Raw genomic sequence first — 113,968 nt, 5'->3', positions numbered from 1 at the left:
TCTTATTCTTGTTTCTTTTAGTCGCTCCCTCCAGATAACTTATAAACAGGTCCCTTGTTAGAGAAAGAGAAACAGACCCCTTCTTTCATTAGTTATCTCATGAATTATTTCTTTCAAACTATATGGTTACATGACCTAATTACTATACCTACATTCTTTGAGTACATATATTTACACTTAACTTATTGTCCCTATTCCATACAATTTCTTCATATCATTAGGACCAGGTGTCTTTTTAAAAATAGCAGAAATCTGAAGCCTCAGTAATTAGTACATTCTTTACGTCACCAATTCAAGAATTTAGTGCATCCTCAAAGTCAGTAACGAGGGTCTCTGAATGTTTATCAACTCTTGGGCAAACGAAAGTGCGGGCACTTTGTTCTTTAAATAAATTGTACATAGTTCATTATTCAGTTGCCTGGCTGTGCTGAGCTCTATGCCCATTCACCCACCAAGCTGAGGTCTGGTGTGGTTGTGTCTGTGCTGTAATATGGTCCTGGATCTGACTGCAGTATAGACAAATCCTGAATTATCCCTGGCAACTCTTGTTTGTTAGGAATTAAATTCTGGTTCCTGAGGGGCTGAATGTTAGGATTTGGGGGTGGGAAGGGGTGAAGTAGGTTAATTGCTGCAGCTTTAGACTTAAGTCTGGGTTTTACTAGGCCATGGCTTTGCTGTTCAAAGCAGATCTGTTTCACCAAGATAATATGCTCAGTAATTTTGAAGTAAACTTTGCCATTGCTTGTATAGTATTATGACTACTAGAGAGAGGAGATAGATAATAATGTAACTTAGTGAAAAGCACGTTCTTTTCATTAAGACTTTTGCCAATTTTACATTTAAAGGTACTTAAACATGCAGCAGGTTTATTATTTAAAGTTGCTTTTATAACAACATTAGGCGTTGTATAAATACAGGGTGGACAATGCCCAGCATTGTGCTATGTATTTCTAAAATATAAAGGATGGTCTTTGCCTCAAAGACCGTGCAATCCAGTGTGCTCATAGAGCATTTAGCGTCATTCTTGTTGTTCATGTAATACATATCTTAAACTATTTTTCCATATTTTTCCATATGACTTATGTTTAACAGTTTTGACTTGTGTTGGTGCATGCGTTTAGTTTGTTCAGCTTGCTTACTGTTGTTTCTAACAGATGGGCAATAAATGGGCACACCAATGCATGGAAATTGCTGTTCAGAACAAATGATGGTTACTTGATGTAAAGGATTCTTTTTTTTTCTTTGTGCCAGCTGATGAAATACATGTGCAAGTCTTATTCAAGCTTGTTGAAATCTGAAATGGTTTTGAATTCAGTAAGTACTTGTATTTCATTATGAATAAAATGACAAGTTTAACTGAATTTCAGTTAGCTTAGGCATTAATAAAGATTTTTACATAATGGTATGTCTGTCACTTTCTTCTGGTGATAACAGTAAGTCTTGATCTTTGAAGATGTTAAGAATCCTCAATTTTGCTCAGTCTCCTACGTTATTATTAGCATTGTGCATCATTATTGATAAAGAAAATGATTGACAACTATCATCCATGAATCATATTCCCTGTTCTTTGATTACCTGTCTCTGCCTGTCAGTGTTTCTCTGACTCATTTGATAAGGATTAGTTATCACTTGCGCATTATCACTTTCCAATTTACTGGTGTAAATTAACTTAGGGACAACTTTTTTTTTTTGCCAGAATTTCCTGGAATACTGTGTTCTACAGAAAAGCAAACCTGGTTTTCCTGCAATGTTCAATATATTGCTGTGGCTTTATAATGTTTATTAAAATGATACTGTATACGTTCATGATTTATAAGTATTTGCAGTGTGATTGGTATGCTGGGTAGCTCTACCTCACATCATGGATGAGGGGTTTACTTAACTGTTCTCTAAGCGTTGGCATCAAATACATGTCCTGCTAAAATCAGACCCCTGAAATCAATAGGTCTTTGAGGGAAGAGTTTCTTTCTCTTACTGTTTGCACTCTGACAGCAATGAACTTGTAGGCCTGGCACTGTGATTCTGTACTTGAGAATTAAACTGATGCTTGTGGATGCTGATCTGTTTTTACTGTTTGTAAACTGTTGTGTTACCGACAGGCAGACTGTAGTGGAACTGTACTTTGAAAGCCTTGTGGAAACTTCGTAGGACAGGGAGTTTCGCCTGCCTGCTTAGTTAAGTGAATCAGTGTGCAGAAGCTTTGGACAGAACTAGCTTTCAACCTGATTTTTAGTTCCACTGTAAGTACACAGGTATAGTTTAAAGCCCTGGGTTCTAGAAAACCTTGTAAACTTTTAACAGCTGGTCACCTTAGAGGTTGTCTCTTTTCCTTTGCACTGTTGGTGTATAAGTGACCAAAGTAAAACAAGGTGGTTCTGCAGGCAGCCTTTTGATGCAGACAGATGGATCTGATGTTTGCACTTAAGATGCGCTAGCTGTGAGGTTTTCTCTTGTATTCTCAATGAATACCAAGATTTGAGCCTGGTGTCAAATAGTTCTTTCTGGCCAGGGGGTTACTTTTGAAACTACTTATTGAGGGAAGTTGGAGTAGGGGGAATTTATGGATTTTGTCTGTTGTGAGCATTTGGATTTTTATGTTCCGCTACAAAGTTACTACTGTAGACTTGCCTTTAGTGTTAAGAAAATATTTGGTTTTTTCCTACTGCTGCTGAGACTCTAAAACTGCTGTTGATGGATATCTAACCACTGAAAGGTGCAGCTTGTCTATATCTGATGCTTAGTGTAACCATTTATTTTAATATTTTGCAGACAGGAGGAAGCTTCTGCCTTTAATAAAATATTTTAGATAACTGTATGGAGATGGGACTGCCCAGTATTTACGGAGATTCCAAATCACACAGCAAGATAATAATGAGCTCACTTTGCAAGATATCTGTGCAACTCCTTACTAAGTGAATGTAGGTTTTGCACTGGAAAGTATAGAGTACTGGTAGAAGACAAACCACCGTTGAGGTTTTCTGTGCAATCTAAACTTGCTGATAGACACATGAGAACAAGACTTCCCATTTTGTTCTTTCATAGTTATCTCACCACCCTCTTCTGCTGTGATGTGGAGACTGGCAAGGTTGTGAAACTAGGAAAGGTTTTATTGTAGGTGCAAGACTGAAGATCAAAGTATGTCAGAAATTACTTCTTTTCTGATAATACTGTGGTACTGCTGTTCTTGCTGTCCTTCAGAGGCACAGAGATGCTAAGAGCTAACAGCCAGTAAATAAAGACTAATGAATTCTTTTGAAAAATTATGTTTAAATGTGGCTTAAGAGATGGTGTGGATATAAAGTAAGGAAAGACACAGAAATACATTATATATGATGGTTAATAATCTTTCTAGCACATTATGGGGTTTATAAGAACAACTGTAACGAATGTGTTCACATCATGACATTAAAATTCAGTGCTTTAGAAAACCTGCACAATAGGAAACAAACTTTTAAAATTAGTAGTCACAACTGATGCTTTTTAGTGACTTTTTTGAAAAAGCCTGCAATTCTGAGGCAGCCACCATTCCATTCTGAGTATGAGGCAATTTCTAGGCATGTGTGTAAGCCAGTAGCAGTAAACATCTTAGAAATATGAAACTGTTCACCACTTGTACAACCTCTGTATCTTTCTGGTAACTGTGATCCTAGTTTTTTATTCCATTTCTTTTTAGGTATTTTAAAACAAGGTGTTTGATTTTGGGGTTCAGTGAAACTTTGCTTCAAAGAGTTTTTCCCACCTCTTCTCACCTCACTTACAGAGGAAGCAAAAAACCTGTTTGTGTCTAACTGGATAGGAATAATGTTTCTTGTTTTCTGTGTTTGCTTGTTTATTTAGGAGAAGAAGAATGAGATTACGCAGTCAACAGAAACAAAGTGCTGTCTTTATGAAACCAGCTTACTGATTTCTTGTGAGTAGAGCCTGGGAACATTCACCTTTTCCAGCACTGACAGTTATTTTGCAAAATCAATTCGAAGTAGGATCAAACCCTGATGTCCTTACTTAATGCTTCTGAATTTCACTGAGGTAAAGCTCCCATGCTTCAGTGGGTTTTGGTGAAATGTTTTTGCAGGTCTCTGTTCCTTTGCTCTGTACTCAAGCTCCCTCTGGCATCCGTAGGTCAGAAGCATTGGGAGCTTTGTCCTTCATGGTTATCACAAAACTCATCAAGCTCACTTTAGGTCTCAAAATTTGAGTTTGTGCCAAACATCTTAGAAGCAATAAATAATTCCCTATTGTTCCTTTTAGATTCTCTCCTTCCCTCCCCATATAAGTTAGGGCAAAAGGGGTTCTGGATTTTAAAGCGATTTCTGTTTGTTTGTAATCAGTTTGCAGTATATTGTTTAATCTGTGTTTGCAGTAACCCATTCTGTTGAACCTGCGTTCAAGTGCCTTATTTTTGAACCTGTGTTCAAGTGCCTTATTTTATGTTGCCTTTGTTAGATATTCAAAAAACATGCTCAGTCCTTTTTTCTTTCCCCATAATGATTGGTACTCAAAAAGTAATCAAGAACAATAGATACGTGTTTTGTAATTATTTGCTTTCTAGCTTTTGGAAGTTGGCTTTTTTGGTGTTTCTTCCTCATGCGGATGAAAAAGTGGTTTTTTTTTAAAACATAAAGATATATATGTAGTCACTACTTCAGAAGATGGGATTTTAAGGCAGCTAAGTGTCATGGGATGCAATAAGAAAAATTCTGGGTACTAGCAGTGATACTTAATTTACTATGGGATATAACAATGAAGTATTTAAGACTAAGAAGGAATATGTAACTAAGGCATTTTTGGTTTTGTAATGTACTGGTAAAAAATTATAGTCAGATTATACTTGAGGAAGGAGAATCTTATACAAGAGACAACAATTCTTGGGCCTAAGTTTGTAAAATACGGCAATAAATAGATGTGTCAGTGTGGACAGATCGCTGAGATTCTCTTGATTTGGGTGTGTATTTTCAATGGGGTTCTGTGGTGCTGCTGCAGCCCAACAACACAGTACAGGGGTGGCAAATGTAAGGTTCTCTGAAGTGCCCTAAGAGAAATTTGAACACTTTTCCTTGGTACTGTTGAGAAGTACCAGTGGCATGATTCTTGTTTGTGGCATCTATTTAACGCTTCAGGTTTCAGTGTGTTGATTTTGGGAATACAAAATAAAGACAACTTGCTGAGCCACTGGCTATAACTGCTTCCAAGGCAAATGACATTATTTGGCTAAGATGCACCTAAAAGCAGAGCTTTGTGTCTATTCTTCCCCACTCTACCAACATTAGAAGGATGTTTGCAAATATGACAGGTCTGAACTTTAGGAGGAAGCTGTCACCTTCCAGATGAAATTCCTTCACATTAAATCTAGGCACTTGTTCTTTGTCCACTACTATTTCTAGAGCAAGTAATTCTTCACAGGCTTTACTCCTTAGGTTTAAAACTGGTTATGTTCTGGGTTGGTTTTTAGTTTACTACTTCTCTTAGAGCCACTGGCCAGAAGATGGCACTTATGTACACGCTAAGGAGGGGTGAGTGAGGCTGGTACATTTAGCTGAACCTGCGTGTGGAATGACAGTAAATATCTTGGGCAAATAACTCACAGGATAAAAGATCACTTTGATCTCATAGCGCATAGGGGCACAGATTCCAGAACAAAGTTCAGGAACTTGTTACTCCATATAGAAACTCTTTATTTCTTTATTCAGGAATAAGGATCTGATATGCCCCTGAATTCAGAAGGCAATCATCAAACAAAAATCCTTTATGTTGAATGTTTTGGGTTTTTTTCAAGGAGAATAATCTAAAAGCAGTTTCTAGCACTTTTTTCTGTTCCAGCTGAGGTTTTGTGCTACACATTAAGGCCCAGTCTATTTTCCACTGAAATAGCTTTATCACCTGTTTTTTTTGTACTTCTACTTGCTTTTCCTCACCAAGTTATGATATTTATATCCCTCATGGAGACTGAGTTGTACTGTTCTCCAACAGAACTATCTTATCATACCCTTTTGTGATAAGCCATCCCAACATGAGCCTATTTATCCCAGTATAACTTTGTCAAACATTAGGGACATTGCTCTAAGCTAGTCTTATTAAAACAATACAGCTTTTCTGTGTAGCCAGGTTTGAAGGGATGGAGCTCTGAACTTACATGTAAGAGGTTGCGGGGGGAGGTTATAAGGTAGCTGCGATGCATCTAGGCAGTTTCCCAAGGCTGTCAGCATAGTTTTGTGCAGATCATGGGGACCATCTAAACTGGAGCAGAAACCAGAGTGGTTGTCTGGCCTGCTGTGCCATGTGGTAGTGCTGCCTAAAATCCCTGGATTCATGCCTGTGGCATTCTCATGGGGTCAGGATCCAGTCTGCTTCTAGCCCTGCTTTTTGAATAAATCTTTTATCAGGGTCTTCCAGGGTTTTGATGACATGTCAGTTCATTATACCAACAGCCATAGTCAGTGACCCCTCATATGTAGGTTGGTGTAAGTTACACAAAAAATCCCATTGTTTGCATGTGGAGTTAGCACTCACTCGTGCAGGGTGCTCATCAATCAGGTCTGCAGGTAGAAGCCCTGTGTTTTTCTGCAGAAGAGCAGTAGACTGTTTGGTGGTGGCGTAAATTCCTTCCAGCGTGACACAGAGCATACCTAGGTGTCCTATCACCATGGCTGAGGAAGAAATTCAGCTTATGTGCTTTGCTGAGACAACCAGAAGATTCTAGTTAGGAAGGTGGTTTGTTGGGTGCTGAAGGTCCTAAAATAGTTGAGGAGCACTCTTGGAATCCTACTGTTAACATAGGGTGAGCCTTGGTTACTTTGTGGCGGTACTACAGGCAGCCATCCCAGGCCCGAGTGGTAGCATGTTAAGCTGTCAAGCATGATAATGCCTGCAGGGTGCTAAAAAATCTGGAGAATGCCCTTTAGCGGTGTTTGCTGTCCACAGGGATGGCAAACTTCATTTTGGAGGGCAGTCTCAAAGCTCTCACCAAAATCAGCAGACACTTAGAAATGCAAAGGCATTTGCCGAAGCCATGAAAGCACTCAGAAGCCTGTGTCCTACAGAAGTCCACAGGAGCTGGATAGCCACGTGATGTCCAGTGTCTGTGCCCAGGTCTGTGTATGGGGAGGCATGATGGGCACCCAGAGGAGGGACCCTTGTCAGATGTCCCAGTGCCATCCACATGCTAGTATCACCTGCAGCTCCACATGCAGTATGGAAACGGGAGAGCAGCTGCAGGGTCCCTCCATCATAGTTTCATTTGGGTTGAAAAAGCCTTGAAAATATGAGTCCAGCCATTAACCTAGCACTGCCAAGTCTGCTGCTAAACTCCATCCCTAAGCACCACATCTACATGTCTCTTAAATACCTCCAGGGATGGTGACTCAACTACTTCCCTGGGCAGACTATTTCAATGCTTGACCACACTTTCAGTGAAGCAATTTTTCCTAAAATCCAATCTAAACCTCCCCTGGCACAACTTGAGGCCATTTCCTCTTGCCCTATCCCTTGGTACTTGGGAGAAGAGACCAACACCCACCTCACCATAACCTCCTCTCAGGTAGCTGTAGAGAGCGATAAGGTCTCCCCCGAGCATCCTCCTCTCCAGGCTGAACACCCCCAGCTCCCTCAGCCGCTCCTCATAAGCCTTGTGCTCCAGACCCTTCGCCAGCTGCGTTGCCCTTCTCTGGACACGCTCCAGCCCCTCAGTGTCTTTCCTGCAGTGAGGGGCCCAACCCTGCACACGGCATTCCAGCTGCGGCCTCACTGGTGCCGAGTGCAGGGGGATGGCCACTGCCCTCGTCCTGCTGGCCATGCTGTGTGGGTACAAGCCAGGATGCTGCTGGCCTTCTGGGCCACCGGGGCACACTGCTGGCTCGTGTCCAGCTGGCTGTCGACCAGCACCCCCAGGGCCTTTTCTGCCAGGCAGCTTCCCAGCCACTCTGCCCCAGGCCTGCAGCGCTGCGTGGGGCTGCTGTGACCCAAGTGCAGGACCCGGCACTTCTCCTTCTTGACCTTCATACAGTTGGCCTTGGCCCACTGACCCAGTCTGTCCTGATCCCTCTTGCAGAGCCTTCTGACCTTCAAGCAGATCAACACTCCTGCCCAACTCTGTGTCATCTGCAAACTTCAGACTACTGAGGGTGCACTTGGTCCCCTTGTTCAAGTTGTTGATAAACAGGACTGGTTCTGGGAAGCAACACTTGTGGTTCCTGGCTGGGTGCAGCCCAACTCATGCCATGGTTGTGGGTGCACGCAATGTTTAGCCCCAAACCTTCCCATGTTTAGTGGAAGTGGGAAAGTCCTTTGGGTTTTTCAGGATTTTGATTTTTAATTTCCTGTTAAAGAGGAGTGTTTCTCTATGTTAGCTTCTGTAGACTGGTCATGTATTTGTACTCTCTTGCCTCCTGAGAGCTTGCTGTGGCACTCTAGCCTGGTGATATTTGGGTTTCTGCACTTGCTCCACTGTTGCTATGCGACCAACCACCAACAGCAATTTGCATGACCCTTCCTATGGATGATATATTAATATGCAGGAATTAGTGCTAGCTGTGGTTGGTGATGGAGCCATTCACAACCAGCCTTCTCCTTCCTGCCTACCTCTTGCCTCTGATATTGCTTGAAGTGAGTTACTGTATGTTGTTTGATATTGGGTAGCATGTAAGAAGTGAATATTGACAGAAGCAGGATGTAAGTGCCATGAGGGTTGTCCTTGGTGAAAACATGAAAATGCTCAAGGACAGAAAATAAGAGCACGGACTAAGATTTGTGTGGCAATCCATTATATGCAACTGAAAGTTAGAAGGCTACATCAAATAAGAAGTCTTTGGGACAGTAGATGAGCAATTCAAACGCTTGTGAAATCTAAGTGTGCTTTTGTGGCGTGTCGAGAAACCTTTCTGGGTAAAGGTTAGACCCTCTGGCCATCCTTTTGGTGGTGGCATAGTCCTCGGGGTGGATTTTCAGAGGCTGAAGTAGCACTTAGGCAGTTGATTTCTGTTGACTGTCAGTGGCAGTTCAGTACCTGATGGCTGTACCTGCCTTTGAAAAGTCTCTTTCATAGAGAGGGATTTTTTGTTTGGTTTTTTCTCCTTTTTTTTTGTTTGTTTGTTTTTCCCAAACCAGAACAGTGTTGTTGGAAAGCAGTGGTTGGCATTGTAGCGACAGGCACTGCTGAGTGCTCCGTGGGCCAGCTACCTTCCCTCCTCAGCACTGCCACACATCTATCTCCTTGAGCAAAGCACCTTGGCTGGCATTTCCAAGAAGGCTCTGGTGTGTGGCATGTTTTTTCAGGCCATTCTTCATATTCTTTGTACTTCTAGAGGTGCCATTTGTACTCTTGAGTACAACTAAGGGGTTTCTGTAAGGAGCATTCTTAATATATTAGCTGAAGTGAATTATTTATTTGAGATCAGTGCATTGTTTTCTGTTGACATATCACGTAAGTACGTATGTAAATGGAAGCATGATATGTAAAACGTGTTGTCCTGAAGTTAAACCAGAATAAGTTTATAACTGTCTTCTAATTTTAAAGTATTTGCAAGGTCTCTGGTGATAAGTTGGCTGAAGCCATAGTGCCTTCATTAGAGTGATCCTTGTCCTGCACGTGTATATGCATGTGTTTAATTTTCCTAACGCTTATGTGCCTGGGGATTTTTGTGTGATGAGAAATATACATTGCAAAGGTCTTTTCCACTATATTCATTACTTTATTCTGTTTTCCTGTAATTAATCTATATCCAAAAATATGAGATGTTGTAAAAATATAGGAAAGTTTATAGTGGATTCTAGGAAAAAATATCTTGTCATAATCATACAGGTATAGTTGGAAGTATATTAATGTTGAATACATGTACTTCTAAATAAGATTTTTATTTAGATATTTTAATCAAATTAGTGATTGGGACATATTTCAGAAGTAGTTATTTATGAGATTTTGGAAAGATTCTTAGAACTGTTCTGTATTTTTGGTATTACAGTATTTGGAATTTGACCAGCTGGAAATGAGATACATTTGGCATGGACTGTGAAGATACGTGTACTGTGCTTTGAATGACCCTGAGGTTTGCTATCATTCTGCTACTTAGAATACTAAGAAAATGAAGGTCATGTAATTATGCTTTTTGTACATGTTTTTGTGTTTTGGGGAAATGAGGCTTTAATCTGGTCACAGGTATATGTCATTATTGATTAATTGATTGGATAAAACCTTGGCTATTGAGAGTCCAAACCTTTAACTCCCTCAAGTAGCAATGCTTATATGTAATAATCATCCTGTTATATCACCAGGGTTACTTCTAAAAATAAACTTTTGTAAGAACGGACTAATTCTGAATATTATGCTTTATGTATATTTATGTATAGCTTTGCTGCACTTAAAACTACTTATTCTATCTGTTTCAAGATAAAGATCTACTTTTTTAATAAGTCTTATTTCTTATCCTATGTTACTGTATTTTAGGGAACAGCCTGAAGGAGTACTTGTAACTTTAAGTGATTCAGAATGCTGCAATACACTTAATAACAAGGTAATTCATTGTAATCTTGCTATATAATTGTCACTGTCAGTTGATTGGTTTTTTTACCCACTTTGTCTGGCATAGTAAAATATTTTGCTGTTTATTTGAGGGGCTTGCAGGATTATTGGCATCAGAAGCAAGCTGATGATGGTTAAGTGTGACTGGACACGTATCACACTTGCTTTTCCTGCTCCATCTCTGGTCCTTCAGGGGCCAGCAAGCAGCTGGAAGCACCTTGGATTCTGCAATTGAACTTTCCTGCAAAATCAGACTTGTTACAGATGGCTCATACCAGAACAGCAACTTTAAGCTGCGATTGTCTCTGTTCTGAAGCGTTAGGCATTTCACACAATGTAATCCAGGTAGGGGAAAGGTCTGCCTTGGGAAAATAGGATGTGCTTTATGTTGTATGGAGCCACCTGTAGTTTTCTCTTTGTAAGTCGTTTGTCTCTGCCCATTCAGCTAACACGTTTCCATGCTCTGATGGTTTTACAGAAAACACTGCATCTAAGGATCTGTGAAATTTCAATTACTTGACCAAGGGGGCAAGCAGCTGATTTGCCAGGCCCTTCCCGATGCCATACAAAATATATATAATAGTGAAGAAGAACACAAGGTCATCAGAGGTCAAATCTCTTATTTTCCATATGATGGATATCCCTAATTGAAAGGTAGATGAAGCAATTGAGTCGTTGTCACTTTTCTAGTGTTTTCTGCCAAACTGCACATGCGCTCAGGAGCTCAGCACCTTTGTAATGAGTAAAGCAAGAATTTCTGCATTTTGACTGTGTACCTAATATTACCAGGTATTTAAATATATCCCTGGATTCATCACAAATACAACTTTGTCCCATTTGTCCTTCACCCTTCCATATTTTGTAGCTTCTTCTCACCTTCATTCTAAGTCTGCTTCTCTCTCCCTTTGCGTTTCCTAATTGCAAGCTTGTGACTAGTCCTTCAGTCATCTTCCACAATAAATGAAGCTGAGTTTGTCAGGAGATAAAATATTTTATTAGATGAATGGATATAGCTGGATAAAACTCCAGTGAAGCTAGTGAGGGCTGATGAAACTGTATCAGTTGATGGAATAATGTATCTTCCTATAAATGATACTCTGCTTCACCTTTCCGCTCTCCCTGTTCCAACAACATCACTTCCAATTCTGATGAAAAAACTTTCTGTCAATTCTCAGGGGAGAATCTGGTTCATTGCAAAAGAATAATTGTAATTTATGGTTCATAATGCCAGATGGGCTACTGTGATGGTCTAGCCTGCCTTCCTGTTTGACACACAGCATCAGGCTTGTTCCTGTTTGAAATACAATGTCTTTTAGAAAAACATCTGATTTTGATTTAAAGAATTCCAAAGAAGGAGACTTTGTCATAATGCCTCACTGGGTTGCTGTGGTGGTTAATTACTATCACTGTTAAAAATATGTATCTTATTTTATAGCTTGAATTTGTCTAGATTCAGCTCCCAACCACTGGATCTCATTATAGCTTTGTCTGTGAGTCTGTGTTCATACTTAGACATGCAGACTATGAGCAATCACCCCCTCCCTTTGTTAGGCTCAAAAGGACCAAGTTCTTCCAATGTAAAGTGTATTATTTAGGTCGGTCTTCACTCCCATAGCTCTTTTCTGAATTTTCTTTAGTTTACCAGCTTAGTCCTTGAATTGTGGAGAGCAGAACCAGGTGCAGTTTTCCAGATGGGATTACAGAAATGCAGAATACTCTGATCATTTAGCAGCTTTTTTCTTTACTCTCCCCCTACTCCCCCTGTGTATGCATTTATGGGCCATGTTTTAAATGAGCTAAGGTGTTATTTTTGATAGGTAGAAATACCCACCCAGTGCCTGAGTCACATTATCTCTTTTGGCCATTTAAGTTGAGAGCAGACAGCAAGTAGCAGGGTCTGAAGGTGTAATCAAAGCCAAAGTTTTCATGAGTAATTCCTCTTCCCTGCCAAATATGTCATGATATTTAGCATTCATCAGCCAGGTGGATATATCAGTGCTGATTCAAGGGAGAAATTATGTGTTTGCTATAGAAACAGGTGCAGAAATGAAAAACCTACTGGGTTTTGTAATAATCAACCTGATATCCTGATCTATTTGCATCTTTAAGTGATTCTGTAATCATGTAAATATACAAACCCAGAACTATTTTTTTTTCCTCTGTGGCTCCCCCCCCGCCCCTCCCATTTCTCTAGAAAAAATGTAAAAGCTTTATTTGGACCCAGCAGTAACTGGCTTCCAGTTTTCCACTGAAGGATTTACAAGGATGAGTTGACTGGAACCTCTGTGCAGAAAATTTCTGAGCAGCATTTTCTACACCCAAAATTGGTTTGGTCATTCCATATGTATTTAGGGCTTAATTTTTAAAACTTCCTCACTAGAAGTGGTCTGATTTTTTTAAACAAGAGTGTTCGTTTGGGCATGGATTACCTGTATAAAGGCAGGCTTGAGAGATCATATATGCTCAGAGCTAGACTAAATGACCTGTAGAACACTAACCTAAAAAACTCAAGCAAACAAAAAACCCAAAAAGATCCCCAAACACATAAACCAGAAGGGAAAGACAAAAAGAGCTAAGACTTCTTTCAAGCCAGCTTTGTGATTTTTGGAGGTGTGAAGAATGATTTTTAGATGCTTGGCTTGCCATTACTGAATGAGGGCCTCCTTAGCACCAGCTCTGCAGGAGAGCTGGCTGAGGAACTGGGTGGGAGTCCAACAGCCAGCCCCTCCTGGTGGTGCTGGGAGGCTGGTTTTAGTCTGCAGCTTCAGGATTTTCATGTGGAGGCAAGGCTGCAGCAAAACAAAACCTTCTCCAAAACTGTTATCTCTGTACACTTGAGGTTCGGGAGTTTTACCTCAGTACACTTGGCAGTTCTGGAGTCCAAGATTGCAGCAGGGGTGCCCAGGACTGTGAAGATGTTTTGGGTACCCCCTGTCTGGTGGTGGAGCCAGCTGCCCATTGTTGAGGGGTTTGAAATGATGCATCTGGTGATGCTGCCAGATCTAGGGTGTTTTGGACAATTTATCCAGATCCGGTAGTTGCAGCAGGGAGGAGCACTGTGCAGTGCCAGCTGCTGAGCACAGTGTCCTGCTGAACTGGCTGCGGTTGTGGCTGCCAGGCAGGCCACTGTTGAAGAAACTGCTGTTTTCTGTCGAGCTTGGCAGTTTGCCAGCCACTTTAGCAGTCTGTGCAACTTTCCTTCTGCTGACGCTGGCCAGCTGCTATCCTCTCCCTAAGCACTGGAAGCAAATCCTCCCCTGGCATCAGTGGGACCAGTGCCTGAGTGGCTGCAGCAGCAGCCAAAGTGGTATCTGAGGACACCATTAAGAGAAAGAGCAACAAAATCCTGTAGAAAAGATTTTCACCAACATTTTTTTTTCTTTCTTTTGAGGGAAGTTGGAGCAATGATGTAAACTGTCAGTAGTCCCAGAGTCCCACAGTCCTACTGTTTTGTGTTCTTTGTCTGAACCAATGTGTGAGGATTCGGGCTTCTGAGACTGAAAAATGAGCAAGAATGAAAAAATAACCCGGAGAAAACCAGAAAATAAATGGGAGCAAATATCCCTTTGAGTATGCGGTGAGCATCATTCCAGATAGGCTGGTTTTGGCCAAGTTCTCTGTGACAGAGTCAGGGGTGGCTTCAGGAGGAGCTGCTGCTCACTGAGGGTACCCAAGCCAAAAGCCGGGATTTGAGGGTGTTGTGTAGCTGTGCAGAAAGGGAACTGTGCAGCACTGAGAGATTCGGTTGTGTGCATCCCACCCATGTTTTAGTCCACAAGCTTTGGAAGGAAGGATTTGCACAGTGTGTCCCCAAGCTTTTGCAAAGAAAACTAGAACAGTATGATTGACAAAAAAAAAAAAAAAAAAAAAAAAAAAAAATCATACTGCAGGAAACTTTCAGGTGAATGACAAAATAATTACACAAGAATACCGTATGAGGTACACTATCAAGAGAGAGGTTCCTTATGAAATACACAGTCCCATGTTTCCAGGCATTGGTTCTTGGGTTGATTCTGATGCTTGAATCCAAGACCACCAGTTTGGACCAGTGAAACAGTGTAGCTTAGACTGAGGCTGCCTGAGAAATTTCCTCTTTTCCTCCAAGTGCTATCTTGACAGCTGAAACCAGCCAGAGAGCTTTTGCTGACACACCCTGAATCTGAACATCTGGAGAGTGTAAGCTCTGCTTTCTTTGTGAAACATCCTCGGCTCAGGAATTTACTTCTCCCAGTGGCCTAGCAGAGCCGACGTCCATTGACCTTCAGGGCCCATCTGTTTTCTCAAATTTTTGCCTGAGGGTCTGGCAGGGAGGCTTATAGTTAACTTGTCCTGTGGGACTCTCTGAGATGAACAGTGGCCAGCCTGGTGTGTATCTGTGGTTTTAAACAATGTATATGTGTCCAGGCTTTTACAGGGAAATTAAACAAAAACATTTTACCTTACAGGCATTTTACAATAAGCAAATTTATTGAAAGAAACTCCTCAGATTTTGGTACCTGTGCTATGAGGGTTCTTCATGCTTGATTGAGAAAGTGATCTCTCCCAGGCCATCCATTCTTGATCCTGCAAAGAAAGCATATCACAACTACCTCCATGACAACAGACTGGCACGTGTTTTATGTTCAGGATTAGACCAATACTGAATCATTAATTACAAGAAGCCCATGTGACAGAAAACCCTTCTTATCACTAAAAGAATTTAAAGGTAACAAAGAAGGACATTTCTTTCTTTCTTTTTTTTTTCCCTTCTTTCTTCTTGCATTCAGTTCGGTTAGTCCTTCTTTTAAGCATGTAAGGGAAAATGCAAGCCTGGCATCAAGAAGAAATACCTGTTGATTGAAATATGTATGGACTAAATGGAGGGTGGCAAAACAGGTACTAATTAACTCATTTTTGCCATGGTTTTGCCATTGGTATAAAGTCTGGTGGGAATCAAATGATGTTAAAAACTTGTTAGAAATTACCCTGATCACAAAGGGATCATACTGTCCCAGCTGGAAAGCTCTGACTCTGCATAATCATCTGTTTCCACTTGAAATCGAATGCATTCCCCCAAGACACCTATGGCTTGGCATGGCTGCCTGCTTCCCGTGCAGCATCACACCCTTCCTTATGTTGTTCCTGCTTCCAGCGCTCATTCTCTACGCTGTTTCAGGCTTTCAGCATTTGCAGAGCTCTGGAAGCAAGGGTCAGAGTCAGATCTTTGCCTTTTTACTTGCATGAGCTGTCCTATTAAAACATGAATGTCAAAAAAGAAACTGTGAGTTGATCCTATACTTATTTTCATGTTTGGAGAATGCTGTGCACCCCTTTCTTTTTGTGAGTTAAGAATAGTCCTATATAGATTTTTATGCTAATCGTGAATTTTTAGAGATTTCAGATACTGAGTCCCATTTAGGTAAAATTGCACAAACAGGATTAATAATTTAAATTTTAATTCATCTATTATTGAGCTAATAGCACTTTAGAAATGTTTCAGGACTATGTCAGGTTGTGAATCTATGCCAAAGTATTCACCTGTAAAAAATTGTACAATTCGTAACTGAGTTTCCCAACTATGAATTTTTTATGTAGTTTCAATAGTTAGGGGAGTTGCATACAGAGACATGACTTGCAAATGCGATTTGCAATAATCGTGCAGCAAGTCTATCTGTATAAAAAGGAAGACACTTGGAAAATTCATGTTTTCAGTTGCAAAGCACCAAGATGAATTTTCATACCTTAGTGTGGGACTGTGTTCATTTCAAGATTTTTAATCTGATTCAATGTGTAAGTGTACTCAAATTCTAATTAACATTGAAGATACTAACAAGATTTGTACTAGTAGCGGTTTTATGATGGGATTTGTGTGCAACAGTCAAAATGATGGCTGGCTGAGCTTTTTTTGTTGTTTTTCCTTGCCACATTATGCATTGGGAAGATGCATCATTCCTTTTATTTTTTTCATAGGTGAAGTGTTCCGCAAGCTAACAGGCTACATGTCTAGTATACTATGAGCCCGTGGGAACCTGTTTATTGATGGCATGGAGAGTAGTTACTCTGCATCTATTCAGAACCAAGGAAGCCTGGGCCAGAGCTGAGATGTATGGAGCTGCTGTACGTAACATCCATATAACTCAAGCTAAAGCCAGCCCGAGCTGAACCATAAGCAGGTGTCTGACACAGTGCTACTGACTGTGCCCTGCGTGGCTGCTCCTGCTGTACGCCACTGCGCAGCAGGCTTTACACACCTTAAGGAAGGAGCATGAGTTGGCAGGTAGGAGCTGGAAGGAACACGACCGAGTTAGTCCCTGTGCACATCTGTCTGATGACAGTAGACACCCACCTTGCTGCTCCTATCTGTGGAGGAAAGCGGAGCTAAAGCAGAGCTAGCAAAGACAGTGAACGGTTTGACCTGAGCCCTTCAGATCCTATCCCTAAGTGGTTATGCTCCTATAGCCCATAGGTGTAGATTATGTATCTGCAATACTTTTGTGATAATGTGCACCTTTACCACTGTAAAACTCTGCTTTCCAACAATTCATTCAGTCATCAAAAATTCTTTCAGGGTTAAACAATACGTGGAAGTCTTAGTTCAGGAGTGAATCACTGGTTTGTTCACATTTTAGCATGGATGTAAACAAGATATTTGGAACATCTCTTGCAAGAAAGCATTTAAATAGCTGACTTTCTTTGGCTGAAACCCCCCCGATTACTAAAGTTGCAAGCACACAGCAGACATGGGCTGACGGCACTCAGTCTGCAGCGACAATGGGAAAACCACCAGTCCTATATTATATATATGCTGGTACTGGGATGTTTTCTGACATACTGCCAAGAAAAAGGAGAAGTGTAAGGAGGTACAGTCTTATGGCTTGAGGGCATCTTGATTCTGATTTTCCATTGTGGCAGTTACCTGCTTGAACATTATCTGGTATGATATTAGCAGGATTGTTTGGACTAGCATCAGTCCCTACTTGAATATAAAACTTTATTTCAAATACATGCTCATCTTCATTCTCTTTGCATTTAAATCACTTTTAGAGCACGACAACAGCGTGCCATCATGACACCATGGAGTGACCCAAGAAGTTCACTGAGAGGGCTTTGTCAGCATTCGTAATACCTCACACCTTTTTCTGCATGATACACTCCAGAGATTCACAGATGTCTGACTTCCTTTCCCTTTACATGTCATCCACCACTGATGTCTAAAGGCTTCTGTGAATACAAGTATTTCACATAGGCATAATTATACAATACTGTTGTGTTCTCTCATATGTAAATGAAACTTAAATTCAAGGTCCTAAATTTTATGACATCATGAGGTGCAAGGAGGGTTACACAGCAGTTTAAGTTCATAAATTGAACTTCTTAATGAAATGTGAAAAATAATAACATCAATACAGCAACCTCCTGTTATTTACTGTGATATTAAATTCAATTTGGTTTATGATACCTCCAGGTCATCACACACTCTTGATTTATATATTGGCTGCAGAGAACTATATTACAGAAGCTGCAGGGCAGAGAGCAAACTGGAGATTCTGGTGGGAGCACAGGAACAGCAGGGCTTTTGGTGCTCGGCGAGACAGTGACAGAAAACCCCATTGCCAACATATTTGTGTAACAGTCATTAGGTAGTTTTAATTCTTACTTAGGTACTTCTGCATATATATATATATATATATGTTTTCTAGATAATTTTGAGGACAAAAATTGTTCAATATTTTTCAAATACAAGTTTTAAGCTTCTGAAAGCTGAACTATACAAGTCCTCTTCCTGCAGCCATTGGAAGGTGAAGTACATTCATTCTCTATGGTTACAAGACTATGTGGATTTAGAAATACCACTGTCACCGTAAGCTGAATGGTATCTCCAGTACCCATATGTAGGCACGTAAGTCAACATCACCAGTTGATACTGGACATCACTGTTACACTGAAAGGGTTGTTGTCTTCACTGCTGTGCGTATTGCAGTATAAGGGAGAAAGGGCACCCTTGCTGTGCAGGGTACATAATCTGTTATTGTGGAAGTGTCAGTAAACTTAGGTTCTTGTCAGTCTGAACTCAGGGGTTTAAGCACTGTAAAACCCCATGTCTTATAAATTATTTAAGAACAAACACAAATACATTGTCATTTCAAAAAAAGTAATAAAGCCAACTGGTTTAAATAAATAGCCCTGTAGTATCTGAAACCCAAACATTACAAAAAACCAAAACAAACTACAAAACACTACAAAGAAAACCCAACCAAAACCCAAACTGCAAAACCCCTGCTTATTTTAAAGCAGAACAAAATACCAAAGACAGCATAAGTAATAGGATAACTTTCTTTTTTTAACTTAAGATACCAGTACTAAGTCAGGATTTCTTCTACAACCTGAAGTCAGCAGTTAACCATTGACTTCAAAAGGCCTGGTGATATGGCAGGTAAACGGTAAATTACCCACTTTTAATTTAACCAGAACAGAATGTACTCATTGCTCTTGTGCAGCATTATTATGAGTTTACCTGCTGCTTCATTTACCATCATACCACTGAAGAGAGATGAAATTTCATCGTTCCTTCACTCAAGGATCTCACATCTCTTCAGAAGGATGAGTGAGAGCAATTAATTTGAATCACATATGCAGGTGAGGTGTAAAGGAGAATTTGAGCATCCCAGGCGACAGCCCCATGCTTCCACGAGAAGTGCTTGGAAATCTGCCACCACCGGCTGCACCAGAAGAGGCAACAGCACAATAAGGTGAAACATTTTGCTAACAGGCTCTCAGGGTTACACACGTTTCCTTTGCAGTGCCATGTTCTGCTGCTGGACCAATGTTTTCCAGTTCTGCCCCCATCCATATCTTCCTTGGACATGACAGAGTAGCCAGCGAAGCTGTGTTTTTGACCCCCTGAAGGATTCAGCCCAGGTAGACCTTGACACTGGGGATTGAGCCCAGGGGCCTCCGTCTTCCTCGTGGCCACAAACCTTCCACTCAGCAAGCCAGTAATACATTTTACTACAATATTTTAAAATGCTGAAGGTGACAAAGGACAATACTATTGGGGTAACTCTGAATTTCTTTGCTTTCATGGGTTTAAATCAAGTTCTGAATTATTTTTAGCAGTTTGTTATTACAGCTTTTGCAACCTGAAGACAGACTACTGCCTTTAATTCATTAGTAATTTCAACAGTTAATCAGAAAATGTCATTACCTAAAAAGACTGCAGCTCAAAATAAAGCACACTGGAGTTAAATTTAAATTAAAACATGGACAGAAATGAATGCAGCCTTTGATCCCCCTTCCATCCAGACTGCACCCTGATGGGCACAGCTGGACAGGATAGGAATCGTGAGAAAGCAGCAGTCTCGCCTGTTTAAAAGGATACTGTCAACTCATTAAGTCCTCAAGTTGAGTCAATTAAAAAAAAAATGTTCAGTGGGTTCTTTCAGAGCTCTCCTGATGTTTGCTGCAATGGCTATTTGTTGCCAGTTTCATTTTTATAAGAGGCTGATTTTTAGGTGTTTGACTGAAAATCGTACCATTAACATCTGTTTAATCATCACAGTGGCCAAACCTATGTTTCTGTGAGCTGAGTGGGAGCCGTGAGCCCAAACAGAGGCACATACCTCTGCCTGTCTGTCTGAAAGCGTGTTCCTTTGGGCAAGGCAAGGGTCCTGCTCGTTTTGTAGTCTGTGAGGTTGCCCTCTTCCCCAGGTGGCACCAGCAGGGAAGCAGAAGACAGAGGCACGTGGTCTCAGCTCCCTTCTCCTATGCCAGAAAGGATTAAATGATGGTGATGTGCATCCCTTTTTCGGGCATCCCTACTTACAGGTGCTGAGGCTGGCTGGCGTGGGGTGGCTGAGACAAGCTCCATAGCCAGGGAGCAGAGGATGCAGGCCTGTGCATGCAGAGCATCTCTTGCTGCATAGCACATCTTGCCATTTAAACTGTGAGCTGGCCTCCTGCTGCTAACCAACTCATTTTTTACCTTGCAGCTCTCCCTGCCCAAGGGCAGGCTGTCACTGTTGAAACAGGGCTACGCCTTTCCCCTGCTCTCCACTGCTGCATATAAGGATTAGCCAGAAGCCGCATCCAGGCGTGTCTTCCAGCTTTTCCTTGGGCAGCCATGTTTCCTTGTCCAGCACAGGCAGCCTGGAGCTCCTCACTACCAGCCTCCCTGGGCAGCTGCCCACCTTCTGCCTAAATCCAGACCTGGGTATGTTTTAATATGATTAACTACAGCATGGGAAGCTGGGACCGACATGGGGGAAGACTACAGATCGTTATCCGTTACGACTGGCACAGTAAAATCATGGTCTTGCTCTGCTGTGGCTTAAATTAGTAAGTTTTACCAAAGCAGCAACGTCAAGGAAAGGTGGTGTGGAAGGAGCACAGGGCTCATCAGCACCTGCGCCAGCCAAAATCTGATCAGCGATGCAGTTAGACCACTCCAGCGGAAGGGACCAGAGGGGTATAGTTCTCCCAGAAAAGTGATAGGAATTGAGACAGAAGCAGAGGCTAACGGGCAGCAGCGTGGCGTAAAATCGGTTTGACATTTTTAAGCAGTGAAAGAGCTTAAAAAGCTGTGGCAGCAGAGAGTTGTGCCAGCCAGCCCTCTAGTGGGAAACTCAGCTTCACATGGGGCGGGAGTGTGATTGCAGCAAAGCTCTAAGCTGGTTTTTATCAGGTACAAATGCATCTTTATGGGAGGGTTTGCTGACATAGCTCGCATCTGTTAGGGTGCGCGTGATTTCTTTTTTTCAAAGTATTAACTAATGTGACTACGCAGGCAAAACTTGAAAACATAGATTAAGCTTGGACATAAATAGGGGTCCTCGATTACTTTCTTGCCGAATACCATGGTAAAGACAGGTTGTAGGTTAAAGTTCTTACGACCCGAGGCCTTTCAATGAATTAACTGTTGTGTTAGATCTTCCACAGCATGAGCTGAAGGCTCCTGGCATCACTGACCGTCGGAAGCTCAAGGCAGGGTAGCTCTGCCGGCTCTCCTCTCCCCGCTCTCCTGCTCGCCAGCGCAGCCCCCAGCTAGGTGGGAGGGGGCCGGGCAGCGAGAATGGCAATAACCTTTCTGCTCCCTCTCCACGAGGGGGGAAGATCGGCAGGGAAATGACTGTCCCCTGGAGGCAGCCTGCGGCGGATGGGTACCCAGGTCACCTCCCCTCTCCCGGGCCACCGGGCCCCGGAGAGCATTTGGGGGGGATGCAGACTGTGTGTGGGGGGGCTCAGCCAGGGACTCCGAGCTGCAAAGCAGGAGGAGTTGGCCGCCGGCAGAGGAGAGCCGAGGTCCGGGAGGAATAAAATGGAGAAGCGGGTGGTGAAGGAGGCGCGGAGCGGTCGCCATCGCGTCGCGGTAGCACGTTTTCCCCCCACGGGGCTGAGGCTCGGGCGTGCTGGGGAAGGACTGTGCGGAAAAGCGGCACAAAAGATACTCCGGGCAGCAGTGAAGCCGAGCCGCACGCAGGCGGAGTCACGGCGCTGCCCGGGAGCCGGGGCCCCGCTTGGATTCCAGGGAGGGATGCGCTGCCACCCCCGGGTTCGGGTGCCGGGGGAGGGGGCGGCCGGATTTGAAAACACCCAGGCTGCCGGGCTCGGGTGGCATCTGCTCCCGCCGCCAGCGAGCGGATTAAATTACCGCAAATTCAAACTGAACGAGCCCTTTCCCCCTCCCTCCGCCGGTCCCTCCCTCCGCCGGTCCCTCCTCCCCGCTCGGCGCGGCAGCCTCACGCCTGCAGCCGCTGCCGGCGGGAGCAGAGCAGAGCAGCGGCGGCGGGAGGCGGAGGAGGAGGGGAGGTGCCGGATCCAATGAGGGGCGGCAGCCCGGGGCACCGCGCCGCCGGCTCGCCCCAGCCCCGGCCCCGGCCCCCGGCCGGCCCCGCTCCGCCCCCCGGCCCCTCCGCCCCAGCCCGGCCGGCGGCGCGCTCCCCCGAGCAACTTTGCTGCCCGCCCGGTGACCGCCCGGCGGGCCGGCGGCAGGGGCAGCGGCAGGGCCGGGCATGCCGGCGGCGGCGGGCGACGGGCTCCTGAGCGAGCCGCCGGCGGTGGCGGGCGGCGGCGGGGAGGCGCGGAAGGCGGCGGCGGGCGCGGAGGGCAGTTTCCTGGCCGCCTGGCTGAGCGCGGCGGCGGCGGCGCCGCGGGAGCGGCTCCGCGACTTCCAGCACACCAAGCGGGTCGGCAACTACCTGATCGGCAGGAAGCTGGGCGAGGGGTCCTTCGCCAAGGTCCGGGAGGGGCTGCATGTGCTCACCGGAGAGAAGGTACCGCGCCCGGACCGGGGCCGCCGCGCACCCCTGGAGTGGCTGCCGGCACCCCGGCGCGGGGTTGGGGGGCGGGTGAGATGGGGGCGCTGGGGCCCCGCGGGCCGGGAGGAGGAGACCCCCGGCGGGGACGGGCCGGGACGGGGGGCGCCCCTCTTCCAACTTCCCGGCGGCTCTGCCGCACGCTGCGGGCTGCGAGCGGCGCTTCCCCTTCGCCCGCGGAGATTTCCGTGGCTGTAATTCTGGTTCCTTCCTCCTGAAGTACTCCAGTTGCCTTGACCTGCCCATTATTTTCCCCCTTCATTTTTTCCTCCTTGTTTGTTTGCTTATTTTTTGCGTCAGAGATGTGTTTGTAATGGTGAGACCTGTATTGCCGAGGGCCGGTCGCTGCGTGCCAGCCTAGTCGCGACGCTTGGCGTGCAGGTGGGCACAGGTACTCCCCGCTCGGCGGGGCGGTGGGCGATGCTGCGTGTGCCGGCGGGGGGAGGGGGGGCACGGCTCGGCGGTTACGAGTTGTTGGTGCCACTGCACGGCAAAAGATACGAGGTGCACCCCGGATGGGGTTTTTTCAAGTGTGCTGGTTAAGAAAAGTCGTCGCCGGGCCTTTGCTTTTTGTTTATTATCTGGAACCTTTTGGTGGAGGCTTTTGCCCATCCATCGGGATCTATCACAACGTTATAACGAGTAGCAGGGGCTTGGCTGGGCAAGAAGCAGAGCAAGGGCAAGCCTGCTAGGCCCCCCCCGGTGAGGAGCTGCGCTGCTCTTGTTTGGACTGTCTGAATTCTGCCTCTGTTTTATCAGATCCCTGACAGAGGGCTACCCAAAGCAGGACGCCTTATTGTTGCTGGAAGCTCCTTGGACCAGTGGGGCCGAGTACGGTGCAATTTCCGCCAGCTCCAGCAGCACTGTGAGTGTGCTGCTGTTAAGGTTGCATCTTGGTAGCTTGCATTCCTGCACTCTTGGATATTTCTTGGTTTTTTTCTTTTTCCATTTCACTAAATTTGTCACGGAGTAAAATTTAATATAGGGCTGTGAATTTCATCATGAGAAAAATGATAAGGTTGGTGATTATTATCATATAGGAATGCAAAAAAAAAAATGTTGCTCTCTTCTGTTACCAAGTGTGTGCTTCTCCTTGGTAACAGATACATCCAATGATCCTCCAGTTGATAAAAGGCACATGCACACACACGTCCTTCCCACCTCCACATTTTTGGATTGCTACATTTATCTCAGTCTGCTAAGAGGGGAAAAAATAAAAAAGACCTATCACACCCTGCTCTGTCTCAGCTCCCAGGCCTGCTGCTTCCCGCCCGCCCCCCCTCCCCCCAGTGTCTTCAATAACACACTGTGACAAAGTGACAAGCAGGAACTCCAGGAGAATCACGCTTCCTTCCTGCTGAGCTGCTGTGTCCGTCTTTGTGGACAGGCATGATGATCTCTGAGCTCTGTCTGACCTGATCTTGTGCCATGGGATCAAAGGAGGCTCTTGCTGTCAACTTCAGTGGGTGAAAGATCAGTCACATAGTTTCAAAATGACTAATCAAAGGTCTGTTTTCCCAGAAAATCCACCTATGTAATTCCAGGTATTTATGGATAAGCAATTTGAGTTAATGGAAAGAGAGATAAGAGTAATTAATGATTTGCTTCAGGTGAGGTCCTATCTAGGTGAGGTTCCTCCCTCTAACCGGAGGGGTGAAGGCTTCCCATCCCGCGTGTGACCTCACGTGAGAATTTCACCTCGAGTAGAGAGCCGATGGACACTCGGCTCTTCTGGGCACGTTCCTCTGCCGAGCTTTTGTGTGGCCCCCAGCCAAAGGCAGCTGAAACATGCCCAGACTGGCTCTGCCTCACAGCTGCTGGCAGCTCTGCCTACATGGAGCCCACCACGGGTGACTGAGCTCTGCCTGTGATATAAGGAAGAGAAGAAGGAAAACATCTGCTTCCCTGGATTGCTTTGTTTTGGTGTGCAAGGCTGTGTCGGAGAGGGGGCCGAGGGTGGCAAGGGTGGGGTTGGGAGCGAAAGTGCGAAGTGGCATGAGAGCGGGGACTGGCAGCAGCAGGTCATGGGAGGAGGTTTTGTAGGAAGAGGACGTTTTACATATGAAGTGGTTTATCTCCATGGCAAAGTACTTCTGTAAGAGCATCCTGATACATGAAGGGCCAGATCCATTCATTAAGCTATATTTGTTCCTTCTCAAAAATCTCGGCGAACAGCAGACCAGGCACTGGAGAGTTAGATGCGACTGTGCCAGCATCCGAGCCCAGGTGACACCAAAGCTCCGTGCAGAGCTCCTCCTCCTCTCCAGAGGTCAGGTGGCCCAAGTCAGGCTGGAGTTAACGGAGGAGCTGTCTGAGACATGGCATCAGTAGATGCATGTGACAGTTACCTTCTGTCATCTCTCCCTACCCACCTCCATCCCTAAACTTGTCTTGTCTTCGAGGGGAAAATCCCTGAAAACTTGACACCATGTTCCTCCAGAAGCTGGAAGAGAAGATTGCTCCATAAGGTCCTGATGCAGTCCCTCCTTTCGTGGGCTGAGCCAGGAATTGGCTGTGTGTAGTCTTCCAGTCTGCTCAGTTGCAGAGGAAAAGTTAATCTGCAGGAGCGTGTACTTAATACGCTCACAAGTGTAGTTCAGTGAAGCAAAATGTGGAAACAAAGCCGTCTCCCCTGGACAGCTCGCTGGATCAGAGTAATTGCTGCATTTTTCAAAGCTGATGTTTTATGAGTCTATTATTCCAGGATTAGTGCCTCCATGTATTTTGAAAGAAAAAAAAAAATAAATTCACATCTGATTTCTGTCTTGTAAAGCCGTTGTTGAGCAAGGGCATTGCCTAAATTTCAATACAATTGCCATAAGAGTATAAAGCGAGGTCTTACTACTAATGTCTGGTAGTGGTTTTGGCAGGGCCTGGGCCCTTATGGCCACTGAAATATCTAACTTCAGTAAGGGGGGCCTAAACAGGTTTTGATTTGCAGCAGACTTTAGCAACTCTGGAGGAGTTAATGCGCATTATTGTTTCAGAAAATTGTGTGTTTAGAAATGAAATCTGTGGATTAATGAGTCCCCAGCTAGGCTTGGATCCATCGCACTGACACAATGCGTTGTACAGAATCAAGGCAATGCGGAGCAGATGCCAAAAATCTGCCATTACCTCACCCTGAAATTGCTAGGAGCTAAAAAGGTCTTCAAAAGAGCATGAGATGTTACATACTGTGGGCCAAAAGCTAGTTACTTTACCAGCTGCTTCGAGGGCAGTTTGATGGACGATGCGTTTTGAGTGACCTGAGTGGGACAGGAATCAGCAGCTCCTATGAGTACCTAAGCATGAGAAGGGTGAGCTAAGGTAAGATTTTTAAACCTTCCCTATGAACATCTTTTAGCATTGGACTTTAAATCAAATCTTTTTATGGTACCTCTTGTGGTTTATATTGCCATAATATCAGGCATGTTATTATTTTCTGGGCTTGAAAAATGTTTGGTAGTGCCTGATGCAATTAAGTGTGTTCTAGCTGAGCGCAGGAGAATGTTGAACAGATTATTCTTTCCATTGCTTTTGAATAAAAATATCGCAGCCTATAATCTGACATTTTTGGGTAAAAGGCTGATTTGTCAGATCAGCTCAGGCAGTCTTTATTGCTAATCCTAAGGAAATATAGTTCCTCTATGAAAAGCAGGCCAATTTAGCTTTAAATTGCGGCTCTGAAAACCCGCTGATTTAGCTGTATTCTGCTAACTTTGGGAGCCTGTGCACAATATACTCTTGGATTGTTTCAAGCCTTCTGCTTGGGGCTCAGAAGGGGCAGTCACTGGGGGTGGGAACTGGGCAAAGGCAGATATTGCAAGACAGTGATTTTTTGCATTTTTTAGACAGCTGAGATTACGTTGTCATCACTGTGGTGGGGGTGGTATGAGGCTCTGTGACTAGGCTGAATAGGTTGTGTTATCTGCTGTGGGCCCCAGTGAAATGGCTGAGTAAGTCCATATAGCATTGCGGAGTGACAATGTATTGACAATATATTGAGCCAAAGTTCTTACAAACAAACTTGAACCGAGATTACATTTAACTACTTTTAGGTGTAATCTTTAGCACTACAAAAAAAGAGTCATTGAGGCAAAGTGAATAATTTGATTTCTCATCCACCAAAAAAAATTGTTTATCATTTTCTTTAGCGCTATTGTTAAGCTCAGAGAAGATGAATTTTTAGTTATAGTTAGTCAGGTGCCTTTCTGCAACAGTGGGAAGTAGTGGCTAAAAATACAATTTACCAGTTTCTTCTATGAAGGCAAAGCAATTAATATTAAAAGTGGCCTTTTCACGGGAGAGTTGGTGTTCAGAATGCATTTCTGTATTAAAGAGGTAAAAAAGAAAGAAAACCAAGGGGTGTATTTGGGCACCCTGGAGATGCAGGGGTGGGCGAGTGGGCAGAGCAGCCTCCCTGCAGAGAACTGGCAATGCTTCTTTGGCCCCGGCAGGTCCTCCTCAAAGCAGGGGGGTGTTTCCAAGGGCACCTGCATGGCCGTCACCTGCTAGTGGTGCATAGCGCTGCGTGTGTTACGCGAAGTACACAGGCGCAGCAGGCGCGTTTCTGTGCAAACTTTGTGCTTTGCCTTCACCTTCTGAAGTGCTTTCTGATGAGCATGGGGGGAGCAGTGTAGTTCCCAGCCTTTTTGGTAGGTGTGGAGTGACTGGGGCTGGAGCTACTGCCAGGGGAGCCCACGTGAAGTGGAGTGGTGGTCAGGCAGGTTACGTGACAGCTCTACGTCAGCCAAGTGGCCGAAGAAAATGCTTCCCGTGACGAGGCACAGGCTGTCAGTTTAAGCAGCATTTATGTAAGTGAGAGCGTAGAGAAGTCTGTGTCAGTATCTGGCCCTGGCCCTGCACCCCTCCTTTCCCTTTGCAAGCCCCCTCCCACTGCAGACCCCTCTGTCCCCTCTTTGGGTAGGATGGAGGAGGCAGCTCTCACCTCAGCCCATCAGGACCTGTTAGCCAAAGCAAAGGCTGTAGCAACTGATTCTTCTAGCTACCACTTAAGAGAATAGAGGCAAATGGACACAGAGAAATACAGACAAAAGTGGTGCCCAGTAGACAACAGCAGATGTTACGGTGCTGTATATGCTTTCACATGTCATGGTGTTAATTTTACCTTGACTAAATTCACTGTTTTCCTGCGTCTTCTAACACAGACTTCAGGGAATGGAGACACTTGGTGGCCAAAGGCCTTTGGGTGTGTTGGCAGGCGAGACCATGCCTTGTTAATGCCCTTGGTAACTGTGCCTGCACCAGCGACCTCTTTTCATCTGGGAAACCAGCACTCGTGGGGGCTCCCCACTGAGGGTTTCTATGTCGGGAGTAGCCGTTGTCAGCCTTGTGCATATCTCAGGCTCCGGCGTTGCCCAAGTGTGGTAGCACTGGCTTAAAAGCTGGGGAATTTGGTGTATACTCATATATAGTTCTAGGATCTTTACTTTTGTCTGATTTCTGAGTTTTGGGAGCTGTGAGTGTGTGTGTGGGGTCACTTTCACGTTTGTACCATCTTGCCAACCAAATGGGCCAGCAAGTTACTTCATTGCAACAAAAGTTGAGTGTCTAAGGTGGCTGCCAGTCTTTTGGTTCAACCCTTTCTTTTTTTTCCTCCCCTAAATATTTTGAGGTTGCAGGTAAAAGTGTGAAACTTGGAATGCCTTTGTCGCTTTTGGTGGCTTAGGGGGTAAAGCTGCAGGATTTTAATTTGAAATTTGATCTGTTGTTTTACGTTCTACTTCCAGTGATACCTGTATATCAGTTTCCTAGATGCATTTGTTCTCTCAATCCAAGTATTTAATCAGTTCTCTTTTTACCTGTTGGTCTGCATGTTCTTAAATTTTATCTCTGTCCAAAAAAAAAAGCTTGTTTTGAAAAGTGCTTACTGCACATCTGCATGGTGGCATCCTCCTGGGAGGCTGTTCGCCTTTATTAAGAGCTGCCAACTGTTGCACCTGGATGATATGCCACTCATAATTATATGCACTGAGGGAATAAAATGAGGGTGTTTCTGCAGCCTGAATTTTGACATTTCCTTGATTCTAAGTGTTTGCTTTCACAGCTTTGACACTATTCTTTTCACAGAGGTTTGCGTGTGTGTGTGCACATGCATAATTTGTATTGAAGCTACTAAACATAAGCTTTTGTTAACATATGATGCTTCAGAAAATGATTCGAAGGACAGTGTCATGGTTGCAGTGGCATCAGTGGGGACTTGGCTGGAGGCATGACCAGAGGATAGGTTGACCGTGTCAGCACAGCGTTCCCCAATACCTGTTGTGGATACATGTTATGGAGCATGCAAGTATTTGAGTGTAAGGCAGAATAAAGCCAAACTGCTGATGTGCACCTACTTGCTCAATTTTTCACCTGCTAATTGTTCATCAGGAGAACAAGCAGTTGTATCAGGCACTCGCTCTTCCCTCTAACCCTTTCCTATGTTGCATACTTGACATAAGGGGGAATAGGCTTTAAAAGGCAAGAGAGCCTGTTCATTAGTGTGGTCTGTCTTTCAGGAAGATCGCTTTAATATTTTTCAGCTGTAGCTTGCAACTTGTTCTGCAGTGAGCTGAATTGATGCACATGTGGCAGTTGCTTATCCTCTTGAGATAATCTGCTTTCAAGTTTACATTCAGCAGTTTTAAGGACGTCACTAACAGTGCATGTCAGCAATGTGCTGCTTTTCATATAGACTGTTATAATTTTAGTGGTGTACACAGGATTGAGGGAAGCTGAGTGTTTAGGTTGAATTGACACCAGGTGTAGTTCTTACGTGATGCTCACATCTGGATCCTTGTATTTGTTCTTGCAAGTTTTATATTTTTAACATATTTAATGATATCTAAAGCTGTATGCCTGTTTTTGTAGGCATGTGTTACCTATAAATGTCTTGGTAATTAAAACACATCTTGCTTTCTAGATCTTGCAGTTTGCTGTATCACCTTTTACACCAGTGAGCTGGAGAATGCTACCGTGGCTTCATGCATTTCAGCGGATGTAACACATTAGGCATCTTTGCCCCTCTGCCCTCATGAGTTAGTTGTTTGCCTGCAGTCAGGAAAATGGAGGTTATTAATGAGCAGCACTTACTGTTCACAAGGATATAACCCCAGAAGGAAAGCAGTCATGAGATGGTGTGACAAACCTTCTGGCGACTGAATTGTAACAGTCTGCCTAAAACCCAAGCTGTTGTGTTGTATGAACAACAGTATAAAAATGAGCTGAGAGTTTATGTGCTGAGTACTCTACTCTTCAAGGTTATAGCGAAGCAGCTAAAACTGTCCAGAGCCAATGACTGGCGTGGATACCAGCCAGCAAAGGAATTAGGTGGATTGCACTGTTGGCACTCACTTAAGAGCGTAGGATACAACTGAACCAAAGCAAACTGGCTAGGTTCAGACCATCCTGAGTACTCTGCTGCTTGCAGTGTAGCCGCACTTTTCATTGCTTCAGCTCCAGCTTGGCTTAGCTGTTACAAAAATACTAAGTTGAAGAGGAAAAAAACCCTGAACCTCTCGATCCTGTGGCTCTATGAAACTACTTCGGCTGCGCTTCCCTAGTGGGCTGTCTGGTGGCTGATTTCCTTGAGGGTATGAACTTAGTGGTGCCAATGGTTTTGGTGGGCTGGTGGAGGTTGTGCTGATGAAAAGAACCAGGTAGGTTTTTTCAGTAAGAGAGAAGCCAGCATCACAAGCACAACTCTGGGGCCCGTGCTAGAACATCGGTACTCCTTTATAAGCTGATACAGTGAATCACTGCAAAACCTGTGTGTTGATCTGCATTTAGTGTCAGTGCTAGCAGGGAGCAGGATCAAACCTCATACTCACGGAAAGAGTCTAGGAGGAGTTACTGTGGTCCCCCAGGGAGACCACCTGCAAAAAAATTAATAGAAAGCCGGTGCTGCCCTGACCAAAGTCTCCTTTTCTTTCAGTGCTTTGCTCTGCTATCACACTGCTGAGCTTGAGGTCCAGCACCTTTAATGCTAGCCCCAACAGGGCTCTTCTCATTTGCGGTGCAAGATCAGTGCTACTGGCACTATGAGGAAAATCACTGCAACAAAGAGAACTAAAAAAAGCTAAGTTATATATAATAAAGTTCCTTTGCTCTCTGCCTGTTGTGGAAGATTGTCATGGAAACATTTTTTTCAGAGAATAAATTTATTTTCTGTGAATAATGTCCACAGAGCTAAGGGAGATAACATATTATTTATATATAAAAACTTTATTGGAGACACCTTTTTCTTGGCTCCCAACAGCTGTAAATGTTTTATCAGCTGTGTTTTAAATCGCTACAAAGGAGATTGTTACCTGGGCCTCAGAAGCAGTGGCTCTTGGGTTTTTGGTTTTTTTTTGTTTTGTTTGGTTTGGGGTTTTTTTTTCTTCCTTAAAGCCATAAAGCTATATTGGTATTAAAGTGCTTTAAATCAGGGACACTTAGTCTTCCATCAATCCATTATGCGTTTGATCACTAAAATGTGAAATGGGTACTATTTAATATGAAACACATTACGAGTCCGTGATCAAGAAAATGGGAAGCAGCATTAGCAGCCAGGTTTCACCTGTAAGGATCAGTGTTGGAGCAATGTCTTTTGGTATCACTACTCTGCTTTTGCTTCCCCACACATAACCCGAGGCCTTCATCCATCTCACTGTGACAGAAGTTTTCAGCATTAGGAAAGCAAGTTACGGTTTATCAGAAACAGCTGCATACGATACGGTTTGCTTGTGACGGAGGCATCAACTGTGCCTTGCCGTGCCTTGGCTCTGGTGGCTGCATCTTGTCCTGACAGCCTCTTTAGGGCCGCATCTGGGTGGAGAGGACCTCCATTTTCCAGCAGTTGTCGCACCGACCTCCTCCAGGAGGGGCTGGGGGTATCCGTCAGCTCCCATCGATGTGAAGCAAGGACCTTGCTGGTCCAAACAGGTTTTCCATCGGCCACAGTGACTGCCCATCAGGCTCCCCGTGCGGTGATGTGATGGGCCCTGAAAAATGTCTTTCCTCTTAGTTGATCATACCTTGAGTTCAAAGAGTTTTCATATTAAGTGCTGGCCAGTGTTCCAGCATACCAGTCTTACCTTATGAATGGGTGTCAAAAAGCCTTTTTCTGTAAAACAGCTAATTTTTGGAAAGTGATAGTTGATTAATATTTTACGTGTCAATGGCAAGGCAAACCCATCTGTCCCAGGGATCCAGAGACATGCTTTCTCCTTGCAGGGGATGTCTCCAGCCTGGAGGCTGGTTTTGACAAGCTCATAAGGATTTCTTTTGGAACCTCCTTAGTGCATCCTTGCATATCGCTGCATCTGGCTTGCTGCCACCACTACTGCCATCGCTCTCTGCATAATCTCTCTTGACTTGTGCAGATCTCTGTAAAGGCCAGGGAGGTAAAAACGTGCCCCTCTCCCTCAGGGCGTGCAGTTATGGCTACCCCATTAATTAGTTGACCAAGAGGGCACTAGAAGGTTGCTGGAATTGATTTCTTTCTGCCAAAGGCAAGGCGGATCTCCTCCATGACCCACTCAAGAGAAACTATGTGTCCCTGTGGATGGGGCTGTGCTGTAGCCACACAGGTTCCTGCTTCCCAGGCTCCTGGGCTGTGCCCTGATGCTGTGGCACCTGTGTGTTTTACAAATCTTGCTGATTTGGACGTAGAGCACCAAGGAAAAATGTAATTTGTGGGGGTTTCATTTCAGAGCAGCTGCATAGAGGCAGAATTGCAGCATCCCCCGTGCCTCAAAACCATAGAATCGTAGAATATCTCGAGGTGGAAGGGACCCGTAGGGATCTGGTGGCTGTGCTGTAAGGGTCTGGCCATTGTAGGGGGCAGAGACACTAGCAGGTGAGGAGTCTGTCTGTCAGCTGTTTGAAAAGGGAGCAAAGCAGAAGGTGAGAGAGAAGGGGGCAGCTGGCTTTATGGAAACAGCAGAGCAGAAGCACATCCAGGAGAGGATAACAATAGTTGCCCATGAAGCATGGCATGAAGTTGCTCGTAAATATTATGTGAAGTAAAAAGTGTGCTGGAAAGGAATACGGCTGAGAACAGCTCTCCTCCATGGAAGCTGAGCTGCTCTATGGGAATGGACCACATCAGACAAGGCATTAGTTGTGTGTTAAATCAGCAATAACCTCTACTCTGTGTCCTTTCTTTCTGGCTGAAGTAAGAGGAAAGGGGAGGAAGAACTGCAGAAGTACAGGGAGTGCCAGACTCTGTGGAAGGGCATTAAGGGGGAGCGCGAGGAAGCCCTGAGGAGTCCCTGAATGCAGCCTTGCAATATTGACAGTCTTAAAACTTTTGTGTGGTCTGTCGTTACTCTTAGCGTAGCAGGAACAGCCTTGTAGTATGTCCTTACAAACGCCACTGCCTTGACACATGTAAACTCTGTCTCGCCATGGAAACGCTGATTTGGCTGTGCCGATGCAGTTGGCAGCAGAGCCGTGGGTGAGCTGGGCTGTCTGCGGCAGCATCAATATTTGCGTGACTCCTCATGACACTTCATGTCTTCTGCGCTGGGGGAGCTCCAGCAGCGATGTCAGAGAGCATGCAAAATTCACACCCCTCGATGCGGCTGCTGACAGCTCCCAGAGCATCTTGCCTAGGTCAACCCTCATCCTCCCATGTTGTGCCTTGTCCCGACACTCTCTGCAGGGACCAGAGGCTCCTCACATAGGTACAGGCACTGAAGCCCAAAGGGATCACAGCAATCATCCAGCCTGACGTGCTATACTTCCTGCAGAAGATGAGCCCCAGTACTCTCATCAGGAGTTTCTGTATCAATGTTTTGTTGAGCTATTGCATACCTTTAAAGGCGGGGGGGATTCAAGATCTATATTCATCTCTGTAAAAGAAGTTGTCTCTATCCTTACTTCACCACACCTAAAAAACCCAGGGGTCGTGTTTATAGCCGGAGTTTGCCCAGTTTACCTTTTGGGAAGTTAATTTTTATTGTATTAGATTAAAGACCTTTCTGTTATCAGAAACCTTTTTATCATGTAAGTACTTGCAGAAAATCATTGTCAGTGATTAACACTCTCCTAATGAAATATTTTGAGCTTCAGTCAGTTATTACAACAAACGGTTCATGGACCTCAGACTGTTCCTGAAGCTCTTTCCAGAGCTCTTCCCAAATTTTTAACATAATCTTGTAATTACTGGCACCAGAACTGGATACAGTAATCTAATAATAGTCCCCAGTGCCTTGGACAGGTGTAACTAATACCTTTTCTTATTTTAACAAATACATCCTGCTTATGCTTTTAGGGATTATGTTTAAGTTGGCTGTGGCATCAAGAGGGCTTATGTTCGTTTGCTTGTCTGAAGTACTCCTGAATCCTTTTTGGCATTGCTGGGTACTGTTGCCTTTGGGTTGTAGGTAATGGTAAGATGTTCTTTTTATCCCGGGGCAATTCGATTCTTTCTGTTCAAGCTACCTTGAATCTGAAGTACATGAGTGAGCACACTCGGAGCTACCTTCTGATTTGGAAGACTATATTTCTTCAGGGGCTGATTGCAAGCTTTCCTTGACTGTGTCTAGTCTGCCAACAGAGAGAGCAGCCTTCTGCCTACTGAGGCATTTATCCTGTACTTGTCTGTACAGCAGCTGGTTTTATGTATTGCTGAGTCCAAAACTCTTCGCTTGCAGAGACTTGGAAGAAAATACTTTAACAGAAGTGACTCCTCTCTACTTTTTTTGATTGCTGATTTTACTGATATCAGAGCAAACACAAAAGAAAAACTATGTATTTGGCTGTCCTACAAAGAGCAGATATAAAAACTGTCAAAGACCAAACATTGCCAGTCAGGTGTGAAGCAAAGAGATGATACTGCTTGTTTAACGTAAAAACTCAATGCGTCTCTAGTTGTATAGCTACAGAGCGGTGTTTTCACAGTGCATATATGTGCACATGCACGTACATGTTTAACTGCACCTCTGTTCCCCCTGTTCCATCTGTAGCGAGCATACAAGGCAAATATAAAAGGTATCAGATGGCCATCACTGAATGGTTGTCCTTTTCTATCCTTGGTAAATAGGACAGACGTTCTCGTGGAAGAGTCTGCCTTCATGCATGGCTGTGGGTTTGGACGATCGCTGGCTTCCTTGGAGTGAATGGCTAAGCTATAAGCAGAATTAATTGTTAGGGAGCGATTACCTTCTTGTGATACTTTCAGAAATGCTCTGCTGTTTTCTCTGAAAGTAGTTCTTGAGAGGTGAATAGGACACTAACATTTGTTAGGGAACTGGGAAGCCAAGCAGGGTAACCCAGGGGAGTCCTACCAAAAATGCCACCCCAGGAGCCTTTTGAGACAGGTTCTCCAAATTGGGTGGTATGGGCTGCAAGGTAATTTGGCAAATACCTAACATCAAGCATGTTACCTTCACAGTTTCATTGTGTTCAGTCCCATGGTGAAAATTAAGTTTGTGTTTCTATGGTGGTGTCTTGACTCGTTTGTGTCTGACAGTCCTAATGGAACACCTGTGATTTCCCTCTGCCTTGAGTGGAACATGTGTGGTTCTTTCTGAAGGTGTACAGTTTATTTATTTATGGTATGCATTTGCTTGGGTGATCCTTTTCTTTAGTGCTTTATTTCTTAACATATTAGAACTTGCTGTGTGTACACAAAACTATTGCTTTGCCATGCTGTAAAATTTGCTAAGTTGTAACAGCTAAAGGAAAGAATAAATGCTACCCAGTGAATGAAGTTGGCATTTTTCTAATCCTTGGATTCAGTTGTGAAAAGCAACTTGTTACATGCCTGGCTGGTTGGTTGCCCAAACTGAGATACCCTTGAAGTGATGCTTTCAGGTCTGTGCTGACAGTTGTGCAGGCTTCAGATTAAGGTCTGCTCAGTATGATTTGAATTGGCTACCCAAAATCACCAGCCAGTTTTAAAAACTAGGCTCAGATTTTTGTGGTGAGAACAGTGGTAAATACACAGCAAACTAGAAGTGATGCCAGACAGCTATCACTGAAAGGAAGGAAGAAAAGAAAATTAATTCATTGCATGAGCCTTCTTGGGCATATCAAAAAAAAAAAGCTGGAGATGGGCTTGCACTAATGATGGCTGTAAAATACCTGCATGGTCTGGCTCTTCGTCTTATTCTCCTGGCTAAGATTAAACTAGACAATAAAGGTTTGTGGGTTTAGGTGCAGGAGTCCAAGTCTCAGGCTTTCCCATTGACTGTCTCTGCACTTCGAGCCTGCAGCTTTGAACTTCATCTCAATGGTTAGGGTACACCAAGCCTCCAATGGCCCATGGCCCAGGTGCTGAAAGTCAGCGCTGCCGCCTGGCTTGGCATCATCTCCAGCAGGTCTGCCAGAAGGAGGACTCTGGCAAAAAAAGAGGAGTGCAGGAGGAAAAAAAAAAAAAAGGAAAGGGAAAAAAAAAAGGCAGAGGGGTTGTCCTTCCAATAGTTGAATAGTCCCTCTGATAGTTGAATTTGCTTCTCTTGGTCTCCTGGCCAACGGTGCTTGTCGTATTCTTATTCAAACCACTTTCCTCTCAATTCAGCTGAAGCTCCCTTTGGCAGAGGTCTGCAGGAACTGCCTTCCTCTTTTTTAAAGTTAGGAGAGAACTTGCAGAAGGAAACAGTTCAAGTGGTTGGGTAAAGGGGAAAACTCTTTAAAGGCCCTCAAAATGTCATCCCCAGATTTTGCAAGGTCATGTACCATCTTCTGTTCTCTGTAAAGTTAAAACATGTTACAACATTATTTGCTGAGCTGGGGCCATTGCTATGAAGGGTTCTTCTCGTTGTTATGGCAAACATCTGATGTGAGTATTGTTCAAGACCCCTTGACTTTGACTTGGCAAAGAGGCCATTGAGAAAAACCTGTTTTCTGGCAAACAAGAAGGCTTGCTGCCATTGAGATGCATCCTTCTGCCAAGAGGCAGCCCGTACAAAGACATCCCACCTGGCAAGCGAGAAACCTGAAGCTGAACTTGGACCTGTGTTCCCTGAGTGCTAACGTACCATGTGACTGATGTCACTGCTGATCATAAGGTTGTTACTTGGGTTTTATTTATCATTATTTTATATTGTGATGTGGCTTAACTGGTTGAAGCCTGGGATTCACCAGGGAAAGCTAGGTAGAGGGATAGATGTTTCTACTGTTAAATCAGGGCTTGAATAGAGCTCTTTGCACCTTGGGGAGGAGGGGATGGCCAACCGAAACTACAGAAACCTGATTGCCTTCCATCAATTTTGTGTGTAGTTGAAATTAGGTTCTACAACAGGCTTGGATCCCCACTCCCCCAGCATTATTATGTTTTTATGTTCAGCATCATCCTGGTATCCAGCATTTGGTTTCCCATCAGCAGCACACTGCAGGTGTACCATGCCTTGAATTTCTTATTGAAGTACGACAGAAGTTGAAAAATCCAAGTTTTCAAAGCAGACTTCCAACACCGAGGAGCATTTGTGAAGGGTTGGTATGAAGAAAAAAAATCTTTCACTGAGCTGTGCAGTGTGACAAAACGACAGTGCTGCAGAGCAGTCAGGCAGTGATCTAAATAGACCTTTGCATGTCCGCCGGGTAAGCAAACATCTTTGCCTCACTAACAAAAGCACAACTTCTTGACCTGTGTTTTTTCCCAAATGTCACTGGTGGGGTTATAAATAGCCAGCAGAAGGGGAGGGGGAGCAGATGACAGTGACTTCTGCCCACTGAGCACCTGGAAGTTCCTCCTGCCTGGCACAGCAGACCTGTCACTGGCTCTGTGGGTTCGGCGTGTGGTCAGGGCACAGATATGGGGAACTGCCCAATGCGAAATGTGCCTCTTGCACGGGCATGTGGATGCTGTGCTGGGACATGCTTAGGATGCATGTGAGCCACCTCTTTGCTTTGGTGCAATTTCATATGTTTGAGGCATGACTGTTCAGAGGGAGGGTGCAAAATGTGTTTTCTCTGGATGCAGCAGTGATCTAGCAACCAAAACCCTGGCTGCCAGATTTCTCCAGGCAACGCTTGGTCCTTTAAGCTGTCTCTTCTTGCTTTTCCTCAAGGCCTTGCTGTCAGTGTTTTTGTGCAGTTTGGTGCCAGTCAGCTCCACCCCCCTGCCTCTTTCTTGCAGATTCAGAAGCTCTCCTAGAACACGAGCTGGCAAAACCCCTCCACCTGTGTGTGTCAAACACGTGGCTTTGTTTGGGTGATGACACGTGCCTGTATTTGCTGATGGTGTTTTAACTGCTTCATTCTGTAAGCAGTGTCACCATCTTCCTCAAGGATCTGGGGAGAAGAGTGGTGCTTGCACTTCCACCTCACCTCCGCTTCAGTATGCTTTAGCTCAACCTGAACTATTTTAGTGCGACGATTGAGAGAGGCAGCAATTGCTCATATGATGTGTCACACCATAAACTTCAGGAAAGTAATTCATTCCACCAGTGTAATTCTAAGAGTCGGGAACCAAAAATATGGCCTATTACTCATCTTTGTATCTCATAATACAGAATAACCTAAACCATTTATTTATTTACACAGCAAAGCTTTAACCAAAAGCAAAGTGTTGAATGTCAGGAGCCTCTGTTGCTACATATTCAGAGTAATTACTTGCTTTACCATTTGGTTTTTTATTTCTGTGCCAATATTGGCCAAGAATTTAAGTCAGGAGATATGCATGATGCAGAGACAAAGAGCCCATACTTGAAACATGGGAAAGCAAAACTGAATAATTGGCATGTCTTGACTAGGCTATGAAAGCTCGGATGTGTTTATTTTTTGGTTATCTAACATCTGCAGTATTTTCTCTACTGGATGCTTTTTTCTTCTACATGAATGAAATTTTCAGGTATATGCACACACATCTACACCGTACTGTGTACATTAAATGCATCAGTGCACATTCAGTCTTCACTTACCTTGGTCTAACTCCGGATGAACTTGGGGCTATTTAGCAAAGTTAACCCTGGAGTAACTGAGCACGGAGTGTTTGATCCCTAGATTTCCTATATATGCTTCAGAGAAAATTGTAAATCAGAGGAAAATCCAAGAAACCCAAACAAGCAAAAAAGATCCATAGGAGCTTTGCCTAAGAATGCTGACTCCATTGCACAACGCTTGTACACGGGATGCATTTCATTTAGGAAAGCAAAGTGATCTTACAAGAAAGCAAAATCAAAACAGACTGCAGTGCAAGGGAAAAGGCGTTGACTAGATGGACAGGAGACTCAGTGAAAGGAATCATAAGGAAGAAGACCCAGGAGGAATAGAGAGGAACAAAAGCTAGAAGCTATTATGGAGGACGTCCATATGAAGGTTGGTAGGCTGCTTGTGTGTTTAGGTCAGGTACAGATCTTTTTATTTAGCTCTACAGAGGTTTCTTTAAAGCCCCTGGCTTTTGAATAGTCCCCGAGATGGAGAGAGGGGCGCATCTGTCTACTGCAGCACGGACCTAGGAGAGGATGCAAGGTCCCACGCACGTCTGTCCCAGGAGCCAGCAGTGTCACACCAAAGCTGGTTTCCTGCCCGGTGTGGGAGGTGGAAGTCTGCCACAGCCTTACCTGGTGGGGTACTCCTCTCTTTCCCCTATGTAAAGCTGTTGCCACAACAGAGCTGTTTTTCCGCCTTTGTCAGCTCTGTCAGCTCTGTTGGTGGATCTCTGGGACCTGATGCAAGGGGCCTGGGAGGGGGAAAGGTAGCTTGGAGTCGAGGGTGGGTCTGACAGCAGCTTTGCTTGTCTGCTGGGATAGGTAGGGTGCCTGACTAAGTATCTGTCAAAATCAAGGAGAAAATTTGTCCTTAAGGCACAGAAAGCTAATTCCTTGTGACAGTGAAAAAGTCATCAAGTAGACGCGTAGTTGGCTCTGTCTCCTGGGTTCAGGTGGTTGCCCCCATCTCCACAGCTGTGTTCACCCTGGACAACAGATGTGGACACATGTAGTAGTGTGCTTTTTGTTGGTCAATGGATTGAAGATGACTTACCGATACAGGTAACGGATCACTGCTCCATACTGTTAATACTCCATGCTTTGTATCCTGCAGCTGTGGAAAATATCAGCTTTTTTTTTTTTTTTTTTTTTTTTTTTTTTAATTTTTGCAGAGATTGTGTTGTGCTGCCAGCAAACAATCTGGCATCTCATGTTTCTGTAAGCCATGAATTTGTCCTCACCAGAATAACTTCTGTGGTTTGCTGTTTAAATAATCCATGCAAGCCTCTGTGTTCTCAGTTCTATCTCATTAGATGGAAGAACGTGCTAATTTAAGACTGTTTCCTTGGTGAATCACCTGAGGCTTTCAAAACCGGTGAAGTTAAGCTCTGATTTACCTGTTGTTTTATCTTGCGACTAAATGATCTTTAGTGTGACTAGTCAGAAATGTAGCTTCCAGGTTTTTATGGTCCAGATACTGCTCTGGGCTTCACCTAGGCAGGTGTCTTGTGTGTGGTGTTCAGCCTTATCTTTTGATCAAGAGTATTTCATCAGAATGATCTGTCAGCAGCAGAACTGTATCCAGCTATTAACATGCTCAGTGATACTGACTTCTGGCTCTTAGGACAGACTATGAAGCCCCAACTCCTGTAGTTCTATTTTTCAATTTCTCTGCTGATAACGCCTTGAATCAAGTCAAGTTCTCCTGTCAAAGGGTACGGATCTATTTTTGTTGACATATTTCCAGACTGTGTATTTTGTGGCTTTTGTTCTCTGTAAAGGAAAACCAAAATGTTCGCTAATTTAACCTTTCCTTTGCTTGCAGAAAAAATAAAGGTAAGGCTGATCAGACTGGGAGCTGTCATGTGCCTGATGTGTGCTTGGCACTTTCTCAAGCTAGGAAGGCAGCCAGATCCATTTTGAATAAGTTTGTCTCCCTGTTGCCAAAGCCCACCAGCACACTGTGCTGTGGATTGTCACGGGGTTGTTGGCCGTAGTTGAAAGTGAGTTTGCTGCGAGTAGTTAGTTCATCAGCCATGAGGAGGGATGTTGTACGAGCTGGAGGTGGAGGGAGGCCTCTTGGGCTTTGCGCTGTTGTCTGGGTGTTAAGAATAGGGTAAATAAAACTCTGAGGTTTTCCCCACATCTGTTACTCCTTTTCGTTGTAGGAGTAAGGTAATGCGGGAGATCCTCCAGGGCCAAATCAAGGCAGACAGCAAAGCTGTGGATGCAGCATCTTTGTGCCTCTGTCTAAGGGGGGCAGATGTGGCATTTTCTGTGCATTTTGTTGGACCTGTACCCATGCAAACAAGACTCCTTTGCATCATGTAAAATTCAGGGTCACGTAGGAATACCGAGCACTGTGTTTCCCCCCGCCCCCTCATCCTGACAAACAAGCAGCTGTCACTTGGGTAATGATGGGTGAGCTGAGGGCTCTGGGTGTGTGCGGTGAAGGACTTCTTTGTGGCAGAGCTCTGAGGAAATGAGGAGCCCTGGAGGAGGATTTTGTGGTGCCTTTTGTTGCTCAGCCTGGCACAAGCTGTTAAATCATTGTTTGGTGCAGATGACCTGGAAGTCTGCAGCACCCAATCTAAACAAGAAATCTCAATAGATAAATAAGTGGCTATAAATTTGAGGCAGAAAAAGGCAGATACTTTTATTGTGGCTATTTAGTGAATCCATTAAAACAATAAAAAGAACCAGATTCGTTAGGCATAGAAGAGAGCGATACCCTCGCCTGTTCCATCCTTTTGTTCTCATTTGGCATTCCGCACCAGCAGTGAGAAGGGAAGCGCTTGGATAGACACTAGCATGTGGTGTGTCGTAGGTTGTGGTACAGTCTCCCTAGTTTTATTGCATACTTTCATGATGGGCTTCAGTTGACTTGGACAGCTGTGAGCAGGTGTGCCCCTGAGAACTCGCATTAAAAAAAGTTTTGCAGAGTTGCTTAGTTTTAGAAGTCACAAGGGAATCTTCTTTCATGTACGTTTTGAAAGAGGAAAAAGAAATGTGCTAAGAGAGTGGTACCAAAATTATTTTGTTTTTCATAGTATGTTTTTATTCTGTCATGCGAAGCTGACACTTGGCTATAGTTTAAGAAACTTGTCATGGAAGCATGTAATCTCAACTCGTATATCCAAAGCCAGGAAAAGCCAAAAATGACACTTAAAACTTGTAAACACAAGCCTGAAGACTTTATGGGAAAATAGATAAAATAAATGCCCAGCATTAAGTATACTAAGTGTTATAGTGGGTATAGTTAATGAGATTGTCTCCTCTCTTTTGTTACCTATTCCCTTGCAGTAACTTTTGTCTGTCATTGTAAAAGGCAATAAAGAAAGAAATTGTCAGTGGGGTTGGAAAAAACAGCTATTTCTCAGACCTGGGTAGCTGTGCCTGAAACCATGGCGCATCAGTTGAGACTGACATTGTTTTGTGGTTTGGTTTGGTTTGGGGTTTTTTTTGAGGTTGTTTATACAAGGTTAAAGGACTGAATTATAGGTGTGACTACCAACAACTCCCTCTCCTCTGTTTTTTCATTAGGTGGCAGTGAAAGTAATTGACAAGAAAAGAGCCAAAAAGGACACCTATGTCACCAAGAATCTGCGACGAGAAGGGCAGATCCAGCAGATGATCCGCCACCCGAATATTGCTCAGCTGCTGGATATACTGGAAACTGAAAACAGCTACTACCTTGTCATGGAGCTGTGCCCTGGTGGCAACTTGATGCACAAGATCTATGAGAAAAAAAGACTTGAGGAGCATGAAGCACGCAAATATATCCGGCAGCTTATCCTGGCAGTTGAACATCTTCACCGGGCAGGAGTAGTTCACAGGTAATCTTAAAAACCCTTTCTGTTAAAATTTATCTTAAAGCCTCCAAGTGGTATTTTGGCATTTATTTGTATTAGTAAGGAGACTTCCTTATGAGAACATACTTCTGACAGCTTTTTTGGCTAATCTTCATGGTACTGTTGTAGATACTCATACTTTAGAAAGTATCTGCAGAAAGCACTTAAGTAGGTATGTAGCTGCAGGTGAGCACACGGGAGCCATGCTGACTCCGTGTCCTGAAATATAAGCCTGTGCTTTGCAAAAGTAGGGCTCTTTCCCTGTAAGTACTATTTTGCCTCTTCAGAGCTCTGTGCCAACATTAACTAATGAATCATTTCAGTATTTCTTTGAGGAGGTGGTTGCATCTGTTGTTTTACTGGTGGAAATACAGCGGTATAGGGAGGTGAACTGATTTGCCTAAAGCCTCGCAGCGACACAGCTGGGACAAAGCCCAAATGGGACCACACAGGTCCCTTGCTTCTGCTTCTTTGCTCTTTCCATTTGTTACATTGCCTCAACAGGACCTTGCAAGTTTGAAGACAGTGAACTGCAATGCAGAGTATGCAACCATTTAGTTCATCTCGCAGTGTCTTCTCAGGAGAAATCCAGAGCTGTTGCAATATGTCACTTGCTTTCTTTAGGACCTTTGTTCAATTGGTGTATAAGCAGGATGTGGATCTCCTTGCCAGGAACGTGCTGTGGAGTTAAAAGTTTCCCTGGGCTCCAGAGGAAACAGGGCAGGTTCATCAGAGAGAAGTCTGTGGAGGTTTGCTGAATGAGTAGCTACCTCTGCCCGAAGCCTCTAATCAGCAAGTGGTAGAGGCTGGGAGAGCGCAGGTGGAGATATCACACATTGTTGCCTGTCCCTGTCACCTTCTCCACTTACGTGCTCTTGGCTGCTGTGGAGACAGGACGGTGGGCTGGGTGGACCTTTAGTCTGAGCCAGTATGTCTTGTCCTCTGTTCTTAGGTATATTTATAGGATAATGTCTAAGAAGGAGGCTCTGCTTTCTAAATTTGGGCCAACTGGTGTTAAGTCTGGACTCCCACATAGTTCCCATATGATGCTGAGCAAGTTGTGTGGGCCCCATCCTCTTAGGTTATGTAGGCATGTCGCAGGAGCTAGATGCCTGAATACTTTCGAGGATCTGGGTCTTAGTTTCCTTGGCTGCACTGACTGTGTAGAAGATGGAGAGCTGTTGTACACACCCATCCAGAGGGCTGCTGTGCAGGCAGCTGGCAAACCGCCTGAAGGCAACCCACAGCCAGCTCCTCCAGCTGTGCCCAGCTGTGTGCTGAGCTGCCTACCACTGTGCAACGCTGTTGGGTGCATCTGGCCTGGTGGAAATGCGTGTGCTCTGAAAACTGCCTTTTTTTTGCCTAGAATCAATCTGTGTGTTCCCTGTGGTCCCTTAGGGATAGGTGCTATGTGCACATACAACCTTGGGTGTACTGAGGTCATATCTTGAGCGAAATTTCATGGTACTACTGAGTATTCGAGCAGCCACCATGTCTGTTCTGCAGGTTCTCTATCGGCAGCTAAACTGCTGACCTCTTTAAATTATTAACCCCACAGTTTGGGGCATTAAAAGGGAAGTCTACTTCCTGCTTTAAGGGATCAATTGATACCTGGTATGTACAGAGAGAAAGGAAGGAAAAAGGTCAAAGTTTCTGAGATGGGCAGAGGAAAACCCAGCAGGAACAGCTGAACATGTTTATCTTTTAACAGCAGTGTTGCGTTCAGCAGCAGCAGTTCGTCTCCCTGAAAAATTTACCCTCTGCATAGTAGCTGAAGCACTTACGGGGGGTTGGTAGGCTTAGCTTTGATTCCCTTCTTTTTGAGAGGAGAATCAGACCCGTATTTTGTACAAAAATAGCTTGTTCACTAGGTACAAGCTAGAATCAACAGGCTGCTCTGGTGGGAAGAAAAGGCTTTGGGGTTCAGAGAGACCGTGAGCCTGAGGAGCTCGAGTTCCTGGACGGATGCTGCACACTCGCGGCAGTTCTGGCCCTGACCCCTTCTCTCCGCTGTCCGTGTGAACACAGGCGCAGCTCAAAGAGACTGCAGTGTGTGGGACCTTGACGAGCAGAGCAGAGGGAGGAAGCAGCCCTGGAAATACTGCCATGCTCTGCTGCATCTGCCAGCTGAGCTCTATCCGTCCGGCCCTGCGGCATTGGATTAATCCTTACCCCAAAGGCAGTGTACTCCATCCACTCTGTTTCTCAAGTCACAGCACAGCACAGAGCTTGTTCTTGGGAGTCTTCCATCTGGGTAATGAGCAGGTCCAATTCTGCTTGAGCTGATAAAACTTGACAGAATCACAGGCCGTGTATCTGCAAGTATTTTCTCTAGCTTAACCATTCAATGCCTCGATTTATTCTGCAAACAGAGTATGTAGAGCAACGTAGGGATGCAGGAAGAACACTGGTGGCACAATCCATATTTATTCTCCTGGTTCTCTGTGAGCGAGAGAGGGAGAAAGAATAATAGTTACCCCAGGAGTTGTCCTTCAGCATCAGCCTTTTGATCGTGGCAACTCTAAAAACAGGCTACTCGATCAGCAACTGAAGAGGGAGGAAAAAAATAGTGCAGAAGTCTGATTCATTCTCACCCTGGATGAAATGGCAATGTTTTGTTGTTGTTATTTTTAAAGCAGGTAAAAATAACAGCACTTTCATCTACGTGGTAATCTGTGGGTGTTGGCGTTCACTGCCTGTGAAACAAAACACGGCATCCTGGGCCAGAAGGCAGTCTACTGTTTGTCTCTTTCCAGGTGCTTTCATCGTTCACATTGAATGGGGCAGGACATTGAAAAGTGTTCACTGAGTATTTTATTACAAAAAATCACTGGGTTTGTCTGCATTATTCAGGAAATAATATAGATGGCTTACCATGTTCTTTAACTCGGGATGAAAAAAAGCCAGATGAAATAAATTGCATGCAATTTGCTTACGTTATTTGATGAATACTACTTGGTAAGCTTCATGACTTACAATCAAGACTCGGCATGGCAGAAAAGCACTCTGATCTTTGGACAAGAACTCAGTGGAAATGCTTTTGTTAAGAGGCACTGATGTGTGAACAGTGTAAAATTAAAAAACTTCAAGAACCATCCTTTTATTTAGAGAGGTTACAAAACCCCCAAACTCATGTTTGACTGTGTAATATAGATATATTTTAAATTATAAATATTTCATCTACTACGGTGGGTGAAGGCTGCAGGTTCCTGAGTGCAGGAGCTACGTCTTTGATGAGGGGTGTCCAGGTTTCAGAACTCCTTGGCTGCTCACTAAAAAAAAAAAAAAAGCCACTGTTCTATATATAATTTTATGTAACTGTTTGTGTTTCATTCCTTCTATTAGAAGAGCTGGTTGGTTGCTAAAAATATACTTTCAACAAGCTTAGCTGTGAATCAGGTAGGAATATTTATCTTTCCCTCTGACAGAGGAAAACAAACCCAAATGGCAGTGTCTGGTGAAGCTTTCTCTTTTCAGAGGGTGTTTACATAGGCCTTCGTGCTGTCAAAAAGCAGGATGAACAATAAGCCCCTTGGGAGTGTAAGGACAACAGAGAAAATGAAGCAAAAGCCTTGGTGCTTGCCACTGTATCCCAAAGGAAATCCTCAACAACCCCTTTAAAGTAATTGCAATTACTGTCAGGATGTCAAAGAAAAGAATTTAATAATGTATTGGTAGCAAAGATAGCTTTCTATATTTCCCCTTTTTCTGTCTTCGTGGCAGTGTATTCATACCTTCCACTGCCATTTTGTAATTAAAACCAGATCAGGAGTTCGAAAGACACAAAAAAGCCCTGAGGTTTTGAGCGGAGTTTGTATATTTTTCCATGATCTCTTTCCCTAGCTGAGTAAGGTAGTGCCATGCAATCCACTTGCTGAGGGTGCTACGGGGTTCCTGCTTTGGTACCTGCTGCTTTGATATGTTGGCTTTGATAACTTCCATCCGATTAATTTTAAGTGCCAGTAGTCTGGCTGCTGATGCAATATTTATGATGGATCCTGCACTACAGAACAAAGTCTCCTTTTGAAGTGCAGAGCTGGTTTGTCTCTCTATTTGCTGTCAGATTTCAAAATTATCTTTGGGCATTCTCTTTTGGAGTACTCTGCTGTAAACAAACTAAACATTGTTTTAGTGAAGACAATAGACTGAATTCCTCTTTTACAGAGGCAACTGCGTTGTACTTGGTGACGTTGTGACTGATAGAAGAATCAGACTCAATAAATAATATTTTCATAATAAAGCCTTTGAAATGTATATGGACGTGATGGTGAACCCAAATCTCTCCAACCTTGCCAACTCACCTCCGGCTCTTGCATGGGGTAGAAAGTGGGCTTGCGAGTTGGTAGTTAAGGAGTGATTTTTTTGTGGTGCTGTTCTGATTAAAAATAAGGTGCAGGAAACAGCAGCCAACAACTGCTGCTTTGCAGCTGCTTGCTGGTAAAACCTTCCTTCTCATCCCTCCTCCTCCAGACAAGCAATAAAGTGTGAAATGCAAAAACTTAAATTTTGCCGTCTGATGCCTGCAATGGCACTGAATAAGCGTCGTTCAAAAGCACACTGAGCTGACAGCTGAAGCCGGCGGTAGCTCGTGCGGTGGAGCAGGCTTGTGTTGCTCAGGGGAGGCAGTGGCTGGAGCTGGGGTTTCCAAAGTGGTCTGTGAAGCTCTTAAGCAAAGCCAGAAACAAATCAGCCCCATCAACAGGAAAGCAAACTCCTAGACAAATGCATCCCATGGAGGTGTATTTTCGAATACAGGGAATGCTGAGTGTGTGTTGCTAGCTTCACGAGCTGACTAGGCATAAATATATGCTGACTCCCCACATTGTGGTAATGCAGTTTGGTGTTTCTTGAGTGTCTTCATTATTCACAGATTTGACTAACTTGTACTATAATAGTTAGACACTCTCAGCATCATGGAACTAACCCCTCAGGAGAAGGCAGAATCTTTTGTTCCTTTAGTATTTAATCAGAGGATATTTTGAAGCTTTTCAGCAATGAATGCCAAAAACTTGTGTAAGGGGGGGGGAAAAAATCCTTTAGCCCTATTTTATGAGGAGCTGTGACAGTAAGAAACAAGGTCAGATTTACTTCAAGGAGGAAAACTTATGGTCTCCAGCAACTGCATTTCTTTTCCCCAACTCAACCCCACACAACGTGACGTGTGCTGCTGCCATAACAGAGGGCTTGCCCAGCCCTTCCAGTTGCAAAGCAGCTGTGTCCAGCCCACCACAAAATGCAAGCCACGTGCGAAACTATGAGGCTCTTTGAGTCCGCAGGGACCAGCATGTGTATCTGATGTTCAGTGCTCTGGGTCTTCTCATTGACTTCAACAAGGACTTCAATTGCTCTGCGTGTCATAGCTGGTAACTCACATTCTGCCTTGCAGTATACAGCTATTAAAAACATGCAAAAAACTCCACTGACTAAAATAAATAAGGAATTATGTTTACTTTCATTTGTTAAGCCATTGATAATATAGTGCATGAAATTCAGGGTTCCCTAACACTTTTGGTACTACTCTCTCCATTGCAATGAATTAATGTAAATGTTCAAACAATGCAGCAATTCAGATAAGCCTCTCTTTTTCTTAAATGTAACTAAAGTTTGAATTGGACAGAACTGACATCATAAAGCATTTAGGAAGTTTGGGGAAAATCAATCTTGTCTGTAGGGTGAACTCAAGGCATACGTGTAGTTGGATCGTACCACTGCACTTTTTGTCAGAAAGAAATGGTGGGTAACCTGGTGCATTGTTAAAGTCGCTTAAGGTATTCACTGAATAACCCTTCTGTCCTGATGGCCACGGATCTTGTCCTGACATGCAGGCTCTGTTTGCCCTTCTGCTGTTCTGGCTGTTGATAGCTGCCATCTGTATGTCCCACTGCCAGCTTGCTGCAGGGGGTCGGGCTGCCCAGGGGTCCTGCCCTCAGGTCCACATCTGTGTAGTAGCGGTTCTCCAACTATGGCTTAGTCTGAGGATTTTTGGTTTGGTTTTGCACGGCTTTTGCTTCACGCCTCTAAGGCTGGTTTGTGTGAAAACTTCTCGTTAGGTTGCATCAAGGAGTAAAAAACGATTGTCCTAGCTCCTGGTGTCACACACACAAAAAATGCTTTCATTGACATGGGTTGACAAAAATGTGCATATGGACTATTATATCAGTTACTACTTCCCAGCAAATGTGCTGAGAATAGACATATGGGTAAATATCTTTAATTAACCAGGTCTGATTGCACTCTATACTCAGGCTATATTTATTTCTTAATTTTTTTTCCTATAATAGCTTTAAAATGCCCTGAAATATTTACCTTTAGTTTTATGTTTTTAACCCTGAATCCTTTTAAATATCTTTTCTTGTGTTTATGTTTAATCCTCCTGTCACTCATTTATTATTCTAATTGCCTGCATGCCTTTTCTCCTCATCTTACAGCTTTCATCTTTCCATTCCCTTATCTTTAAAGTCTTACCTCTTCTTAGCTAATGTTTAATATACTCAGAGATTCCAAATGTTTTTTCTTCTTGCTTTGAGATGTTGCAATGTATGACCCAAAGCTCCACATTCTTCTGTTAATTTCAGTTTAGTTTTGGCTTTTTTTTTTTTTTTTATCCCTTCCTCTTTCCCATATTTTTTTTTTTTTGGCAGTCTCTCCAGTTAAATTCCCAGCCCCGATATCTTTCTAGAGGCTAATCACACTGTCTGTGAAAACCTCCACCTGCAAGCAATAAAGACGTGAGATGTGAAGAAATAAGACCTTCTTTGGCAGTAGGGGGAAGCAGAAGCGGGTTGATCCGGATCCACCTGGCAGGGCACATCCTCCTTGTATGAAGCCATTTTGCAGCAGCAGCCGCTGCCCTCCGAGGGAGGCTCATTTTGGAGGTTGCAGGGCAGTGGGTCTGCAGCGCAGTTGCAGCACGTGGAATCTCCTTTGGATGAGGAGAGGGATGCTGTGGGTGAGGAGAGGGATGCTGTGGGTGACAGCTGGGCTCTTGGGGTGCACAGCCTGGAGCCAGCGCTCGCCCTTGGAGCAGGAGCAGGGCTGGAGAGTGGGCTCTTTGTAGGCTGGGTCTTGGTTCAAAACCTGGCCAAATGTGGTAACATCGTTGTTCTGTTATTTGAAATTAGCTGTTACTTTTAACGTGGCTGGTTTCCTCAAGGTAACGCACTGGGTTATTGCCAGGGAGGGAGCATAATCCCCTCCTCCTGTCTCTCAGGCTGGTGCTTTATTGCCTGAGTTACATTCCTTCTCCAAGAAGACGACTGCTGCAGAAGACACTCCTCTCCTGAAGACGCGTTCAGCTGGACATTCTAGGAAAGCCTGGATATCGCCCCTGAATACCTGAAATTTGCAAAATACTCTCCTTTGGTAGATTCCTGTAGTATTTCCCCTGTTTCTTTCCACATGTGTCAGCAAGGAAAATCTGCAAGAAATGCTTACTAGGGTGTAGAAGCATCTGGAGAAGGTACTTGTAGTTGTATTGGTGAAGTGAGTGGCATCCTACCTGCAAGTGCTTTCCTGCCTCAGGTTTATTTGAAACACAGCATGGATGTAAAGTGAAATGGAGAGGAACGTTTTTAAAAAGGCTTGGAGTTGATGACAGCTGTTTTTCTTTCTTTCCCAGATCCTTTCTTGTGGAAGTACTTGGTGTGATTTGGTTGGTTTACTTGTCTTATTTTATTAAGCCTTATATCTTCATCTGTAATAGAGGCATCCTTCATTACTCCCTTTGCCTTACAAAGGCAAAATACCATGGATGTCACTGACTTCCCATAATTATAGCTGATGGCTTTATTATCGAGATTTTTCTGAAGCGTGCTGGGAGAAGCATCACTGCCCATCTGAGCTATTGATATCCCGGCATGGTGATCGTTAGAAATATTTAATGTCTGGATGGAGGAAAAAATCTTGTGATAAAGACACAGCCAACTGCTCGAAGTCATGAACAAGTTGTGTAGCAACCCAAAGGATTTTTTTCATATTATACTTAATGCTTAGTCTGTACAGTTCGGTGTTTTGGGGTGTTTGTGTGTGTCTGTGTGAGATCTCAGGAATATTTTTCTCAGGTAGAACATGGCTTAGGAAAGCACAACCATGTTCTTAAGTGATGAAGGGGTACATGTAAAGCGTTGGTTGTCTTGTAGAAGGAGACTGCTTTCATTTTATCCTCTCCTTCCCAAAACTGGTCCAGGCCCTGATATGTACTGTGGCTCTGTGAGGTCAGGCATGGTGGAGAAAGCACTATATGTGGCACTTGGAAAATCTGTGTGGTTTCTTCTCTCAGCTTTGTTACTGGCCTTCTGGATGGCATTGGGCAAGTCATTTCAGTCCCTTAGCCTCAGTTTTCACCTCTATCAAATGAGAGTACCAATGCTGACCACCCCTATAAGGAGCTTGGATGCTTCATCCCCAAGGAAGGTTGATTCTGGTCTCCCTTGCAGATGGTAGCAGCGGATAGACGTTTGACTCCTCAGATAGATCCCTGCAGAAGAGTAATGAGAAAGTGACTTCCAATTCCAAAAACATATATTAGAAATGTTTCCTGTGTCTTAAGATTTCTGCAGACTTTTAAGTACATGAGAATTCTGAAGAACCTGATTAATTACAGGATGTACTGACAAACGTTTATAAAGTAATTTTGTGCCTGAAGAATAGGTGGGAAACTGTGTGAAATCACTGGTAATTTTGGAGAGGAGATAATGCACGGGGCTTTCTGCTTTGAATGTGGAACCGTGTGCTGTTTTCATGATACGTGTTATTATATATGAATCTTGTAAATACACTGGTGAGAGTGATGGGAAACTGCTTCGTTATTTTGGAGGCTCACTCAAAATATTTTATTTCTTTCAGAGACTTGAAGATAGAAAATCTGTTGCTAGATGAAGACAACAATATCAAGCTTATTGGTATGAAACCAGTTTGGCAATTCCAGTAATTAAAATTGGTAGTTTTGGAAAGAGAGTTTTTGAGACTTCATAATCCTCCCTGTGACAACTGCTAATGTTGCTGCAGAGAGGAGCTGAGAGAGTATAGATAGCAATCAAGCTGTTCCTGACAGCATCTTGTGAAAAATTGTTCCAAGTAATTCATCTTTAACTGGGTATGGGAATAATCCTACATCTTTTAACCAACAGCTTTCATATTCAAATCAGGAACTTTCTAAAGAATTAAAGAATTGACACTACAGAAGTAATTTATTTTATTATCTTGATAATTTCATATTTACTAAGGGTTGGATTCTGCCCCCATATGCATATGCTTCCGCTGAAGTCAGTGGGAGTTGCACACATTTTTAGCAGCTGGCAAAATTTGGTACTATATTTATATTCATTAAATTTGCTTCCAGCACCTAATACAAAATTGGTTTAGAGGGCTGTTAAAAAATAAAAAAGATCAGTGATAGAGTCTTGATTGTATTTGGGTATCAGCTGTAGGCAGTGCTCGCTTCATTCAAGCTGTGCAGACATTTTAGATTAATCATCGGTGGGTATAGTCTCTCACTGCCTCTGCGTAACTCCCATTAATGTTAATGTGGGCACTGAAAAGAAAATATTCGCTTCATAAAATAAACCCCAAACATCTGTTTATATTTATCTCCATGCCTACACTTTTGCCAACAGCAGTGTCTGTAGTTCCAGGCTTAAAAACTCAACTACTTTCTTTCTTCGGAAGGTTTCATGATCTGAAAAGTGATGAAAAGCACTTAACATTCAGGTCAACTGGACACTCACTGTAACGTATAAAGCACACGCACTTCCAAACAAACAAGAAGAGGATGGCAATGAGATCTGAAATACTCAAAATTTACATAGGGAATTCAGTCTTTGGAAATACTACCCTGACTTTTAGTCATTACTCCGTAGTAAATCAACTGACTCTGAGCAAATAATAGCAAAGGAGAACTCTGCACTACCTCAGCTGCGGGTCAAGAGGATACTGATATGTTACCATGAATCATTCATCAGTAATGATGGATACCACCCATTATCTTGATTTAGCAGATAAGTGAGACCAGATGGTTTACAACAGTGCTATATGAACATCTGATAGATTTAAAGAATTTTTATAACTTTCCTGTTACTGGGTGTTTGATTACACAACAGTATGTGAACTTGACATCCAAACCCAGACCTAATCAGATGATACATGTACAAGTAAAACTCACATGCCAAAAAAATTACTTCAGAACTGTTCCAGCAGTTTCATTGGCTTCGGTTGCACAGAAAGGTCTCCTCGCAGTGGGTGGTGTGGGAAGAATAGAGAAAAGAGACAGTTTGATTTTCCATAGCCTCGCTAGCATTGAAATAAATTGTCCTCAGGTCTGCAGCCCGATGTTTTAAGCAAAGCAGATTGTGCACAGTATGTATTTTAAAACAAAGCAATTAAATTCCACGTCCAACTGGGTATGTTACAGAAAAATAAAGGTTGTTTTATTAGTAATAATTTCGCTGTAAGTAAAACCAGATTTAATATCACAGTCAGCTCATGCTGTATCTCACTAGCGATGTTGGTGATCTCTGGTTGTTCACCTTGAGGAAGCAGTGCCTCTGTTCTGCGTGCTCTCTCTGCTGCACTTGCAGGGAAAGCTGGAGTGGGGGCTGCAGAAACCATCCTCGTGTCCCTGTGCAACCTCTCCTCACCATTTTCCAGGTGGTAGCAGAAGTAGTGCTTGCACTGCTATGCAGTTTTCCATTGCCACCAGGGTTTCCCAGGACAGGGAAAATTTTCCAGCACCCATCTGTGGCTGGCAAAATGGACCATACAATTTATAGACCAAATAATTTCCTCTTCCTCCTCCCTGCCTGTTCCCTCACTCAGCTCAGTCAGTGCTTAGTACAATATTTTATGTAGTCTGTCTTTCTAGAAATGTAATGAATCAGTTGTGTCATCACATAGTTCTGCCCAGGAAGGTTCTTCAGGAGGGAAGAACATGTTTTGAGGAATTACGTGCTGCTTTTCATGCTTGGGAGAAGAGACTTAAGCTACAAAACCCACTCACATTAACAGCTGTGGGGTGGGAGCTTGGTCTCAGTGTCTTGTACAGCAGCAAACACACTAGTACCTAATGAAAATGTTGCTTTTATAAAACTGTGAAATGAAGAAAACCCACCATAAAGGAAAAAGAAAAGGTGAAATGAAGATTAAAAATGTAGCAGGAAGTGACATTGAAAGTCTCTGCTTGTTCATGCATTTCAGTGAGAGATGAATCCCTTGAGTCCCTTTCTTCACCCAGCTTCTTAATGGCACCTTGCTTTTGTTACTCGTTTTAGCTGCGTGACGAGATGGTTTATAATATGTTCTTAGATAGTATTATTAGAAAAATTCCCTTTGCTGTGCTAAGTGGACTTATTCTTAGCTGTCTGTTAAGTCTCAAATCTAAGAACATCAGGACTGGAAATGCTGGAAATAACTCACTTCATCTGCCAGCCTGTGGTGCCAGGTGTCTGATAAAGATGCCATGAAAAGCCACTCGCAGGCCATGAGAAGTCCTTGGCATCCTGCTCGAGTACCTGTGGCACCACAAACACCCTGCCAATACATAGCTCTGCTGAGATCTGTGGAGCTCTGCTGGTCAGACTTGTCCACGAGCTTGGTGCTCAGGCTTCTGTTATTTAATAACTCTTTCCCAATTTTAACTGTCACAGCTTGAGATAGCCATTTATCCATAGCTTGATGTTGATTTCCTGGAGGCGTTAAAGAGTAGTAGTGTAATGCGATACTTCGATAGTACGAACAGTGGGGGTGGTGGAGTTGCCATGTCATAATATTTACTTTGGAAAACCAAGTGTGGCCTTTGATCTGAATTCTGTAATTAGCTCGGCTTATTGAAAGGAAGCCCAAGGCAGAGGCAGGAATGGCAGTGAAATTATCAATGCCGGTGGTAATAATGTTCTTACCAAGATCAGCAGTGCATCCTTAATAAAAATCACGCTGCGGTCATGATGTGCTGCCACAATGTTAATAACAATATTTCCATTTCTTTTGCAATAAACCCCCTGTCCCCAGTATGCATGCATTTGTGCGCATTCTGCATTTCAAGAGGCACTAGGGGGAAAAAAAAAAAAAAAAAAAAAATACCAGCCTAGACTAAAAGAATGAGCTGAAAAAGATGAGTAAGATGTGTATAGTTTAAGCAAGTAAGATAATGAAAAGCACCACTAGAGCATCCTTCCATTGATAATGATAGAGGGATGCAGATTTACACCATCTCAGAATATAGCCCTTTGATTGTAATACTTTGATTGTAAAATGTTGTATTACAGTCAAAGTAATTTTGAGGTGGTATGACACGGTAGGGTAAAGACCATGAATAATACTGCGTTGAGATGTTATTTCTAGGAATTAAAAAAAATATTTTACAGTTGATATAACTTGTCTCAGGCCATAGCTAATAAATATGTTGATTAAGTAAGTGGATCCTCGGAAGTATTTGTGTAAGCCTCAGGAGTAATACGCATCTAGCAGAGATGATTAAGCAGTGTCCAGAGACAATTGTTTTCCATCAGAGACAAGGAAATTGTCTTGATCCACCCTTCAGTTTTTACAATGTTCTTCAGCAAAACCCCTTTGAGCCTCTTTAGATGTTTAATATGGTGATTCTTGTCTCTTTTATGCTTGTCTTGCTCTCAAAGATGACTTTGGGCACTCCAGCTCACGTAGTCATCTTTATAATTACATTTTTTTGTAAGCATCATTATTATTTCTTTTGCCTGGTTTTGTGAGGGAAGAAAGCTTATGTGACTGCCCTGTCAGGGCTCTTCTGATCCCTCGAGGAACTCCTGTCTGATTTCAGCCAAATTTAACGTGGTGCGAAAGCTAAAGGCTGGTACTTCAAATCTTAAGCAAATAAGTAGGGAGGAGGGACAGGAGAGAGGCCCACATTAATGACTGTGGGGAGAGAGTGTTGCATGGGCCTGCGAGATGTGATGCTTTTAGCTCAGCTGAGCAGGTGGGTAGCACACCCAGAAAGCTGCTGTTTTGCGAGACACGTAGATGCAAGACATAAGCCTATAGGAAGAGTCTGCCTCTCCTGCCTCGTGTATGTTTAAGACGGTTTTCATTTTAAAGGCGCATGCATTCTGGGAATTTTTAAGACTAGATCAAAAAAAGGAAAGAAACAAACCAGATGTAAGTGTTCTTAATAGCAGTATTTTAGTTGTTGCAGCTGTCATCAGTAACAAGCTATTAATAAATGTGAACCTCTTTGTGACCTCCCCTGCTCCGCTACTCCTGGATATGTTCCCCAGCAAAGGCTGTTGTCCTGGCCCGTCAGCTTTGCCCATGTCATCCTCCTCTTGCAAGCTCGTCTTGCTTCTTCTCCTTATCACATCAAGTTGTTTGACTTAACTTTCAGGACACTTTACAACCTCTCCTCACCATCTATGTCAGCCGTGGTTTCATAATTGCTTTCTCCCTTTCCAGGGGTGGGCTACCACTAAACCGGGTGGGCTTGCACTCTCCTGGCTGCACATTGCCCCCAGCTGCTTCTGCTGCTTCTGCTGCTGGTGTGACTCTGTCTGCCTTTCTTTCCTTGCTTAGTGGTTTAATTTTTAAGATCCTTCCCTAAACCCAGCTCGGCCTGCAGCCATACCAGCACCAGAGCAGATGGGAGATTTTGGGAACACCCTTCTTGGCGCCAGCCTGGTCCTGGGTTGGCTGAGAGCACTTGGGAAACTGCAGCCTCCTCCAGTGCAGAGAGGCTCCCTCTTGTCTCCAGTCAGCTCATGGTGCCAGCCTTTGCCAGTCCCTTGTTATTAATGCCAGAAAAAGTGTCAGATACACCCAGGGGCCAGAAATACAGTAATTCAGGGCAGAAGTTGGGGAGGGGGGAGCCAAAGCAACACATTCCTCTTCTTGCTCCAGGATCTCCCTGTGTTATTTTAGAGCTGAAACGCTGAGTCTGCAACCCTGTGCATTTGTGCTTCGCCACAGTAGTCCCAGAAAACAATAACCTCTGCCTTATAGCTGATGGTTCATTTACACGATTTAGAGGAAAATGTTGAAGAAGTCTCACTTAAACTTAGCCTCTGCATAACATACTGCAGCAGTATGGAATCCATGACAGCCTGAGGTGGCCTTCTGCCCCATGCAATGGCATCACGTAGTGCTTGGGACAAGCTCAACAGTGGTCGTTACCATCCATGAAATGTAGTTGCTTTGTGTATGAAATTGAGAATTGTGCATGTTCTAAGATTTTTTTTATTGTTTCTGGAAATCTCTGGTTATTTAGCACCTCAGAGAAACAAATTATATTATATAATGTTTTTGCATGTGGGTGATTTTTTTTCTTAGGCAGTTCATTGCTTAACTTTTGGAAAAAAATGTACTTTCTTTCCTTGTGTTCTAGTGTCGTTTTACTGTATGTCTCTTTCATAACTCTCTCCCTGTGCCTTTCACAGACTTTGGATTGAGCAACTGTGCAGGCATCTTGGGTTATTCTGATCCATTCAGCACCCAGTGTGGGAGCCCAGCATATGCAGCCCCTGAACTTCTGGCAAGGAAAAAATACGGGCCCAAAATAGACGTTTGGTCCATGTGAGTTACTTCGCTAGTTTATAATTGTTACTACTGTTACCACTACCCATTGCTCAAATGAGAAACGTTATTCGTGTGTTTGGCTACTCTGAGCAAGAAAAGCTGTTTAATTAGCATGACTCTCTGAACTAAATTACACAGATATTTTCTTCTGAAAGAGATCTTTTATGTACCTGTATATAGATTACTAGAACATACAGCACAGAGAGACTGCAGTAAAGCACAGCTGTTGGTCAGTGATGTTCAGACATAGTAGAAGGCATGGCTCTGGCACAAGAGGGCCAACAACTTTTCTTGTTTTCCCCGAAGGATTCTCAAGCATTCACGTGGGCTTCGTGCACTACCCACAGTCAAGTGGAAATGTGATACCAAGTCAAGTCATCACTTTGAAAGGACCGTCATTAAAGGGGAAATAAAAATGGCCAAAAACTTGTGAGCCTTTGTGAGCTTACTAGTGTTCAGACAAAAGAACAGACAGAAGTCCCTGTTGCCAGAGGTAGAAGAAGCTACAAAAATATTTTGGAGTTGGTGAATTTGTCCTCAGTACTGCTGTAGACTGTGCAATTCCCACTACCTGCCAGTTGGCCCTGGACATGGTATTGGTTATCCATTGATAACCAGGAGAGGAATTGGCTGAAATCAGTTGAGTTTTAGCTTTTGCTTTAGTATCAATAAGTTTTCCCTGACCAGGTGGGGATAATACCATTTGTGTAAATTTCAGTAAAGTAACAGAATTACGGTTATTCCCAAGTTGAAGTATTTGGAATGCCTGGAAAACGTGAAGAACTGTATAAGCACTACTATTGCTAAGGAAAATTGGCCAGTGTTTAGATATTAGATGAGGACCTGTGTCAAATTCATCTCTCAGTTTGACCTGGTGGGTCCCCTGTTGCACTTCAAGGCTCTTTAGAACTTCGTCCCCTGCTGAAGCCTAATTTACAGTCTGTCCTTGGAGGAGACCCACAGCTATCATTGTATGGCTACTGAATTTCTCACTCCAGCAGCGAGCCATCCATCCACATCAAGGGTGATGAGTACTAGCCCTGAGGAATGCAGGCAAACAGAGCACAGTCATTCTTGTAAACCATTTGAATTTCTCCAGTAATAAAATCCTGCTCTTTTTTTTAAATTGAAAAACCCCAGAAAATATGGTTAACTCCTACTTTTCCTCATAGCTGAAAAAAAGGTGTCTGTGATCACTGTTCATGATAGTGCCTCGTGTTAGTTTCTCTCTGTTCACATATGTGTGTTCAGCAGACTAGGGAAACAGATTCCCAAAAGGGAGGTGTTCCATTCAAATTGGATTTAAAGCCCTTTTAAGAGGAAAAAGAACAAGAGTTCCAACCCACTTTTCATCACGGACTTTTCTGGGTATAAACAAGCAGTAAGCTTACTGCTCTGAAAAATGTCATTGTTCACACCTGATCTTTGGGCTGCACCAGAGGGCGTGGAGCTCACCTTTGGGTGCTCCACCAGGACCTGCAATGTCCCTGTTGCTGTGGGCAGTCATTCCACACCAAAGGCAGCACCAGGACAAGGCCTCCAAAAGCAGTGTTTTTGTGCAGCCTGAGAGACTTAATTGTGGTGTGGCATTTAGCCGAGGAGTTGCCCAAGACCTGGACTCAGTTCTGTGGCTCCCAGCTTATGCCCTGCACATTGTGTGGCCCTCCATGAGCAAACCTCTGGGAATTCTTGCCCAAATTGTTGTGTGCAACAGAAGAGAGCGCTTTTTTTTAATCTTTTTTAAAAGCTGTCAGACACTTAAGATGAAGTACAGTCACTAAATCCTAAGCTTATGTTTTCCCTTGTTCTTGATCATTTTCTCTACATTTTCTTTTAGTGGGGTGAACATGTATGCAATGTTGACTGGAACATTACCTTTTACTGTGGAGCCATTCAGCTTGAGAGCTTTGTACCAGAAAATGGTGGACAAAGAAATGAACCCTTTTCCCACCCAGCTCTCTGCAGGTAATCCAGGGGGTGTGCTAGGACCTGTTCGGATCCAGTTGGTCAGAACTGTTGTGGGATTGTGAGTCATGCTGCTGACATGGCACACTAATAAATACTCCTTTTTTCATTTTAGCCTCCAACAGATCTGCGGGAGTTGCTGTAGTATAAATACTTTTGCTTTGACTTCTGTATGTAAGCTGGAGAAGTGCCAAGTTGTGCTGAATGTGAGAGAAGAACAAACCTGTGAAATTCTGTGAAATTGCTTTTGTAGAGTAGTTGGTCAGTTTTGCTCATTCAGATGATTTTACCATACAGGATGGATGCAAGGATGCATCACTTTGAAATAACAGATTCCTGGGCATTGTCATGACTAGGGCTGAGTGATAAGCTACCTTGAATGACCTCAGGTTTATTACAGAATAATGACATGCATGCAAAAAATTATTTGGGGACAGTGACCTGTGACAACCTTTGTGTGTTCACAAAATGCAAAATTGTTGATGTCTTAGTATTAGAAATATTAATTCCTACATCAGAGCGATGTCACTAGGCAACAGAATCATTTTTCAGCTTATAGCAAGACCGTTGTCAGCATTTGGAACAAACTCTGTTTTGTAGTTGGTTATTTTTGTATGCTAAATTTGTTGTTCATAGAGAGCTTCTGTTCTTCTTATCTGGCAGCCTGTTTACAAGGGACGTTCAATAAAATTAAAAGATGGCAAATAAAAAAAGGATAAGAGAGCATACATTTTTCACTCAGTACACTAAGGATAGCAACCATTGTTACAACTTGTAAGAAAAACCCCTTGAAAGTTGTGTCACAAGTTGAATTCTTCCAAGTACAGATTTACCTGCATATGGAAGAAGTAGGTAGTGAAGGGTTTTCTCACGCAGGTTATCCATGGGTCGAGTGGAGCATGTTGTTCCTTGTTCAGTCAGCATCTGTATGAAGTACACTTTTCCTGCCAGCAGTTCATATTGCTGGCATGTTGTAAAGTGGTAGGTTTACAAGTGAGCTGGGATGCTGCAAGTCTTGTTGCTATTTGGCGCAATTAGAGTGTTTGGTATTTCCATTCTGGAGACTTTCCATTAGGATTCAGTTGCACAAAATGACTATTTTAATGTTCTAGCACATGCTCTAAAGCCCCACTGAGTAAATTAAAAGAAAGATTATAGTGACTGCTTCATGCTGTACTGATTTAGATGCCAAATCCTGCATTGATTGCAAAGTTGCTCTTGAATTTGGGGACTTGCATGTGATAGTAAATATTTTCCAAGTTTGGCAAAAAATTTACCAAACTTACCTCCCGGAATGAGGCTGTTAGCAATAAAAAGCAGTGATATGGTGGCCGTGTAGTGTCTTTGAACCAATGAACTGTTTCCCTGATCATTGTTTTCTTTCAGTCTTCTTTAAGTGGGAGATTTCACTGACTTCATTGGGACAACCCAGTTGTTAAGGGCTGAATCACCCACAAAAGGCCTGTAGAAAACCAGACCTTGGGTAGCAAAAAAAGATAACATTACTTTTGACAGGTTTCATTCATCCTATCATTTCATAATGGAGATCAAATTTTCTCACAACTGTGTCTCTGTAGCATTTCTAGCTCACTGATGCTATGGTCTCCAGTGAAAACAGTATTTTCTTTATCCTGTGAGAACTATAGCAGCTTGAAGTTTCAGAGATGGTCGCAAATTAATGGAATAGATTTGAACGTGTTAACCTTTATGGATTGTGAAGAAAGGTACGCATCAGTTCTTGATCTAAGTCATTGGCATTGTGTGTTCACTGAGATGGCAAACTGTGATTTAAGGTGACATTTGTTCTTGCAAGGGTTAGGCTTTGGGTCAGTTGGTAAAAACTCTGCTCCTCTGCTCTGCGAATTGTTGTGTTTGTTAACCTCTTAGGTTTATAGATCTTTTTCTTTAATCGGGTTTTCTTTTCCTGTGCATTCACATACAGACTAGAGCTTTTTTTGCAGGAGTCTGTTTTGCTTGTTCAGGACATTGTCTTTCAATATTTAATTTCACAGTTACTGAGCACGCAGTACCATCATAAAAGTAGCCGGTCTTATCACTAAGCAAGAGTATATTTTATTTGTGTTAGTTAAAATGTTGGGTGACTGTGAGCACCCAAAGCAAATGTGTAGCAACAGAGAAATTTTGGAGTCAGTGTTTGATTTTCCCATTTAGGAAAGTTTTTCATTAAGCTTCTTAAACAACACAGCTGTCTGATTATTGACTTTAGGTAAGCAGTGTTCAGTTGCTCAGGAAGCTGGTATTCACCTTGCACACGTTCCTTTTTCCCCTCAATTTACGGCTTCTGTATGCTCATGGTCTTCCTTCTGGAACAGAGAAATGAAGTGGAGACAAGAAGCGCCATCGTCTATCCATGCCTGTAGTCTGGAGGAAGGATTTTATTAGGTGCAGCTCGCTCATGGCTTGTGAAATGACCTCATTGCATTTTCTCCAGCTGGTTTTCTAAGCAATACCAGTATACCTAATTATAACCAGGCACACCCTCACAGTGTGAACAAGATGCTACATTGGTTTGATTCGTGGCAATGAACATGAAGACGGCAGAAGTCTTGCAATCCCCACCTGACATGCACTCTGCTTCTGCTCACTGCTGAGCTCCATGCACTCAAGGAAGTTAACAGAGAAATGTCATTTCTCATGGTGCTGGTCTCTCATTTGTCAAAAGACCAAAGTTTACCTCCAAATTACACCATGGGAACAGAATTCCACCGAGTGCTGGTCAGCGGCTAATCAGATTAGTGCTGTCCTTGAGCTCGTCGTAAATGAGGCCTCAGGTAACGAGGCCCTGACGGGGTTTGCAGTGCCCTGTGCTGCCAGCCTACTTGGTGCAGCAGGAAAAATGGCTTCAGGCACAGTGGATCCAAAAATCGATTGGGCAGCTTCGTGTTTGCTCCCTGGCGGACTAGTTTTGCTGTCCCACAGCCGTGTGGCTAACTGGGAAAGGTTTCTGTTCTCCTCCTGCCATCTGACAGTTCAGATCAGCCAAGGTGCTGTTACTCATCTCTTCCATGTCGCCTGGGTCTGTCTGGCCAGGGAGCTCCCAGGGGGGATCTTCTCTCCAGAATTCATTTCTCCCGGTCTGGATCTGTGGATCTTTGTGGCGCTTCACAAGCTTCATTTGGTTAGTCTGCCTTTTGCCAAGGAGGGAAAAAAAAGTAACATTTTTAAGGAGACTTGAGCTGATTTGGATGGCTGAGGGTGGTGGTGATGGAGGGGCAGGGTGTTGGTTTGGGGAGGGGTTATTTATTTTGCTCTGAACCTGTGGGATACATACGGTTTGTAGCACAAGAGATGGATGAAGTGCTGGAGAGAGGAGATCGGGTTCGTGGTTGGCCGTAACAGGGGGTTCGGTGCCCAGGAGGCATTGGGGGTGGGGGGGGCACTCAGGACACATGGAGGGCAGCCGCGCATCAGCTTCCAGCAGGCTTACGAACTTGGATGTAGGGTTTTCCTGCTGCTTCTGCAGTATTGCTGTTGTAGGAAAATAACAAAAATGCTGGAAAAGATTTAAGTAAAGTATCTCACAGAAATCAACGATTTGTGAAGAGAGTTTATTAAAAAGCCAGCTAATGCCAAGCTGAACTGGTAAATACATAATCGTAACACTCTCTTATCCACATACAAGCTTCTTGATGGTAGGCCTGTGTCAAAACAGAGAGCTTCTTGGGGCCCTCTCCAGCTGATATTTGATTTTTGCAGGATGTTGAATGCTGAGGTTACCCAAGCTGTCAGGAGTTGGCACCTATTGAGTCTAACTCTGACTTATTTGAGTAGAACCCCTCCCTTCCTCATGCCTTGCCCTGCCCTGGCGTGTCAGCCCAGCCGTCCTGTCCATACTGGTGGGGAGATCAGGGTGCTCGGGAGGACAGCCAGGCAGACACCGAGGAGGGCAGCAGGCTCATAGAGGAGAACCGGTGAAAGGCAGTGGCACTGTGCCAGTGTTCGCATTTATGCCCTTTTCAGATGAGGACATAGTGGCCTCACCAGCAGGTGTATTATTCTCCTAAAATTGCATGTGGGAACGGGGATGCCTGAGGGTTTCACTGGATTGCTGGTGAAGATGTGTCGCAGCTGCTCTGCTTCAGAGGTGGTGCTGAGTGAGCGTGCTGTGGCGGTGAGACCAAATGCCTATAAAGCCCAATGGGAAGACTGCCTCATAATTTCAGTTTTCTAGTATTTAGGGGTTAGTACATGCAGTTTAATCTGCTTTGTAACACAAACCTTTAAGGGGTTTTGTTTGCCTGTACTGAGCTGAAGTAGCTGTATTGGCAAGGCTGTACTGCAGCTTACCCAGAAGACACATCCCAGAAGACACCATGTCATGCCACAGTGGTCCTGTGCTGCCACAGCCCAGGGCACCTGTGCTAGTAAGGAGACAAGCAGACGCAACACGCTCAGGAGAGCGAGCGTAGGAGGGGAACTGCAGCTCTGCTGTGCAGGAAGGTGGAAAAAAGCCCCCAGGGTCCTGTCCATCTGATCTGGAGAAAACTGTGCCACAGCCATCATTTCTGACGCTTGCTTGCCATTGACTTAATCTGGGACTCATTTGGTATCATCTCACTTGACTTTTATCTCCTCTACAAAATCATTCTGATCTTGGTTTTCCCAGAATTAGGTTTCTTTGTTTTCCGTGCAGGGAATTGTAGAGGACATAGTTAACTCTTCACTGTCATGTAGCTGATAAACTGAAGCTAACCTCAATAACTTAAAGAGTAAGACCAGACCTAGGTAAAACAGAGTTTATTTTCAGCTCACATAGACACTTTTTGTGAGTCTTTAAGCAAATCACTTGATTTCATTGCTCCTAACCGTATAAGAAACACATGACTTGAAAATATCAGAAAAGTACTTTTGGGTTTTTTTGCAAGAAAATCCCAAGGGATGGTTGAATGTCACTGAAAGTTGAAGGTTCAGTATCTGAAAACAGAACAAAGCTCATTAATTTTACTGTACTCTTTTAATTTGTCTAAAACCTGCTGCAACTGATTGTAGGTTGGATGGAAGCCAGGAGAGAATTTGTCCTTATAATGTCAAAGGGAGGCCAATTTTCCATGTCTTCCCTCCCAGCTTTGCATCCCTACCCTCCTCTCCACTCCTACCCAGTCCATATTCTACTTTAAAACACAGCTTGAGTGATTTGCCTCTGATCTGACTCCAGCCTCTTGTCTTCATACAAAAGTTAAGTTTTGGCTAATCTGCTCAGAAACTTCAAACAAGCTCTGAAACAAAAGGCACTTTTTGTGCTCTCCTTTATGACTATAAATCATTGTGACTATAAATCGTTGTTTATTTTACTTCCTAATCCCTTATCAGTTTTTCCTCAAGGACATTAGAGGATACTGTAAGGAAAGCATTCCTTTTTAGTATACGCTTGGTCAGGCTACACACCTGTAGTAACTCAACTACTGTGTGAAGTCATAAAGCAGATGACATATCTATTGGTTGGGGTTTTTTTCTTGATTTCTTCACAGCGGCCGTAAACTTTCTACGATCTCTACTAGAGCCAGATCCTGCAAAGAGACCAAACATCCAGCAGGCACTTGCAAATCGATGGCTTAATGAGAATTACCCTGGAAGAGCACCACCTAATGTCACATATCCAAACAGGTACTGTGCTAAAGAGTGGAGAAAGCCTGCCAGGGTGTATATACATTATATGTTTTAAAATGTGAATAACTCTGGTGTTTCGGTTCCATTTATGTGACAGCATCCCAGTGCATTTTCTGCGATTGCTTTTGTGACTCTATCCTAAAAGCTGTTAGGATTGGCTGTGGCATATATGTTGCTTGGAATGGTCAAAAATACCTTAAATTAGAAGCTGGCATATTGTGCATTATTTGCAGGGTAGTCTGGGGTGGAGATGATATGATTATTTGGCTCCAGACTTTGGAATGAGTATGTGTGGCAGGTAGTTCTGATCTTCTTGTTTACCAGTAAAAGCAGTGGTGAGAAAGGTCAGAGTTAAATGATCTTGCTTTGTGGTTGTTGATCTTGAATACCTGCGCAGTGCTGAATGCATGACTAAATGCAGAGAACAAACCTCATGGCCAGTCAAACATCCATGTAGGAAAAAAAGAAGCAGAACGAACGATACTTGTGGTCCACTTTGGTTAGAAATAATCTTTCTTGACTTTAATCATCTGCAGTATAGAATCAACACATGAGCCAGCCAGCCTGGGCTCTCATTACAGTCAATGGAGAGAAATAAGAGCACTTTTTACATAATGATACATCTGACTTTTTGATTCTGTGATAGGATGATTTTGTGCCCAGGAGATCCAAGTTCCTCTCCAGTGACTCTAAGTGGAGCCTCAGGCAACTCACTTAGAAATATATGTCTATATTTGATCAGATAAAACCTCCATCCTGTATCAAAGCCCTCCAGCTGTGTCTCATACACATTCTAGTACCTGCAGGGGAATTGCTGTAGGAGTTACTGTCTTGCAGGCCAAGATCCTAAGTAACACAGAGGCAAAGACAGAAATTTAAAGCCCAATTTTGGTGCTTAAAATCTGATAGTAGGCCAGAATTTCTGCTCCAGCTTGCTAAGAGCAGAGTCCCTAAGTGAAGATCCTGACTTCCTCCCTACAGTTTACTTAGTTGCCAGATACCAGATGTAGTGAATGCCTAGGGGCATGACAACTTAATTTTTTCTGAACATCTGAACGACTCTCCTCCACCCAAAAATGATTTGGTGTTCACCAACCACTCCATCTCTTTGTGTTGGTGCCCTGAAGGACTCAGTCCCATAGGCATGCTCAAGCCATGCACGCAGCCAGCCTTCAGCATTCAGCCCAGGTCAGAGCTTTGGTGGTAAGAGTGCCTCCCACCCATTTTCCCCTCTGCTCTACCACTAGCCGTGTGAACAGGGTATGTTTCAGAGCCATGGGTCATACCATGTCATACCCCTGTGGGGCTGAGAGGCACCTCTGCTGAAGCAGGTGATGAGCACTGCCACTTCTTGATCATGATGGGACCTGGGCACAAGGAACCAGTTTGAGCCTTGAATCTCGGGACAGTGTTTAGGAATGTTTGGAGACCTTTGCCTTTGATGTTGGTGTTGGCTGGCTTATGGGTCACAGCCTGCACAGTCGGGCCTCCTACCTGAGTCACCTCCCTTTTCCCTCTGCACTGGCAGGGAACAGAAATGCCCTAATTTAGCAGCAAGCGTTTCCTTTCTGGAGGGGGCGTCTTAACTTTCTGGTAACTGCCTTGTGGCGAATCGCTGTTGCTATGCCCTTCTTTGACCTGTGGAGAATAACAGGTCTCATGCTCTCAAAATGTGGTTGGATAGATGTTGAGCAGCTTGGATGCCTGCAGGCATCACTAGAGCCATCCGCTGAAATGGGGAGGGAAATGTGAGGCCAGCTGCCTGCAATCCCCAACAGAATATAAAGATGGCCCCTACAAACAGTTGTTTCACAAGGAATGAGAACAGGCGGACCCATTATCTTGACATTACTGTGCCAAATTTAAGGGCAGTTGGGTTAATTTGTGTAGTGTGCTGTCCAACAAAAGGAAATCTGTGTTTCTATGGTGCATTGGACTGTACTGAAGTATGGTACGTATGAACTTTGTATGGTAAAGAAAGGGAAAACAAGTGTAAACTGAATGAGTCGTTAAGCTAATGAAATCACTGTCATAATGAGTCCAATCAATCTACTAAATGTGGCATCTGTTAAGTGAATGTAAGTGTAACTGAGAGCTGTATGGGTAATTTAATTCTCTTGCTGTGTGTGTCTTATCTGCAGAAAAGAGGAAAAGAGACAGAAATAGGGCTTGAATGTGCTTTCACAATTCTTTTGCATTTTTAGGTACAGCTTCATGCCTCTTTTTTATTTCCTAGCTTGCAGTTATCAGGCTTTAGTCAGGTTGTGGTGGAAGTGTCCCTTCTAGAGTTTGCTCATCGGTGCAGTTAGGTAGGTGACTCACAGAAGAGGCCGGCCTCCATTAGAATAGCTGTGGAACACTCTTTATTTATGGAGTCCCCATTAATCATTCCCACCTGAAGGCAAGTGAATCAAATGGAAGAAGAGAGGAAAATGCTGTGCCAAACTATAGAGAGGGCATATGTTTGCTCATGCGTATGTGTGTATGTGGTGATGATAATAATCCTTTACTATTATAAGCACTTTTTAAGGGAACATCAATGTGGAGTGCTGTGCTTTGCTATTGAAAAAACTCAGTTTCATTCATTCGTTCGTTTGTTTGTTCCTTCCTTCCTTCCTTCATGCCTGCCTGCCTGCCTTCCTCCCTTCCTCCTTCCCTCCCTCCCTCCCTCCCTTCCTTTCTCATTGCACTCCTTTTGTTATCATGTGGTCTGAAAATAAAAGTACATGTTCCTTCTGTCTGAACCCAGATTTTATGTGAAGCTGCAAAGGATAAAAGCCATACAGATTCATTCTTTCACTTCATTTTTTGGATACTGTTTCTTTAGTTTAATTAGTTGATTCCGCAAGCTTGACCTACCTAGACTTTGTCATACTGGAGCCTTATAGGAAAATACTCTGTAAAGTTTGACATATTTAAAGACATGGCCTGAATGGCCTGACTCCTTTTGAGCTTGCCTCAGAAAGTACCACCAGGATCAGCTTCAACAGAGTTTCTCCAAGTTTTTGTTAGTGTGCAGATGCAGGTAAGATGGGTCAAAATAGTTCTGAAAAATCCACTACTGTATTTGTAAAGAATCACTTCCTCTCTTAATCAACACAAGGAAGAAGCTGTGTTATGTTCTTGCAGTGCTCTTCCACCACCCGTTATTCCCAAGACAGGAACATGGTAGGAAAAAGGAGAGATGAAGATAAGGTGGAAGAATGGCAGAAACTGCATTTTCAGGAGAATATTCTCCCAGGCTTTTTATAAGCTTGCTTTTATTAAAGAAATTCCCTGAACGCAAGCAAAAAATTCCTATTTTGCTGAGCACTTCAAGTAGAAATTGCTTGAATTTCTTTTGCTGTCCAGATGCTTTAACGTGCAATGGCCAAGATAAGTTTTGCTTTTGAACTTAAAAATCCCCAACCCCAAGCATTCCTTAGCTGCAGAATGAATGTTAATAAGGATGCCAAATAAAGGAAAAGAGTTATTTGAGATTTTCCAGACTGTGTTTACATCTTGTCTAAATCCTCTGTGTCAGACCCAGACTGCTCTCTGGGCATCACAGGTGCACAGGACAGGGGGGCAGCAGGGCAGAGGTGGGAAAGGTGGAGAATGGTCCTTTTGAAGGGGGAGGCAGGCTGTAAAAAAACCCACAACCTAAGCTCCCCTAAGTTACCATAGCCAGATATTAGGCTTGATATTAAGAGCAAGGAATACCCTTCAGAAACCAAATGAAACCCAGTATTTCTTTGGAGGTGGATGGGAGTTGACAGGTACATCTGGGAAGCTGGTCAGCACTTTTAGAGGTCTAAATAGGAGCAGAGTTCTTAGGCAATTTTGGCTTTAGCTTAGACTGAGAAGATGCTTTGCCGTTTCCACAAGGCTGCTGTACTCCATTTCTTGCCTTAGCTGAGTCTATTACAGACTTTGTAAAGGAGCTCATACATAAACATGTCTTGTGCTTGTGCTTTTAACTGACAAGAGTATAGCAGCAGCTTTACCATTTTAAGAGCCGCTGTAATAACCCTCCCTGTACGTCCCCTTTCTCCAGCATGAAATTCCCTAGCTGCTTAGTGCATGAATATTGTGCAGCAGGTAAGGGGTGAAGCTGAATGCAGGGGTGTTTAATTACAAGGAAAGGGTCATTTCAGAAAGCCAAATGTCGCTACCTGAGTTGGGTTTTACCTTCAAAACCAGCCGGTCGATCTTGACAGTCTTCACTGGTCAGATGTAGCCTAACAAACGTAGTGAGTATCACAGTTTCATTTAGCATCACGGTAGGACATGGTGGAGACAGTGCTGTTCGTTCAGCTATCACAGCTTCCTGCAGTGCCTGTGGTTCTGGAATAATCTACCCTTTTGATGCCTGCTTATGGGAGGAGAGAGCTAATCACTCCCATGTTACTGAGCCTTTCAGTCCTTTTCTTTACGCTCTGCCACATCCTCCGTGGTTGGCAAGGCTGTGTTGCTGGGAGGATGGTATGAATGGCATGCTCTGCCTCTCTCTCTGTGCAGGATTCACCTTGAGGACCTCAGCCAAAGCGTGCTGCTCCATATGACCGAGAAGCTTGGCTACAAGAACAGCGATGTCATCAACACTGTGCTCTCAAACAGGGCAAGTCATACACTTGCCATCTACTTTCTACTTAATAAAAAGCTGGAGCGCTATTTGGCCAGCCTTAGGGTAGGTACTGCTTGATGCCGATTCTTTGGACGAGTGGGCGAGGAGGGTAAAAAAAGGACTAAAAGTTTCCCTGCTTGCTGGCATTTGATCTCAAGCTTTACTTGAGGTTTTTTGTTTCCTAATTTTGTAGCAGTAACCATGAAGGGGACATACTCCTTGCAAACTAGTAACATTATTTGAGATAAGAATTCCCCAGGTTGTGAAGCTGGTAGGCTTTATGTCTCACAAGTCCCTGTTTCCATAGGACATCCCCTCTGGCTAGGCAGTTACCCTATGGAAAGCAAACTGTTACCATGCAGAACCTTACTTGCCACTTGTGGTGTACTGTGTCCGTATGTTGAGATAGTTCTGCCGCTTGAAATATCAGTAACACAATGTAATCTGATTCAGGAAATAAAGAGGAAGCTTAAGAGCTATCAAGATTTCATGTAGCTTTTAAGTGAAAACTTAGCTGGAAGTTTCTATTTTACATGAGAAATATCATGAATATAAAGCCTCCTAACCTCCTGCCGACCTTCCTGGCTCCTGAGTATGGCTTGGGGGTCAGAAATACTGCTGATGGGTTTGCACAGTAGCTTTCTCTAGGGTAGGAGAATGATGCTGCATGTCATCCTTCCTTGTATGTCCTGAGGTGCTGAGCCATCAGGCCACGTTTTGCATGGTACTTGCTGGAGTGCTGAGATGGGCACACCCACAGGAAGGTGGGTCGCATGGATTTTTCTTCTTCATGTGTTTGATTCTTAGAGAAAATATCGCCAACGGCCTTCTGATCTGAAAACAGCTTGGTTTTTTTCTTTTCTCAGTTCTTTTAGCAAGCTTGTTTTAATGATGATGCCATCAATGATATTTAAAATATAATGGACCAAATTCACCATCTCTGTATGTTGATGCACCTCCACTGAATGCCAAGAGTGGATACAGTCCATTAAGTAGGACATTGGTGGTCTCTAATTATCTTGCATACTTCACTTTTCTGTGCTTGTCTCTCTACAGAAGTCTGAAGGCCAGGACAATATTTGCCACAAGAACCAGCTATACCAGATAGAAAAATACAAGATGAATAAAGAATCCTATGAGGTAAAGCTCCTTAAAACTCATTGAGGTACTTTGAAAACAGACAGAATTTGAGGATCCTTGGCAACTGTGATTAAGGCGATGGGTTTCTGGACCTGTGGAGAAAAAAAGGACCTGTGGTCTTACCTGTGCAGGACAAACAATTCCCTCAATTTCTTTCCAAAGGAACAAATAGCAGTCCCCTAGGGTGGAAGTGTCAAGGTGACTTTCAGCTTTTATGAATAAAATGAATGTTTTAAATGCTCTGTTTAGCAAAATAATGCAAAGTTCTTCAGGGGGTTTTGTAGTTTCATTCTAGTATGTAAGTTGCTGGTGTTGTAAGAAGATCGTAACTGAGTCTCAAGACCTTGGTGGTATAGGGCAGAGAGCTGAGTGACAGCCAGGGTGACCATCCTTGGTCACCTGGTGGTGTTCCTGGTGTCCTGGGCCAACCCTGGCTTGACTGCCAGAAATGATGAAACTATATTATCTCAAAACTCTGCCCAGGTTAGTATTTTTTGCTTCTTAGCAGAAGTGATGCGGAACTAGCCCACTGCATCATATGGGACTTCCCTTGACCAGGAAGAGATTTACCCAGGTTACCTTCTGCTCTGTTGGTCTTCAGTCTTTTTGCCTGCAAAGAGAGAAGGTAGTTTGTGTTAAAGGAATATGCATCAGATACAGGAGTCTTCTCATGGCTCGATTTTTCTTCCCTGGCTGATTCTTTGCCAAGCACTAAAATTACAAGAGTAATATGAGCTGTGCAAGTCTTACCTACCAACACAAAAAGCAATATTCTTGAAGAGTCTACCTATTTCAAAAGCCACTCCAGTGCTGGATTGATGATCTAATTGCAGGGGCAGATTTGTATCATGGCTGGATTTGTTTATTTTAAAGACTGCTTGCAAAGCAAGTTGAACTGCAAGCCAGATGGAAATATCAGGGCACAGTACTTACCATTCTTTCCTTACATAAATCAAAACCCAACATACTTAAAATGTATCAGCTGTGGGTAGACTCAATGAATATAATATTTCAAAATGCTCTTTGACAGCTCACTTCAAGCTGTTGCAGGGCAGCCTTCCCTTGGAAACACAGACAGGTGCCTGCAGGTGAATGTTGCAGATGTCTCATGGTGCACCCTGATAGTCTCTGGGCCAGCTTCCTCCAGCTGCCTCTCCAGTCACTTCTCCAGTGTCACTTCTCTGTGCAGTGATGGAGAGCCACGGATGGCTCTGCCCACCATCCAGGCATTAGCTTTCAGCTTCTGTGTACCTACCCCGTGCAGGCGAATCTGCAGCAAGGACTGCCTGTGCCCCTGCATGTGGCCAAGAGAGAAATGCATGGTCTGGTTTGGTGGTGATCCTGACATCTCCACGACCCCTGAGGGGAACCAATGTTTGACTTCCCTAAGGATAACTGAAAACACTGTGTGACACCAGTTTGCTTTGTAGACATGCTTAGGGATAAAGGCTCCCTCCAAAGCCTCCTTACTAACTCGGAGTTAGTGCCAGTGTAGCTATTTAGAGGATGAGGGGGTGTCATTTCTTTCTTGAAATAGTTACCTTGATAGAATCACAGTGCAGACACGGTGATAATAATACGGTGTATTTTCTTTCTGCATGGGCATAGCTGAGTATAAAACGTGTTTTATATTGCTTTATCTGTATTTACACAAGCGGATTGTGTTACCATTACTGTACCAGGACAGCTGAAGCAGCACACGTGGGTGAATACAGACCCTAGGATGCTACTGCTGTTTGTAACTATGGTAGGCAACTCTCCTAAAATGCCTTCATGTGAATGGGAACACAGCCCTGGTAGTGTCTAACTCATGCCACCGGGATCAGTGGGTGCCACCAGGACTCAGGGGTAGGGATTTTGGAAGTTCAGGCAGGTTCATGAGCTGGAGTTAAAGTCCGTTTATCATCCCCCATTTCCAGAGGGGAACTGGGAATCACTGGTCCCTAGGCAGACACTGCACAGAGAGTGTAGCTGTGCGTTGCCATGGGAATAGCAGGGAGAAAGAGCTGGTCAGCTTCAGCTTCAGCAGCCAGCTGAATTTCTTCCACCTCACTCCAGCGATGTGAAATAAGGATTTTGCCTCAGGCAGCGGCACATGGGCAGTGGTCAGGCCAGCCCCTCTTCTCCATTAAGTTTTCTAACCTGGGATGGTGGGATCAGTGTGCCAAGGCTGAGGGTGCTGGGAGCTGCTGTCTGTACTAAGTAACCAAGCTGGTTTGTAGGCTGATTTCATTCTAGTGCTCGGGTTGGATGGGCAGTGCAGGGAGGAGGGACAGAGGCAGCAGCCTGTCTCGCACTCTCTCTTTCCATCTCTCTTATTGTTGGAGAGGCCTCAGGTGATGAGTGGCTGTCCCTCCAGCGAATCCAGGGGACCAGTGCTGGGGATACCTGCCTACTGCAGAGTAGCTAGTGGGCTCAGACTCAAGGAAATTGCAATTTTAAAGAACTTGTCATTGTCCTATCTCCATTTCAGGCATGGCCAAGGCATATACCCTTCATCTTCCTTGCAAATCTGTTGCTGGGACTGAAAGTAGGTTTTAGGGTCAAGGTCAGGACAGGAAATAGCAGAGGATGATGTAATGCCAAGTATATATGAAAGTATAACATACTGGTACAGCTCTGCATTGTGTGACAGCATACCATTATGTGGCTGCACACGGTACAGTGAAGAGCGAACTTTTGTAACTCCCCTGAAGAAAATCTTCCTTTCCTTTTAAAATGTAATAATACGTGGCACATTGGGAGTTTAGGATTTTGGTAGTTTCCCCTCTCACAACCATCATCTAAGAGAAACAATGTTAGTAATTTTTAAAATACATATAAGGCTATTTGCAACATTCATCCATGGTAAACTGATTAATTGCTAACACCGGATATGTTAATTTTCTTTTCATGGGTGCTTTAATTGCATAGTATGACTGTGTTACTGCGTCTTAGAAAACAGCAGTGTGAAGGCAAAGTCAGGAGCACTTGGCAGGTGAGGAGCTGTGGCTTGGCTCTTGCACCATTAGGCTAAAAATTTTGCAGCATTGAAACGTCCTGCATTCTGACAGATGCTGCAGCAACTGACATGCAAATTCTTTCCTCACCTATCCAAAATAGCAGAAAGCCACTAACGATCTGATTGGCTCCTTTAGGCTTTATATAGTCACCACTTGGTCTCATCCTCACAAGTACCTTTAAAAAAGATACTCAGTAGGGCCCAGTCTCTGCTGAACTTGGCAGCAGAGTTTCAGAGCCTGGAGAGAAAAAATAGTGTGGTGGGCTCAAAATTAACTGTACAGCTCCCACCTGACTGTTGTCACAGGGTGTTATTCACACAGCAATATTATCATTATTATTATTATCATTGTTGTTGTTATTAGTTCATCATCATCAGTAGTGACTGTGCTTGCCAAGACAGTGCCTGGGACCGATCAGATGCTGTTTGTTCCAAGCACAGCATGGGCAGAGAGGAATAAATGCTCAGTGCTGGATGTGTTTACAGCCCCTAAAGGCAAGGAGAAAGACATCAGGTGGATGAAGAGGTATCATGCAAGCAAAGTGGTGATGGCTCCGTAACGTGATGATTTGTTTCTGTGGAAGGGTTAGCCAGCTTTACCTAGCTAAAGGGAAAGAAATTGGAAGAAAAAAGGAACAGGTGTAGAGAAGGCTGGGGGAAAAAAATGCATGCACAAAGGGGGACTGAGGTGAAGGCAGTGAGAAGCTCACAGAAGGCCTCTGGTTCTTGCTCGTCCAAGCCACCTAACCACTTCTGTAATAAAACTAAATACTCTAGTTCATGATTCACTGAGGTTTTCCTTCTGACTCCATAATGTCTGAAAATTCAAAGGTTAATAAGCCCAGTGGTGCCCAGACACCATCTATGCAGGGAGCTGGACTCTGTCGGAGCTGGGAACGATTGTAACAAGTGCAGTCCAGTTATTTTCCTCTTAGGTGTCCTAACATATTTCCAGAGCTGTTTAGCAGCCCAAGAGAACCCAAGTAGTCTTCTGTGTCTTTCTTTCCCTCTCTCATACGTAGGCACTTTACTTTGCATCTGAAAGTTCTCATAGACTTCATGTCAAGGAATTTTCAAAAAGAAATCATCAAGAGTGTGCATTGGCAATGCATAATTATCAGACAAAATACAGGCATATAAATGGGAGTAGGAACTTTCCTGCATCTTTAAAAAAACCTTGTAGTTACAGTGACTTTTTAATAAGACACAGCAAACCATGTTGCTTAAATGAGAATTACAACCATAGAAACAGCCTCAAAGCAACTAAAACAAGAGCCCCACTTCTTTGAGACTGGCATCTCAAACCAGACCACACAGCGTTGTTCCACAAAGATAGGAGGAGATCCTTCAAGACTTTGAGGAGTAGCAAAACAGAGCCAGAAATACGATGCCTGATTTTTTTACATGAAATAAGACTTTTGGCTCCCCCTGAAATCAGTGGCAGGTAGAGAGTGTTACATAGCTTGCAGAATCTAGTGATTCATGTTGAAAGAAGATACAGTGAATTTTCACTGTAAAACAGTGCTTTGAAAATTGGATTCCTCTTCAGCGTCCCACTCCCAGGTTCTGTTTTACCTCTGTCATCACTGGAGATCAAACCTATCTTTTAGGATGTATAAACTTGTAATGCCACCTTCAGCTGCCTTCCCCATCATGAAAAGGAGTTAGGGTTCAGTGAAGGGTTGGGTCAGTCATTTTCTTCCCCTCCAGTTCTTGCGCAGTTGCAGAGATGCTGTAAAAGCAAGGGCTGCATTCCTTTGGATCTTGTTTGGCCAGAAGATAAATTACTCAAAGAGTTTAAATTTCTTGAAAGCTTTGCAGCTTACCTTTTCAAATGTCAGGGGAAGTACAATAACGAGAAATCAAAGACCTTTTCCAGTGCTTAAATAGGGAGGCAAATTTCAGGTATGGCAGAGCACAAACCTGTATCTGCTTGCTCCAATGAGGTGTCCTAGGACAAATGGCCTCTGAAGAGAAAGCTTTCCTTTTCCTTTAATTTTCCAAAACCAGCTTTCACACTGCATGAATGTCAGAGCAGATGGGAGCCATGAAATCATGTCAAACAGATCAGAGGAAAATGGGACATGGAAGAATTAGTTATTTTGAGTAGCCAGGAATAAGGTCCTCGTAAATGTATAGTTTTTAATTCAGCTTTGGTAAACGATGTGCTTATAAGTCTGGGGGTGATTTAAACTTCCCTTAAGTAAACCAGATTGTTCTTGTTTGTTTTACAACTTAAAGGACAAAAAACTCAAAGAACAAGAAAAGAAAGGGGAGATTCTTCACCGTCAGCTCCCAAAGAAAACTGAGAAAAGTCCAGTTTCATATAGACAGCCTTCTTCCTGTCTTATCTCACAGATACAGAACACCAAGGCTTTGCTGAAGGACCGGAAAGTCACCAAGGCTGGAGGTCCGGAGAAAGGTCAGTGAGAGAAATACCAGTGGCGTGTCCCTGTGCGCATGTGCATGCATGGGTATGCGCAGTATTAATGAGAGCATCTTGTGTGTCATGTGTTTGTTAGTAAATAGTCGTGGGCTTGCATTTGCTGTCTGCTCTGGAGGTGGTATGTGAAAGAGGACTGGATTATGTAGTCAAACATTGAACAAAACGTCCTGAGGAAACCATGACGATCTTCAGCAGTCATGAATCCTCACTTTTACTTCTCTTTTTATTCAGCAGAATTCCCACAGTGTTTTAAAAAAAGCTTTCTTTCCCTATTTATACATACTTATACAAAATCATCTGCAGTTCACACTGGTGCTTTGAAAGCATCAACACCCACCCCAGATCACTGACAAACCAAAAGCTGGTAGACAAGCTTCTTCCTACCAGCAAATTCGTGTTCCTAAGAGGGGACTAAGGGGCAGCATGGAGAAAAATCCCAGACCCTGAGGAGAGTGCTGGTAACAGTGGCATCCCTTGGAGAAGCAGTGACAGCAGTTGGTGGTGGAGGAAGGGGAAAAACACAGCCGAGAGGAAATGCAGGTGGGACTGCCAACCCCAGCACATTTCAGACAGCACAAGGAGGGGGAAAAGCAGTAACAGGGAAAGGAAAAGACGAGACAGCCAGAGGAGAGCAGAGCATTAATCACACAGGGTAGAAGGCAGCCTGGGAGGGATGGGTGAGAGCTGCTTGCAAGAGGAGGCAGAGGAAAGGAGTGGAGGAAAAGGGGAGTCAGCGGGGAAAATGGGGTGTTGGTAGTGCACAGCTGGATGGGAGACGCTGAGGAGCAGGAAGGTGATGTAGCCAGCTCTTAAATGAGGGAACTAAATGAGGGGAGGTCACTACAGAGCAGCAGGGGGAAATACAGCAATGTAAAATGCTTACTGTGGTGTCAGGGGGTTATTCAGTGTGGTGGCTTATGGTGGCTTCATGCTCTTTCTCATAACTTGATAATTTATCATTTGATGCTTTCTACTGGAAAAAAATGGCAAAATGGTGTTCATCTAGTAGTCTGCGCACCTCTGCTGCAAGGTAACAGTAGTCCAGTGAGCTGGTCAGAAACGGGACATACTTTTTAAGAAAAATGTAAAAAGCATTTTTTAATATTTGTATTGTTCAGATTTGTTGTTCCTTTTGGGAAGAAGGTACAGGGGCAAGTAAACCTTGTTTGGTTTTTTTGCTCCCTCTTTAGATTTCTCCCTGCTTTTTTGAACTGAAACCTGAAAATAATTCAGATCTCAGCTAAAACATTTCTCTGCTTATGGAAACCATGTTTTGACACTTCTTAAATGAAGTGGTCAAATAATTTTGACCAGTTTTAGAGAGAAACTAATCAGATTAAACCTGTTCTGCTTTTCCCAGGCAAGTCTCAATGAGTGATTTCATCCCATACATCCATTCAGGTCTCAAACCCTGCCGAGACCATCCCTTTCAAAAGAAATAAATGTGAGATTTGTTGCTGTGACCGGAGAGCTGGCAGACCTGAATTATTTTACATCCCTTTTAGATTGTTTGAGACTGCAGGAACTCGTGGACTGTGATTAACTGCCAGTCCGCTCTTCTTTCAATTAGGGGGAACCTAGCAAAGCAGGCTCCTTGGACAGCTTTCCGTAAAGGTAGCAAAACGTGTTTTCTTGGCATAGGCATGTGCTTGGCATAGGCATGTGCCAGTATCCTGTAGAAACCAAGCAGATCTTCCCCACGAGCTGTTTTGTTTTCCTGGGCCAAATCCTGCAAAGATTGTTCCAGTTATATTCAGTCCTTGCTGGAGGAAGGTTCTCACTGAAGTCGATGCAGCAAATCTGTTCCAACTATAACAGCCTGAATCTGGCCGGTGCAGCTACTCTGTATTTACACCAAGAACAGATCTTGTTCCAAAATGCAAGGAAAGACATCAGGGATTAACTTATTGTTGTCCCCTGTGTCTTCTAGGTATGTCAGTGAATACAGTATGCAGATGCAATAAAGACCATGCAGAGTTGTGCTAAGAAAGGGGAAATGTGAGATTTCTCAGACGTGGCCTTAGAGGGTATGATAAATACAAACAGCTGAAGACATCTGTGGGTTTTCCTTTTCAAGGCCTTGTCTTACTCAGTTTAAGCACTCTTCCTCCTTTGAGGAAAGTGGCAGATAAATTACCCATGAAACAATGTAAGTATCAAATGAGAGAAAGTCAGGGAATTACGTTCTGAGTATATCCCTCAGACCATTTGTTTGACCTAGTGCATTTGTCATGCTGTTCTAAAATTTGTTAAAGGTGATGTTGGACGCTGTTAGCCTAAGGCAGAGCAGGCAGTGCTATTAAACGCAATCTGCTCTTCTGGTTCCTTTTCTGATTGCTTTGCAGACTCCAGTGGTGGGGTAAGCCCTTTCCACGAACCCCTGGCAAACAAGACGGGCTGTGTCACTTCCAGCTCCCTGGAGTACCTCGAAGTCCAGCAGCCGCCCCCCAGAACCCCTCGGCTCCTCAAGAGGCAGGAGTCTCCACAGCAGGAGCCAGCCAGGATTGGGGGCCGGGCAAAGGACTCTCCTCTCATCCTGAATATTGTGCACTCCTTCGAGTCAGTTGACAGAGAGGACCAAATAGACCAGGTTTCTCCCTCTCATCAGTACAGGATTTTAGGCTCGCCCATGAATTTCCCTTACAAAAGTTCAAGTGAAAGGACACTGTCCCCACTTTTTCAACCAGGAAGTACATCCCCCATCCACCCCACCCAAGTTTCTTTCACGTATGAAGAAAAAGCGTATCCAGCAAAGGAAGAAGCAGTGTCCCCTACTCAGCTGGTTTCCAACAACCCCTTGGGCAGCCCTAACTGTGTTAAAAGCAGAGGCAGATTCCCCATGATGGGGATCGGACAGATGCTGCGGAAGAGGAACCAGACGATGCAGTCAGCGAGTGACAAGCCTCTGGAAGCGAGGATGCCTCAGCTGCAGCAGATGAGCCCCACGCAGATTTCCTTCAATGCAGCAGATGCTGTCAGCGGCCAGTGTTAGTCTGACAACCTGGGATTTGTGCTGCTGTTCTCTGGGACCTAACCTTTTCTACTTTTAACAAGAAGGGAAAGCCACAGTCATGTTACTGTCACTACGCAACACACCACAGTGGTCCAGCGTAGAAAATCAGAGGTCTGCTTGTAAGGAAGGCATTGTCCTACATATTAAAGTTGAAAGAAAAGGGCTCTGCTTGTGCTGTTAAGAAGTATTAGCATCTGACTGTACAGTAAAACATGTCTTGGAAGAGCTATGTGAATATGTATTTTCACTGCTCTCATCTAGTATCGCAGTAAGGTTGGTTGGAAGACCAGTGAGCGTCAACAGTTTGATTCATCAAGGCAATCTCTGTGGTGCCATGAATGCCGGTCCCATCCAGGACCTGTGGTAAGACTGTCCCTGCTCCATCTGTCTGTGCCACACAGTACGTGGTACTGCTACAGGCATTGTTTATGTGGCTAGACAAGTGGAAAAACTCAAGGTACTATGTCCAAAGTCAGCCGGCTAAAAAGCACTGCCAAGAAAATGAAATTGGTAGAAGCTTGAATAAAGATATGATTGATCTAAACATTCAGAAAAAGTGGGAGTACTAGAAGTCAAAGCAGATTTTACTGTTAATTACATAAAGTAGCTAATAATGGAATCATTTTTTTCCTAAATGATGATATAATGATCTCACTCAGAAGAAACACGATTATTTAAAATCAAGTTTCATCATGTGGAAATTCACTGCACTAGAGGCCTGTTCCTTTCAAGTGGATGCTTCAAACAGAAATCCAGATCGCAAGACGCTGTGTTTAAACAATCCAGTCACCTCCAGTTTTTGCATCCGTACTAGTTCCATGGCACAACTACATGAAGGACTGTGTTAGCTCGTTACAGCAAGGCAGCATTGGACACACCTGAAGGCTTTTCTGAGAGACTGCAGTGAGCTAAAAAGACTAATAAAGAACACATGAACCTGTACCAATGCTGTTTTATACTGCAAGATTGGTAACGCAGTGGTTACCAAAAATTTGGTATTGTTATGAGCGGTGAAGATTTAACTTTCTTAACAGGCACCATGTTCTGCATAACAGTCTTGTTTTTCTAAGTAAATAATACATCTGAGAGGTTGGCAGCATTTTTTTGGTTCTGGTTTTGTCTTCAAATAATTTTCTATAAATTAGAAGGTTTAGCCAAAGACTACTCTTTTCTTTTGTCTGTACCATGCTTGCTTATGTGTTTATGTGTACAGGATGTCTCATCAAAGCTTGTTCCAATCTAGTTCCCAAGCGGGCAGCCCTGACGCGTGTATGCCCCACTGATGCCCACCCACTTAATGTCATTTCAAAACCCAGGCAGCAGAAGCATTGTCTTCTTCTTGGAGTTGTTGGAAGATGGGGATTTTGTCTCAAGACCATCAGTAGGAATCCAAGCCCTATTTTCATCAATGTTTTTGCACACAGTTTTGTGGTCCCATTGGTCTGGTGTCTGTGCAAATGCTGAGTTACCCCTGCTTGAGAAGCTTTCCTTCCAGTTTCATGAGAAGGATACACAGGGACTGGGGGAGGAGGGCCAGCAGAGGCAGGGGGGAAGGTCCCCAGCAGAGCCCATATCTGAGTGAATGTTCCCGATTCTCAGCATAGCACAGGCCTTACACCAAAATTGACAAGAGGAAAAACTGGACATTAATCCAGATACTGACATAATAGATAACTGGGCTGTTCAGTATTTTGAGTGCTTGCTGACAAAACCAGCAAAGCATGAATGCCTAGAGCGGCCTTCACATCCCTGCAGATGGGACCCTCACCTTGGCACTGAAGCCACCCATCAGTTAGGTACAAGGGAGTCCATATGCATCTTGTACTCTTCGGTGTAGTGAGGACACCCACTCTGGGGTAGTTAAGCTACTTGTAAAATAATATACAGGAAAATCCCAATATGATAAGAAAGACTGCCCTGAAATAATTTCACTCATTTTCAGACTGAAAAAATACCATCTTCTGTCTGTGCAGAGCACCTGTGCATCCCAGGGATCTATTTTAGCTCTTCCTTTCCTTTAAAAACATCAAAGCATTTTCTTTTTCTTCACGCTAAGAACCTGTTTGTGCTGAAAGCTAGCGAGTGGGGACCACTGAAATCCTCCTGTCTTTTGCATGCGTCGGACTTCCCTACCTGAACAGATGGCAGATACTGACTTGAATTACAAACTCAGGTTTATTTGGAACCCAATAAAAGGTTGGGGGAGGCAGGAAAGAGACATGTATTTTTTGTGAAAACCCAGTAAATATGTGTAAGAATCAGAATGAAAACAGAAATGTTAAATCTTTTATTATATTTATAGAGAATATATGAGTACTACACTGCTAAAACATAACCATGTATCCAGCTTAGACAGTAGCTATGTACAGTCAAACTGCAGTGACCATAGAAGGGACTTACTGAAATAACAGTAGTGGAAATTCCAGGGGAAAGAATTGTATTTGTTATCGTTATTAAATATATGTACTTTTTGAACAAGATTGCTATGGACTGCTGACTTTGTTTGCCAGGACACTATGTAGCAAGGATAATCTAAGCACAAAAACAACCAGCAAAATGGTGAGGTACAAGAGGATTACCAGCACCTTTACTTTCACCCGTCAAAGACTATCCCTTTAAGTCTGCTTGCTGACTTGCCTATAAACCCTGAGTGAACTGAAAGGCACAAGGTGGGATTTCCCTTGCTTAATCTTAGCCCTCTGCAAGTTGCACATCTAGTCTCTCGTCATTATCCAAGCTCTGTTTGTCACCGTGGAAGCTGATAGGTATCTGCAGTTCTTCCCACCTTAAAAGAGAGGTCCAAAATGATGAGAATTAATTGCTCCTCAGCAACACATACATGTATCCAGATACAAGGGAGGGAATAGGGTCAACTGGTTCAATTGAGAACCAGCTTTTAAACACCCATAAGGAGTCACCCTGATATAAACAAAAACATTTGCTGATCAGCTTTCTGCACCTCTGGAGCAAATATCTTCAAGTTGTAGGGACTAGTCCAACCTTTGCTAAACTTGGAGTATTTCTGTTGTTGTTGATCCCAATATTCTTGTAAGTACAGTTTCTTGCTCCTCCTACCTTTGCACAAATCTGTTTTCTGCACAAATTTACAAATCAGAACAACTGATCTAAAGACCTCCCCAGGGTCAGCTGAGGTCTTTTTCTGGTGATTGCAATAGGCTTGGCACCGAGCCCGTGATGAAGCTGTTCGGTAGATCTGAAAATTCACCTTACACTTCAGGTTGTGCACTGGGGAAAAGGGCACTGCTGAGCTTTGGATGCAAGGTGGAGGCACCATAGCTTTATGGGGCCTTTCTGAGGTGCTGTTTATCTGCAGAACCCAATGGAGCCAGTGGAGCAGTTACGAAGTACTTAAAAGAGGATTTTGCAAACCGACTGATCAGTGGACAGCAATTCAGGATCTGTAGTGATGGAAGTGATTTTGTTCTGGCTTTTCTGCCTGGAAAAAATAGGCGTCGATTTTATTCAGCAAGACAAAGAACCCAAATCAGCATCTGTTGCTAAAGGTGTTGATCTTTGTACTTTTCCTGTAAATGGGCTGATAAATATTAACATTCCTGAGGTTAACAAATTCTAAAACTAACAGGTACTCTTGTACTTTTGCACTTGACATCATCACTCGATCTTTGCAACAAAATCCCTTAGTGAATAGCTGCAAAAAGGCTGGGTCAGGTTTGCAGGAGACTTTTAAGTCTCCAGTGCATCAGTAAGACGGTTTGTCAGCAACTCCCCGGAGACAGCCCAGGACAAACCTGCCCAGGCCAGCAATGTGGCTGTGGGTTGTATGTGGGAGAGGGGTAGGGAGGGGGGAAGAATGACTCAGTGGTCAGTACAGCTTTGCTGTACACCTGCTGGGCAGGCTGTGTGTCAATGGCAGAGCGTGAGGCTGGTGGGTAAACTGGTGGTGTGGTGCTGGGTCTAGGGCTGCTGCTTGTGGTAAAGGGAGTTTTAGGGTGGCACAGGTACACCCCTTCCACTGGTGTGAGGAAAACCTCCAACGCAAGAGGAAGCTGCCCTTTCATTTGCTTATTTGTAATTAAGCTTCGCTGTTCCAAGCACCCCAAGCTCATAAGGGCCTTGCTAATCAAGAAGTAAGCAGAAATTTCTGGGATGCTATTGCTGTGTGCAGTAGGTTGGATTTTGCCTGCCTCTCCCCTGCTTTTTTAATACTCAGTGGTCACAAATGGTCAATTTTCTCTTTTTTTTTCCCCGCCTCCACGTAGCTTCCCTGGCACATAACAAAACTGCTGGGTGCACCACTGGCGCCTGTTTTTCCTATTAAAAAGTTATTGCAGCTCTGTGGACTGAGAGCTACAAATCACTCACGTGCATTAATATAACTGTGTGGCAAATTCATGAATAGGTGTGACTCCTACGGTCTTTCAGAAAGCTCCCTGTGTCCTGTATTATGTGAGTAGTCTGCATCAGAGGCAGTCTCAAGTGGGAATAGTATGGGGGAATACTGGGAGAGGGTTCAACTTCATGTCATCGCTTCTCATTGAGACAAACGTGCCTCTTCAGAAGTGAGCAAGTGTCTTATTTGCAGTAGGTTTTCCATCAAGGGAGCTGCTTGAGCATTGATTCCGAAGCTGTGTACATTGGCATGTGTTTCCTGGAGCGTGTTTGCATTGCCTGTAATTGTCTCTCACAAAGATGGCTTGCAGATGTATGTAGGGGGAGGAAAGGAGAAATAATTTTGAGTCTTTTCAGTGTTTAATATCAAAAGAAGGCTGACATACAATGCTTTCTGTTACTGAGGTACAGGCAGTTAGCTGTTAGAAACAAACAGAGTCAGGTCCTACAGCAGGATTTCAAGTTTACCTGAGCACCTCTGCTATCTGCCTGCTGATGCCAGGGCACTGAAAAGCCTGAGAAAGAAAAAAATAAGAGCTTTATTGATTACGGGTGAAGTGCTAAACTTGTTTTAAAATTTTGCTTAACATATACAAACTGGACTACTGCATTTTTGAGTTACAGACCATAGAGAAATACATTTGTTTGTATGAATAGCGCTCTTCTACCTATAAATGTAGATAAAATGTGGATATAAATCTACCTAAAAATCCCCCAGTTCCTTGTACCTCCTACATCCAGAAAAGACAGACTCAATCTAAAACAAGAAAGGCCACCAGAGGCTTTATTTTAAAATAGCTTCACTTTTTCTGTTTCACAGGAGGAAACAGAAGTGTTGTCCTGTGCTTATAGGATAGGGATGGCTGTTAAATAAAGTGGTTTTTTTTCCTCCCATCCCTTACCTCCCCCAGACATTTTGTTTCTGATTTGGCCATATGTGGACTTGGGCACGTGTTTCCTGTGCACCCCACCAAGCTCATCTGAGTTTCCTCTACGAGGTCACCAATCCTGATGAAATCTGTGAAAACTTCAGATTTTGGAGATCTCCTTTGGTTGAAAGCAGCCAGGAGGGCCCAGGCATTGTTCAGAAGGGGGATGGATGGATGGACAGACCGATCTGCCATCCACAATATCTTTTTCACCCCACGCTGACCTCAGTGTTATTGCGGGGACCATCTGACACGTACTGATATCCAGTGCGTGGGGCATTTACCCCAGAAATTACCTGGGCACTCGTGCAGCAAAGCTCCCGCACACATGCCAGGCTGTCAGGTAGGCCTGACTCTGAGATCCCCAGCTACCACACCGGCGCATTAACCACTGGAAATTATGGTGGGGAGGTCAGTGCCTGTTGCCAGGCTCCACTTTTAAAACACTTTTAATGCAACTAAAATGCGTCTGTCAATTCTGAGGACAGGGCTCAAGGGGGGAACAGAGATTTGCAATTGCCAGGTTCCCAAGTTCTTGCAGCTTCTGCCTTTCTGAGCACAAGCCCTTCCCCATAAAGCCTTCAAAGTGCCTGCGGGTGGCCTTTGTGCCGGGAAGTGGTCTGTCCATCCCTGTGAGAGCCACCCACATCGCACCAGACCATAAGTCTTTGAAAAATGTCGATGGGCAGATCTTTGAGAGGAGGCTGGGTTGTTTTAGCAGCTTGATTCCACAGAGACCCTGCCCTGAAGACACTGGCACTGCAGAAGTAAGGGATTTGGGGGGGGGGGGCAGGTGGCAGAGCCACCCCCCACAATGGTTAAGTGAAAGCTGAGGGTGGGATATAGAGCTGCTGCAAGTTTTGAATAATAAGTTTCTGACGTGATCTTGCTGTGTGTGATCAGCACGCAACAGCTTCAGTGCGAAGTCCTCCAGGCAGTGCGTGCAAGCCTTGGAGCTCATCCTGTGAAAAGCCACCATCACACTTTGGGAGCGGGGAAATGGGAAGCCACCCTCGAAGGTAACACAAAGCAGGAGCCCCCTACGAGATTACATCTGTAAAACTGGGAGGATCTTCTGCCCTAACATTTTAATTGGGGCACTTGCTGTAACTCCCCCAGCAAAAGTTTCTCTCTCGTTATTGATCATCACTTTCCAAAGAGCAATTAAGTAAAAGACTAGTGCAAAGCAATTTTAGAGGGGTGAAAAAGTCCATTTTCACAGCATGGCTTCTGAATAGAGGAGTTAGATATCCCAACGGAAAATGTCTTAAATCAGTGCTTAACTCTCCAGTCCCTGCAGAGGCCACCAATTTGTGATGGTTTATGGTTTAATTAGATTTTACTTTGAACCCCAGGGCTATTGATAAAAACTTCAGGCTTTTTACTGATGGGCTAAAGGCTTACCTTCTTAACAACCATGGACAATGCAAACCTTCTCATTTAGTTCCTTAAGCACACAGCAAATTTGCAAGTTACAAAACCAGCTTTTCTTCATGAAAACAACAGCGTAGCGGGTGTTGCAGCCAACATTTTAACAGGCACAGCTGTGTTGCCAAGCACCATTGAAGAGGAGGGAAGGGAAAGAACAAGCCTTCATCCTGCTGCTGAGCAGGTGGTTGCTGCAGAAGGCGGCCTTTGGGCTGGGTCCTTCAAGTGCCAGCTCTGGGAACCGGCTGTGGGCAAGGGAAGGTGGAGGAGACCCATCCCGGGGGGAGCAGGCTGAGATCAGTAGCCCAGGGAGGCAGCTCGCCGATGGGACTCTCCTGCTCTTTGCCACAGCTAGGATAGTCCTCGGAGCAAGCAGGTTTCCCACATGCTCTTCAGCACCTTCCATGGGGCAGTATTTACTGCTGGACTTGCCGCTTAGCCGTGGGAGCGGACACCAAACCACATAGCTCCTGTGGAGCCGTTATGAGAGCTGCGTGGGGCTTTGCTTTCCCTCCATGCACCTCCTGCCCTACCCATAGAGGGTTTCCTCCTCCCAGTTACTGGCCTGAGTCCACAAGCGAGGTGACACGTGCAATACACTTCAGTGACTGCGATTTGCAGGTTTAATGTGAATAAAACACAGCAGCAACTTAGGCCACCGAGGTCGGCGTGACTTGGGATGCCCAAAGGAGGGTACCTCCTCGATGGGAAGGTGCTGCTGCTGCCAGTTGATGCTGGGAGTGGTGGGTGGTGTGGGGCAGCTGGCTGGGGTGTGCAAGGGACAGGCGAGCAGCTCAGCCAGGCTGAACTGGAGCCGATGGGTACTGCCTCCAGGGAACCGGGGGCAAATGGGGCCTGGGAAATGCTAAAGGACAAGTTAATAAGTGACACTTCCCCCAGAGCTGAGTGTCCTGAAGGGGAGGGAAGAAAGACTTGATTTACAGCTGAGCCCAAACGACCTCGGGATAAAATCTATGGCTCTGGAAGTACTGCTGGAGGCTTGCTTTATTAGCACAGAGCAGGGTAGAACTCCTTCGTTTGGGCTTATTTTGTGTGTTAGGTGGGGAAATCTAACTTCAGCCTGTACTCTGCTACATACTGGTGTTCACAGGTAAGTCACATGCCTCTGCTCGTGGTTACGTGCAGCAACGGCATGACAGAAACCATCTCGGCGAAGACAGCCATGTTTTGCTTTCTCAGAGAGTCAACACACTAATTATTAACTCAGTCAAATGAAACCGGAGGGCAGGCGTAGGGAAGATAAGGAGTAGGTGGGGGGCAGCTCTCCCACAGCTGGAATCTGGAACAAACCCAAGGCTGTGGCTGGACCATCCATCCCTTTCTTCTCATGCCCACCACCCTCCCCCAGCTCTGCTGACCTGTTTCTGCCCTCTCCCGCCCTGAGGCTGGTTTTCCAACACTTCACAAGGAATGGACTTCAGGAGGTGACACAGCTAAAAAATAATTAACTTATTTGCTGGGCTGGTTTTCAGTTCCCCTGAGCCCACATACTTTCTTGCATCGGAGAGGGGACAGGAGTGCATGGGATAGGGGGTGCCTGTCACTCAGCTGACCAGGCCAAGCCCTGTCACCAGTCCAAGGTCCTGCAGAACTGCACCCTCAGGTGCTCTGCTCCCAGGTGGCTTTCCTGATGGCTCATAAACAGAAATCAAAGGCCTGTTTCTTCATTTAAACGTGAGGGCAAATTTCAGATGAGAAGGAGCACCCATCTGCTTCAGCAATGGGACTGCCTCAGCCTTTGTAGCAAAACCTACTCAACTTTTCACATCCATACCCCAGAGGCAGGAGAATCTCTCATTTGTCCTGCATGGGAGGAGGACATGGCCAGCTTGTGCAAAGGTGTCACTGCAGTTGCCAGGAATGGGGTCACACTCTGTCAGTGTGCGGTGATAACTGTGACAGGTCACCCACCGACACTTCTGGCTGGAATCTCTTGCAAGCAAATCTGAATGGTCTTAATCAGCTATTAAAATTCCTGTGGCCTCAAGACTCTGACAAGAGGCGATGCTGCACCTAGGCTAGATGGCTGGGTGCAAAGCCCCAGGTGAAAAGATGTTGATGCTTGGGCAGTGAAAGTGTTCAGGAATATAAAGCTGTCAAAACAATGCATCCTGGGTGATACTCTGTAGCTAAGAGGATCTCACGTACAGAAACAGGGCTAAATAATTATAGTTTAATTATTTTTCCTCATAATGAAACAGTGCAACCTAAAAAAAATCAACATTTTTTAAATGAGTAAAAACTGCAAAGAAATAGAGGAAACAACAGGGGTTTTGCCGATTGCAGCATTAAAAAAAGACAATTCCTGCCTCACCAGTGGCTTTCGCTGTCCCAGACCTCTGTTAGGCCAGTTTTGATGAGTGTGTAAGTGTTTTATTTTCGAGGAACATGTAACAAGGCAAAGCCCTGTGGTCTTCTGGGACTACCACACCACCAGTGACATATGGCCCAAGTCTGAGAACATGGATTTAGATAAAATGAGAATGCATCTGGTGCTTTTCCCAAAACTGAGACTAGTTCTAACCTTTCCCCTTCCTAAGCTTGGAAAATAGCTGGAACTGATGCTTTTAAAAGCATGCCTTATTCTTTCCAGCAGCTGTGTTTTGGGTTTCTCTGCTGAACCAGCAAATCTTTCAGTACTCGCTCCACAACACTCGGTTCAGCTGGAGTATCTCCACTGTAGTTTTGGGGGCTGCTGCAATGTCTGAAGGGTAGATGGGGATCTGAAATGGAGAGTCCCCGCCAGGCAGGGCTGCCTAGAGACTGGCTCAGTCTTAACCCAGGCTGCAGAGCTTCTTTAAATCAATCACATGTAGACACGTGTGCCTCTAAGGGCTTAGGTGCCTCTGGATGCAAGCAGGAGAGGGTGGGCTCCACAGCATCTCCTTTGGGAGGTAGTCATAACACTTCATAGCCAAAACTGCACTGTGGCGCTGACGACAGGTATTTCAGTGTGTTATACCTACCGAGAAATCACTGCGATAGGGAAGGGAGCCAGTTATTCAGAGTCTACATCATCTGTCTTTACTGTACATCTACAGTAACGGGACTGGGGCAAAGCAGAGTGCCAGAATAGGGCGAATTGTCTTGTGCATTATAAGGCACATGCCCCAGGGGCCCCTTTCACAGTATTTTATTTAAATATTTCATCCGTGGATGCATCTGGATGTGACCCCTCTGTCCTTTCCCGACGACTGGGTGAGGATGTGAACCTTCAGCTGTGCTGGGAGTTCCGTGTGGAGCTGTGCTGATGGCTTTGCATCAGCAGCACCTGGTTAAGAAATGCTTGCCTTGCTATCCTGGGGTGCATCTGGGTGCAGTTATTCATCACTGCTGTTTCACAGAGTGCCTGTCAGGCTGTAGATTCAGCTCCTCCAGGGGTGCTGAAATGTGCAGTACATTTGATGCATAAATCCATGCAGTTGTTAGCCACGGTTGTCGTTCCCCTTCTCTGGGTCCGATGTCACGCAGACTTGCTGAGGGGGCAGGGATGGGGCAGAGCCGCCTGTGCAAATTCAGCAAGAAGCTGCCAGCTCTTTAGTGCAGTTTGTCTCTGATCTGGCAAATCCTACGGAGGCTCTGAATTTTCTTCTTCTCAGAGCTGTGCTCTTTTTTCCAAATGGAAAAGATGACATATTTAGGTCTACTCTCCAGAAGGAAGCTTTGAACTACCTACAGCTGAGTGCAGTCGCCCCAGTTCACCTGTACCGAGGCACCTGGAAAGGACTCCCATGTCTGAGGTATATGCTAGTCTCAGCTCCAAGACATGTTCGTGCAAGGCTTGGCAGAGCAGCATCTGACTACCGTACTGCTTGTGCCCACAACACTAGGTAGAGTGATGAGAGATGCTCACGTCCCAGCTTCTGAGTGAGGAGCTGGGCTGGCACATGGCCTGGGGCTGTGATTAGAGCATGTAACACAGTTACAGTGACTGTAAGTGACAGCAAAATGCTCCCTTCCCTCCCCCCAGCCCAGGTTTTTCCTGCACTGTGGTCTTGGATTTCAGATTGTGTGCCAGGACCAGGGAGGATGAGCTGCTCCTCAGGGGTCGCACACCCAGACATACCATAGCTGCTGAAGGGCGCAGTTTCACTCAGCAGGTTTTGTGTTCTTGGGCTATTGGGGCTGCCTGGCCTTTGGTCCAGACATGACTGGAAGCCCTGACATGGAAACTTGAGGTCTGCCTGCACACACCTCCATAGACCGACCTTTGGACCCCGGGTACCTGCAGCTCCCACTGACTTCTCTGCCTTTTCAGATGACTCCCTGAGCAAGCCATTGCAAGGCTTCACACACAGTGCAGAGTTTTCCGTGAGGTTAAAACCCTCTATTAGCGTGAAGAATGGGAGACCCTTCAAATAAATCTGAATCCAGCCATCTGATGAAATACCTCCGACTCCTACAACCTCCACTAGTCCTATGGACTCCTCAGCTCTGGGAAATCCTACTTAAGCACCTGGCTTACTGTTACTTGGAAGGCAAAAAACCCTCTCTTTGCCTTCAAGCGCTGCACGCCAATGTGAAAAAACAGCTCTTTCCAAAAAGCTGACCAGCACCTATCACTTAGTGCTCAGCTGAAACGCTAAGCCCAAACTGGTGATTTTGCAACAGTCTCCCTAGTGATTAATTGCACCTTCGCAGGCAGGGCATGGTGACTTGGCAGGGGGAAGGTGGCTGCAGAAGCAAAAGGCCTCCTTGCTTGTAATAAACTGGGGAGGAGACACACTTGATTCAGCAGACCTGCTCTGTGTTACCGCTGCTGCTCCTCAGCCTCTCTAGGTCTGTGGAAGGTGCTTAGGTGGCAGCGCAGGGCTGAGGCGGAGATGGAGAATTCCCCCCATAACCCAAATGACTGTTTTCATGGAAGATGAGACTGCCTACCACACCTGATCCAAACAATTAAGTGATGAGAAAGTGCAGGCTGACAGCACTGGAGGATGAAAATCCTCATGGTGTTCACTGATGTTTGTGCTGAATGGTCCTTCCAGGAAAGGGGGATGTGGCCTCCACCTGAGCCCACGCACTGCCTGTTCTATTGTCAGGGCACTCTCAAAACTATCGTTACACTCAGGCTCATAATCTGAAGGTCGTGAGTTCGATCCTCACACGGGGCACCAATTGTCACAACACTCTCCAAACTATCAAGCTGCAACAAAATCTTTTACTGTCTCATACCAACACGCTTTTCATACCAGTCCCTCTGCTGCCTTCTCCTAGTCTCTCCTCATCCCAGGCATGTGTTCTCTCTCTGCTTCTTCCTCTTCTCTCTTCCTCAGCTGCTCCCTCTTCCTTGGCTGCCCAACCTCTTAACAGCACCAGCCACAGCTGCACCTGATCTACATCAGCCAACCCGACACCCCTGAAGCCAGCCCACAGCTGTGCATTATCAATGCTGATTAACCCAGCTTCATCCCTCTACATTCTATGTGATACTTGGGCAAACTTCTTAAGAGAATGATTTAAGGATGGTCAGGCAATACGGGGAAGAAAGGATGTCATAAAACAAGTATCTTCCACTTTTTCTGTCTTTGAAGATACATTCTGGGAAAGCCTAGCATCTGTGTACTGAAGCAACTGCTTCACTTTCCAGCCCAACCTTTTCTCTGAATGTTTTTGGCTTCTCAAATTATGGTTACCAGGAGAGTGGCTTGCATGGACAGTGTCATCTTCAGGGAGTCCTGCCTCATCATTATTCAGTTACCTACAATCCTCTTTGAATGAAGACACCAAATCCCTAGCTCACAGCCAGATTAGAAAAATGATTAGTTACCTGTGCATCCCATGTTAGAAGGATTGGATTATATGGCAATTATAGAAGATCAGACTCAACCTATTTAAAGGGATGCTGACATCTTGGAAACAGTTTTTACAAGCCCATTTTACACTGAGTATCCTTACCTCAAATCCTCTCAGGCATGTTCAATAAAATCTTCAAAGTCTGTTTCTTAAAACCATTGTGGTTTGTATTTTGTAATTAGGGACAAGAAAGGCAAACTGCTGGCAACTACCCTTGTCATTCTCAGTCTCAAGTCCCAGGCAGCACCATGGTGATGGCACTGCTTAAGCTCAGGTGCTGACCTGGAAACATGATATAGCTGTGTGCGGGTTTTTTTTCACCTTTGAAAGAAAAAGTAATTGATGCATTGGAGCGGCTGCTGTGCCTTCAGAGTTTTAAAGAGCTAATGACTATACAATCTTTTTAACAACTAGTAATATAAACTGAGGGTTACAGTCACGTGTTCATGCATTTTTACTATCCATTAATATTATTGTACACGAATATATAACTCACAAGCGAGTGTTTGTTACCTGATTCACACAAAAGGTAAGTGGGAGCAGGCAGGCATTGCAAAATTATTAGTCATTTTTTGTTCCTCAGTGGGTATGTCTCTCTTTCCCCATCATTTCTGCACCATTGGCCAAGCTCAGCTGCAGTTCACAGGGATGCAGCACTTGCAGAAATCATATTATTCCCAGAAGTTTCATGAAAATACACAGGGAGGTAGAGGAGGGAGCTGTTGCTTGTCTCCCCAAAGAGGATGGGCTGTAGGTTGCACCCAGCTCCCACGAAAGCCAGAGTACCTGCTCAGAATGCAGTTGTTGTGCCCACCACAACTGTGGGAAAGAATCAGTCACAGCCCGTGTCCTCCCATGGGCTTCACAGACCCTGACCATGGGACTAATCCATGGGAGGGTTGGTTTAATTACTCCCTTAATTACTTGAACCTGCTTTAGCAGAGGGATTGGACTAGATGATCTCCAGACATCCCTTCCAACCCCAACCATTCTGTGATTCTCTGCTCATACAACTACTCTTTTTGTCATGCAGTGATGCCCTCTTCCGCCCATCCCCCACCCCTTTAAAATGCAACCCGCTGCTTCCAACTGGCTATTAAGTCTGTCATCTCAGTCGTTCTCAAATCCCCAGCAAGCACCCAAGGGCTTTTCTTTTGCTTTTGCTTTTTTAAAATTCAGGTTCTAAAAATCCTTGTGCACAACTTCTCCATATTTCGCCCGTCTATGTTTATTGTAGAAGCTATTCCTCAGGGAGCAAGTAGCTGCGAACCTATAAAATGGTCCTGGGGAGGTGTTTTTTCCAGTGAGGGAGAGCCATGTTTCTGACAGCCTTGGAAAGGGAGATAAGATCAATTCTAACTAATGCTTTCTCTCTTGCTCATCAGGCCGGTAACTCAGATGCATGACCAGCACAGGCGGTGGGAGACATCCATAACTGGCACCGAGGCACTGCTGCGCTGCACTGAGCTCATTAAATCAGGCAGTGAAGCTCCCTTCCCAGGCAACGGGGAGCGGCAGGCTCCCGGTCACTGGATGGAGGAGCACGACCGAGTGATCTGCGTTTGCCCTGGGAAGGAGCCAGCCTGTCTCTTGCTGGCTGAGGGAGGCGGCTGAGTACCTCCCTATACATCTTGGGAGAAACTGGAGTTTCTAGTAAAATCTGCTTCTTTAGCAATGTTGAGTCAGGTGCGCTCAGGCTCCTATTCAGCGGGCCAGGTCTCCTGCAGCTTTATTCCTCCCTTACTACTTAATGTGCTGCTGCATAAGCACTACCAAAAATAGCCTGTCTTCCAGTGAGGAGCCTTTTCAGAGCTGCTATGCTTGAACAGAGGGCAATGGGAAGGGGCACAGGGAAGAAGTTTTTGTTCCACATTTACGTCTCTTCCAGCGTTGGTTTTTTTTTCTACTTCTTTGGGAATAGAGAAAGAGGAGAAGGTTGCCAGGACTCAGAAGAGCTGCTATGAGCAGCAACCTGCAGAGGCTGGGGGAAGCCAAGGCTGGGGAAATGGATTCTGACAGCTAAATGAGACACTAAAAACATAATTTCTTTTCACACATGAGACCAGTGTTCCTTTAAGAAAGAAGCACGCGAAAAATACTCACTCAAAAGTGCTAACACTGTGAAAAAAGCAATGGTCCTGACAGAGTTTTCTCTGTAATGAAACCTAATGATGATGGATGCATCAGCTCCATGATCGAACATCTGTGCTCCTCCTGATAGGCATCTTCTGAAGCAGAAAGGGTGGGTTTCTCCCACAGCACTGACGCCCAGAAACATCTGAAACCCAGACTCCCTCCAGTCCCTTCCCCTAGAAAGGAGCTGCATATGCATTGCATGCCAGCAATCACTCTGCCTTACAGCAACAACCAAAGGGAACAGCATGGGGTGTACTGGGCAATAAATATCCTGCTGGCACATTATCCTCCTGTGAAGTGTCAGACTGATGGACCAGGGACAGTGCTGTTTTATAGCAGTCATTCCCAAGCAGAGAAGCCAAATCTACCAGATCTCTCACTCCCAAAGGGCAGTGGGATACCAGTCCTTGAAGTATCTTGCAGTACAAGCAGAACTGGTGCATCTTCATGTTTTAGGCTACAGGATCATCCTCCCTCAAATCAGAGAGATGGGCACTTAAAAAAAAAATAGAGAGAGAAAGTAGCAAATTAACTAAAAGTATTTTTAGCCCAAATCCACAGCTAAAGGAAATTGGTGATGCTTCACTGAACTCAGTGGAGGTAAGGTATGGCTCACCATAGTAATGAACCCACAGATCTGATCTTGGATTCAGGTTCTGATCCAGACTCAAGCATTGGAGATCTTGGTTCTGTTTTTTGTTTTTGTTTTTTAAAAAAAAAATACTTCCCTTTAGTATTAGGAATGGCTGCACTTGGATAAGGAAGGACAATGCTTTCTCTACCCTTGCCTTTCCCTTTGATCCTCTCTCCAATCGGTTGTTGATGCTAACACTCTTAGTGGTTTGGACTGGTCTGTGTACCACTTGAGGGTGGAAGGACTGCTCCTACCACACATCTAAAGGCATCACAGGACTTGGCAAGGCTTCTGATCTTTAGTGGTTGGTGTTATTTATGTACATGCATCTTTGTCCTTAAAACTGATGCCTGGAATGTCTGTGAAAATGGTTGCTTCTGCAAAATTTTAGGTAAGTTTCCCGATTATCATTTTTCCCCCTACAATTTGTGCAAATCTGATAAATAACTGTATTTTAAAGGTTACATAAAGTTTATACTTACATTTTGAAGTTCAAGACTTCTGCTGGGCTGCCTTAGCTAAGAGAAGCAAATGTTGTTTGTTGTGTCAGCTCAGGGTAATACTCGCGCACCGCTCATGTGTATGGCAGAGTCCGGGATGAGGTAAAAGGGCGGACTGAAAGGGGCCAGTGGGGGCCTGGGACGTAGCAGCTGTGCTTGTCTGTAGCAGGCAATGTTAAGGGAAGAAGAACAGTCACAGGCTGTAAAGTCTTTACAAATAAAAAGCAGACTGCTATAGAGTCAAAACTCAAGAAAAATACATGGACAACCAGAGTGGGGAGAGCTGCCACTCTGTTGCTAGGTGATAGATCTGTTATCATGCTAATGACAATGAAGGATGATACTAGTACCAATAAAACATCTTTCATTTGAGAATTACCAAGCCTTCTCCAGACAGCATGGCTATATTATTCACATTTACCAGAGGCACAGACAAAGATGAATTGATTTGCCAGGGTCACCGAAAGCAGCACTGACAGCTTTCGGAATAAGAAATTGTCCTATTTTAGTTCTATTAAGCCAAGGATTACCATAAAACCTTTCTTTGCAATCAGTCCCTGCCCCCTCCCCTCATCAATCACCCCCACGTCCCTCTCTCCAGAGGGGACATCCTCCTGTCTTGTTTGTATTTCCCGTCCTGTTTAGATTACAAGATATTCTGGCTCTGGAGCTTAGTTTACCAGGGGTTGTAAAGGGCAGAGCAAATTCATGGGCCAAAATGTGCTGTTTTGCGGCTGTGTGAATAAGAAGAAAGTATGGGGCCCAACTGGACATAGTAGGTGTGCAAGATAGGATGGGATTGTGTGATGATCCCCATGGTGGCCCTGGGTGGTCTTGTGATCTTGGGTTGTGGCTCCTTCAGCAGCAGCCTGGAGCAAAGGCTCCCTGAGCCCCTACTCTGGTATGATCTCTCCTTGGAACTTGTGAGGTGGTATCTGCTGTGGCAGGTGTGGTATCTGCCAAGCTCTTGAGCTGCCCCAAGAACAGGGTTGATTTTGCTTGGGACATAGGGAGAGGAGCCCTATGCACCAGGCACTTTCCTGTCCTCATGCACTTAGGAGCAGACATGTGGTAGGCATGAAAGCTTCATGTAAGATGGAACTATCTTGCTGGCCCTTGCATGCAGACTTGTGACAACAAATTGTGCTAAGGAACCATTTCTACCAGATACTCTGACCAGGAAAAATCCAGGGGACTCCTCACTGACAACAGCTGTGCAACTCCAGGGTGAAGTCCTTCTAGGTTGCCCCCCCATGGCTTTGTGTAGACACTTACCCACACCACAGCCTGTGAAATGCCAAGAGGCTATATGAAAAGAAATGCAAATGTTCCTCAGCCCACTGAATAACAGCTCTCCCTGACTATCTGCATGGCTTTTCCTAATACTGGGGCTCCTCAGGCATGAATCAGTAACGGCATGAGTCAGGCATAATTTATTCTGTCATTGTTTCCCATTAGAGATCGTGAGGGAAACACAAGTGAGCCTAAATTCTAGCGCTTGTAGGAAAATAGCGTTTCTGGTTTCCGCTTGAAGAACAGAGTTTCCGTGATGATGAGGAACAGCCTGCAATTTCATGACGAGCTGATGTAGTCTATCGAGGACAGCAGGGTGGGAACACAGCAGGGATGCCAACATGAGAGGTTTTACTCTGAGTCATTTTTCCCTCAGGGGTCTGGGCTGGACCTATAACCCACCACATGCTTCCTATGGTGCTTCCAAAGGCGCAAACCTGGCAGCTCCCACTACTTCTAAGAGGAGTACTGAGCCCATCATAGGTATGAAAACTGGGCTTTTACAGTCTTTGTTTCCTTTTCTTTATGTGTAAAATTGGGGATGCATCTCATTTATATCTAATTGTCACTGTGAAAATTTAGCTAGTCTTTCTACAATACAACAAAGAAGCAAATTGCATTCACGGCAGGTGCTAAGGGTTTTAATGACTCTTCTCTCCTGTTTTTCCTACCTTTCAGAATCTTGGCAAGTTTCCTCAGTCTCGTGTATTTCAGTGCAGGAGGACACAGCCCTGAAATAACTGAAGCACAGGAGTTATATAGCAGCTTTGTGGGTTTTGTTCAAATTATGTGAAAGACCAAGACAATTTAAAACCTCAGGGCATGGCTGTAAAATAGATCCTACTGGACTGCTACATCCTCCTAAGTGATGCCAGGCTGCCACTGCCTAGCTAAGAAAAAGTCTACGTTAGCTCCAGTCCCGCAAAACATGTGTTACAGACATGAATTTAAGGTTAGCATGTGCTTTGCTGGATTGGAACTACTTTTTCTTTCCATAGTGGGGGGGGGGGGGGGGGGGCACACAAAAACCGCCCACCCCAAAAATGTGAACCAGCACTTTTTTAGGTAAATGCACAGCCTGGACCAGTAGGGATATTAGGAGCAGTGGAGTGGGGTAAAGCCAGCCGAGTAAAATCCTACTGGCAGCCTCATGGCACTTAGAGTTGAGCACAGGGTTAACTCCTTCCAAAAAGTGGAGATGATAGAAGGATGGGTAAAGCTAGCACTCTGAAACATCTCCTGTGCTGCTCCTCTACAGGTGATAGTTAAGTTCTGCAGAGAGCAGCTGCAAACAGATGTGCTCTCTGGTGAGCTGCATCCCCTCTTGCTCCCCTAAGCTTCAGGGACTTGCCCTCATGGAGAAGATGCTGGCAGCAAGGCTTAAGTAGGTAGAATTTTAATTAATGAATTTGGAGAGATACAGCAGTCACTTCTCCCAGCAGCTCTCCTGACTCTTGAGCTTCCAGTTTTGTTGCACACCAGTGCATCCCACAGTCCACACGGCCCAGGGAGTGTGATGGGGAAGAGGCCATCTCTCAAGCTGCAGCTGGGAAAATACCTCCTTGCAAGGTTCCCGGAGCCCAGTCTCCAGAAAGGTTTGTTCCCATCAGCAGTGCTATGCTGGGACCCTGTGACCATGTCCCACAGGCCAAGCCCAAGCCCTGAACTCTCCCCGTGCGCTGTCGGAGGGGACAGGGCCAAGCAGCCTTGCAAAGGGGCTAGATGCATGGACAGGGTATAGCAGGAGGGAGGCAGAACGAGCTGACCTTAGGCAGAATTGTTTAAAACTTGGCAGTTGGACCAATCTGTGATAATAAAACTCCCACAACTTCCCTCCTAAATCATGACCTAGCAAAACAATGCTTATTTTGAAACCAGCCCTGCAATCCAGATAAAGGCTGTGTGCAACACACAGGAAAAAATTATATTTGGGGTACTGGGAGGAGATTAAACAGTAACAAATAACCTCAAGCTTACAATATAATTTTCTCCACATATGGACAGAAAATGATCGACCCAAACTGGTTCAGAATTGTTCCAGGTTTGCACCAGTTGCTCACTGGGGGGTCTGGACTACACTGCAGCAAGTAAGGAGCACCTGAACAGGAGGACCTCAACTACTTGCCTTTGACTTGCAGACAAGACTTTCCTCAGGTGACCCCTTTCCGAAAGCAGCACTAGGCTTTCTCTTTCAGCTACAGCCCTGGTGGAAAGGCAGACTGCTAGACAAGGTCCCAGAGATGCATCCCAGATAAATGTTTCTCACAGCCAAGCTTTCTCTACATCCCACCCTTCCCTTTGGCAGTCCTCTTCAAGCCCCTCTCCAACAGCAACCCTGGGCTCCCTCTGAACCCTAAGCCTAAGCCTAAACTCACCTAAACTGTAATGGGTGGCTAACCTTTGAAGAGGCTAACCAGACAAAATATGTCTCACTGCCAAGCTCTCTCAGCAACACACACTTCCCTTTCCATCCTGATGTCAAATGCAGCTCCATGATTTCCCCCTCTCTCAGCCCCAACCCTGATGCTAACTGACAACTGATTTATGAGCAAGTACTCTCAGGCATTGCCCAAATGAAAAATACCTTGCATCCAAGCTCACTTGGCAGCCCACACTTCCCTTTCACAGTTGCCTTCTCCACCCCAAGACAATTGCAACTCTAGCCATCGCCCTTTCTTAGCCCAAACTCAACCCCCAAACCTAACACTAACTGACAGTCAACATTTGGACAAGGTGCCCTAGACAAAATAACTCACAGCCAAGTTCTATTGGCACCACACTTCCTCTGAGCAGTCCCTTTCCACCCCCAAGTCAGCTGCAATTCCAAGCTGCCTCCCTTCCTCAACCCTAGCCCTACCCCTAACCTTACCTGACAGATAGCCTTTGGACATGGCCCTTCAGATATCCCACACAAAATGTATCTCATAGCCAAGCTTTCTTGGAGACACCTTTCCCGTTGCACACAATGATTGTACTTCCATGCTACCTCCATCCCTCAGCCTTAACCCTAACTGTAACCCTCCATGAAGACTGGCTTTTGGACAGGTCACCTGAACATAGCCCAAACAAAAAATCTTGCAACTAAGGGCAGCCATCAGTTCCCTTGGACAGCTCTTTTCTATCCACATGAAAGCTGAACATCCTGGCCCTCTCCCTATTTTGACCCACAACGTTAATGGACAGCTGAATGGCAACATGAAGATTTACCTGCAGACAAGGTCGTCTAGATATTGCCCTAAAGGAAAATATCTCCCAGCCAAGCTCTCTGAGCAACCCATAATATCCATGGCCAGCCTCTTGCCATCCTAATTCCAACTGCAAGTCTTTGATTCCTTCTTCTCTCAAATGTAGTCCTAAGTGATGACCAAACTCTAGACAAGGGCTCAGTCAACCTCTCCTGTCAGCCCACACTTCCCTTTCCATCCGTGTGCTAGTTGTACCTCCAGTCTTTTGTTGTCAGCCTCTCTAAACCCAAAACCTTACCCTAACTCTAACACTAATTGATGGACAAGCTTTGTGCAAGACCCTCTAGCCACAGCCTAGATGTCACACAGCCACATAGGTTGAACTCCCTGCCTGCCCTTTTGAACTCTCAGGTGGGGTTTAGTTGTCCATACCACTGAGGGTCTGGGCATTTGGCCCAGCACATCCCTTCCCATCCTGTGTGTCTGTTGTTCTGACTGAGATGCGTAGCAGTTGCCAGCTGGCTATGAAATTTTATGTTGCTAATTTTTCAAGGCAAAGCTGTAAGTTCTCTCTTAAGGTGAAACCATTGAACTGAAAGCATGGGACTAGTTTTTCCTCTATGCAGCTCCATGTGTGTAAAGCAACCCTGAAGCTGGGGTAGCCTACAAGTGTTGATTGCCTTCCAAGCTCGTTGCTTGTGTCTGCTGTGAAAACAGACGGGATAAATGTCTGTTGGGAAAACAGAGGCAGAGGTAGGATTTTATAGAGCTCTTGAGGCATGGATGAAGCTCTGGGCCTGTGTCCTCCACATGCACATATCTGCTCACCATAATCCATCAGGATTTGAGAATCCTGGCACTTTTGAGATGCCACAAGGTGTGGGAAAGAATTAAAGAGCCTGAAATAAAAATACCATTTGTTTAAATATTTGGAAGGAAATAAAGAGAACGGGATTTTAGAGGAATGAACAATGCATGCCTATCCCAGCTAAAGCCCTGTGAGAGAGCTACTTGTAGCTTTACTGTATTAACTGGGTAGTTGCAATGTCTGGAAGACTTCATGGAGGACCAGCATGGAATTTATGCTGAGTGCTGTGCAAATACTCACAACAAAGATGGTTCCTCTCCCAAGGATACTGCAGCCTGCAGCAAACCGATGAAAGAGGACAGGGTAATAAGGAGTTAATTTTGGTTAGTGTGGTAAACCATCTTCTCCACACCCAGAAGCTGTGTCTATTTTCTGCAGACCCTGCAAAGGAGCATTTATGTGGGGGTTAGAGGAAAAGTCTAAATTAGTTTTACAGATGCTTAGAGGGAATTTCCCCTCAGGTACCATGGGGAAATCAGGCAGGGCCTCTTTGTTAATGCAATGTGAGTAGCTTTCCTCACGGCCCCTCGGAGGTGACCTACCAGCACTGAAGCAAGGCAGGAGGCTGGGTAAGGACCGCCAGGCACCTTACTCGTGATGTGGTGAAAATGGGCAGCCAGAGGGTGGGATAGCTCATGTGTTCGTCTCCCTCAGATCCCCACAGGGACTGTGTAATATATCAGTCTGCTTTGCATCAAACAGCTGTCTGACAACAGCCTTCCTGAAAGCAAGGGAAAAAAAAGCAGAGTCCTTAAAATTCAGGCACCAGCTCTTGCTTTTGTCAATTGCTCTTGTCAAAGCCCATTTGTCAGAGGCTCTGCAGGCTGTCATGTCACACGGCTCAGCACCCATGGCTCCTCTGCTGTCCCACAATAACCCTCACAGCAGATCAAAGACTGAGCCATTCTTCTTCCCCATCTCCTTGGTTTTTTTCTTTATCAACCAACATTCATTTATCAAACTGGCATTCATACATGAAAAATTTCTATGATCAGATGAACATGCTGGCTTCATAAATGCTGATACAGTAGGTCCAGACCCGCCCTAGCATAAAAGAGGCCACACAGCAATAATACAGACACAAAGGATAGAAAAATCCTGTCAGTGATTGCGTGGATTATAAAATGCTGCCACTTGTTTCATTAACTTATGTTAGTCTTGCATGGCCACACGCACACCAGGCTGCCTTGAAAGAGAACTGAAAGGCGTTATGGTCTCAGCTTTCCCAGCAAGTGATGGCCCCTGGCAAATGTTTCTGAATCCAAATGTCTTCTGTCACCAAAGCCTGAAAAATCCCTCCACGGTACATAGTGTATGTGCCGCTGGCTGATTTCTCCTGTCTGTTTATTATTTCTGTCTCAGATCCTCATGTTTCCCTGAGTTTGATATGTATAATACAGGCATAATGATATCTTCTGTTAATTCTGCACTTGACAGGAGTATGCAATATTGCTCTGTGGTCGTTGGTGTTTTGTTATTTATGATGGTAACTCTTTCCTTGGAAGAGGACGGATGGCAATGTCAATGGCTTTTTATAACTCAATCTGTGTTTTTTTTTAATCAGAAATGTAGGTGGGAGGTTCTGATACTGCAACATCCTACTTTTAGAGGACAAGTTCCTATAAATTTTCAATTTTTTTCTGTGGAGCAGCTCAGCACCAATGGCATGATTAAACTGAACAGAGCCTTCCTGATCTGGCAGCAGTGGATAATGTGAAATCTCGATGGAGAAACCTGCAACGTGCCACGTGCCGTGTGCCGTGATCTGGTTAAAATCACTTGAAGGCTAGTGTACAGACTGAAGGTCAGACTCAAGATTGATATAAACCACCTCAGTTGATTCAGCATAGTTGGCATCAAGTAGGAACACAGCCCAAGTGCCAGCTGGTCCTAGGGCAATGCTCAGTCTGGAAGGTGCTTACCTGTTGAGCCTATGGGGGCTCTGCTCTTCCCATTTGGCCCACAAGAGCAGGTTTCCCTGTGCAAGGATAAGGAATGGACTGCTGTGAGGGGGTCTAGTCACTTATGAGTGGCTGAGCTCCCATGAGCCAGGCTGAGTTAATTGACTGCCCCAGCTCACAGCCTTGTTTGCCTGCCAAACCCCTCAGACCAAGGGCAGTGGGCTGGGTGCCGTGCCACCCCTTGGCCACCAATGATGTGAGTTGCCATCAGACCCTACAGCACACCACCTCCTTGGTTACCCCTGAAATAGGGGTGACAATGTCCTGCAACAGCAAGGCAAAGAGCGATAAGATTTTAGATGGCTCCAGCACAGATGACCAGGGCCTGACTGGAGGCAGCCCTGTTTATCAATAGTTAATGCTGGGAAAGGTTTCTTTCCCAAAGCCTCCATGCAGAAGGACCTCTGTGTTGTGCAAGACGTCACCTTCATGACAAGAAGATGTTAAACTACTGCATGCAGAGGGAGAATGTTATTTTGGACAGCACAGTAGGGCAGCAAACTGAAGAGAAGCCTCTTTAGCAGCTGATTTTATGGTGTTCCCCCTCTAAACATCAGATGTAAAAAAGCCATTCACTTTGTGCTCAGCACAGAGATTTTTATATAAAATGGATGCTCCATCATATATAGCTATGTCATGATGATTGTAGGACATGTTGGCATTACACATCCCACTTGACATGCCCTGTGAACATGGGCTGAGTAATTTCAGGTTGTATTTAAATAAAAGTGTCTATATTTTCCCTGCAAGCACAAGTCAGTTAAAAATATCCTGTGGTTACTGCTTTGAAAATGCCTTAAAACCAACTTACTCTGGTCTTGAAGACAGGGCAATGGTGACAGTCACATTAAAATACTCAACTGCAGAGCATGCCCACACGGAGGTCAATCCCCACACATTTGTGGAGGCAGACCTGAGGAAAGGTGGGCTGCCTTTCCCTGGCCACCACAGCCACCCTCCTGACCCCATGAGCAGACCCTGCCACTTCCTGGGCTGCTGGCGAAGAGGCAGCTGCCTCTGTGGAGGCATGCCCCATGCCACCAGAGACTAAGCACAGGACAGAAAAATATCTGCTTTTGGACTCCTGTAGCACATGCTTAGGCTATGAGATGTGCTGTCCATCTCCATCCCTAGGTCCAGGCCAAATGCCTCAGCCTCCCTGGGGATGCAGACCCCTCTTTGGAGGCTCAGGCTGCATATTTGCAACCTGTCTTCCCCTGTCTCCTCACCTTTGACTCTCCTTGCTACAAAAGCCAGCTCAGCCGTAACTGGGCCCCTGGGTGCACCATCGCAGATGGCTCTGAGCAGCCTTATTCAGGATGCCCATGCACAGCCCTGCCCACAGGAGCCCCACTGCAGCCCCCAAGACCTGTCTCATGCTGCCTTGTACGTCACCTGTGCCCAGTCCTGGCTCACTCACTGAGCTCCCTGGATGGGCAACAAGAGAACAATTTCACATTTTATCATGGTTTGTGTGATATTAAAAATCTTGTTGGGATAGCTGGATTCCAGCTTTTCAGTTTTCCTTCCCTTCTGTTCATTCACTTACAAACATGCTTCCAGTTTTCCATCTTTGTCACTAAAAAGGATGGAAAAGTTACCCCCAGGTGAGTGTCTCTAACCCAGTGAATAAGCAAAGCTGTTCATTATTATCTCACTGTTACTGGCACAGGACCCTGTGTCACAGGATGGGTAATACAGAGGAAGCTTTCAGTGCATCTGAAATCCACTTATCTCTCTGATGAATGGTACAGCATCTGCCAAAGTTGCCACTGGCCTTTTCCCTGTCATCTGACCACCTTCTGGCAGGACATGACCCTTGCTCAGAAAACGTCCCAAGCACTGCAGATACAAGTGTGATTCCACAAAGTCCCTGTTTCCTCACCCATGAGCCCAGGTCCCTGACAAATGTTGCCGAAAATAGAGACAAACATGCTCTGATTAGTGTGAAAAGGACAATGAAATCCCCTTCCTTATTAAACAGCTGAAGCAGCATTCCCGTGCTGTTCCTGTCCCATGTAATCCCCCATGACTAAAGGCTACTAAAATTGCATGAGTCTTTCTAGAAAACATGAGGCAGGATAAGGCTCCCTCCAGCCTCAGCCCCCCTCAGGGCTGTCCCCCGGGGGCTGGAGGCTGAGCTACCTCCAGCGAGGATGGTCTCGCAGGCGTTCCTGCCTGCGCTGAATGGATCCTCTGGTTTGGAGAAATACCGGGGCTTCGGGCCAGTGCGCTTGTACTCTTGCTGTGGGGGATTCCTCCTGCCAAATACTCCACACATTAACATTATTTATGTGCTGCAGAGCTAGTTGGAAGGGAGTCAAGTCCTTTGCTTGTCTTCCAAAAATGAGAAGCAACATACTGTCCACCTGGTTGCGTCATCACGAGCCTTGCACTGCAGTAATTTTCAGGGAAGAGAGCTCGCGAGGCAGCTGGAGCCTTTCCAGTGCCTTTTGGCAGCATGAGATGCAGCTGAGATACAGCGTACGGGCCTGGAGCCGCACCACGTGTTGTGTGGGGCTGGCCAGCTTGGCCGGGCAGCTCTCACATGTGAAGTGGGGAAGCGGGGGTGAGCGCTGGTGAGGTGCTCCCCTGGCTTTCCTACAGCAAGCTGGTAGTTCAGATTTGGCCATGGCTATTGCACGACTTCAAAGAGATAACATTGGTGTTGTCCTCAGAGAGCCCTGGAAGTACACAGAGCAAACCCAGTGAATTTGCAATGTGGCTTTAGGCTCCCTTGTTTACTAAAAACACTTCAACATCTTATACCAAGGTTCTTTCTGTAGCTCTGTGATTTTTTGTTGAGAAGTCCAGGTGAATTCCCAAGTGCCTTGTTCTACTGAAGGCCAGAGGAAAGCTCCTGCTAACTTCAGCGGCCAACTCACTGCACTCCCGTTACTCCATGCCTGCTGCAGGGAGGGCTATTAAACAGGCCTGGTGGGAAGCCAGCAAAAGCAGCAGGAAGCTGAACACGGTCCTGATTAATATTATTTCCCTTGTTATGCTCATAGCCAGCCTTGGTTATAGCTTTCACTCACCAGCTAATTTTTAATGGATGACATTAGGGTTATCCATAAAACTGAGAACTTGGTGGTTAAACCCGAGAGGAGTTTCCTAACACTGGTGACATGCTCTGAGGGTCTCCTTTGTCTGATTACTAAGATCTACTCTGCAGAGAGTGTTTATTGCCATCTGAAGAAGTAGCTACTCACTCTAGAAAGAAAAGCTCATGATTCTGTAGATTTTAAATTATTAAATTTATTCATGATGTCTCATAGAAAACAAACATACAGCCCATAAACTGTATTTTCTCTCATGCAGCTGCTATACAACACATAGAGCCATGAACTTGACTGCTCAGGAAAAGTGGAGCATGTTCCTGTTATTGTCACGATCATCTTAGTCACAGAATGGGATTTGATCACTCCTAGGCGTGTTATAAATACAGCCAGCTGCAGGATCCAGATCCAGACTCAGAGCTGCTCCGTGGGGCGTGTGGGCTTCCCTTCAGCTCACAGTAGGAAAGAGGGGCCAGCAGCAAGTCTGAACCCTGGATTTCCCTGGAGACTGAATACATGTGTAACCACAGATGCAACCATGCTCTCGCCTTTGCCATACATAAATAAGAGCTAGACATACATTTTGAGTCTGGACTGAAGCTCTCCCTAGACATTCTCTCGTTCAGGCTGAGGGTGTGAGCCCAGCTCCACAAAAAGACTTCAAACTTCAAAAAACAAGTGTCAGGGCTGTAAGCTTCTTCTTGTGGGGAGATGCTGGCTGAGGTACCACGGCAGAAGAGCAAGGGTTGATGCAGTGCTGAGCAATTGCTGGTATTTGGCTTCATCATTGGGTGGGTTGGTGTCCCTTGCAGAGATCACAAGTGGAATAAAGGCTCGGTCCATGAAGAAAGATGTGAGGGCAGAAGAGGGAGGGAGGCATTTGTGTGCCCTGAGGGTCAGTGCTGCACAGAGAGGATACACAGTTAAGCAGGCCAGGGTGAATTACTGCTTGTGCAACAGCTGTCAGGGGCGGAGGGAAGGGTAGCCCTCCAATGGACCTGGAGGTCCTCTGCTTTGTCTTGAGGAGAGAAAAGAGAAGAAACTGCAAAGCAGCAGCTACATCAAAACCATATCTGAGCACACAGCTTTTCCATCCATCAGAGAGCTGAGGTGAGGTAGGGGCTTCAGCTGGACATAACTCTCTTTTAACTGATTCCATCAGGAAACAGATCTTTGGTTTTGTGCCCCTGTACCAGGGAGCTGCAGAGCTGCCTCAAGCCACAGCTCAGAGCATATCCTGTCACTGCTGTGCTGAAGATTGAATTAAGACCCTGCCAGGCTCTGAAACCTAGTCATGACTCCATACGAGAAGGCATTTTACAGTGAAATTTATTTTGGCATATATATTTATTTGATACAGATATATCTATACACACATATATGTACGTATATATACACAGACATATCAAGGGGAAATGAAAATATGCCCTGTCAGCTTCTTGCAAAACAACACATTAATTCACATATGGAAGTCTCCTCGATGTTTAAGCCAAGCCAGGATGCTAACTGAACAACCCACCCCAAACAAAGAACCTCTAGCAGCTCTTAAAAAAATCACAAAAGTGGTCAAAGGCCCTCATGCCTTATTTTTTCCACACACACATTCGTACTTTCACTTGACCAATTGCTTTTGATTGATTGATTTCACTTCTTTGGGATACCACACATCTGGAATTATTCAGAATAATTGTTCCATTTAGCTTTATCCCCTATGCTTACAAAATCTTGGAGGAGCTTAAAAATGCTCTTAACATTTGTATGTGCTTGTTAGCATGTTTGGTTTACGGATCTGAATGGCAGATAAAAATGCCATTAATACAATATTAAACTGAAGATTGACTCTGTACACAGAAGTCAGGACAATTTAAATTTAATACTCTTACAGCATTGTTAATATTCTTAAGGCATAGGTGTCCTTAGGATCCACACTTCGATACACTCATTTGTTCAGCCCAAGACTTCATGCCAGGATTCAGCTCACTGAAGTCAACAAAGCTCTGCTTGTAAAGTCAGGGACTTGCTGTCAGTAACAGTACCACAGACTCACCCCATGATCACATGCTACGTCCTGTCCGGTTTGTCTGTCAGAGAGGTTAAGGAAAAGAGTGTTGAATATACAATGATGCAAAACTCAGCTTATTTATAGAAGAACAGGAAGAGGAAAGTATACACAGACCATCTCTCCTATGGTGAGTCAGGGTTAATTTCTGCATAGTTAAAGCTAAACTGAAAGGAAGGAAAAGGGTGTCTGCACTTGCTATAGATTTTGTGTGGTGAATGAGGATGATGTCAGGGTACTTGTTTGGCATGTGTATTGAGGGAAGACAGATTGCCCATACCCCACTGTTGGAATTGTTTGGATTCTCCAATTTGTTTGCTCTTTCTGAGTGGCTTTTTGGAGGACAGGGAAACCTGCCTGAGCTCTAGCCTTCATTACAGAGAGAGGAAAACCCTAGTTAGACGAACATTTAAAAAACAGAGTCCTCAGTTTGTCAGAAAAGACAGCAGACAAATGAGGGAAAAGGCCGTCCAGGGAAAGTTCAGTGGCATTTTTCACCATGGCCTTCATTGTCACTGTCTCTAAAAGGCTTGCCATCTACACCACCTCTAAAAACAGTTTAAGTCAAAACGTTGTGTTATAGTTGTACGGTCAGGAAAGAATGTCTATGAAGTCTCTTAGGAGATGTAATTTTTTACAGTTCCTTTAGCACTGATAAGCAGCCATGCCAGGTAAGGATGTGCCAAAATGTTAAAGATTCAACTATCCATTGCCAGTTGCATTTTGGATTCTTTCCTTTTCCAAAATTCACCCAGTCATTCTGAAAGTTAACACGTCTGTGGTAGAAAGGATTTCGTAAAAGGCCGAGGCTCAAGTGACAGCTCTAGCATACTGTCAGCTGGTGTATTTTTGCTAACATTGCTGTTTTGTACAGCCATGTAATGCAGAAATTGCTTCTACCATGCATGTTGGAATTTGTGTAAAGTTGAGGCTGTTTTAAGATGCACCAGGTTACCACTGATGTGTCATCTGTGATGAAAAAGCGTGGCTGCCTTTGATCCCTTCATTTTGAAATTTTCAAGGTCATTGCATGTGCCAGAAATTTCTGCTAGTTTGCTATCTGACCCAAATGCAGTTGGGAAAAACTTCCACACAATTGTTCTCATCTTGTATTTTCACAGAGTGATCTTTGTTGTTTTTTGCAAGTTTTCTCTGTGGTAGTAAAGCCCTCTCAGTTTAGCTTTGGCCTGAGATGGCTGGACACTGGCTTGGTCTCCTTCATATGAATGAAGTTATATTGATGAAAATATATTTTCTGGCTACTGAATAATCATCATCAAGGACTGATGTATTGGTGGCAAAAGATACGTTTATGCCAGTTCCCATACATCTGTGTTAGGGACCATAGTGATACAATTATTTTGGCTAAAAGCACACTGCTCATCAAAACCTTATTAGCGTAACAGAAGGCAAGCACCCCACAACCATCAGCCTCTTTACAGCTGATGGGCTCTCCCACTGAAAACTGAAGAAGTACAGGAAAAGGATTTATCCTTTTCTTCTTGCTTCTATTTTGAAAGGGTATGATTAACATGTAAATAAAAAGTATAGCGTTGCCCTGTGTTGTAGATCATGCACATCTGCAACCACCTCCTATTTAAGTCTGTTGACTGTTCACTTCTTTGCCTTTCTTTTTATAGTTCTCTCGGTAGCTTCCTTACCTCATTAGGCTTTTGAATTCTGAAATAAAAACTTGATGCTTGACTTCTGTGTCCCATGTTTGTTTTTAAAGCCCCTTTTGAGGACATTAAATCAAGATCAGAGCCAATAACATTCTGGTTTAGGAGCACAGAGTGACTATTTAAGATGTTTGGGACCTCCATATGATCATTTGTCATAACATTATTCCAGTTCAAATGCTTAATTACAGCATATTTTCAAATCCCTTTCCAGAAGCTCTATAAATACCTCAGCAACATCTAAAGACCAGTCTAGCTGCTGATAGCTAAAACTATGTTTTCACACAGCCTGGCCTTTTCTTTCTCTTCTGTTAAAGAAGATTCTGTTTTCACCCGTGTTTTGCATCTAGGAACCCAAAAATGTTGGGCCCTTTCTTTGACTGGCATTTGCTGGGTGCCACCAGGGTCTGAATATCTTGCTTTGCAGATGTAGCCATGGCTCCATGTTGCTCTTCCAAGGTGGCAGACAAAGGTCCTCCAAGGCAGATGAAGGTGGAGGCTGAAGATTTCCCCCATCCAACCTGTGCTCCTCCGCATTGTGCTTGGCTCTGCTCTCCTCACTGAGGGCAGAGCCTGGCTTCAGTCCCTCATTGCTTCCATCTGACGTGCTTTGCTGTACACAAAATGAGGGCATAGCACATAGGAGGAAGACATGCCTGCCAGACAGTGTTGCTCTCAGTAACAGAAGAACACAAGACCTTTGGACAAGGATCCCACAGCTTTAAAGCCAGCAAAAGGTAATACTTTCCCATTAACATACATGATATCACGAGAATGACTGAGGTGATAATTTCACTGTGAGCGTAAAAATCGTCAAACATGGAAAACAGCCACTGTTAGTCTGGAAAAGGTTTTTTAAAATATTGCAAAACATTTAGGAATCAATGCCTTGGTTGACTACTAGCCAGTGCAGCCAAGATGAGCGATTCTGTCTGGGTAGTTTATCTCCTGCTGTTATCGCAGGGAGTGTTGGGTTCCGTACCAGTGCCTGTGCTGCTGTCCAGCCCCAGCCCCAGCCCTGTGTGACTGGATACACCAGTTTGCTGGGCTCAGGCTTGGACTGTGACTGCTCCACCCCATCAGCAGTGATTTCAAGATGCTTTTTGTCTGAAATTCAGTGCCACAGGGAGACATTTTGGTGTTCAAAGCACAGTGGCTACCAAATGCCTTCCCTCTCGCTGTCTGTCCTATACAAGTGTAATAAAAACATTAATCAAAAAAAGAAAATGGGAAAGTTTTTTCCCTTTCCCAGCACACTGCAGTCAGGAAGCCTGCATGCTTTGTGGCTTCCAGATATTTGACCCTCTTTGGTCCCTTTCAGAGGAGCTCCTGAGGTGACCAGGTCTGTATCTGAACCTGGCTGCTCCAGTCCCACTGAAAGCCTTCAGTAGTTACAGAAAGACATTTTTAAACCCAGCTTCACAGACACCAGTTCAGTCGGATTTACTTGCTTTCACTGTTTAGAGCATGGAAAAGCAACTTAAAAACAGACATTTAAGACATTGGACGCATGACATTTAGAAGACTGTGTGCTAGACTGGGGCAGAGTCACGTATATATTGGCAAATAGTAAATTAATTGAAAAATGTGGCCTTGATCTTTCTGGAATCATTGGTGGCTTTAGACCTATCTGGGCTGGAAATACAATTATTTGGGGAAGACATTCACAAAACTGCCTGGAGGCTGGGACACGGGAGTCAAGCTTCCTTGAGCAGAGGAAGGAAAATAACTAAATTTACCCACATCCCAGTGAGTCCTTTCAGCCCTGAAATGGTTAGAAAAGGGGGACATTTCTTCTTGGAGTTTTTAATGCCCTAGCTCTCCTTTTTTATTTGCCTTTCTTCCACAAGCCCAGAAATCAGTATTTTGTTCAGGTTGAAGGGATTATTTTGTGCAGAAAAGAATGCCTTCTTTTGGTTTTGATTTTTTTTTTCCTCCCAGACAAAATGAATTTGAAATATTTTGTAACTTAGTTCACTCCAGAGGGATTTTGAGCTGATTTGCTTTGTTTGGCTGATGTACTGAAAAATCACTTTTATTTTCTTAGCCCCAAGCAGCATCCAGTAAACTCTTCTGAAATGTTCGGTATCTAGTCTTGTCATTTAATGGTGAATTTGAAGAACTAAAAAGGAAAAAGAACATTTTTCTGTTTCAATTGTTTTTACACTTTAATTGCAAATCCTCTGCTGTTGACAGCTCTGCCTATTTGCAACTGGTACAGCTGTAGCTGCACCCCTCTGAAAAACATAAAGAGAACATCTAACATACCATGCAACGTTTTTCTGCAAAGGATAGTATGGAATCCAAATCACCACTGCAATTCACCAATGTGTCTGACCTGAAATCCTTGTCACACATCAGTAGTAAAGTAACAAGAAACTGGAGTGGCATCAATTATGGGAACAAATAACAATTCCCACCATGCTTGAACATAAATGAAACACTGAGGCTTTCAAGCTAAAACATATGTTAAGAACAAAACCATATATGGAATAAATGCGAGGTTAGAGACAAATGTTTGTCCCTTTGGTTAGTTAATCTTAGTCCCAGAGATGGGAAAATCTGATGTGCAAAGTGAAGCCAGGACAGGTGGAGCAAGTGACCATGCTTATGAGGACCACAGTGTTGCCTAGCCTGGCTCTGTAATTTTAAATCTTAAAAATGTGTTTGTTACCCAGGCCAAAATTGAGTAGTGGGTGGCACACCTGGGACTCCACAGCCTGGGAAGGGCCCTGCAGTACCAACAGTGACACAAGGCACAGCTCAGCTCAGCTGGAATCAGATTTTGGCAATAGCCCACAAGTGCCACAAAACCTATATGTATTTACCCAGCCCCTACCGAAAACAAGAAGAATAAATAAAAATTGAAAATTAAAAAAATCCCTCCTACTACTAGGAAAAAGTCAAGCTGCTCTGCTTAAAATTTTAGTGGCAGCTAAGGGGATGATACCAAAACCTCATACCCACCTTACACAAGTCCTACAAACATTTTAATGTAGGTTTCAAAGCTCAGTGTGTGGGCAGGCCCCACTGACATCAAGCCGCTTTATTTTGTAATGTTCAAGATTCTTTTACACACCTTTCTGACAGTCTAATGCCAAGTTTTCTCCTAGATGGATGACTTGGCAGGTATGATGCTTTCTTTTGGTCCTCTCTTGGTCTATTCTTTCTAGTAATTTGCTGTGATTTTTCTGGTCAACTGTGTTGCACCTGGCAGGTGGAACATGTCATCCCACAGATTTTAGAAAATGAGATGTTTGTGCTGAACTGTAGAATAAAGAGAAGAAATAACCCTTGCTAGAAAGCCAAAATATAAATGTGTTGGAGTCAAGGATGACACTGTCTCCTGGCCCTGTTTTGACTGGCTTTTTTCCAAGACCACCCACTTTCAATTCTCAGTCTACATCATTGGCCAGGATCCAGCAGACTTGCCTTAAATCTCTTGCCCCTTTTGGTTCCCCAAACCTCCACCCCACAAATAGTTTTAGAATTCCCATCAGTAACTCTGCAGTTAACCATAACAGTGAAGGCAGGTTCCCTTTTTCAGATGCATTAGTGGACCTGGAAAGAGCACAGGTAATAATTCCAGCGTCGTCCATTTCAGTGGTTGAGGCCAACCATGAGAGGAGACCCCCAGTTTTGTTGGCTTCCTGAAATGCCACCTGATAAGCAGCAATTTTCCAAAAGACTCTACCTCAGTACACACATCGTAAAACCACTCCGTTTGGTGAATAAAATCCTAGAAAAGATGCTACAGAAAAGGCTGTGTTAGGAGCTGCGAGATGTCCTCCATCACTGTAGTAGAGCTTTTGTGCAGCTGGGAGCCCCCTCACACACCATTTACATTAGAGATCCAGGAGAAAGCTTCAGAGGGGTCACAGTTCCCAAGGCCTGGCTGCTACATGGTGAGGGTAAGGTGAGACTGGGCAAGAGGCTGGATTTCAAATTTCTGTTGCCTTCAGCCTACCTCCCACTCAAAAAAATCTCTCTCTGTCTTCCTCTCCATCTTGGTGACACTGCATCAGCATATGCTAGGGGACATTAGCATACCTCTTAGCATATTGCAGTGACTTTGGTATGTACAGTCACCTGATTGCAATTAAAAGTAATTTCTATTTCTGCTGAAGCACATTCAATATATGACCAGATATATACAATCAAGATTCCAAATCCTACGGTGACTTTCAAATACCTCTAAGTTCTTCGACTGTGTGAGAGTTCCCAGGGCTGAGAGCTGTATAGATGCAGAAACACTGAAAATACAAACACAGTCTAGAAATTTTATTGCTTTTTTTGTATTACTTTAATGTATCTCTGTATTCAGAGCACATATGACTTTGTAGGATGTAAACCTCCTGAAGCTGCTGACTGAAGAGGGGATTTCTCATCCTTATCCTGTTGGCTATTTGTTGAAGGTTTTAAGTTGTAGTCAGAAGAGATCTAGACCAAAGCTATTTTTAAATTTAATAACTTCGGGAGAAAATCAACTTTTCTACTGAATATTCACTTCACTTACAGAAATAAGCATATACAAGTTCAGGCTAGAGTTACTGCAGAAGACTTTCCCTGTCACTCCAACCTCCCCTTCTTCACCCTTCTTTCTTTTCCATCCTAGCCGTGACTAGGGGAAATTTGGTAAAGGTGCATATCTTTATCCAGCTGTGAGTTTAAGGCTGAAGGACAGGGCACGTGGTCATTTCTTTAAATCAGGTGCATGTAACACCTATCTGTGAGCTGTGAATTCATTTTTCATTCAGCCTTAATAACAATGGAAATCATAAAGACACAGCTGGGTTCCAAATCACAGTTTTTATTGCATAGGTACATAAACCAACACAGCTTAGCTCCATATGCTGCACCCAGCTATGGTGCCTTCCACAGTAGAAAACCAAGAAATGGGGAGGTGGGGCCCACACTCTGCGGGCAGGGACATGTGAAGACCCACTATGGACCCCATACATCAGACTCTGTGGTGTGGGGGCTGTGCACAGGAGCTGCTGGGGCTCAGCTTCCCTCAAGCATATCCAGAGTGGCTGTACCAGAACTGTCTCAGTCCTGAACTTTCGGAAGGCTTTGGGTTGAGTGGAGCCCATTGTCCAATGCTGCAGAGTTCAAGTTCGAACCAAGCAATGCTTAAGGCCCCTTGCAGGCTTAACTTGAGAGGGTCTGTTTTAAAGGAGCTATAGGACAAATTAAGAAGAGCAGCATTTTACATACAT

General features: G+C 44.4%; 1 protein-coding gene across 2 annotated transcripts; it reads left to right on the top strand.

The window, feature by feature from the left end:
- Positions 1 to 22,258: 22,258 nt before the first annotated feature.
- Positions 22,259 to 81,310, top strand: HUNK (hormonally up-regulated Neu-associated kinase). 2 transcript variants are annotated; one of them, XM_037377627.1, is made up of 10 exons: positions 22,259 to 22,758; positions 42,192 to 42,484; positions 51,344 to 51,399; positions 56,893 to 57,028; positions 58,869 to 58,996; positions 64,486 to 64,621; positions 69,125 to 69,293; positions 70,287 to 70,370; positions 75,613 to 75,793; positions 78,163 to 81,310. In XM_037377627.1, the coding sequence occupies exons 1-10, from the start codon at positions 22,498 to 22,500 to the stop codon at positions 78,807 to 78,809; spliced, it is 2,091 nt and encodes a 696-aa protein (XP_037233524.1). In that variant the 5' UTR covers positions 22,259 to 22,497; the 3' UTR covers positions 78,810 to 81,310. The 2 variants fall into 2 exon arrangements, with proteins under 2 accessions (XP_037233524.1, XP_037233525.1); XM_037377628.1 differs by having other exon boundaries at positions 22,260 to 22,758; positions 75,730 to 75,793.
- The last annotated feature ends 32,658 nt before the right edge of the window (positions 81,311 to 113,968 follow it).

The sequence above is a fragment of the Falco rusticolus genome, chromosome 2 (assembly GCF_015220075.1).
Source record: "Falco rusticolus isolate bFalRus1 chromosome 2, bFalRus1.pri, whole genome shotgun sequence".
NCBI classification, from domain to species: domain Eukaryota; kingdom Metazoa; phylum Chordata; class Aves; order Falconiformes; family Falconidae; genus Falco; species Falco rusticolus.
The sequence above is the reverse complement of the archived record's forward strand: the minus strand, read 5'-3'. Positions and strand labels throughout refer to the sequence as shown.

Excerpts from the sequence above, each read along its gene's own strand:
- HUNK (XM_037377627.1), top strand. The coding sequence starts at position 22,498 with ATGCCGGCGGCGGCGGGCGACGGGCTCCTGAGCGAGCCGCCGGCGGTG. Across the intron at positions 51,400-56,892 it reads CAACAATATCAAGCTTATTG|ACTTTGGATTGAGCAACTGT; the intron begins GTATGAAACCAG and ends TGCCTTTCACAG. Across the intron at positions 69,294-70,286 it reads GCTATTTGGCCAGCCTTAGG|AAGTCTGAAGGCCAGGACAA; the intron begins GTAGGTACTGCT and ends GTCTCTCTACAG.